This window comes from Pelobates fuscus, chromosome 6 (genome assembly GCF_036172605.1).
Source record: "Pelobates fuscus isolate aPelFus1 chromosome 6, aPelFus1.pri, whole genome shotgun sequence".
Classification (NCBI taxonomy): domain Eukaryota; kingdom Metazoa; phylum Chordata; class Amphibia; order Anura; family Pelobatidae; genus Pelobates; species Pelobates fuscus.
The window spans coordinates 266331050-266475228 of record NC_086322.1 but is presented as its reverse complement, the minus strand read 5'-3'; the positions used below and the strand labels follow the sequence as shown (position 1 = coordinate 266475228).

The 144179-nt window shown below is 45.1% G+C and overlaps 2 protein-coding genes across 2 annotated transcripts in view; both read left to right on the top strand.

Moving 5' to 3' along the window:
* Positions 1 to 38527, top strand: part of STARD3 (StAR related lipid transfer domain containing 3) — a 45894-nt gene extending 7367 nt beyond the window's left edge. Inside the window, exons 3-14 of the mRNA XM_063459096.1 lie at positions 5141 to 5218; positions 5624 to 5701; positions 7223 to 7276; positions 7613 to 7730; positions 9058 to 9156; positions 9312 to 9466; positions 9675 to 9737; positions 9946 to 10041; positions 14035 to 14114; positions 14195 to 14299; positions 18893 to 18986; positions 37316 to 38527. Of these exons, the coding sequence (XP_063315166.1) occupies positions 5141 to 5218; positions 5624 to 5701; positions 7223 to 7276; positions 7613 to 7730; positions 9058 to 9156; positions 9312 to 9466; positions 9675 to 9737; positions 9946 to 10041; positions 14035 to 14114; positions 14195 to 14299; positions 18893 to 18986; positions 37316 to 37423 (1128 nt within the window). The 3' untranslated portion in view covers positions 37424 to 38527. The remainder of the gene's footprint in view (positions 1 to 5140; positions 5219 to 5623; positions 5702 to 7222; positions 7277 to 7612; positions 7731 to 9057; positions 9157 to 9311; positions 9467 to 9674; positions 9738 to 9945; positions 10042 to 14034; positions 14115 to 14194; positions 14300 to 18892; positions 18987 to 37315) is intronic.
* Positions 38528 to 92123: 53596 nt separating this feature from the next.
* LOC134614857 (melanoregulin-like) lies at positions 92124 to 134882 on the top strand. Its single transcript, XM_063459093.1, has 5 exons — positions 92124 to 92283; positions 101763 to 101922; positions 102541 to 102631; positions 103712 to 103875; positions 134647 to 134882. Exons 1-5 carry the CDS (start codon positions 92201 to 92203, stop codon positions 134863 to 134865), a joined length of 717 nt encoding a protein of 238 aa, XP_063315163.1. The 5' UTR covers positions 92124 to 92200; the 3' UTR covers positions 134866 to 134882.
* Positions 134883 to 144179: the final 9297 nt, after the last annotated feature.

Here is a 144179-nt window from a genome sequence, read left to right as displayed (position 1 = left end):
TGGATTGCTTCTCAGCTAGAGAGATACATTTTGCTCAGCCCCCACCCCACCCCCTAGTTTCATACTAGTCCATTAATGACAGATAATAATACATCATTGCGCCTGCCTGGAGCCTGCTTTGAATGATCAGACTTCCGTGGCCGTGTCTCCGGAAGTGACGAGGGTAGGGAATTTTTACGGGGTGGGTAAATGTGATAGAACATGTGCCTCAGTGCATCTGGCTGGACAAAAACCCTTGGAATTGAAAATTTGGTAGGAAGATCAGGCTGCTCTGATTTTAGATATAACGGGATTTTATGGCTTTTTAATTATTTGTGTTTTTTTGGTTTTTTTGGGGAGGTGGGGATTTAGAAGGGGGACCCAGATATTTAAATAACAAACACATCTTATTTAAAAAAAAAAAAAATATATATATATATATATATATATATATATGTATATATAATTCGGGTTTACCTCAGTTGCCATCATTAATCGCACAGTCTGAAGATCAATATCACAAGGTTAAAGACATACAAAATGCTCTATCTTGAAATAATCTCTCCTGCCTGTTTGACCCCTTTCTACAACGCAGTATGGATAAGTGCAGTGTTCCAAATTGATATGTAATTATGTTTCTTTAAGCATTCTCAAGTTAGACAGTTTAAGTATAGCGTACAAAATATATTTGTTGTATTATCAATTTTGCTATATTAGTTTGTTGTTTGTGTTTAATCTCTGCCTTATTTGCGTTTGCTTTAATTGATTAACCAGGAATCATTGGGAAAAAATTGTATTGTTTCCACAAATCATCAGCTAAAGGGAAGTGTTTGGAGTTCTGCTCATGCGCAAACACTGACAACTTTAAAGGACCACTCTAGTGCCAGGAAAACATACTCGTTTTCCTGGCACTAGAGTGCCCTGAGGGTGCCCCCACCCTCAGGGACCCACTCCCGCCGGGCTCTGGGGGGAGGAAGGGGTTAAACTTACCTCTTTCTCCAGCGCCGGGCGGGGAGCTCTACTCCTCCTCTCCGTCTTCCTTGCGACGTCATCGGCTGAATGTGCATGCGCGGCAGGAGCCGCGCTCGCATTCAGCCGGTCGCATAGGAAAGCATTTACAATGCTTTCCTATGGACGCTTGCGTGCTCTCACTGTGATTTTTCACAGTGAGAAGCACGCAAGCGCCTCTAGCGGCTGTCAATGAGACAGCCACTAGAGGTTTTGGAGGCTGGATTAACCCTCAGTATAAACATAGCAGTTTCTCTGAAACTGCTATGTTTATTAAAAAAAAAAGGGTTAATCCTAGATGGACCAGGCACCCAGACCACTTCATTAAGCTGAAGTGGTCTGGGTGCCTAGAGTGGTCCTTTAACGCAATGGTTAATTGTAGATACAAAATGTGTCAAAAGATACTTAAATTGCATGCACATAATCTAGTAACTTGACTGTTTAGGTAAGCAATAGAAGCCTTTATTTTTCTCTGAACCAATAATAGTGCTGTCAAAGTGTGTTACTGACCTCCCCCCTCCATTCATACCAAATGTATTGCAGTTCTGAGAACACCGTTTGTATGCATTGATCTTTTAGATTCTTATTTACAGTGGGACCTCGGTTTACAAACGCCTCGGTTAACATAATTTTCGGTTTACAAATGAAAATCCATTGAAAATAATGCCTCGGTTTACAAACGTTTTTTCGCAATACAAAGCAATTTTCCCCAGGATGCATTGCGCCTGTGAGGTTTATAGCGCTGCCCCCATGCATGCTGGAGTCTGTAGGTAGCACGGGGTGTCGAGTGTGGGGGTGTTAGCAGTGGTGTATTTTGGATTTGTGCTGCCCTAGGCACGACTAAATTCGGGCACCCCCAAAATCTAAATTTGACCCCCCCAATTCGTGTCAAGCCACTTTTTTGACTGACAGGCACATGCCCTCATTGATACATGCACTGATATACACTCACTGACAGATACAGTCATTGGCACACACATACAGTCATAAGCACACACTGTTTAACCAACATACACTTTCACTGACAGACACACACTGACACACCCACTCACTGACAGACTCACACTCTCAGATACACATAAAATGACATACACACACTGACACACACTCACAGGCACACCTATTCTCACTGAAATATCACACACACAGCTACACTAACTCACTCACAGTAAGGTGGACAACCCAAGAACACTAGGCAAGCAAGGCATTTGTCTGGGAGCTTGGGGTGGCATTTTATGGCGCCGCCCTAGGCAAATGCCTTGTTTGCCTTGTGGTAAATACATCTCTGGGTGTTAGAGCGGCTTTTGCACTGAGTTTTGGAGCCATTCTGGAAATGTTTTGCAATGGTTTTGGGACTTTTTGGAACTTTCTGGGTGCATTTCTCAAGCTGAGGTTCGTCGTTTGCATTGTGGGTTGGTTTCCATGCCGGCTCATTTTGACTTTTTTCTGACCTCCGGGACGGATGAATTGGTTTTCAATGCATTCCTATGGGAAACCGCGTTTCGGTTTACAAATCTTTCGCTATAAGAAACGTCCCAGAGAACGCATTAAATTCGTAAACCAAGGTACCACTGTATTATTTTTTTTTTATTGCCACCTACATTCCCTTTTATTCTGTCAAGTTTGATTATGTTTTAATTCATTTTAACAACGAAAAGATGTCGATTACAAATAAAGTGTAAACAACCATGTCTATAATGGGGGATTGGAAAAAGAGGAGATGGGCCAAAGAATAAAATGAGAGGGGTTGGCAGGGAGGGAAGAACAACTTGGGCCCTTACTCTTCCTGCATTGTTATCTGTCAAACTGACTGACAAGATTCTCAAACTCCACTGAGCTGAATAACAAAATAGTAACAGGACATGCTGTCTGCTTGGCAGCCAGGGGGGTTGTAAAACAATGTTTATCTAGAAAAGGTGTGGATTTCTTTTGAAGTCTGCACTATTTGTAAAGTAAATAGGACACTCTTCACATGCTAAAATACTTTGTGTTTGGAGTGTTCCTTAAATATTGTATATGTAAAGAGTATCGCCAGTAGTATACAATCCCTTCATTTTATAAAGATTACATTACTGTTTTGTTTTATACCCATCCTCCTATAGACTGTAAGCTCATTTGAGCAGGGTCCACTTCAACCGATTGTTCCTGTAAGTTTTCTTGTAATCTCCCCTCTTGTAATATTGTAAAACGCTACGGAATCTGTTGGCGCTATATAAATGGCGATAATAATAATGATAATAGAGTGGCTTATGCCTGGGTGATTTTTTATTTGTCTGCCTTTGTTGTACAGTCCTTGTGTTCTGTATGATCTTAGCACAATAGCCTTTTGTCACAGTCATACTTTTCTAAATAACTCTTAGCTTGTCTTTGAGACACTGCTCTACATTATTATTATTATTATTATTTTGTTTAGTGCCAGCAAAATTCCATAGGGCTGTACAATGTACATATCTTTCCTGTTATTATCTTTAGGGCATCAATTACAGTTTTAATGCATTCAACAAACACAACTCATGACCCATTTCTTTTTAAACTGCGTGCTTAGCAAATGTGGACTTGAGAGCATTTAAAGAATCCAGGAAGCTTAAATAGTATAACATTTGAAATCTTGAGATTGTGTAATATCTGGGTAGCAATGGATGTATAAACAGTTCAATGGGAGGAACCTGAATTATTACCGGCTATTTGTGAACTATACGAGGGCAAGTATTGTGTATGTATATTTTATATGCAAGCGGTGTAAAGATATCGGTTGCAATTTTATCAGTGGCAAGAGTTTACGTTATAAATAAGTCATCTTTAAGGTACTACTAATTTGATTTATAGGTGAGAAAACAAAAGGTGCTGTCTCTGTCTACCCGTTGGCCCTATTCTGATACAGCCATGTATCAACAGAAATCAAAAAGGCTAGAGAGCAAAGTGCATTCATTCATTCTGCTTGTCACAGAGTGTCTGATATAGACTTGAGATGGAGTTAGTATTGATCACGTCTGCAGCCACAGGTCAATACAGAGAAGGATAGTTGTGTCTGCAGGAAAAATGTGCCTGGCTGTTCAGTAACATTTGTAGGAGATGTGGTGCCCAAAGTAAGTATTGAGGGAGGCAAAAGAGATTTTAATGGCTCATGGTTCGACTTTTGTTTTGACTTTTTTTTTTTTGCTTGGCTTTAATGCATTAGTTAAAGGACCACTCTAGGCACCCAGACCACTTCAGCTTAATGAAGTGGTCTGGGTGCCAGGTCCAGCTAGGGTTAACTAATTGTTTTATAAACATAGCAGTTTCAGAGAAACTGCTATGTTTATCAATTAGTTAAGCCTTCCCCCTAATTCTCTAGTGGCTGTCTCACTGACAGCCGCTAGAGGCGCTTGCGTGATTCTCACTGTGAAAATCACAGTGAGAGCACGCAAGCGTCCATAGGAAAGCATTATGAATGCTTTCCTATGCGACCGTCTGAATGCGCGCGCAGCTCTTGCCGCGCGTGCGCATTCAGCCGACGGGGAGGAACGGAGGCGGAGAGGAGGAGGAGAGCTCCCCGCCCAGCGCTGGAAAAAGGTAAGTTTTTACCCCTTTCCCCTTTCCAGAGCCGGGCGGGAGGGGGTCCCTGAGGGTGGGGGCACCCTCAGGGCACTCTAGTGCCAGGAAAACGAGTATGCTTTCCTGGCACTAGAGTGGTCCTTTAATGCATTAAAGAGGTATCAAACAAATATTTAAATAAAAGTGAAAAAAAAAAAAAGGATTTCATTGTTGTGTACTACGCCGTACAGGAAACCCACATGAGAGTCTGGCTTGAACAGCAAAGACTTGGATGAGTCAACAGGGAAGGTAGATTTCTCCATATGATGTCAATGTGTAGAGGGCAGAGCACATACACCTAAATGAAAATCAGACTAAATGGGCCAAATGGTTCTTATCTGCTGTCACATTCTGTGTTTCACAGGAACGGAAGAATGTAGAAGGTTGGTTTTCAAAGAACCCATACTTGCAACCACAACAGTTGCTATATACAATTTTAGCCATATATTTGAGGTCTTATATAATGATTCTCTCTCTCTCTCTCTCTCCATCTTTTTATCAAATTTCCGCCATGTTTCATGGGCAGCATGTGAGCAGTTTACGTTTTTCTCTAATTTCTTTCTTATTTAACCCTCTGCAGACGAATGACGGAATTGAGAAGAATTTAAAGTCGGAAGTCCAGGATTACAAATTTAGCACGTCTTTCTTTGACATATTTGTAAGTGTTGCCCTTAACCACCCTTGCCACACGCCAATGATGTCCTTTAGTTAGATCCCTGTATTCTCTGATCTATTGGATATGTGTTTTGCGCCCAGTTTGTCCTGCCCTACAATGATGGCCAGACTCCCTCCATGCACACCCTTAGCTGCTGATATGCCCGATAAGCCTGGCGCGATTGTTGTGGCCTATTGGACATTTTTTTTTTTTTTAAAAGGGAGCTTCAGTTTTCAAAGTTCCAGCTTTTTTACTGCAATGCCTTCACATTGGTGTGATAAAATGTTTCCCCCACCCTCCTTTCATTATGCATCTTTACATTTGGGGTGTATTTAAACACGTGTCATATTGCTGTGTGTACTAGTTATTTGGTCATGTGATCTTAGGTGTATCTCTGTGTTTGTATAGCTTCTGGCTGTGTTTCGATTTTCCTTCCTTATCCTTGGCTACGCTTGTCTGCGACTCCGTCACTGGTGGGTCATAGCGGTAAGTGTATGAGATCTCTTCATATCTTTTTTTTCAAGATGGCGATACCATCTCTCAAGGGCCATTGTTGACAAAGCTCTGAATAATAATTTCTCAGTACGTTAATATGGTATATTTAAAAAATATCCGTGTTTCTTCAAGCTGTTTGCATGCCTCCCAAATATCTGGGTGGCTTTTGCGGTCCAGTTTTGTATTTAATGCAGTCGATATTGATAGTGTGTTATCTTACCAGGAAAGGTTAAAGGATCTTAACATGTATAGCTTGGAGGAAAGACGAGACAGGGGGGATATGATAGAAACATTTAAATACATAAAGGGAATCAACACAGTAAAGGAGGAGACTATATTTAAAAGAAGAAAAACTACCACAACAAGATGACATAGTCTTAAATTAGAGGGACAAGGGTTTAAAAATAATATCAGGAAGTATTACTTTACTGAGAGGGTAGTGAATGCATGGAATAGCCTTCCAGCTGAAGTGGTAGAGGTTAACACAGTAAAGGAGTTTAAGCATGCGTGGGATAGGCATAAGGCTATCCTAACTATAAGATAAGGCCAGGGACTAATGAAAGTATTTAGAAAACTGGGCAGACTAGATGGGCCAAACGGTTCTTATCTGCCGTCACATTCTATGTTTCTATGTTTCAATCATCATAACAATATAAATTAGATTATTGCTGCTGATTTCATATGCAACCATGAAAGGGCATAATTGGAAATGTTCTGCCAAGACGCTGGGTGGTGGTGGACTTTGTGCTCATTGTAGAATGTGTCCATCGTCCACCCAGAATAGGGTGGGCCCCTAATTTACTTTAAATCCTATCGTGTAATGCAGGTATTCTTTTTGATGATCACTTATCCAGGCGTGATACTTGTACCCCTCTATTTCATCCACTATACTGTCTTCTTAAAGACTGCTTCAATCACTTGATGTATTGTGGAAAACTGACACTAAAGGGATGCTATTAGCACACAGACCACTTCACCTCATTGAAGTGGTCTGGGTGCAGTTTCCTTGTTCCTTTAACCCTGCAATGTAAAACGTACAGTTTTAGAGAAACTGAAATGTTTACATCGCAGTGTTAAATCCGCTTCTATTGCTCCCCGGAGTTTCATGGATTTTTACTTCCTTGAAGTTTTGCATGAGAATGTTTGTTTAACATCATCAAAATCACTAGGGAAGCATTGAGCCATGTAGGCATTGGAGAAGGAAGTAAATGTTTTTAAAATGTTAATTAACCCTTTACATGGCTAGGGAGGTGGCCGTGGGGGGCAGGGGGACATTATAGTCTCAGGAATACAACTTTGTATTGTATTGCAATGGGAAAGCATTGTGATTGGCTGAGATCACCACTTCTGATTATGTCAGTCCAGGAAGCAGAGCAGGGACAGAGCCAGCAGCAGCAGACTGGAGGTATGATTTTACTATATTTAGCGTTGCTAGGGAGACTAGATGTTGTTTTTAACACTATAGGGTCAGGAATACATCTTGCATTATAAATCTCGCTTTCTTCTTTATAGATCACAACCCTTGTGACCAGCGCCTTCCTCATTGCAAAGGTTATCATGTCCCAGGTGAGAGGTGCAGCATTTGTTTTGTTAGAAACTGTATCTCTTATAAAAAAAACACCCAGGAGTTGTTACCTTAAGTTTTTATGCATTATAGTCTGAGAGTGAAAAGTTGAGATTGGTAGTGTTATCTAGAATTCTGTCATTTTAAAATCTGCATGCATTGTAATTTATCGTTATAAGAGTTTGTTTTGGGCGGGGCGGGGGGGGGGGAGGAGAGAGGGGGAGAGGGTCATTTTTACTTCCTGTTTCAAATAATGGAGAAATCCCATAAAGCCCCATTAAAGCAGAATTGCAACATTTGTCATTCCCTTTGTATAATCCAGATTTTCTTTATCACAGCTCCTGTCAAAGGGAGCATTTGGCTACGTGTTACCCATTGTATCCTTTGTGGTGGCGTGGCTGGAAACCTGGTTTTTAGACTTCAAGGTCCTGACGCAAGAAGCAGAGGAGGAAAGATGTGAGTGTAAACACATATTAAATGATCCTTCACTCCTCTTGTTCAAGACAACCGATGCATGTATAGTTTTTTTTTTTTTTTCTATTTAGACTATGATTATGTTTAGGTCAGTCAGGCGAATGGGGAGTGCTTAGTAGAAAAGAGTTGCAGTTGTTTTTTTGAGGCCTAAATAACAGGGGCAGAGGGGTGTGGGATGGGTTGTTGGGTAGAGCAAACTATCTGTACGCAGAATATTTTATTAATATTATATTGGGGAAATACAAGAACTGCACGTACAGAAAGTTACAGTGGTAAAAATAAAAAATAAATAATAATATGGTGACTAAAGGTAGAATAAATTAAATAAAGTAGCATATCTTCCAAAATTCCGTCAGCACCTGAAAGTCGCAGGGAGAGGAAGCCTGAGGAGCAGGTTGAAGGGTATCTTTAAGATCTTGCATTTACTAGCTTTCCCCAGCAAGTGGCAGCAGTGAGCTTTAACTAGCCGAGGAAGAGGCTCCACCCATCAGAAGATGATTATTCTGGCCTATAGGGGTCTGGTTTTAACCCGTAAATCTTTCCTGTTAATGCGCAGTTTAGCTCCCAGCAGCTGAATAAGCTAATTGTATGACTATTATCAGTTTGACAATGTTATGAATGTGGTCCACACAGTGTTTACTTGAGCCGGGGACTGCTCATATGCACAGTCACGTTTCTGGCTCTCTCATAGAACCGGTAAGGTTAAGTGTGGGGTTGTGCATGCTGCAAAAATAATGAAGTAATGCTTGATAATCTGTGCAATGAACATAGGTTGTTAAAGGTGCTTGAAGTCTACTCCAGCTTGTCACTCTTTTCATTTTCACTCTCCATTAGCTAGGGGTAGCCCGTGATAGATCTCCGGCTGTTGCAGAACCTTGAGACCTTTCCAGCCTTTCCAGCCTTAAATCTAATCAACATTTCATATTAATTAGAGTTTAGACAATGTCTCACGACTCAATGTTCGTGCAGTGTATGCATCTTCTTGGGAAGATGGCTTCTCTCAAATGAGTAAACATTTCTGTAATGTTGACTGGGTTGAACTAGAAAGTAACATTTAAATTTCATGTGATGTGTAAAAAGTGGGTTTTTTTAACTTATCAGAAGAATAAAATGGAATACACGTGTTGACTTTTTAATGTGTAAATTGCAGAGAAGTGACTGTCCCCCTTAGGGCTTTAATAAGATTGCATTACTCTTGAACTTAATTCTGTAACTTATTTTCACTATGCACGCATGTGAATCTGCCTTTTCTCTCTGTTTAAAGCCATTTACAGTGTGGTGAAACTTTTTGTTTTCGTGTGCCCTGTAGGGTATACAGCTGCCCAGGCTGCAGCTTCCCGGCCTGCACTCCTATACCCCGGAGCTCTTTCTGAAGGACAATTTTACTCTCCACCAGAGTCATTTGCAGGTAATCTACCTGTTTATGAATTTATGTAGCACTTAGCTCGGCTAGGTATCTCTATTACCCATTATGCATATGGCCTGGGAACCTGGAATAAATACAACCATATCTGTTTATAGCAGCATAAGACTTAGACTATTCTGAACCCTGTGTCCTCACAGGATCCGATAATGAGTTTGATGAGGATGAGGAGACAGCTGGAAGAAGGGCTGTAACAGAGCAGGAACGAGAGTATGTGAGGCAGGGGAAAGAAGCAATGGAAGTTGTAGATCAGATCCTCGGTCAAGAAGCAAACTGGAAGTTTGAGAAGAGCAATGTGAGTCTCTTGTACCCCTCTACCTGCAATGGTCCCCTATTTTCACCTGCTTTCATTCCTTCCAATATTCCTTACTATGCGACTTGCTCTCCTCTTCGTCGGACCGTGTCAGTGGAACTCTTTTTATATTCATAGTCCTTTATATGTGCTATGGTTATTGCACCGTTCATTAACACGTTCTCTATGTTTCCATTTCATTCACAATCAGGAAGTTGGTGACGCTGTATATGCGTTGGAAATACCTTTTCATGGAAAGACGTACATTCTCAAGGTATACCTATGCTTTGGCACAAAAGTTCTTATGACCTTCTTGCATGTCTTTTTGGTTAAAAGAGAGTGATGGTATAGAAACAACAATTTGTTGAAGTCGGAATGTTTGTCTCAAATAAATGAAAGCAGCAATGTTTTGAGTGCATGTTTTATGTATAAATTATAGTGTACTCCAGACATTGACTTGCCTCTTCTGTGCATACCCACAGGCTCTCATGCAGTGTCCAGCTGAGAGTGTCTACCAAGAAGTAATACTTCAGCCCGAGAAGATGGTCTTGTGGAACAGGACCGTGGCTCTTTGTCAGGTCAGAGGTTTTTTTTATTTTTTGGGGGCTTTTGCTTACTAGAAACATGTCTTGAACTCTTCCTCAGAAGATAAAACCACTACTTTTCCCTGTGGACTAGAGTTTAAAGGGACACTATAGTCGCCAAAACAACTTTAGTTTGATTAAGCAGTTTTGGTGTATGGATTATGTCCCTGCAGTCTCTCTGCTTAATCCGCTGCCATTTAGGAGCTAAATCCCTCCTCTCCTGGCTGCGACTCACCCAGCCTCCCTGCACACTTATTGAAAGAGTCTACATTAATTTGACAGAGCAGGAAATAAGAACTTCTAAAGTGAACAAACTGTGCTCTAAGGTGGGGGGAGGGGACCAAATGTATTTTCGTGCAGCCTTATGAGTCGCAGCCAGGGGAGTGTGGCTTGGGCTGCATAAACCGAAACAAAAGTGGTTTAACTCCAAAATGGTAGAGAATTGAACAGTGAGACTGTAGTGGCATGTTCTAAATATAGAAACTGCTTTGTTAAGCTAAAGTTGTTTTGATGACTATAGTGTCCCTTTAAAGGGTTACTAAAAGTTATGATGCCAGAAGTATCCCACAACTGTTCTCTGGTAATGAAGCAACACATTTTGCACAGTTGCTTTCTCCCTTTTACCAGGTCCCCCCCCCCCCCAGCTGCTGAGGCTCCTATCCTGTCTGGTATTCATCCGGGTCCTGCAGAGCTGCAGAAGCTGTCTGCGGGTCCCATCTGCCATTCGTTGGCTCAGAGCGTCTGCTGAGCGCACTCGGCAAATTAATTGCCCTCTGTGCTTAGAAATACAGGTGCCATGTGCTGTGTCTTCACATTAAGTATTGATCATTTTTGGAAAGTATCTGTTGGTATTCTGCTTACAAACAATAATTATTTGCCATATTGTAGCAAAGCTTGCATTTATATATTTTACCTTTTTATTGGTATTTTGTATCTAGAGCACTCTGTATAGAGTTTGTTTGGGTCTATATTTTTTACTAGAATAGTTTAATAAATCTATTTTCTTTATATACAAGGCTATTCACTAAAGTGAGATTTTTTTGGGAATTCAAAGTAAATTCCAAATTTAAGGCAAAAGTAGCCAAACTGGAAAACTTCAAGTCTGCTATACTTCCAGTACAGCTACTTTGGCTTTAAATTTGAAATTCACTTTGGGTTTCTGACAATGCCGACTTTAGTACATAACCCTGCAAGTGTTCATTGGCAGTGGAAATGCTGTCATTGTTATTTCAAACTACATTACTGTAGCCAGGTGAGTTCTGCCATCACAATAGAGAAGTTACAGTGAAGTTTTATCCATCTTCTTGAACTCCCAGATACCCACACAAAGATGGTTCTCCCAGATATTGGCACACACATAGATCTGTACTCTGAGCATTTACATGTGAATCTGCAGCACTAACCCTACTCCATGCTGAATTAACCCAACACTCTCCACGTTAAAACAATGACAACAGCAGTAACCCCCTCACCCTCTGAAATAGTCCTACACAGAGGTTCAATAACCCCATACATGGTGCATTAAACCTCAAACAGATACAAAATTGTACACACACTCAGTCAGATACTCATATAGTCGCACATAGTTACACATTCAAAGGTGCACAAATATTGGCGCACAAACATACAGACATGCATTGGCACTTGTGCAGACTGTCTCTCCACCTCTTATCTCATCTTCCCTCCCCCCGAACACCAATGTAGTGTGACTGTGCAAGTCCTGCCAGAGTCCTGAGCGGAAGGCCTCTTTCTACTGGCAGGGCTCTCCACTAAGGATCTGGCGCACAATGTGTAAAAAAACAGGAAGCGCTGTGTGCTGGTTTCTTAGTGGAAAGATTTGTGAGAAGAAAAAGCTCTCCATCTTGGAATTCTGTCGGGACACCATTTAGACACGCTACATTAAGAGGGAATGATGTTATATTACCAGACATGCACCACTGGGCCGCAAAAAGAAGGGATAGTTGTTAGAATGAAGGAGTGTTTGAGTTGGGCTCTAGGTATTGATGAAATCGTATGAGTTACTTGGGATTAGAGTTTTACTTGATCACTGTCTTAAATTACCAGAAGCGATTGGCCCCAAATCAGTCCTCCTGACCAATGGCCTTGTGATGGACTCTGGAATTTTGCAGATGGAACTGAAACTCTCCCTTCAAAGAAACCACAGTGGCCATCTAATTTCGTATCAGAGCAGATGAATATCAGCATATTGACAAGCAGTTTTTGTCTCACCATGTATATGGAAATATGTCTGTGGGATAGTAGGAATGGGCTTGATAATTCACCATACTTTGAGATACTTATTAATTCTACATTATGCTGGTCAGGGCTTGAAAGTGCTCTTCAGCAGTATGTGGAATTAATAATCTTACAATCAAGATCTCGAAAAAAAACACCTTGATAAAATGATTTAATTTCACACCGGGGTACATGACGTCCACATTAGACAGGATCACTCTCTTTGGCATGTTACGGTTACTATGATGGTTAGCCAGCCAAAAGACTGACTGAGAACTATGGGAAACAAAGTCCACATTAGCTGTTGTGCCAATCTCACCTTATGATGTCCTGCACATGGACAGGATGTACAGTATGCCGCTTGCCTCCCAACCGAATGTAAGATCGTTTGAGCAGGGCCTTCAACGCCCTCTCTTCCTATGACTCCAGCTTGACTTGTTGCAAAAATTTGTTTTTTAGTCCACCTATTGTACAGCGCTGCCAAATTTCTTGGTGCTTCATAAGTAATATTAATGGCAAGCCACGTACAAGCTGGCCTAGGTGTATTACAGTCACAGTATTTACATGGTGATGAAAACTGGCAGAATAGGGAAAAAAACTATCTTCCAGATGAGGAGTGCTGTTTGATGTTTATGTTTGATTTGCTTATCTAGAGCAGCAATAAGTAACCTGCTTTGACTTTTTTAAAGAGATTACGTTTATGATGCTGACTCAGAATCGGTGATATATTTGTGAAGTAGAAAAACTATTTGCGGGCTTCCTTCTTATTTTTGACAAAAACTGATGATGTGGCCAAGTGAAAAAGATTCAAAAGGGTCCATTGTGCGCAGTGCAGATTAAATGAATATCCGGATAACAAAAGTTAAGCATTACTAAAGCCATGCTTTTAAAAGGAAGTGAAACATTTCTTTGTATGTGGCACAGGGAACGTTTACCGAAAGTCAAATGAGTAACATGTTTGGGAATTAACCCATTCCTTTCCCTGTTATTGCTATGCAATGCTGGAGCAATAAAAAAAAAGGAAGTCGTCTCTCTCCTCGCGCACACACTGACATTCACTAAACAATGGGATATTATGTTTTCAATAACTCCTATACCAGCATGATTTTCCGTGGTTTCTGTTAGACAGCTACAGTAATTTATGCAGTATTCACCAACTATAGATTGTACGTTCATTTGAAAAGTCCTGCAGATTCTAAGCCAGAGGTGCCCTAAAGGTAGATCCCCAGATGCTGTAGAACTAAAACTACCATGATGCTTTGTATGCCTTTAGAATGAAAAGGCATCATGGATGCTGTAGTTTTAAAACATCTAGGGAACTACCTTTTGGCCACTCCTTTTCTAGGCATTATAACCACTTCAGCTTATTGAAGTAATAGTGGTGCCATGGGTACTGTTCTTTCAGCCTTTTGTTTAATTTTTCGGACTGTCTTCAATAAGCTGAAGTGGTTATGGTGCCTAGAGAGCTCCTCTGACAAACTAGTTCATCTCTTGTGCAGTACAAGACACAATGCGGTTACTTTATAACTAAGTGGATGCATACTGCAAGGGATGATAGGATAGTTATATTCACTATATGACTTCCTGTAGTTTAATACAATCCTCTAAGTATTCTACTGTACCCTCCAATAGTCCAGGTTTTATGAATATCAATAAACGCTGAAGTTTGCTGCACGTCGCACTACATATCTGTCCTCCCCTGTGCTGCTTGTATGTGCATGGGGTTTAAAAACGTCCTCCTTTTCACCATAGATCCTGCAGAGAGTGGACGATAATACTTTGGTGTCATACGATGTGGCTGCCGCAGCAGCTGCTGGAGTGGTGTCTCCTAGGTGAGAATTTTTATTTTTTTCTTTCCCCATTAAATTCTCTTATCCAGTTCCTTTATAACATTCACCTTCTTGTCTACCAGGGATTTTGTGAATGTTCGGCGAATCGAGAGAAGGAAAGATCGCTATATATCATCAGGGATAGCAACAATGCACCACGCCAGACCTCCACATACAAAATATGTCCGGTGAGAATTCCATTCATTGGTTTTAATAAGCCAAAAGGAAGCTACATCTAGATTAAGATTTTGAATTAAAGGGACTCTATAGTCTACATATAAAAGCAAGAAAGACAGGTCCCCCAGCCTTCCTTCTTACATTTAATTAAAAAAAAATTCGAGGTGTTTTTATATTAAAAACTTACCTCCGTTCCAGCGCCGAGCTCCCAGCCAGGCCGCGCCCCCTTTTTCGTCAAAATGGCGAAATCGCGGGGCCCAATAGGACGCTTCTCTGAGAGAAGCGTCAGGGCGATGTGGTGCGCATGCGCTGCACCAATCGCGTTCTTCATAGAGCGGCATTGACAGCCGCCCTATGAAGAACCTGAGCGCTTTACGGAATGCGCGTTCGCGAGCTGAGCTGTCTGACAGCTCAGCTCGCTTTCTAAAACTATATCAATAAGGGGGGACCTACTGTCCCCCCCCGGCCCCCACCCCTGAGCGGCGGGTGGGGGCCCTAAAATTATCAATAAGGAGGGGGGACCTACTGTCCCCCCCAGGCCCCCACCCCTGAGCGGTGGGTGAGGGCCCTAAAATTCACAATAGGGGGGGACCTACTGCCCCCCCCCGGCCCCCACCCCTGTGCGGCGGGTGGGGGCCCTAAAATAAAAAATATGGGGGGGACCTACTGTCCCCCCCCCGGCCCCCACCCCTGAGCGGTGGGTGGGGGCCCTAAAATTCACAATAGGGAGGGGACCTACTGTCCCCCCCCCTGCCCCCACCCCTGTGCGGCGGGTGGGGGCCCTAAAATTCACAATAGGGGGGCGGGGCTACTGCCCCCCCCCGGCCCCCACCCCTGAGCGGTGGGTGGGGGCCCTAAAATTCACAATAGGGGGGACCTACTGTCCCCCCCCGGCCCCCACCCCTGTGCGGCGGGTGGGGGCCCTAAAATTCACAATAAGGGGGGGACCTACTGCCCCCACCCCTGAGCGGTGGGTGGGGGCCCTAAAATTATCAATAGGGGGGGACCTATTGTCCCCCCCGGCCCCCACCCCTGTGCAGCGGGTGGGGGCCCTAAAATTCACAATAAGGGGGGGGACCTACTGGCCCCCCCCCCCGGCCCCCACCCCTGAGCGGTGGGTGGGGGCCCTAAAATTATCAATAGGGGGGGACCTATTGTCCCCCCCCGGCCCCCACCCCTGAGCGGTGGGTGGGGGCCCTAAAATTCACAATAGGGAGGGGACCTACTGTCCCCCCCCCTGCCCCCACCCCTGTGCGGCGGGTGGGGGCCCTAAAATTCACAATAGGGGGGCGGGGCTACTGCCCCCCCCGGCCCCCACCCCTGAGCGGTGGGTGGGGGCCCTAAAATTCACAATAGGGGGGACCTACTGTCCCCCCCCGGCCCCCACCCCTGTGCGGCGGGTGGGGGCCCTAAAATTCACAATAAGGGGGGGACCTACTGCCCCCACCCCTGAGCGGTGGGTGGGGGCCCTAAAATTATCAATAGGGGGGGACCTATTGTCCCCCCCGGCCCCCACCCCTGTGCAGCGGGTGGGGGCCCTAAAATTCACAATAAGGGGGGGGACCTACTGGCCCCCCCCCCGGCCCCCACCCCTGAGCGGTGGGTGGGGGCCCTAAAATTATCAATAGGGGGGGACCTATTGTCCCCCCCCGGCCCCCACCCCTGAGCGGTGGGTGGGGGCCCTAAATACAAAGGGGGTGGGGACCCTAGTTAACCCTCTCCCCCCCCCCCCCCCCCCCCCAAAAAAAATATCTCCCTACCTACCCCCCTCACCCTAAAAATAATGAGTGGGGACCCTTTAACTAAAAACCTGTAAAGAAAAAAAATAAGATAAAAACAACTTACCATTCGATGTTTTCTTTCTTCTAAAATCTTCTTTCTTCAGCCCCAAAAAAGGCCAAATAAAAATCCATAATAACCGACGCAATAAAAAAAAAAAAAAAAAAAAAACCCGAGCGCAAAAAAAATAATCCATCTTCACCCATGGAGGGCTCCGCGCAGACTGAGCTCCGCAATGCGGGGGAAGGCTTATAAAGCCTTGCCCCGCCCTGCAATTAGGCTAAGAACACTCTGATTGCTGGGTTTAAGCCAATCAGAGTGCTCTTTGTCATTTTACAAGCGTGGGAAAGTTCTTTGGAATTTTCCCACGCTTGTAAAATGACACAGAGCACTGTGATTGGATGGATTTCAAGCCATCCAATCACATTGCTCTGTGTCATTTTACAAGCGTGGGAAAATTCCAAAGAACTTTCCCACGCTTGTAAAATGACAAAGAGCACTGTGATTGGATGGCTTGAAATCCATCCAATCACAGTGCTCTGTGTCATTTTACAAGCGTGGGAAAATTCCAAAGAACTTTCCCACGCTTGTAAAATGACAAAGAGCACTGTGATTGGATGGCTTGAAATCCATCCAATCACAGTGCTCTGTGTCATTTTACAAGCGTGGGAAAATTCCAAAGAACTTTCCCACGCTTGTAAAATGACAAAGAGCACTCTGATTGGCTTAAACCCACCAATCAGAGTGTTCTTAGCCTAATTGCAGGGCGGGGCAAGGCTTTATAAGCCTTCCCCCGCCCTGCGGAGCTCAGTCTGCGCGGAGCCCTCCATGGGTGAAGATGGATTATTTTTTTTGCGCTCGGGTTTTTTTTTTTTATTGCGTCGGTTATTATGGCTTTTTATTTGCCCTTTTTTGGGGCTGAAGAAAGAAGATTTTAGAAGAAAGAAAACATCGAATGGTAAGTTGTTTTTATCTTATTTTTTTTTCTTTACAGGTTTTTAGTTAAAGGGTCCCCCCTCATTATTTTTAGGGTGAGGGGGGTAGGTAGGGAGAGTTTTTTTTTTTTGGGGGGGGGGGAGGGTTAACTAGGGTCCCCCCACCCACCGCTCAGGGGTGGGGGCCGGGGGGGACAATAGGTCCCCCCCTTATTGATAATTTTAGGGCCCCCACCCGCCGCACAGGGGTGGGGGCCGGGGGGGACAATAGGTCCCCCCTTATTGATAATTTTAGGGCCCCCACCCGCCGCTCAGGGGTAGGGGCCGGGGGGGACAATAGGTCCCCCCTTATTGATAATTTTAGGGCCCCCACCCGCCGCACAGGGGTGGGGGCCCGGGGGGGGCAGTATGTCGTCCCCCCCCTTATTTATTATTTTAGGGCCCCCACCCGCCGCACAGGGGTGGGGGCCGGGGGGGACAATAGGTCCCCCCTTATTGATAATTTTAGGGCCCCCACCCGCCGCACAGGGGTGGGGGCCGGGGGGGCAGTATGTGCCCCCCTTATTTTTAGGGCCCCCACCCACCGCTCAGGGGTGGGGGCCGGGGGGGGGGAGGAGAGTAGGTCCCCCCCCCCCCTTCAACCACTATTGTGGCCAGACAGCATCCCTGTGGGTTCAGGCTTCAGCTGTCAGCTGAAGCCACGCCCACAGCAGTGCTGACAGGCTGTCAGCACACAAAGCGCGTTCACAGTGCTTTGTGTGCTGATAGCCCGTCTGATGCATTCACCCAGAATGCATCGGACGAGAGGCCTTTTTAGGGCCTCTGAACTCGGAAGTCCCTCTGGTGGCCGTTTGATTTGACTGCAACAAGAGGTGTTCCAAGCTTCCAATGTAAACACTGCATTTTCTCAGAAAATACAGTGCTTACAAGAAAAAGGCTCCGGGTAGCTGTAGCACTCACCTAAACAACCTCATTAAGCTGAAGTTGTTCAGGTGACTATAGTGTCCCTTTAAGTTGTGAATTTTGCTTTATAAACTTTAAATGCTTCTTCGTGGTCACTGGCCACCAGGAGGCGCTGCTCTTAAAAGCAGCAAAACAGAGTATAGACCCCACAGGGTTATTGACTGAAGTGAGAAATCAAAATGTATTAAAAGTGAATTTTTAAAGGGACACTATACTCACCAGAGCAACTACAGCTTATTGCATTTGTTCTGGTGAGTAGAATCATTACCTTCAGGCTTTTTGCTGTAAACACTGTCTTTTCAGAGAAAATGCAGTGTTTACATTACAGCCTGGTGATAACTTCACTGGCCGCTCCTTAGATAGCTTTTAGAGTTCCTTCCTGGGTCATGGCTGCTGATTTCCCAGAGCTTTGTTTGAATTGTGCTGGCTCTGCCCTTGATCTGCCTCTTTGTCAGTCTCACCCAATCCTTTGGGGAAGCATTGTGATTGGATCAGGCTACCACTTCTGCTGATGTCCACAGGCAGTGGGCAGGTCTACAGGAAACCGGGACAAAGCCTGCAGCTCCAGACGTGAAAACAAATAAGATTTTACTATTTTTAGGGTGGCATGAGGGGACCAGGGTGGCTAGATGGTGGTTTTAACCCTATAGGGTCAGGAATACATGTTTATGTTTCTGACCCTATAGTGCTCCTTTAACTTTATCCCAAAGTAAAAGCATTACTGGCTAGAGAATTTCCCTAGTATTGTTATTTTTACCTTGCGTTTGAACTTTACCTTGAATTCTCACTTTGAATTTCAATTTGTATTCTCTAAATATCCCTACAGGTATAACATGTGAATGGCAATATGCTGACACACAATAGGGTGAGCTTTAGGATATAAGAGGCTTGTGTGTAACCAAACCTTTTGTCTGTTTCTTCCTACAGTGGGGAAAATGGCCCTGGGGGGTTTGTCGTGATAAAGAACCCCAGAAATCCATTGGTCTGTACTTTCATCTGGATCCTCAACACAGATCTAAAGGTAAGGGAAGATGAAAGCATTCAAGGTGTTCATCGGACAGTATAGAGACGGTAGCAACAATCTCTTCTCATTATTATTTATAAAGTGACAACAAATTCCGCATTGCTCTACAATAGGTGAACTGACAGATGAGTTGGATGCATACGAACAGAGGGTGTAGTGTCCTGCTTAAACAAGCCTACATTCTCATAAATAAAAGGCAGTCTTACTTTAGTTGCAAATTTTACATTCTATTTTATCTTCAGTTACAAATGTTTACATTTATGTGAATCTGTAGTGTTAGAAACACTATAGTGCCCTCTGGTCCCCACTCACCCGATTCCAGCACCGATTTTCCTTGGCGCTGGGTTTCGCTCCGCCTCCTCCAACGGGGACTAATGTAAATATGTGTTTATTGAAGTGTTACGTTCAATTAGTCAACTTTGCATAAACTTCAATTGGGACACGCAGGTCCCGGCGATCAGTACATTAACGGTAACATGCAAAAACTGTAAGTTATCATTTCAATTAAAGCGACACGCAGGTCACCTCTTAACATGAGCATCTCATCTCTAACTGCCAACATGTTAACATTCTGTTTTCTGTTTTCCTCCCCCCCCATATCTCCCCTCCCCCGTCGACCCCCCCCCCCCCCCACACCCCCTGCCCCCCGTGTGCAGCCACTCAAATCCCGTGGAGAACCGTTGGAAGTGTCAAGTGGGGCAATTGAGTGTAGTATCCATAGCTTTTCATAAGGAGACGTGTCGAGAGGTACATGCTCTAGGTGTCAGTTTAGCGACCTATCCAACCATAACATACACAAGGGTCTAATGATGTTAGGCGTAAGACGTGGTTCGGAGCTCGGAGAGTGGGTCTAGCACTTCGGGTATGGGCCTATATATCCCTACTTGAGCTTGGGTGGGTAGGTTTCAGGTTGCAGTTGTGGTGGGAGTGGCAATACGGGACGCAGTTTACCACTAGGCGGGGTCAGGGGTTAGCTGTCACGGTCTTATTACCATGTGTTCTCTGGGGTGCATGAGGCATCCGCCTCCCCTCCCCCCTCCCCGTTAGCCGTCAGTGGGTATTATGTGGTGCCATGAAGTATCTCTGCGTTTGGGAGTTGATATGTCTTGCCAGTGGTGTGTTCATGTGGTCTGCTGGTTCCAGGGTATCCAGTGCATGGAACAGGGCTAGGGTAGCGTCAGTGGTCCCCTTGTTCCCCTATTTGTTCCAGCTGTCTAAGTGGTAGCTGTCGGGTCATGTATTCACTGTGGTCCATAGCCAGTATGTTCCCGCTGTCCATCTGTCTGCTAAGGTACCCAGTGTCTGGGGAGTCATCTCTGGTCCAGTCTTGCTTCAGGTGTATGTGTGGGTGCCTATTCAGGTGGTCGTAGGTGCTGGTATGTGTGTGAGGTGGTAGGTGTGGTGTGTGTCCTATATGCATCCCTCCTCGTCCCCCCATCCGCCTGCCCTCCCCTGTGCGGCTCAGTGTGGTGTCAGTCTCTCTTGTGTAGCATTGGTTACCAGTGCGTATGTATTCCACGTTATAAGATAATAGCTATCTCCCTACGCGCGTTGCATGCAAGTCTGGTTACTCTGTGCGCTGATAGCGTTCCCTCGTCCCCGTCCCTCAAATATCCACTCCCAACCGTGGTGAGACCTCCGCTCCGGTCCCACCGGGGTCCCTGCCCACCTGTTCCCCGGCCCCTGGGTGAGGATATGGCAGATCAGTGTGGAGGTAGGGAAGTTGTATCAGGCAAGCCCGGGCCCCGCATTCCCACATCCCTCTCAGTCATCATCTGCGGTTTGCGAGCGGTGGAAGAACCAGGGTCCCCATTGTTCCGCGTGCTTTTCTTGTTTGCCCAGCAGGTTTGCTATTACGGATTCGGCTTTTTGAATATCATCCACTTTACGTCTCCATTGTTCGATCGTCGGCGGGTGCGTCTTCTTCCAGAGCAGTGGAATCAGTGTCTTCGCCGCGTTCAAGAGGTGTCGAAGGATCGATTTTTTTATATACTGAGAGCGATTTATCCGTGTGGTGTAGTAAGGCTAGGTCTGCCGTCAGGTTCGGAGGTTCGCCTAGTATCTTTTGTATTTCGTCCCCAACCTTCACCCAGTATGGCTTAATACCGTCGCAATCCCACCAGATATGTTGGAGGGTCCCGGTCTCAGTCTCGCATCTCCAGCATGTGTTTGGTATTTCCGAGTTGATTCGGTGTAACAGAGATGGGGTGCGGTACCAGTGGGATAGCAATTTGTAGTTCGTCTCCTGGTATTGTGAGCTAGAAGAGCTCTTATGTTGCAGCAATAGTATTTGCTCCCATTGACTTTCTGTGTATTCTTTGTCCAGTACGTCTTCCCAGCGCCTCTTGAAGGTATCTTTCCTCTCCCTCTCGCCTGTCGCCAGTCGCTGGTACATTATGGAGACTGTTCCCTCCGCCTCGGGTGTCTGGAAGCATAACTGTTCAAACCACGATAAGTCTCTGTGCAGTCTATTTCTATGCGGCAAGTTGTTGTAATAGAAGTGTTTGAGTTGGGCATAATGAAATTGGTGCATCAACGTGGGTCTCTCTACTTCCGATAGGTCCTGTAGCGTCTTCATCCCCCTGTCTGTGACCGCCATATGTAGCGGTATGAACCCATCTTGGTTTGGTAGCGGCCATGCTGGTGGCGGTATTCCATCGCCTATGTACGTGTTATGAGCAATGGGGATCAGGGGGCTCGGGGTAGGTGAGATATAGGAAGTTTGTCTCAGTCGGGTCCAGGTCTTAAGGGTCTGGGTGATTGACGAGTCCTCCCCGAGGTCCTTCTTGGCGTCAGCTTCCTTGTACCATAGGAAGAGGTGTAGGTGGTTGTTCGCTAATTCCCGGCCTAAGGAGGTCCACCGTTTGTGAGGGGACGCCAAGTGCAATTCCCTGATGCGTTGTAGAACCGTGGCTTGGTAGTACTTGTGGAGGTTAGGCAGGGCCAGTCCTCCCCACGGTTTGGGAAGGCAAAGTGTGTCATGTTTGATCCTGGCTCTTTCTCCCTTCCATATATATCTGAGGAACGCCGAGCGGAGGGTTTTAAAGAATGCCGGTGGGATTGTGCGAGGTATGGTGTGGAACTTGTATAATATCCTCGGTAGGATGTTCATTTTAATGACTGCTATACGACCCTGCCAGGAGATGTGACATATATTCCGTGCACCAGTGGAACGGAAACCGGTGTTGCAGGGTGGTGCATTCCTCTCCCCTGACCGTCAAATTCAAGACCTCGCATTTAGGCAGGTTGAGCTTAAGCCCCGATAGTGCTCCATATATCCGGAATTCGCTCATGAGTAGTGGGAGCGACTCAAGGGGTTCAGCTAAAAAGAACAGCATATCATCCGCGTAGGCGGCTACTTTGTGTTCCTGTGTCTTATGTGTAAGGCCCAGGATCCGGGGGTTGTTGCGGATTTTATCAAGGAACGGTTCCAGGGTGAGCGCGAACAAAAGTGGCGAGAGTGGGCACCCTTGCCTGGTTCCGTTTCGAATCTCGAAACTGTCTGTGAGGGCTCCATTCACCCTGACTCTGGCGTTAGGTTGATGGTACAGCGTCTGGATCCAGGTCATCATTCCCTCCCCGACACCGACCCTCCTCAGTGTCTCCATCATGAAGTGCCAGTTCACCCTGTCGAATGCTTTTTCCGCATCCGTGGATAGTAAAAGTAGCTTTTTCTTCAAGTGTTTCGCCAGGTGTTGTAGCATGAAGAGCCGGAGCGTACTATCTCTGGCTTCCCTGCCCGGGATGAAGCCTGTCTGATCAGGGTGAACCAATCTAGGCATGAAGGCCTGCAGACGGAGGGAGAGTATCTTCGAGAAGAGTTTTATGTCGGTGTTGATGAGGGAGATTGGGCGGTAGTTACCCACCTGTTCCGTGTTCTTCCCCGGTTTAGGTATCACTGTGATCGTCGCCGCCAGGGATTCCCTGTGAAAGGAAGCTCCATCACGTAGGTTGTTAAGAGCCTTCACTAATCTTGGTATTAGGTCATCGCTAAATTTTCTGTAGTATTCCACCGGGAACCCGTCCGGGCCCGGCGTCTTACCGTTTTTTGCCGATTTTAGGGCCAGCTTAAGTTCCCCTTCGGTGATAGGCGCTTCAAGTCCATCCGCTTCTTCCTTAGTGAGGGCGTCTGGACTGAACCCTTGTAGGTAGCTGGTGGTTTCAATTCTCTTTTGTGCGGTATTGGTGTCACCATCTGTGGCAGGGATGTTGTATAGTCGTGAGTAGTACACCCGGAATTCGTTAGCAATGTCATCTGGGAATTGTGTAAGCTTACCTTGTCTAGTGCGCAGGGTGTGTACTTGCGCCTGTTTCTGCGGGCCCCTGAGCATTTGGGCGAGAAGTTTGCCCCCCTTGTTAGCGTGCGTGTAAAAGAATGCCTTTGAGCGTTGCACCTGTCTCATGTGGTTACGTTCCAGGATGTCTGTGAGTTGTTTCCTTTTCAGGGTCAGCTCACGGTAAGTTGGGTCGTGTTGGGTTCTTTTATGTATCTGTTCCAGGTCTGCTATCTGTTTGGTGAGGTCTTTAATCTGTGCGCCTGCCTCCTTCTTTTTTTGTGTGGCCATTCTGATGAGGTGGCCCCTCAGAACACTTTTGTGCGCCTCCCAGATGGTCATGTCTGAAACGTCTTCTGTGGAGTTCTCTTCGAAGTATCGACGAATGTGATCCGCAATCAATGTTCTCGACGGTACATCTTGGAGTAAGGCGTCATTGAGTCTCCAAGTCATCCTAGCCGGGCGATATAGTGGTGATTCCAGTTCCACCCTCACTTCACTGTGGTCCGACCAGGGAGTTGAGTGGATGTTTGCCTTTCGGAGGAATGTGAGTCCTTCCTGCTGTATGCATATGTAGTCGATCCGGGAATATCTATGGTGTAGCGTGGAGTAATAGGTGTAGTCCCGGTCCGCAGGATGGAGCGCCCTCCACGCGTCTGTCAGGCGAAGTGTTCTGAGGGATCGTCGAATAGTTTGCAGGGCTGAGTCAGGGATACAACTCCGTCCCATGGATGTATCGACCAGAGGATCTAGTGGGACATTTAGGTCGCCTCCCATTATCAGCACTCCTTCTGTGAAATTGGCTAACTTTCTCAGTGTCCTGCGGAGGAAGCTGGCTTGTCCCGAGTTCGGGGTGTATATGTTTGCTACTGTATACGTCCTTCCCGCCAGGATTCCTTTAACAAAGATGTATCTGCCATTGCCGTCCGACAGATGGTCTGTGGGCACGAACTGGAGGTGAGCTGCGATCAGGATAGCTGTCCCTGTTTTTCGCATTGTGGGGTGATTGCTATAGAAATTTAGTGGGTAGTGTCGGTTTTTGAGTAACGAGTTTGCCTCCACTCTCAGGTGAGTCTCCTGCAGGAGAGCAAACGAAACGTGTTGTCTCTTGAGGGTTCTTAAAGGGAAACTCCAGTGCCAGGAAAACGATCCGTTTTCCTGGCACTGGAGGGTCCCTCTCCCTCCCACCCCCCAATCCCTAGTTGCTGAAGGGGTGAAAACCCCTTCAGTGACTTACCAGGGGCAGCGACAGGTCCCACGTCGCTGCTTCCTCCTCCCCCGCCGCTCCTCCTTCTACTTACGTCGGCCGGTGGGCGAGACTGATCTCGCCCGCCGGCCGAGGAGACCTAATGCGCATGCGCGGCAATGCCGCGCATGCGCATTAGCGCACCCCATAGGAAAGCATTGAAAATGAATTTCAATGCTTCCCTATGGGGAATAGAGCGACGCTGGAGGTCCTCACACAGCGTGAGGACGTCCAGCGACGCTCTAGCACAGAAAACCTGTGCTATGAAGCAGGAAGTCCCTCTAGTGGCTGTCTAATAGACAGCCACTAGGGGAGGACTTAACCCTGCAAGGTAATTATTGCAGTTTAAAACAAACTGCAATAATTACACTTGCAGGGTTAAGGGTAGTGGGAGTTGGCACCCAGACCACTCCAATGAGCCGAAGTGGTCTGGGTGCCTGGAGTGTCCCTTTAAGAGGTGTGATCTCTTTTCAGGGGTGTTGAGGCCCCTGCAGTTCTGTGTCGTGAAGATCAGGGTGCCGGAGAGTAGGCCATTGCCGCGTCTCACTCGTTGGTCAGCTGTGTGCGGTCCAATCCGTACCTCCAGCCAGGGGTCTCCACCTCTTGTGTGCGGGAACGGGGCCGGGGCCTGTCGGATCAACCGCCGTAGGGCGGCGGGGAGAAAGAGCGTGAGCAAGGGAAAGGAGGAAGAGCACAGAGGGGAGAGAGGCAGGAGGGGGGGGGGGGGGGCGGGGGGGCCAGGTGAGCACCCCCGGGGCGTCCAGCGATGAGTTAGAGCGCTGTGGGTATGAAGTCCCTCGTGACACAGCGTCACAGTCGTAAGACGTCTGCGGGGTGTGTCTCCGTAGGCGCTTGTGTGCCTACTTGTGTTTGGTTGTCCCCTGGAGTGTGTGTGGGTGATTAGTCGCGTGTGGTGGTGAGTGTGTGTGCGCGGCTGTTATGTAGGGTGTGTCCGTGTGTGTGTGTATACCAACTTATGTAGTAGGTGTTGGTGTACCCTCTTGTATAGGATGAGGTCCCGTGTAACTGGGTGGGTGTCCAGAGCCGTACCACTACACGGTATATACCGGAGTAGCCGCGGCTGTGGCCCCCTCAGTGGTTCTGGTTTACACGGGCTTGGTTCGGGTCGTGGCCTATGCCAAGTCGAAGTGATGTACGGGTGTGTCTGGAAGTCTCAGGTGGATTACCTGTCCCGCTGAAGATATAGCGTCTTGTGTGCACTTTGTTGTTGGTATTACTAGCGGTTATGTACTCTCCCTTCGGGTCTAAATCAGCACTATCTAAAATTGCGTTAGTAGAGTCTCCCCCGTCTGGTGGTCCGGGCTCCGCAGAGTCCCATGACCAGTCAGCTCTCAGGTGGCATCGGGCGAGTCAGAGTCAGTTAGGTTAGGTCAGGTTAAGCACAGGTCGTCACAGTTCGTCGCCGTCATGGTGGTGGGGGCGTGCCGTCCAGGCGTCAGTCAGTGACAGTGGGCGTGATTCTTGGGTGCTTGTCTCTGCAGTGCGAGTGTGGGATAGTCTGCGTTAAGAGTGGGGTTGGCTGAGGCGTCTAAGCTAGGTCTAGGATGTGTGTCCGGGGCTTCACTGGGTATAATCACTCCATATATGGTACCTGTCCTATCCAGTGACCTTGTGACCTTCCTGTGCTAAGTACAGTGCTCAGTGGGCCCCATGTCTTACATCCACCTTTCCCACCATTATACATTTTCAACCTCCCCCACCCTCGCCCACCCGCCACAAGCATTTTTCCCCCTCCAACATTCAACATTACCCTGGTCCCCCTCCCCCACATTCCCAGTCCTCTAGTAGAGCCTGGAGTAACATCAGGCTGTACCCCTGGGTTGGCGGTGGTCCGGGTGCAGCGGCACTACAGTATTAAGCGGCAAGGTCCCATTTCCCAACTTTCTCCCCCCCTCCCAAGGAGCGTCTAGGATCCCACCTCCTCTATTCAATAGTGCCAAGCTGTCAATGTCTCGGTGGTGCGTAGGCGCCCCTGACCTCATCAGGTAGGGGAGATGTCGTCGGGTGGGTGGCATCTGTCCGCAAGGAGTCAGTCCATGCCAACACCTCTAGCGTGTGTTTTTAGGCGATTAGAGTCAATAGTCCCGGGTCAAAGTCAATACGTGTCAGGATAATAATATAAATGTACTTAGCTGTTACGATCTCAGTCACAAGGATGCCTCTGTCCTACCAGCCGGGGGAGACGCCAAGACGTCCGCCTTAGTGCCAAATCGTTAGTCAGCCTGCTGGGCCGGGTTGCGTGGCCGGTGCGCCGGCGGTCTGTGCGGCGATTCTTCTCTGCGGCGTCGTGCAAGTCTTTGTGCCAACGGGCCAGGGCGTGGTTCTGTCGGCCGCAGGATCCAGTCTTCAACCTCCGTGGGCGGCAGGCCTAGTCGCCTCAGGAATATCGGCACTTCGTCAGGCCACCGAACCGGGATCCATTCGTTATCTTGGCGGGCCAGTAAGCTGAAGGGGAAGCCCCACTTATAGGGGATGTTGCGGCTCCTCAGAAGTTGGGTTACCGGCCGGAGTGCCCTGCGGGCCTCAAGAGTGAGGGGTGACAGGTCCTGGTAGAGGGCCACTTCTGAGCCTTGAAACGGCCAGGACTGTTTGGAGCGGGCCTTGGACATTATCAGTTCTTTCAGCTTAAATTCACGCAAGCAACAAATAATGTCTCTAGGAGAATTGTCAATGTTTCTCGGTTTTGTGGCCCTGTGAGCTCTGTCGAAGTGGATATGTTGCGGTGCACCCGGGCCTAATATACCTTTGAAGAGGGCAGTAAGTACAGCCTCTACGTTTTCTTCTCCGTTGGATTCAGGGAGGTTGCGAACTCTTATATTAGATCTGCGCCCTCTGTTATCCAGATCTTCAGCTTGTCTTCTAAGGTGCAGAAGGATAGTCCCCTGTCGGGTAATTGCTAGGTTATTAGCTTCTATGCGGCTAGACATTGCCTGTTCTGAGGCCTCCAGGGTCTGAATGCGGCTACCTTGTGCTGCCAGTTCACTTCCCAAAATGGCGACCTCCGCTCTAATTGCCTCATGGAGCGTGTCCGAGGTGTTTTTGAGGTCGTCTTTCATGGTTGCAGTAAGGGCCCTGATATCTGCTCTTATGTCCGCTAGGGATAGAGTATGGGGTTCCGTCTCCGGCGGTGAGTACTGGCTGTCGGCCATCTTGGGGCCTTGTGCGCCGCGTGGCTGGCTGCTCGGTGTTTGCAGGTAGCCGTCCAGGGAACCGGCGTGCGGGCTGTTCAGCGGTCTCCTGGGGGTCTGGTGGGTATCTGCCCGTTTGGTGCGCCCCATCGGGAGAATATTGCTGCGTTTAGTGCTGCTTACAATGCTGCGCGGGTCGGAGCTCCGAAGTTAAGCGCCCATCTCCGACGGCTTCCAAGCCACGCCCCCAACGGGGACTAATGCACATGCACAGCAAGCGCATGAATCCCACCGCATAGGAAAGCATTGCTTCAATGCTTTCCTATGGGGATTTCACGGACGCTGGGGATTTTCTTTAAAACTACAATGATTTACATTGCAGGACTAAGTGGGACAGGGACACTTTAATACTTGAGCATTTCTTTTCTTTAATATAACACCGAACATTTTAGTAATCCACTTCAGTTTGTGATGGCCAAAGTTGGACACAACTGGTAATACTCGTAACTTGTACTAGATAGCGTCACAAATAAATGTTGCTTTATATCCCTTCTTGAAACTAACCCTTCCATTATGTATTTTAATATTTCAATCATACAAAAGAAATGCACGTAAACAGTAATCATAATTAATGTCCAGGGGAGTTGAGCATGCGCTATATTTATTCTTTATAATTGGGCGTTTGATAACCCTGGTTAGATTTTGACCTGAGCTGACCAGGTTTGTGAAGGGATAGGGCTTGTGAGATGGGTTGGGGGGGGCTTTAAGAGTTACATCTAAAGTCCCTTCCTTCACTTTCCATTTCCCTTTTCCCTAACTGCCCATTGGCAATAAAAAAGGCCTTGTCACCATTCTAAATTACAGCTCTTATTGTGTTTTGCTTGTTTTCAATTTCACTGTCCTACTTATAAAAATTGAGAAAATAGACCAAAAACCCACTAATCTAATAAGGAATAAGTTAGGATGCAAAACCTTTATTAATTGAGCAAGCCAAACTATAAATAGCATATAGTGACAGGCGAGATAAATCATGTGATTAATCCCCAGATCGAAACAATAAAAATCTGTGAAATAACAGTGATAAGCAGAGTTAATAATTTATTAGGTGTAATTACTGCTATAATATTGGCAGTTATCTGTTACGTGATACGAATGTATTTTATAGAATGTTGCTACATCTTGATACTCTTGTAACATATAACTTCTCATAGCTGTAATGTATACCCCAATGAAGACCAATAGTCTATATAGTATTTAAATAAATATAGGATGACCTATGAGGAGGACATAGATTAGAGACCAAATTACCATAAATAGAAAAACAGAAAATGTTGGATGGCAGGGTCTGTATCTTCCTGCACACACAAGTGATCAGTATGTATAATGGAGAGAAATGGAGTTGGTCTTCTCTCCAGAAGTCAGTCCTCAAAAATGATTTGATTTCTAGAGCATGGCTCATTTGTATGATCGCCCAATTAGAGCTGACCCGCAAACAGTATGAATTAACAGTGAGAATTGACTTCTCAATGGGTTGAGGTACCCTGAAGGGTCTAATGAAAGTTAGAGTCTAACTTGATGGGTAATATTGAATCAATGCGTTTGCCACTTACTCTGATATAGAGATGTCGCGAACGTGAATTTCCGCAAATGTTCGCGAACCGCCATAGACTTCAATAGGCAGGCGAATTTTAAAACCCACAGGGACTCTTTCTGGCCACAATAGTGATGGAAAAGTTGTTTCAAGGGGACTAACACCTGGACTGTGGCATGCCGGAGGGGGATCCATGGCAAAACTCCCATGGAAAATTACATAGTTGATGCAGAGTCTGGTTTTAATCCATAAAGGGCATAAATCACCTAACATTCCTAAATTGTTTGGAATAACGTGCTTTAAAACATCAGGTATGATGTTGTATCGATCAGGTAGTGTAAGGGTTACGCCCGCTTCAGTGACAGACCAAACTTCCCGTTTAACACACCGCAAACACTCAATTTGCACAACCGCAAACTCCCCATTTGCACAAGGTTGGATACCAAGCTAGCCATGTCCCGTTCCTTGTCCTCATTGATGTCATTGAAGGTCTCTTCCTCCACCCAGCCACGTACAACACCAAGGGTCCCTGAAAGGTGACAACAAGCCCCCTGGGACGCCTGCTGTGTTTGGTCTTCTACCTCCTCAAAGCCACCTTCCTCCTCTGACTCCTCTTCTTCAGACTCCTCTCTCTGCGTTGCCTCTCTCTGCGTTATTATAAGGTGTGTTAAGTAGTACTATTCCTATCAGTTTAATCCCTGTTACGTCCCCCTCATCAGGCCTTTTTTAGTCGAATGTATTGCCCACTGTCAGTCACTTCGGCATCCATCCCTCATTCATCTTAATAAAGGTGAGGTAATCTAGACTTTTTTGACCTAGGCGACTTCTCTTCTCAGTGACAATACCTCCTGCTGCACTGAAGGTCCTTTCTGACAGGACACTTGAAGCGGGGCAGGCCAGAAGTTCTATCGCAAATTAGGATAGCTCAGGCCACAGGTCAAGCCTGCACACACAGTAGTCAAGGGGTTCATCGCTCCTCAGAGTGTCGATATCTGCAGTTAAGGCGAGGTAGTCTGCTACCTGTCGGTCGAGTCATTCTCTGAGGGTGGACCCCGAAGGGCTGTGGCGATGCGTAGGACTTAAAAAGCTCTGCATGTCCTCCATCAACAACACGTCTGTAAAGCGTCCTGTCCTTGCCGGCGTGGTCGTGGGAGGAGGAGGATTACTTTCACCTCTTCCCCTGTTAGATTCCCGTTGTGCTGTGACATCACCCTTATACGCTGTGTAAAGCATACTTTTTAATTGATTTTGGAACTGCTGCATCCTTTCCGACTTGCGGTAATTCGGTAACATTTCAGGCACTTTCTGCTTATACCGGGGGTCTAGTAGTGTGGACACCCAGTACAGGTCGTTCTCCTTCAGCCTTTTTATACGAAGGTCCCTCAACAGGCACGACAGCATGAAAGACCCCATTTGCACAAGGTTGGATGCCGAGCTACTCATGTCCCGTTCCTCATCCTCAGTGATCTCACTGAAGGTATGTTCTTCCCCCCAGCCACGTACAACACCACGGGTACCAGATAGGTGACAACGAGCACCCTGGGATGCCTGTTGTGGTTGGTCTTCCTCCTCCTCCTCAAAGCCACATTCCTCCTCTGACTCCTCTTCCTCACAATCCTATTCCAGCGTTGCCGCAGGTCCAGCAAGCAATGCTGATAAGGCTGTTTCTGGTGGTGATGGTGACCACAACTCTTCCTCTTCACGCTCATCTACGGCCTGATCCAGCACTCTTAGCAGGGCATGCTCCAGGAAGAAAACAAATGGTATGATGTCGCTGATGGTGCCTTCGGTGTGACTGACTAGGTTTGTCACCTCCTCAAAAGGACGCATGAGCCTACAGGCATTGCGCGTGAGCGTCCAGTAACGTGGCAAAAAAAATCCCAGCTCCGCAGAGGCTGTCCTAGAGGTCATACAAATAGTCGTTAACGGCTTTTTCTTGTTGGAGCAGGCGGTCGAACATTAGGAGTGTTGAAAAGTGCACCATGGCCGTGTAGGAATGCCTGAAATGGCCACACACCTTCCTGGCCTGCTTCAGGACGTCCTGTAAGCCTTGGTACTTATGCACAAAGCGTTGTACGATCAGATTACACACATGTGCCATGCACGGCACATGTGTCAACTTGCCCAAATTCAATGCCGCCAACAAAGTTCTTCCGTTGTCACAAACCACTTTGCCGATCTCCAGTTGGTGCGGAGTCAGCCACTGATCCACCTGTGCATTCAGGGCCGACAAGAGTGCTGGTCCGGTGTGACTCTCTGCTTTCAGGCAAGTCAACCCCAAGACGGCGTGACACTTCCGTATCCGGGATGTGGAATAGTATTTGGGGGGGTGCCGTTGATGTGGAGTAAGATGCAGCAGCAGAAGAGGACTCAGCCGAGGAGGTTATGGAGTAGGAGGAGTAGAGGAGGTGGCAGCAGGCCTGCCTGCAAGTCGTGGCGGTGTCACCAACTCCTCTGCAGAGCCACGCATTCCATGCTTGGCAGCCGTCAGCAGGTTTACCCAATGCGCAGTGTAGGTGATATACCTGCCCTGACCATGCTTTGCAGACCAGGTATCTGTGGTCAGATGGACCCTTGCCCCAACACTGTGTGTGCCAGACATGCCATTACTTCCTCTTGCACAATCGAGTAAAGTTTGGGGATTGCCTTTTGTGCTAAGAAATTTCGGCCGGGTACCTTCCACTGCGGTGTCCCAATAGCTACAAATTTTTGGAACGCCTCAGACTCCACCAGCTTGTATGGTAAAAGCTGGCGGGCTCCCTATCCTATACGAAATCCTATCACAACAAACATCACCTATATTTAACCGAGATAACGAAAATGTTTGTATGCAATTCTTTGATACCCCTCTTCTTTTCTGTAAACCCTCCTGTATTTTACCAAAATTGAAAAATTTGAAATAAATAAAGAATTAAAAAAAAAAAAAAAAGCTGGCGGGCTAAGAGTTCAGACAAGCCAGCTGTCAGATGCCGGGCAAGGGGGTGACTTTGTGACATTGGCTTCTTATGCTCAAACATGTCCTTGACAGACACCTGACTGTGGGCAGATGAGCAGGAACTGCTCAAGGCGAGAGACGGAGTGGCGGATGGTTGAGAGGGGGCAAGGAGGACAGCAGTGGTTGACATGGCTGAAGATGCTGGACCAGGAGGAGGATGGCGGCTTTGAGTTTGTGTGCTGCTTGTACTCATGTGTTGATCCCATAGGACCAGGAGGAGGATGGCGGCTTTGAGTTTGTGTGCTGCTTGTACTCATGTGTTGATCCCATAGGTGTTTGTGATGTGAGATCATGTGCCTACGCAAAGCAGTTGTACCTAGGTGGGTGTTGGACTTCCCACGACTCAGTTTCTTTTGGCACAGGTTGCAAATGGCATCGCTGTTGTCAGAGGCAGACACACAAAAAAAATGCCACACTGCTGAGCTCTGCAATGACGGCATTCTGGTGGTGGCAACAGCATGCGTTGATTGGCGTGCTGTCGGGCTGACCCCGGGTGCCGATGCATGCTGTCTGACTGTGCCACTAGCTCCTTGCGACGACCTCCCCCTGCTTCCAACTCGTCTCCTCCTCCTCCTCTCTGTCTCCCCATCTGAACTTTCCCCCTGTTCTTCTTCTCTTCTAGCGGGCACCCACGTGATATCCACGGACGCATCGTCATCATCAACCGCTTCACTTGTATCTGACAACTCAGCAAAGGAAGCAGCAGCGGGTGCAACATCATCATCATCACACCGTACGTCCATGTGTGTAATGCTGCCTGACTGAGACATATCCCTGTTATCTACATCCTCTGGCAATAATGGTTGCGCATCACTCATTTCTTCCAACTGATGTGTAAATAACTCCTCTGACAGATCAAGTGAAGTGGCTGTGTTGCTAGTGTTGGTGGTGGCGGCAGACAGGCGAGTGGTAACTTGAGAGGTGCCCGAAGCTAAGCTGGAGGAGGATGGTGCGTCAAGGTTCTGAGCGGAAGCTGTAGAAGATTGGGTGTCCTGTGTTAGCCAGTCAACTATGTCATCAGAACTTTTCGAGTTCAGGGCACGTGGCCTCTGAACACTGGGCATTATTCTAGGGCCAAAGGGAATCACAGCACCACGACCACGACAGCCCCTGTGGGGTGGCCTGCCTCTGCCTGTCATTTTTTTTTCGATTAGTGGTACTATGCGTGCAAGCTACTGTGACAACAGATTTGAGTGGCACTGTGCACTGGCAGAAGTTAGCAGAGTAGACAGCTGTAGGCCTGACACACGCTTGCAGACAACTGCTATTCAATCTATTACAGTCAAAAAATGTTTTTATTTTTTTTAAATGTACACCACTGTTACACCAGATATGAGTTGCACTGGTGTGACACTGTGCCCTGGCAGGCCCTGAAACGCACGCGTGTGAAGGAAACTGACTGCTATTATATTACAGTCAAAAAAGTTTTTTTTTTTTTTTTTTTAAATGCAAGCTATTGTGACACCAGATATGAGTGGTGGCACTGGGCAAGTGGGCACAGTATACGCTGTGAGCCTGACACACACGCTGGCAGGCAGGCAACTGCAATTCGAAAAAAAAATGCAAACTGATGTTCTAGCCTTAACCCCTTAAGGACCAAACTTCTGGAATAAAAGGGAATCATGACATGTCAGACATGTCATGTGTCCTTAAGGGGTTAAAAAGGGCTTTTTGGGGTGCTGTCCTTACAGCAGAGATCAGATGAGTCCTTCAGGCATGTAGTGGACACTGAATACACTAGCCTAGCTATCGATTTCCCTATTAAATCAGCAGCAGCTACACTGTCCCTCCTCTCACTAAGAATGCAGCTTCCGGGAGGCGGGGCCTAGCTGTCATGGAGGAAAGACGCACTTCGTGTGAGCTCCCTCAATATCTCACTTTAAGCAGCTATCAACAAGCGAATTTCACCCCAGAAGGGGATGACCCAGCAATGTTGCTCCTACCTAACCGACCCGACATGCTTAATAGCGGTCAGCAACTTACTTACCTCCGCGTGGCAAGTGTGGCCTGGTGCTCACCAGGCGGGAGAGGCGTCCGATCTCCCGATCCTGGGAGGCCCAGGAGCAGCTTCTTCCCGGCAGGAGCTCCGTTACCCCCCCCCCCCCCCCCGCCCCCCCTCGGACCGGTGGGGTTTATCCCGGTCCACCCCTGAGAGGCTGTCTGGAGCTAATGGACGCACAGAGCACAGCCGCCCAGGCTGACATACTCATCTGCGACTCTCCCAATATGGCGGCAGCCGCGTGTCCTCCTGCTACCAGCAAAGCATGGCAGGATATTGAGTCTAAGCTGGACAGACTCTTTAATCAATTTTGGAAGCAAATAACAAGCAGGAAGCCCCAACAAGCTCTACCACAGCCAAGCGAAGCAGTCCCCATTAAAATCCACCAATGCAAAAGGCGTCGAAGACGGGACCGGAGGCACAAACAGAAATGCAGAGCCTGCCCCACATCAAGCACTCGCCTCCACCTTAAGCCACCACAATCCCGTACCGGACGTGAAGCACCACCGGTACAGATCCGACCACCCACAAAACAAGCTTCCACCACCTCAATCCGCGAACCCGGCACTCAGCCAGAGACTTTTCTTTGTTGTTCCAGGTATCAAGGACTCCCAGGGTCTGCACCTGGCGCCCAGAAGGGATCGGATGAGCACAAGTAGTAAACAGCAGCCTGCCAAGCATGTCCCACTATAGCCGATCCTCCACACCATGGCTTTGATCACATGAACTGCTCTCTGCACATTAACTAATCGTAAAGTAGCAATTGTTTAAACATGTCATTATTTCACCTCCTAAAGAGTTTATTGTCGTAGTTCCTTACACGCCTTAACCTTAACCGCTCATGTATTATGTTATTCACTAGTCTCATCTCATGGGGCGACTCACACTTGATTTATAACTAGTGGTGGAGCTGCTGATATAAATACACAGTTGATAACGTGCAAGCTACACCCTAAACATGACAGCCATCTTTCACAACAATGTACTGCTATATACTCATACCCTCAGTGCAACTAGCCATGATATACGCACGTTCAGCCTAGCATGCTCAAATATAACACACTTCTGTCTAAAAAAAAAAAAAAGAATAAAGCTTCCGAATGAATCTAAAATGGATGCTTTCCAGGAGGTGGGAGGGTCTGGGAGGGAGGGTCTGCTGCTCATTGGCTGGAATGTGTCTGCTGACTGTGAGGTACAGGGTCAAAGTTTACTCAATAATGACGAATGGGGGGGACTGAACATCGCATATGTTCGCCCGCCGTGGCGAACGCAAACAAGCTATGTTCGCCGGGAACTATTCGCTGGCGAACTATTCGGGACATCTCTACTCTGATATTATGTGTGAGAGTGCTGTTAGGGAAGAACTCACAAAAAGTAAAAGTGGGAGTTAACTAAATAGTGCTTTCTACACCAGTCCTCCATCTGTACCTGCAACTCCCAATTACCTGCTGGCGTTATGGGCTCAAGTAATGAAGACAATGGACAATACCTCAAACACAATAAGCAACACACTTATCTTCATACACAGACTACAATGTCCCTACCTCCACTTAATGAAAAACATGAATCAATATTAAAATTGCATATTGTAAAGAAACCTGACACTTCTGCACCTTCCTCAGGAATTTCAAGTGATATCCGTGACGTAGGTGCAGGATATGAGAGCTTATTAATAGTTGTATGTTGCAATAGTATCAAGATTTAGCAACAGGATTTGTTACATTCTATAAACTACATTTGTGTAGCTTAACAGTTCGCCGTCATTATAATAGCTGCACCTAATAAATTTATGAACGCTGCTTATCACGTTTTTTTACACAGATTTTTATTTGTTTCTATTTATGGACTATTAACATGATTTGTCTTGTCTATCACTATATGTTGTTCATTGTTTGGCTTCCACAATTAATAAAGGTGTGATCCTCAACTTATTTATTTTTGAGGATAGTGGTCTTTTGGTCAATCTTCTCAATTTTTCTAAGTATATGCGAGTTCATGTACATGGTTATTCTCTTTTAATTAGGAATAAGCAGACACCCCCATAGTGTATTAATTAGGGATGCACCAAAATTTTTGCCCGAAAATGGGCCTATCCCATTTCGGCCGAAAATAGAGCAGAGTGACCCGACATCGGGAGGGGCCCGGCGGCTTGCCCTGTGTGCCGTCGGGTGTGAGGCCCCTCCCGTCTGCCCGGGAAGCAAGCCAGTACAGTCTGCAGCTCACACCCGGCAGAGCTGCAGACTGGAGTTACAGCCCACTGGACCACCAGGGAGTCTGGACACTGGACCACCAGGGAATGAAAGGTATTGCTAACTCCCTCCCTCCCTCACTGTCACTAGTCACTCTGTCACCCCCTCCATCAGTCACTGTCACCAGTCACCCCCTCCATCCCTCACTGTCACCAGTCACCCCCTCCCTCCCTCACTGTCTCCCCCCCTCCCTCCCTCACTGTCGCCCCCCCTCCCTCCCTCACTGTCGCCCCCCCTCCCTCCCTCACTGTCGCCCCCCCCTCCCTCTGTCACCAGCCACCCCCTCCCTCCTTCCCTCTCTGTCACCAGCCACCTCACTCCCTCCCTGTCACCAGCCACTCTGTCACTCCCTCTCTGTCACTTTGCCATGCCTATCCCACCCCACACTGTGTCCTACCCATACTACATCCCTATGACCCCACACTATGTGCCCTACACCCCTATCACACCCCACACTATGTGCCCTACACACACTACATCCCAAGCCCACACCACACTGTGCTCTACATAACCTTCAAATATACAAACTCCACACAGTGTTCCCTACACACACTACATATAACCTACACACACACACACACACTACATCCCTTTCCCACACCTCACTATATTCCATACACACACTACATAACCTACACATATCATTTAGGGGAAAAGTCATGGTTTTCGGCCAAGGGCATCCTGAAGTTTCGGTTTCGGCCCCGAATTTTCAATTTAGTGCATCCCTAGTATTAATCTTCCTTTATGTTGTGTTTTTTTTTTTTTTCGATTTGACTGGCCTATCACATTTTCTGTTTTTTGATTATTATTTTTTTCTGTGTAGGGTCGACTACCTCGTTACCTTATTCACCAAAGCTTGGCTGCTACAATGTTTGAGTTCTGCAGTCACCTGAGGAAAAGAGTGAGAGACCTTCATGCTGGGGCTTCATAGACATTTTTATGGAATCTCTGCGTCTGACTGTTGCCAAACTAATATTTTCTTACTAAGGCACTGGCTGAAGACTGCAAATTAAATTACTGGATACAGGAAAATGGCAGGAGGAGGTTCTGCCCACACTCTCTCAATGCAACCTCCTGATGTTTACTTCCTCCGAGATACCTGTACAATATAGCCTCTGCCAATCGAGTATCTACTGAGGAAAAAAAAGTGTTTTGGCGATTTAACCGGAGAATCTTTGGGTCTTCTCAATGTGCACGAGTGGGGAAGAATCCGACCTCACTCACCCTTTCATCGCAGCCCAGCCAGAGTAACAGCGAGTAATGCTTCACAGACGCATGGTGGACTGAATTGCAGAGCTGTCGATAATGTGTGCACTGTTTTTTGTTGTTTTAAAGATGAGACTCTAATAGCATAGCTGTGTTGATAGTTAACCCCCATGCTGGGCATGTAGGGTTAAATCTCCCTTAATCATTATCTAACGATTTATGTTGGTTTGAGGAACATGAGCTATTCATGGATTTCCCAGACATGTCACAATTGTAGTTGCTGTGTTCATGGGTCTGTTGGATACCCTGTCTGCAGGCAAGAGGGTGCTCAGAACCAGTGTAAAAACGCTGTTTATTTAGACAAATTTTTGTTTGTATTACTATTAACTCTTCTAAATCCAAACTCCACAGTTTAGAAGTTATCTTAACACACTTGTATTTTCACATTTCTAGGATAAAATCCTTTAAAGTCACAGTTTTTATTGTGGGGTTGGGGAAACACTTATTTAGAACTAACCAGTGCCTAGCACCCCTCTACCTGTATTTTTTTTAGGTTAATGTTGCTTCCATCGGACTAAGAATGCCCAGGAAAGTGGAGCATTCCTTCCCTGATCTGATGAAAGTCAGTATTCCGGACAGTGACTCTGCTCTCATGGCAGACTCTGGATGGTGGATAAGGGAACAACCCTCAGTGGCAGCCATTTTGACTTTGTAATGCCTTTTCGAGAGGACTTTTTTTCCCCCCCCCCATTTTGTCTAACAAAACTGAATGCAAATTTTTTTTTTGGAACTGTAAAAGAGAAAAGCCAACCTCTATAAATAAACAAGAAAACAGACATGCTTGTCTTTTTTATGTCTACAAACTATCTTGAAATAGCCATTGTCACATATTTAATAAACCAATAACAAGGGCTAATAAACTTAAATATGTCTAAAGGATTTATTTACTGTAAGGGGATGATCACGGACATGACAATATGTCACAATAGCAAAAATAGAGGGGGAGGGGTCCCTTTTGAGCTGGATATTTCTTTAAACAAATTTTTTTTTCTAGTTTGTCTATTTTGAACGCTTACGATATGAATGATTTGGCCGCATTGACCGGCTCTTTATATTGTGCACTGGCCATTTATCTCAATGTGTGTGGCAGTAATGATGTATGAAACCTATTATGTGTGTATTCTATCTATTATCCACAAACCATCCAGTGTCCATATGTTCTCATTGCCTCCACTAGAAGCCCATTCATATATGGGCACAGTCTCAAAAACAAATTTTATCAGAGACAATCCAATGTTAAGGTATCCACTTTCTCCTATTCCAGGGATAGGCAACCTTCGGCACTCCAGATGTGGACTAAATCCCCCTTAATGCTCTCACACCCATAATGCTGGCAAAGCATCATGGGAGGTGTAGTCCAAAACATCTGGAGTGCCGAAGGTTGCCTATGCCTGTCCTATTCTATGATTCTCTGTTGTCTATGATTCTTACTCAATCCAAGAGAGACTGTTGTTCAGAAATCCACATTACCCCACTAAGCCAGTGGCATGATACCTCCTTGACCGTTTGCTCTTGGTATAAAAAAGAAAATTGTCTTTCTTCCCTGATCACAGAGGATTCGATTGCATCTTTTTATTAATAAGACCTGCAACAATCTCTACTATAAAAAAAGAAAAAATGAGGTGGGTTGTTTTTACTCAACGAAAATGTTTTTCAACGAAAAAATGTGGTCAAGCCTGGGAATTTCTGTTTCAGACAGGCCACAGTGCAAACTCCACCCATTACACCAGCATGGCGTGTGTGCAGAGGTATTTCAAGTACAATCAAATGGCAGTCATTCAAATCTAGGAAACTCTCTTTGCTAGAAAACTTTTAAAATTCTGGTTTATGTTGTATTGGATCCCCAAAAAATGGTCTAAAGGCAGTTTGTAAGCAAATTCAGCGAGAGTCCTGACTCCTTGCATTGGTATAGTCGAGCAATTTCACTTATATTTGAATTAAACCAACAAATTGTAGCTTTCTTTTTTTGTTTTGTGTGTGTGTGTGTGTGTGTGTGTGTGTGTGTGTGTGTGTATGTATATATATATATATATATATATATGTATATGTATATATATATATATATATAATCTTAAAGTCCACACAGATTTATGGCAGGTCAGTTCGGTGTTAATGCACGCCAGGCTGCCTGTCAATCGTCCAGCCCACTGAGGGTCGACCATGCATGGAGTATTGTTTTAGAGTCCTACATTTACTGGACAAAGCATGAGTGAGACTAATGATACGCTTGTTGGAGACCATTCCCTGTCCGTCTACCTTTTTCTAACTGATCAATTTAAAAAAAAACCTAAACACATCACCTATCTTCAAACGTCACGCTCTAAATTTACTAAATCTAAGTAGTTCATTAATCATGAAAGCCAAACCGAACACAACTAAGAACAAATAATTGCTGTGCTTCATTGTTATGAAAATCATGCTGCAAAGAACAGCCATTAGAATTTTGCAAGAAATGCTTCCACACTTGCAAATACTTAATAACCTCAGCTGACACCCTAAAAAATAAATGTTTTCCTTGCACAGGCCAAAGGCATCTTTCTACACAATATTCTTATTGTCGTGACTCAACCTGCAAAAGCCAATAAACCAAGAAGTGATTGAAACTTGTTAACTGTTGCTAACTTTAGTGACAAGAATAAATCAATTTCTGACTAAAAAAAGGCTGTCACCAAAAATAAACTTTATTTGTTTCCCTTTGTCTGAATCTGTTTAATTCCTCCCCTCCACCCCTCCCCTCCCCTCCCCTGCATGCTGTAGTATTAATAAGGAAACAAAATGGCTGCACCCAAGTATTGAGTTTTGACACAAGGAAGAAGGCCTTGAGGCTGATAATATTTTCATCTGGGTTCCTGCACTCAAAAGTGTAAAAACAAGTCACTAGCCTATTTTGTGCTGAACTAAAGGAATACCAAACTATTTAGATAAATAACAGGCATGAGGAGCCCAGGGAGGCTAGATGGTGGTGTTAACACTATAGGGTCAGGAATACATGTTTGTGTTCCTGACCCTATAGTGATCCTTTAATTTTATTCCCGAGAGCTCTGGTTTCCATACAATACATAAAGAGAAGTAGGGACCAGGTCCAGCCCAATGTGATGTAATTCCAGTAAAATACAAGTTTAGCAGGCTAAGATTGCCACAAGGCATATGTATGTATATGTGTTTGTAGTATCAGTTAGTTAATTACACGTAGCTAAGATACTGTTATCACTGTACTGACCAGGTGCAGGAATGTAAGAACTGGAATTACGCGTCCCTCTCCTTTGTATCAGATGAGCCACGTGGTTAGACCGGATGGATGAGTTTAGACTCTATTCATTAAATAGGTTAAGGGTATGTGTGGGTGTAGTTAATTGTGGGAGGAGCTACAGTGCTATATAAGGAATGTACTCTATGTATTCAGTACTCAGACTTTGCTGTATTTTGGTGACGCTAGTCCCTCTGAGTCCCGATCGGTGATCCAATAAAGAATCTCTTCCTTCCTGAAGAAACCTGTGTCCATCTCTCTGTGCTTGGCTTCCGTCAGTTTCTCCGGTATCATTTGGTGCATTGGCCGGGAAGCTCATCGTTCAACGGTAGCTGAGAGGCAGAGGCGTGAGACGGTCTATCTTTGCCCACGTTCTCTACGGCTGCACCCCTGAACTTCTGCGTGGACCTCCCTTCGTCTCGGCGCCACTGGTCTGTTGTCCAGGAGATCATCGGCCTCTACGTGAGAAGTGCTGGGGTGTCCCCGTCGATGAGTGTGAACTCAGGTTCAGGAACGAGGAGGTAAGACAACTGCTGTTTTAGACGGCAGGACCCACTAGGGGTATACCGATTGTGCGGTAGGCCCAAAGGGGTTTTGAATCTGTGTATCTGCCCCCTCTGTCGGAGGGAAGGAGCGAAGGCGCACCGCTCGATCGAACGCTCTTTAGTCAGACCGTTTGATTTGGTTAGTCAGGCGGGGTCCTGGTGTAAATAGCCCTAGCCGGACACCGGTGTCTTGTCTAGACTAGCGTTCTAGGGTGTATATTACGTTCGCTAGGTCGGAGGGACCGGGAGACTAAGCGGCGCCTGTGTAAATTCGGTTCGCTAGTTCTCATCCTATCTGGGCTAAGTGGGAAGGCGTGTAAATTTGGAACCCACTAGACTTTTGATAGTACGACTAAGAGGCGCCTGTGTAAATTCGGATCTCTAGCTCGTTGTATAGTGCGACTAAGAGGCGCCTGTGTAAATTCGGTTCTCTAGCTCGCTATATATGTGGTGATTGGGCAGTGTGGCTAACCAAAACGGGTGTATATAGTTTTAGGTAGTCCATTCAAGGTACTGGCCAATAGTTTAGTTGGGAATTGTAAATGTGTTAACGATTGTTTTAGTAAAGTGTATATCTTGTTAGATAGCGCGAGCTCAGCCGTCTAGCGAGAGTGTTAATAGTGTGTTGCTGTATTATAGTGCACGGTACCATAACCCTGTATATTTACTGACATTATATAATAAGTACTAATCATTGTCGTCCATTGCATGTTTAACACCATAACCACTAATAATTGTATTGTGACCTTAACTTGTGCTTTGACCTATGCTAACCGTACTGTAACCGCTATTTGTAAAAGACGATGTTACTGGGGTGTGTTATAGACGGGTAATTCGTATATAGAGAATTATAGCGTGGGTGACTGTGTAGTTACGCCAAAGGGCATAATATTGATTATATAGTGACTGGTGTAGCAGCTGTGTGTGTACGGGAATTCCCTGAGTGTTTATTGTTATTGTGTACGTTTCACTTGGTAACCGTACCACGTGGTGCTGTTGCCAGAGGAAACGGGTGTGACTGTTGAATAGTACGCGTGTATAGTAATCGTTGTCAACGACGTTCCACTGTTAAATATGGGTGCGTCGCAGTCAACGATTCCGGATCCCTTAGGATGTATGGTTAAGAATTTTAAAAAGGGATTCAAAGTTTGTGATTTTGGGGTAAAGATGTCTCCTGTACGTTTGGTCACTTTGTGCACTAGGGAGTGGCCTACTTTGGTTGCGGCATGGCCGCCACGTGGCAGTTTGGATCCAACTCTGGTACAGCGCTTACACGTGGCTGTATCGGGTAGGCCTGAACTTTACGGCCAGTTTCCTTATATTGACTGTTGGAGACAGGCCGTAAATGACTCGCCAAAATGGCTCCGGACATGCCACGAGGAACAGTGTCGCCTCATGGTAGCTAGGACTTGCTCGTCCACTAGGACTGGTGTTAGGCCCATTTTGGACACGCCCCCTGAGTCCGAGATCCCTTTGCCGCCCCCTTACTTTCCGTTAAGAAGAAGTGACGCAAACGCAGGAAGTCCTGCACCCCTCCCCTCATTACCCTCATCCACTTCCGCTTCCTCCTCCAGTACAGGATCCACCCCCCCTCGTACTAAATCTCCCCTTCCGGAACCAGAATCCACCCCCATTAGAAACGAATATCCTGATTTGGCGCCACTTCAGACTTCCGGTCAAGCTTCATCTAGCTCGGCTCGAAGTGTTTTATTTACGACCTTTTCCCAAAACCGACCTCCCACATCCCCATACCCTATCTCTCCCCGACCGGAACCCATGACTGACGCCTCTCTACGTAGCCCCATCCAAACCCGACAGTTGACTGGTGCCCAACAATTAAAGCACTATCAGATGCCTCTTCGTCTGAATCCCGGGTCAGCTTATATCGATGCCGCAGGTCAAATGGCACACGCTGACCCTGTCTTCGTATATGTCCCTTTCACCACTACCGACCTTTTAAACTGGAAGACCCATAATTCCTCGTATACTGAGAAACCACAAGCCATGACTGATCTGTTCACCTCAATAGTACAGACGCATAATCCGACATGGGCTGATTGCCAGCAGTTACTAATGACTTTATTTAACAATGAGGAAAGGACAAGAATAAATCAAGCAGCCATTAAAGCATTAGAGGATAGAGCCCGTGCTTTGAACCAAGCCAATCCAGCAGCATGGGCCGCGACACACTATCCCAACACCGATCCCGATTGGAACGTAAATGGTGCTGATATGGTTCAACTCAGAGCCTATAGAGACGCTATAATTGCTGGCATGAAAGCCGGAGGAAAGAAAGCCATTAACATGTCGAAGACAGTTGAGGTGATCCAGAAAAGCGATGAAGCGCCCAGTGTCTTTTATGACCGATTATTGGAGGCATACCGCTTGTATACCCCCTTTAATCCGGAAGACGCAGACAATTCCCGAATGGTTAACTCCGCCTTTGTCAGCCAAGCATACGGAGATATTAAGCGCAAGCTACAAAAGTTAGAAGGGTTTGCAGGTATGTCCATCACCCAACTAATGGAGGTAGCAAATAAGGTCTATATGAACAGGGATACAGAAAGTAAGAAAGAGGAAGAGCGCAAGATGCGTAAAAAGGCTGATATGCTAGCGGTAGCGATCGCAGGCGTAGATAAACGGGGCCCAGATAGAGGCAATAATAGATGGAGTAGGGAGCCTTTGAGTAGGGATCAATGCGCGTATTGCAAGGAAGAAGGGCATTGGAGGAACGAATGTCCGCAAAGAGAGCAGTACGAGAGAGACCAACCCAGGGCAGGCTACGGAAACTTTAGAGGTAGAGCGAGAGGTAGAGGAGGTCCCGGAGGGAGTAATGGTTATAGAGGGAGTAATGGGAACAGAGGAAGTGTTAGGGAAGACAGGTATATTCCAGCAGCGCAAAGGTCCCGCGATAGAGAAGGTAGGGACTTTGTAGGATTGGCTGACACTGTCATGGAGGACTATTGATACCGACCGGGCTCCATCCCCCTTGGTCGAGCGGAGCCTATGGTCGATGTATCAATAGGGGGGAAAAGGAGTGCGTTCATGATCGACACTGGTGCTGAACATTCAGTGGTGACTAATCTAGTTGCTCCTCCATCTGGAAGGACTATTACTGTGATAGGAGCAACTGGAAGAAGTGCTGAAAGACCGGTTCTTAAAAGTCGACTCTGTACATTGGGAGGCCACGTAGTAAAACACCAATTCCTTTATATGCCTGAATGTCCAGTCCAATTGCTGGGACGTGATATGCTATCCAAATTACAAGCGCAGATTACGTTCCTACCAGATGGAACAACATCTTTAAAGTTTAATGGACCTTCAGGTATTATGACTTTATCCGTACCAAAGGAAGAAGAGTGGCGACTTTATACAGTGTTGACTAGCCAAAACCCTAGGAGTGATGAGACATTGTTTAACATACCAGGAGTTTGGGCAGAGAACAACCCACCAGGACTGGCCCGCAATATTCCACCAATAAAAATTGAACTGAAACATGGGGTTTATCCAGTGAGCCTAAGACAATATCACATTCCGCAGAAGGCTAAGAAGAACATCCAATCCTATCTGGATAAGTTCATACGGTATGGTATCCTAAAATTCTGTACTTCCCCCTGGAACACCCCATTGCTGCCTGTTCAAAAGCCCGGTACAGATGAGTATCGACCTGTACAGGACTTAAGAGCAGTCAATGATGCGGTTGTTAGCATACATCCAGTTGTACCCAATCCATATAACCTGCTTGCTTTAATTCCGGGCGGGGCTACTTACTTCACAGTCTTAGATCTCAAAGATGCCTTCTTTTGCCTCCGAATTGCCGCAGAAAGTCAATGTATTTTTGCTTTCCAATGGGAGAACGCTGTAACGGGCTCAAAACGCCAAATGACTTGGACAAGACTGCCCCAAGGGTTTAAAAATTCACCTACCCTATTTGGTTCAGCCCTAAGTCAAGATCTATTGGATTTCGAGTCCATCCCAGGAGAGTGTGTATTGTTACAATATGTAGATGACTTGTTGATAGCAGCAGTTACAAAAGAAATCTGTCAGCAAGCAACGCACGATCTACTACACATTCTCTGGAAGGCAGGATACAAGGTGTCTAGAAAGAAGGCTCAGTTGTGTTTGCCAACTGTCAAGTATCTGGGGTTCCATATCTCTGAAGGTCAAAGAATTATGGGGCCAGAGAGAAAAGAGGCTGTCTGCCAAATACCAATACCCAAGAATAGAAGACAAGTGCGAGAATTCTTGGGGGCAGCAGGCTTCTGTAGGATATGGATTCCCAGCTATGCGATACTGGCAAAACCTCTGTACGCAGCTATCAAAGGTACAGAGCACGACCCCTTCCTATGGACCCAAGAACAGCAAACGGCATTTGAAGATGTGAAGAAGGCTTTGATGAGTGCCCCAGCATTAGGTCTACCTGATCACACACGACCATTCTACTTATATGTACACGAGCAAAGAAGAATGGCTGTGGGAGTATTGACACAGTACTTGGGATCATGGCAAAGACCTGTTGCCTACATGTCTAAGCAACTGGATGCAGTGGCCAGCGGACTTCCACCTTGTCTAAGAGCCGTAGCTGCAGCCGCCCTGCTAGTAGCTGAAGCCGATAAACTCACTCTGGGTCAAGAACTTTATGTACGAGTCCCACATGCAGTACAGACGTTGTTGGATTACAAAGGAAATCATTGGTTTAGTAACAGCCGTATGACCAAGTATCAAGCAATGTTGTGTGAAAACCCAAGAGTGCATTTAGAGACTGTAAACACCTTAAATCCAGCTACCCTTTTGCCGCAACCTACTGAAAGTCAACATGATTGTTTGGAAGTAATGGATGAAGTATTTTCAAGTAGACCAGATCTTCGTGATTTTCCCATCCAGAACCCCGATGTTCAATATTACACCGACGGCAGTAGTTATGTGAAAGAAGGGATCCGCTATGCAGGATATGCAGTGACAACAATAGACAAGGTGATAGAAGCTCGGCCACTGGCGAAAGGAACATCAGCACAAAAGGCAGAATTAATAGCACTAACACGAGCGTTACAATTGGCTGAAGGTTTAAGAGTAAATATCTATACGGACTCTAAGTATGCGTTTTTAACCACTCATGCCCACGGAGCTTTGTATAAAGAAAGAGGACTACTGAATTCAGAAGGCAAAGAAATCAAGTACGCAGCTGAAATCCTACAACTATTGGAAGCAGTGTGGGAGCCGAAAGAAGTCGGTATCATACATTGTCGAGCGCATCTGAGAGGAGATGGTGATGTAACCAAGGGAAATCGGATGGCAGATAGTGCAGCTAAGCGTGCTGCTGAATCAGGAAGACAGGAGTATGTAGGGCATATAGCTGCTCTTATACCAACTCCACTGTCCCAATGGACTCCAGTTTATACAGCTCAAGAAGAGGAGTGGTTAAAGACTGAACCGGGAAAGTATTTGGAGAACAAGTGGTATCAGCTAGAAGATGGAAGAATAGTCATACCAGCATCACTAGCGGTAGAAATTGTCCAAAATTATCACAACGGGACACATTCTGGGAGAGACAGTACTGAAGAATCTCTTAGAAAACATTTCTACATACCAAGATTGTCCAACTTGACTCAGGCCATTGTACGCAGATGTGTAACGTGTGCTAAGAATAATGCAAGACAAGGACCAGTAAAGCCACCAGGAGTCCAGTTTATGGGGGGACTCCCCATGTCCGATCTACAAATAGACTTTACAGTAATGCCTAAATCGGGTGGACATCGTTACCTGTTGGTAATTGTGTGCACCTATTCAGGCTGGGTAGAAGCATGTCCTACTCGTACAGAGAAAGCAGGAGAAGTTGTAAGATTCCTGCTACGAGAAATAATACCCCGATATGGACTACCCTGTTCTATAGGATCGGACAATGGTCCAGCTTTTGTTCATCAGTGCCTACAACAACTGACTCATATGCTTGGTATAAAGTGGAGGCTTCATACTGCATATAGACCCCAGAGTTCTGGTAAGGTAGAGAGAATGAATAGAACTATAAAGAACCAGTTGGCTAAAATGTGTCAGGAAACCCAACTTAAGTGGAACGTTCTCTTACCTATAGCCTTATTGCGAATCCGCAGTACCCCTACCAGAAGGATGGGCCTCTCTCCTTTTGAAATCATGTATGGGCGACCACCTCCCGTACTTGGTAACTTAAGGGGGGACTTGAGTCAGTTGGGAGAAGGAATTACCCGGCAGCAGGTTGTAGAGTTGGGTAAGACTATGGAGGAGGTACAGAAATGGGTACAAGATAGATTACCTGTGAATATTTATCCCCCTGTTCATAGTTATCATCCAGGAGACCAAGTGTGGATTAAAGAGTGGAATAATGTACCGTTAGGGCCCAAGTGGAGAGGTCCTTATGTTGTTCTTTTGTCTACCCCTACAGCGATAAAAGTAGCAGAAGTGACTCCGTGGATACATCACTCCAGGGTTAAACCAGCAGCAGTCGATTCTTGGCAAGTTACAGCAGATCCAGAGAATCCCTGCAAGATCCGGTTAAAACGCACTACTCAGTCGGAGTAACGAGGAATTATTGTGGATTACAAATTTTATTGTTACAGGTGTGAGTGAGAAGGCCATAATAAAGCCTGTCCGCTTACCATCACATAGTGTATAAGCCAGGAAAGTCTCGAAGGGACACCTGTGAAGATGAGCAGAACTCCATTCCCTGCAGCCCCTCACATCCTGGAAGCTGAGGCGCCATCGCACGGACGAAGACTGAGGATGACGGCGAAAGATGTGCTTTTGATAGTGTTTATTTATATGTGTTTTTATATTCAGGAAGGTAGAGGTACCGACACTCCTAGCTGTGAGGTATGCATTAAGACTACGAGAACAGGTAACCATATTTCCCAAACCCTAATTTGGCATTCACAATACGAATGTAAAGGAGATGTATCGAGATGTAGATACTTAAATATAGATTATAGTGTGTGCCATTTAGGAGTAGGAGAACCTAAGTGCTTCAGTCCGGAGTATCAGCCTCGTACAATTTGGTTGACTCTCAGGAATGGAGATCCTCAGGGGACCCTAATTAATAAAACGGTGTTAGAATCCGTACATTCTTCGGGTGTTCTGCTATTTGATGCGTGTAAAGCGATATCGAGTGGTAGAAAGCCGTGGAATGTATGTGGGGATCTTAGATGGGAGAGGACGTATGGGTCTAACGATAAATATATTTGTCCCAGTAGCAAAAATAAATATGTGAGTCCTAGATGCCCAAATAAAGACTATAACTTTTGTCCATATTGGTCTTGTGTGGGGTGGGCGACTTGGGGACAGACAGTAGACAAAGACATGATTGTTACTAAGTTGCCTACCAATCCATACTGTAAGTCTATGGAATGCAATCCAGTCCATATTCTTATAAATAACCCCGACAAGTTCTTAGATAAATATGGTAATTTATTTGGGTTTCAAATATACGGGACGGGTTTAGACCCTGGGACAATATTATTTATAGGGATAGAGACTGATACGGTATCCTCCCAGACTCATCAAGTATACCATTCCTTTTACGAAGAGATGAGTATAGATAATAAGATCCCCCATAATGCTAAAAACCTGTTCATCGATTTAGCTGAAAGTATTGCCGGTAGTCTTAATGTTACCAACTGCTATGTGTGTGGAGGTACTAACATGGGAGACCAATGGCCTTAGGAAGCAAAGGAGGTAATGTCCGGTTCTGAGGCAGTTCAACAATTAATATCTTCACAAGCCGATTATCAGATGAGTGTTAGAGGTAAATCTGAGTGGAGATTAAAGACCTCCATCATAGGTTATGTTTGCATAGCAAGGAAAGGAATAATGTATAATACTTCTGTAGGAGAATTAACTTGTCTAGGGCAAAAAGCTTATGATGATGATACAAAGAATACAACTTGGTGGTCGGCTTCAAATGTCTCAGAACCATCTAACCCGTTTGCTAGATATGCCAATTTAAAGGACGTGTGGTTTGATCTATCCATCACATCTACCTGGAGAGCCCCAGCAAATTTGTACTGGATCTGTGGTAAGAAAGCCTATTCGGAGTTGCCACAGGACTGGGAAGGGGCATGTGTGTTGGGTATGCTCAAACCATCCTTCTTCTTGTTACCGATTGAAACAGGTGAGACTTTAGGTGTTAAAGTGTATGATGTGAATCATAGGAAGAAAAGGGGACCCATAGAGATAGGCACCTGGGAAGATAATGAATGGCCTCCCCAGCGTATCATAGATTACTATGGGCCAGCCACGTGGGCGGAAGATGGTACCTTTGGTTATAGAACCCCAATTTATATGCTCAACCGTATTATAAGGTTACAGGCGGTGGTTGAGATTATCACTAATGAAACATCACAAGCACTCAATCTTCTAGCGAAGCATAACACCAGGATGAGGACAGCAGTGTACCAAAATAGATTAGCCTTGGATTACCTTTTGGCAGTAGAGGGAGGTGTATGTGGGAAGTTTAACCTGAGCAATTGCTGTCTTCAAATAGATGACGAAGGGCAAGCAATAGCTGAGCTTACTAGCCATATGGTTAAACTAGTGCATGTGCCTACTCAGGTATGGAAAGGGTACAATCCAAGTAGTTGGTTTGGTAGCTGGTATGAGTGGTTTGGAGGGCTTAAGGCAGTGGTAGGTGGAGTCCTACTGATTTTACTGTTGTGTCTACTCCTACCGTGTCTTATACCCTTAGTAGTTAGGTCTGTGCAAAGCCTGATAGGAAGTATAGCAGAGAGGAAGGCTGCTGCACAGATAATGGCGATATATAAGTATAAGGCTCTAGATCAGGGAGAACCAATGCAAGAAGATGAATGTTGAAGATTCACATCATAAGATAAGTCTGGTCTGGTTCATGGTAACCTGAGGTATATGCAAACCAAGGTTAAGTGATGCCTCAAGTAATTGTGAAATATCAGAGGCATCAAAGGGGGGAATGTGATGTAATTCCAGTAAAATACAAGTTTAGCAGGCTAAGATTGCCACAAGGCATATGTATGTATATGTGTTTGTAGTATCAGTTAGTTAATTACACGTAGCTAAGATACTGTTATCACTGTACTGACCAGGTGCAGGAATGTAAGAACTGGAATTACGCGTCCCTCTCCTTTGTATCAGATGAGCCACGTGGTTAGACCGGATGGATGAGTTTAGACTCTATTCATTAAATAGGTTAAGGGTATGTGTGGGTGTAGTTAATTGTGGGAGGAGCTACAGTGCTATATAAGGAATGTACTCTATGTATTCAGTACTCAGACTTTGCTGTATTTTGGTGACGCTAGTCCCTCTGAGTCCCGATCGGTGATCCAATAAAGAATCTCTTCCTTCCTGAAGAAACCTGTGTCCATCTCTCTGTGCTTGGCTTCCGTCAGTTTCTCCGGTATCACCAAGACATTGTGCTGTCTAGGTCTCAGGATAAAATGCTGCCTTTTCACTCCCCCTCAACAAAAGCATGCCCACATCCTTTGTTATATCATGATAATTAAAATAAAACTTAATAAAAAGCTGGTTCACTTTATGTGGCTGGCAATTGCTGTCATAATACCATAGGCATTGAAGCAGACATGGCGGGCATCTCAATGACAATTCTGGCATTTACCTGCTGTTAGAGGATGTAACTGTTTTAATTAAAGCCAATGGTGGACACATGGCAGTATGGTAGAACTACAAGTCCCATGATGCTTTGAAAAACTTTATGTTGGCAAAGCATCAAGTGGGCTGTAGTTCCTCAATATTTGGCCGTCCTGGTTTAATAAAGCCTTTCTCCTTTTTTATTTCTCTGTTCCCCTATTCACATTATAAATATTATGCGCATATTACGTGACGAGAACATCAGCGAAATAACAGAGAGGGGAGAGGGTGCAGCACATAATAATAAACACTGTCATTACGCATGAATATAAGCGCTAATACTGTCACAGCTGCCTGTCATTACATTATAATGTGGTAGGATCTAATCAGGGGTCAAGTCCTGGGGAATAAAGTGTGGGAACTCACTCGAGTTCCACCCCCACCCCACCACCAAAAAAAAAAACTTGTATGCATATATAAACGCGTACACACACACTCAGGTGCACACATACACTTACAGACACACACGTACACTCACAGACACACAAAGACACACACACAAATTCACAGATAGACACACATACTCTCACAGACACACATACACACACACACACACACACACATACATACACACACTCACAGACACACACACTCACAGACACAGACACTAACACACACAAATACACATAGATACACTCACAGACACACACACACTCACTCCCAGACACATACACATACACACACACACACTCCCAGACACATACACAGACACACACACTCCCAGACACATACACACAGATACATACATACACTCACAGACACACACACACACTCACTCCCAGACACATACACACACACACTCACTCCCAGACACATACACACACACACACACTCCCAGACACATACACAGACACACACACTCACTCCCAGACACATACACACACACAGATACATACATACACTCACAGACACACACACACTCCCAGACACATACACTCCCAGACACACTCACTCACAAACACACAACACACACACATATACACAAAAATTATTTGTATATATTTTTTTAAATAAAAAATGTCCACCCAGCCTCCCTACCTGGAGAGCTGGCGTGGACCTGTCCCTGGGGTCCAGTGGGGCTTCAGTGCGGCCGGCTCTTGTCTCCCTGTCAGACGCGGCAAGGGAGCTGTGTTCTCTCTGCTCCCTCTCGCCGCGCGGGCTGTCTACTGATGCCGGGAGCCAGAAATTATGTCATATTCCGGCTCCCGACATCAGCAAACGGCGCGGCGAGAGGGAGCAGAGAGAACACAGCTCCCTCGCCGCGTCTGACAGCGAGACAAGAGCCGGCCGGGGGGGGGGGTCCTTCAGGGGGCCATTAGGCCACCTCTTGGGCCCCCCATGACAGGGGGAACACGGGGGCATTTGGGGGCGGTATTTTTTGCCGCCCCTGAGTGCCTGCAGGACCACAAACGGGAACGGCGTTCCTGCTCTAAAAAAAGTGCAGGAACGCCGTTCCCACGCGTTCCTGCAGGACTCGAGCCCTGGATCTAATACAGAGCCCAGCAACTCCATTATTAAAGTGACACTGTGGGCGCCCAGACCCCTTCAGCTAATTGAATTGCTGTGTCCCTTTTGTATTTAGTGCTCTTTACACTGCAGCTCTAAGTCTGCCCTCAGTGGCTTTCTCCCACACAGCCATTAGAGGGCTTCCGGAATCTAAACGGACCTTTGGTCCGATATCGGACACTGAACGTCCTCACGTTCTGCATGAGGACCTCCAGCGTCAGATTGTTTCCCATAGGAAGGCATTGATTAATGCTTTCCTATGGGGAAATCCAAATGCAAGCGCAGCCATTGCCGCGCATGCGCATTAGGTCTCCCTCGTCTGCTGACGGCGGTGGAAAGGATGGGTGGAGCATCGGCGTTTGATTCAGGTAAGTGACTGAAGGGGTTTTAACCCTATCAGCGCCACGGGAGAGGGGGCGCGAGGGAGGGGAGCACCTTAGAAACATATAGTGCCAGTAAACCGGCTTTGTTTTCCTGGCACTATAGAATACCTTTAAGGGGCACTGTCATTGTGCCATACAACTGGGTGCACACTGTCAGCATGGCAGGGGTTTGTATTCCTAATGCTATGGTGTTCCTTTAAGGTTATTAACAAGCATGCAGAACCATCAAAAACTGGAATTGCAAAAGCTTCAAAGAAACCCTGCAACAATAACTTAGCTCTGTGCTTGGGTACATTTGCAGATAAAGAAGCAACTATTTAACTTGCACTGGCGTCTATGCTTTTGTAAATGTGTTCTCTGACTGTTACAGCTGCAAGTCTATTGAAGCAATAAAATATCAAGTGATTTCAACTCCTAAATAAAGTTGCAATATGTGTAAATATGATTTTTGGAGTGACACCTGTATTTCAACATTTGTTAAGGGTGAGTGTTTTACTCACCTCTGACACTTAGCGCTCCACTGTAGTTTAGTGTGATTTTGTTTTTCACTACTTACCTACACAGGTCACTTTACACTAGAGATTGGAGTGTGGGTGGTATTTAAAAAGCATATAGTGGTAGCAGGTTTTTTTAATTTTTTTTTTTTTTAAATATATTTCAATTCAGTGCCTTTTCACAGATATATTTTTGTATTAATTTTAAAACACAACCAGAACCATTAAAACTTGGAATTGCGAGGGGGAGGGGGGGGGGGGGGGCGGGCCTGACTTGCAAGCAGAGCAGTCGCATGGTGGAGGAGCTCCCGCCACACAAACTACTTATTGGGATAAACTCACACTTTTCAAGCCTGAAATGATACCGGGGCACGCTACCCATGTCGGGGGCTCCCTGGTGAAGTATCCGATACCGGACTCGAGTGTATCCCGTAATCGAGAAGCCAAGGCGGCAGGCTGCGGCCTGTGGTGGATGGAGCTGAGGGGAGACGGCCGCTCTCCTCGCCCCTACGCCGGAGATACCAAGCCACTGAGCACCCGTTCCCCCCCCCTCAGGACCGGTGGGGGTGATCCCGGTCCAACCCCCCCAGGCAGCGGGGCACTGACAGGGGAACCTCTCAAGCAGCCCTTCACTACACGGCCTACAAAATGGTGGACGCCACATATGCCCACAACAGCCACACGAAGAGGCAAAATATACAGACCAAGCTTGATGCCCTATTCGAAGCCTTTTGGGCAACACTGGCGAGCAGAGGCCGACAGGCCGCAGAACCAGAGCACTCACACAATAGAGAACCCGCGCATACCCGCCAGAACCTGACGAGGCCTACAAGATGGTGCCGGAGAAGGAGACCCCTCCCGCCTACACATAAACGAGCGAGACCGCGCCACACAAAGAGGCCTGTCCAAAGTAGCTCACAAGCTCCCCACAGAATCGGCACGAAATCGAGACCCATGACTCATCCTGCAACTGGCAGGCTTCCCACATGGCTCGGAATCCGCATGAAACCGCGGAGGGCCCTAGGGTATCAGAGAGGAACTGTCAGGGACCAGGAACCAGACAGAGACAGAAGTAGATGCAAACACACCTTTATTAATAAATAACAAATAAATAACAAAAGCAAAGTCCAGAAATCAAGCAGGGGTCAGTCACCAGAGCGGGTAGTCAGACAAGCCAGGATCAGGAGCACGGAGAGCAGCGGAGTCAGGAACAAGGCCGGAGTCAGGAACCAGGAGCAAACAGGAAACACAGGAACAAGGAGACTTCACGGAAACAGGAAACCACGCAAGGGCAAGGAGGTTCTGGGCTTAGCTGCTTAAATAGGCAGAACTGATTAGCAGCAGGGTTGATTACTACTCACAGGTGAGTAACCGTGGCAACAAGCAGAAGCAGCTCATAGTAATTGCAGCTGAAAACTCAATCACTGAAACAGAAAGGGTTGCTGTTTAAAACAGCAAAGAAACCCTGACAGGAACACCACTCACCTGCGTCACCAGACCAGGCCATCACCGCGACGAGCGGACAAGCCGGCTGCTGGAACCAGCGACGTTGCATCTTGCTGTGACCCAGCAGGACTCTTACATATCCCTAACAACTTTCCCTGCGCTGGGTATTGGCTGACAGTGGACTCACAAGATGGGAACCACAAAGGTACACTTTCAAAGCCTTCGCTACAACAGACGCTGAATGGGCCACATTGCAGCCTCCTAAACAGAGACTCACCAACAATGCAGAATCTTATAGAAATGTTCACTCTTTGACCACTCTTATATAGCTAGTACTCTCCCAATATGCCTTACATACAAGTATATTGCTGTACTGCACACACCAATCACGCTCTCAAGTAGCCTGTCATTTAATCACCCCGACTGCCTGGTACTCATGTTGATACCGGAGAAACTGACGGAAGCGAAGCACAGAGAGATGGACACAGGTTTCTTCAGGAAGGAAGAGATTCTTTATTGGATCACCGATCGGGACTCAGAGGGACTAATGTCACCAAAATACAGCAAGTTCTGAGCCCCGGACAATAGTGCAGGCTCCTTATATAGGCACATAACTCCTCCCATATTAAGCTCCACCCGCACATTCTCTTAACCAATCAACACAAATAAGAATTAACTTCCTGCTTGACCGCATGGCTTGTCCAGCACAATGGAGGAGGGGAATACTATATCCTGTATTCTTGCACATGCTCCGTACACTACTGATCGTATCTTGCCTCGTGCAACCAACTGATCGACACGTCAGCATATGCACGTACACATGCCACGTGGTAATCTCGGCCTACTAAATTTATTTTTACCGAGATTCCACCACATTCCACCCTTTGATGCCTCTTGATATTTCACAATTACTTGAGGCATCACTTAACCTTAGTTTGCATACACCGCAAGTTACCTTGAACCAGACCAGACTTATCTTATGATGTGAATCTTCAACACTCATCTTCCTGCATTGGTTCTCCCTGATCTAGAGCCTTATATTTATAAATTGCCATTATCTGTGCAGCAGCCTTCCTCTCTGCTATATTTTCTATCAGGCTTTGCACAGACCTAACTACTAAGGGTATAAGACACGGCAGGAGTAGACACAACATTAAAATCAGTAAGACTCCACCTACCACTGCCTTAAGCCCTCCAAACCACTCATACCAGCTACCAAACCAACTACTTGGATTATACCCTTTCCATACCTGAGTAGGCACATGCGCTAGTTTAACCATATGGCTAGTAAGCTCAGCTATTGCTTGCCCTTCGTCATCTATTTGAAGACAGCAATTGCTCGGGTTAAACTTCCCACATACACCTCCCTCTACTGCCAAAAGGTAATCCAAGGGGGGGCGGGGCCGGGCCGCCGAGCTGAGCGGCAGCCATCCGAGCTAGCTCCGGCAACGAGCAGCCTAAATACAAACAAAATAATGCTTTAAAAGCCCACCTGGACCCGAGACAAATACGGGCATCGAGTGAGAGGTGGAACGGGAACACATCAAGTGAGCCTCAGTCGGATCATGATTGTAAAACCCGCCCGACTTGCAGGTTGAGCCCACGGGGCCTACGCACATGTGGCGACGAGAGACAACACGGCAGAGGGAGAGAGGGGGACCCGGCCCCGCTCCCCCCCCTCAGGCCGGCGGGGGTGATCCCGGCCCATAAGTCACATCTCCGGAGCCTGGAGGAGAGAGGCCTACATTGTGGGGAGCCCTTCCCTATGAAGAGCCAAGAGGGCCGCAGAATGAGCTATCTGCAGGGAGGCACGCAGGGTCGCCTGGGCCTCCGTGGTGACGGATCCCACAGATTGACCCCTCCAGGCGGCAGAATGGACGGCGCGGAGCCGGCCCTAACCCCAGGATTTGGTGGTGGTCCAGGGAAGGATGCCCCCAACTTTGTGAGCCCTGTGTCGCAGAGGCGCGCTGGACCCCCGGCAGACCGGTAGCCGGGGAGGCGAGCACCGGTGACAAGCGTGAGACCGGAGAAGGGTGAGGCACCATGGGGCTGGAGCTCCGACGGGGTACTGCAGGAGTTGGGGAGGTGCAGGGGATAAGGGGCCGAGGACTTTTCGTGGGTGGGAGTCTGCCGGACTGCCGACATCCCTGAGTGCCCACAGCACTGCGGTGTACCCGGCTGCACGGCCAGAGCAGGCCTGGATGGAGAAATGGGGGGGACAGATGCACCGGAGGTGCTCGGGAGACTCTGCACAGACCGACCGACTGGACATGTTTGAGCACCCTTGTCAAGAGCGCACCAGAGGCCAAAGTGTACCATACCGTGCCAGGCATGACTATGCCACCTCCAGCGGAGAGACTTTTTTTTTTTTTTTTTTCATTATTATTATTATTTACTTCGCCTGAGCTCTGTCCCAAACAAGGAATGAACAACGCAACGAAAGACAGATAAGGGTATAGGGACAGTATTTAGATAATTTGTTTGAGAAACCGCTCTCTATGTAATTTTAGATTTCCCCTGTTTTGCTTATTTCATCACTTGTAACTACACGTCATTGGCTATTTACATTTTAAAATGTATCTATCTCTCTTTACTTTATTATTTCCAAGCAAGCATTTAATTTTTAAACGGTTAACATCATTGTGCAGGTCCTTTAAGAACTCAGGGAACGTTAGCTGGCCAGTTAAACATATAAACTGCCTCCATAACTACATAAGTGATTGCACTCCCATCTTATGGCGTGCATACGTTGTCCGTGCCTAACTGCCAAAAACATGTTAATAGCTGGGATTTACTGATGCCTCACGATGCTAGACTAACATTGTGCCTCTGTCATGTATGATTACAATATTACACACTTCAACGGTTACCTGAGCTTCTATAGGGAGCATATGATTAATACGCGCTATACAATACATCCCGGATGCAAATTGAGGCCTATCTTTATTTAATTCCTTTATTAGTTTCTCTATGTTTACTAAGTCTTTGATGAGGCCTAGCCAGAGCAGCACTAATTAAATTAACTATGTAGCTAATAGAGGAGCAGAATGTCTATCCTAAATGGTGCTTATGTTTTTTACATACTCCATGGCATGGTTAATACATAGATAATTACATACTCACGCCTCAGCCACAAATTAAATATGCTGCTAACGATTATACAGAGTGTAGGCTCAGTTGATTACCTGCGTTATACGTCGGACCATGCAGCTTTTAGTTTAACAGTGCACAGGAATACCCTGGAGCGTTTACCTACGTAAGGATCTATAATGTTTGCCTGGATCTTATAAGAAAAATTAACTACATAGAGTACACAATCAGCACACGAAGCGCTAATCCGAATTAATTACATGTATCAGTTGATAATGTGAACCAATATGTTCTGTTATAACAGTTATGACAAATCCGTTTCTACGTAAGCGACAATGTATATGATGCACCTTTATTTACTGATGCTTATGCCCCTGCGCGGGCAAATATTTGCTTTATTACGAATCAGTTTGATATCTGCGTTTATATTGTGAAAACAATAAAAATATTCAAAACAAAAGGTAATCCAAGGCTAATCTATTTTGGTATACTGCTGTCCTCATCCTGGTATTATGCTTCGCTAGAAGATTGAGCGCTTGTGATGTCTCGTTAGTAATAATCTCAACCACCGCCTGTAATCGTATAATACGGTTGAGCATATAAATAGGGGTTCTATAACCAAAGGTACCATCTTCTGCCCACGTGGCTGGCCCATAATAATCTATAATACGCTGGGGAGGCCATTCATTATCTTCCCAGGCGCCTATCTCTATGGGTCCCCTTTTCTTCCTATGATTCACATCATACACTTTAACACCTAAAGTCTCACCTGTTTCAATAGGTAACAAGAAGAAGGATGGTTTGAGCATACCCAACACACATGCCCCTTCCCAGTCCTGTGGCAACTCCGAATAGGCTTTCTTACCACAGATCCAGTACAAATTTGCTGGGGCTCTCCAGGTAGATGTGATGGATAGGTCAAACCACACATCCTTTAAATTGGCGTATCTAGCAAACGGGTTAGATGGTTCTGAGACATTTGAAGCCGACCACCAAGTTGTATTCTTTGTATCATCATCATAAGCTTTTTGCCCTAGACAAGTTAATTCTCCTACAGAAGTATTATACATCATTCCTTTCCTTGCTATGCAAACATAACCTATGATGGAGGTCTTTAATCTCCACTCAGATTTACCTCTAACACTCATATGATAATCGGCTTGTGTAGATATTAATTGGTCAACTGCCTCAGAACCGGACATTACCTCCTTTGCTTCCCAAGGCCATTGGTCTCCCATGTTAGTACCTCCACACACATAGCAGTTGGTAACATTAAGACTACCGGCAATACTTTCGGCTAAATCGATGAACAGGTTTTTAGCATTATGGGGGATCTTATTATCTATGCTCATCTCTTCATAAAAGGAATGGTATACTTGATGAGTTTGGGAGGATACCGTATCAGTCTCTATCCCTATAAACAATACTGTCCCAGGATCTAAACCCGTCCCATATATTTGAAACCCAAATAAATTACGATACTTGTCTAAGAACTTGTCGGGGTTATTTATAAGTATATGGACTGGGTTGCATTCCATAGACTTACAATATGGGCTGGTAGGCAACTTAGTCACTATCATGTCCTTGTCTACTGTCTGTCCCCAAGTTGCCCACCCCACACAAGACCAATATGGGCAAAAGTTATAATCTCTATTTGGGCATCTAGGACTCACATATTTATTTTTACTACTGGGACAAATATATTTATCATTAGACCCATACGTCCTCTCCCATCTAAGATCCCCACATACATTCCACGGCTTTCTACCACTTGATATCGCCTTACATGCATCAAATAGCAGAACACCCGAAGAATGTACGGATTCTAACACCGTCTTATTAATTAGGGTCCCCTGAGGATCTCCATTCCTGAGAGTCAACCAAATTGTACGAGGTTGATACTCCGGACTGAAGCACTTAGGTTCTCCTACTCCTAAATGGCACACACTATATTCTATATTTAGGTATCTACATCTTGATACATCTCCTTTACACTCGTATTGTGAATGCCAAATTAGGGTTTGGGAAATATGGTTACCTGTTCTTGTAGTCTTAATGCATACCTCACAGCTAGGAGTGTCGGTACCTCTACCTTCCTGAATATAAAAATACACATAAATAAACATTATTAAGAACACATCTTTCGTCGTCATCCTCAGTCTTCGTCCGTGCGAAGGCACCTCAGCTTCCAGGATGTAAGGGCTGCAGGGAATGGAGTTCTGCTCGTCTTCACAGGAGTCCCTTCGAGACTTTCCTGGCTTATACACTATACGTCGGTGAGCGGACAGGCTTTATTATGGCCGTCTAAACACTCACTTCACCAAATCTCTGTAACAATAAAATTTGTAATCCACAAAGTTCCTCGTCACTCCGACTGAGTCGTGCGTTTTAACCGGATCTTGCAGGGATTCTCTGGATCTGCTGTAACTTGCCAAGAATCGACTGCTGCTGGCTTAACCCTGGAGTGATGTATCCACGGAGTCACTTCGGCTACTTTTATCGCTGTAGGGGTAGACAAAAGAACAACATAAGGACCTCTCCACTTGGGCCCTAACGGTACATTATTCCACTCTTTAATCCACACTTGATCTCCTGGGTGGTAACTATGAACTGGGGGATAAATATTCACAGGTAATCTATCTTGTACCCATTTCTGTACCTCCTCCATAGTCTTACCCAACTCTACAACCTGCTGCCGGGTAATTCCTTCTCCCAACTGACTCAAATCCCCCCTTAAGTTACCAAGTACGGGAGGTGGTCGCCCATACATGATTTCAAAAGGAGAGAGGCCCATCCTTCTGGTAGGTGTACTGCGGATTCGCAATAGAGCTATAGGTAAGAGAACGTTCCACTTAAGTTGGGTTTCCTGACACATTTTAGCCAACTGATTCTTAATAGTTCTATTCATTCTCTCTACCTTACCAGAACTCTGGGGTCTATATGCCGTATGAAGCCTCCACTTTATACCAAGCATATGAGTCAGTTGTTGTAGGCACTGGTGAACAAAAGCTGGACCATTGTCCGATCCTATAGAGCAGGGTAGTCCATATCGGGGTATTATTTCTCGTAGCAGGAATCTCACAACTTCTCCTGCTTTCTCTGTACGAGTAGGACATGCTTCTACCCAGCCTGAATAGGTACACACAATTACCAGCAGGTAACGATGTCCACCCGATTTAGGCATTACTGTATAGTCAATTTGTAAATCGGACATGGGGAGTCCCCCCATAAACTGGACTCCTGGTGGCTTTACTGGTCCTTGCCTTGCATTATTTTTAGCACACGTTACACATCTTCGTACAATGGCCTGAGTCAAGTTGGACAATCTTGGTATGTAGAAATGTTTTCTGAGAGATTCTTCTGTGCTGTCTCTCCCAGAATGTGTCCCGTTGTGATAGTTTTGGACAATTTCTACCGCTAGTGATGCTGGAATGACTATTCTTCCATCTTCTAACTGATACCATTTGTTCTCCAAATACTTTCCAGGTTCAGTCTTTAACCACTCCTCTTCTTGAGCTGTATAAACTGGAGTCCATTGAGACAGTGGAGTTGGTATAAGAGCAGCTATATGCCCCACATATTCCTGTCTTCCCGATTCAGCGGCACGCTTAGCTGTACTGTCTACCATCCGATTTCCCTTGGTTACATCACCATCTCCTCTCAGATGCGCTCGACAATGTATGATACCGACTTCTTTCGGCTCCCACACTGCTTCCAATAGTTGTAGGATTTCAGCTGCATACTTGATTTCTTTGCCTTCTGAATTCAATAGTCCTCTTTCTTTATACAAAGCTCCGTGGGCATGAGTGGTTAAAAACGCATACTTGGAGTCCGTGTAGATGTTCACTCTTAAACCTTCAGCCAATTGTAACGCTCGTGTCAGTGCTATCAATTCTGCCTTTTGTGCTGATGTTCCTTTCGCCAGTGGCCGAGCTTCTATCACCTTGTCTATTGTTGTTACTGCATATCCTGCATAGCGGATCCTTTCTTTCACATAACTACTGCCGTCGGTGTAATATTGAACATCGGGGTTCTGGATGGGAAAATCACGAAGATCTGGTCTACTTGAAAATACTTCATCCATTACTTCCAAACAATCATGTTGACTTTCAGTAGGTTGTGGCAAAAGGGTAGCTGGATTTAAGGTGTTTACAGTCTCTAAATGCACTCTTGGGTTTTCACACAACATTGCTTGATACTTGGTCATACGGCTATTACTAAACCAATGATTTCCTTTGTAATCCAACAACGTCTGTACTGCATGTGGGACTCGTACATAAAGTTCTTGACCCAGAGTGAGTTTATCGGCTTCAGCTACTAACAGAGCTGCTGCAGCTACGGCTCTTAGACAAGGTGGAAGTCCGCTGGCCACTGCATCCAGTTGCTTAGACATGTAGGCAACAGGTCTTTGCCATGATCCCAAGTACTGTGTCAATACTCCCACAGCCATCCTTCTTTGCTCATGTACATACAGGTAGAATGGTCGTGTGTGATCAGGTAGACCTAATGCTGGGGCACTCATCAAAGCCTTCTTCACATCTTCAAATGCCGTTTGCTGTTCTTGAGTCCATAAGAAGGGGTCGTGCTCTGTACCTTTGATAGCTGCATACAGAGGTTTTGCCAGTATCGCGTAGCTGGGAATCCATATCCTACAGAAGCCTGCTGCCCCCAAGAATTCTCGCACTTGTCTTCTATTCTTGGGTATCGGTATTTGGCACACAGCTTCTTTTCTCTCTGGCCCCATAATTCTTTGACCTTCAGAGATATGGAATCCCAGATATTTGACAGTTGGCAAACACAACTGAGCCTTCTTTCTAGACACCTTGTATCCTGCCTTCCAGAGAATGTGTAGTAGATCGTGCGTTGCTTGCTGACATATTTCCTTTGTAACTGCTGCTATCAACAAGTCATCTACATATTGTAACAATACACACTCTCCTGGGATGGACTCGAAATCCAGTAGAACCTGACTTAGAGCTGAACCAAATAGGGTAGGTGAATTTTTAAACCCTTGGGGCAGTCTTGTCCAGGTCATTTGGCGTTTTGAGCCCGTTACAGCATTTTCCCATTGGAAAGCGAAGATACATTGACTTTCTGCGGCAATTCGGAGGCAAAAGAAGGCATCTTTGAGGTCTAGGACTGTAAAGTAAGTAGCCCCGCCCGGAATTAAAGCAAGCAGGTTATATGGATTGGGTACAACTGGATGTATACTAACAACCGCATCATTGACTGCTCTCAAGTCCTGCACAGGTCGATACTCATCTGTACCGGGCTTTTGAACAGGCAGCAATGGGGTGTTCCAGGGGGAAGTACAGATTTTTAGGATACCATACCGTATGAACTTATCCAGATAAGATTGGATGTTCTTCTTAGCCTTCTGCGGGATGTGATATTGTCTTAGGCTCACTGGATAAACCCCAAGTTTTAGTTCGATTTTAATAGGTGGAATATTGCGGGCCAGTCCTGGTGGGTTGTTCTCTGCCCAAACTCCTGGTATGTTGAATAAGGATTCATCACTCCTAGGGTTTTGGCTAGTCAACGCTGTATAAAGTCGCCACTCTTCTTCCTTTGGTACGGATAATGTCATAATACCTGAAGGTCCATTAAACTTTAAGGATGTTGTTCCATTTGGTAGGAACGTAATCTGCGCTTGTAACTTAGATAGCATATCACGTCCCAGCAATTGGACTGGACATTCAGGCATATAAAGGAATTGATGTTTTACTACGTGGCCTCCCAATGTACAGAGTCGACTTTTAAGAACCGTTTTTTCAGCACTTCTTCCAGTTGCTCCTATTACAGTAATAGTTCTTCCAGATGGAGGAGCAACTAGGTTAGTCACCACTGAATGTTCAGCACCAGTGTCGATCATGAACGCACTCCTTTTTCCCCCTATTGATACATCGACCATAGGCTCCGCTCGACCAAGGGGGATGGAGCCCGGTCGGTATCAATAGTCCTCCATAACCGTGTCAGCCAATCCTACAAAGTCCCTACCTTCTCTATCGCGGGACCTTTGCGCTGCTGGAAAATACCTATCTTCCCTAACACTTCCTCTGTTCCCATTGCTCCCTCTATTACCATTACTCCCTCCGGGGCCTCCTCTACCTCTCGCTCTGCCTCTAAAGTTTCCATAACCTGTCCTAGGTCTGTCTCTCTCATACTGTTCTCTTCGCGGACACTCATTTCTCCAATGCCCTTCTTCCCTACAGTATGCGCACTGATTTCTACTTAGAGGTTCCTCATTCCACTTACTATCGCCTCTATCTGGGCCCCGTCTATCTACGCCTGCGATCGCTACCGCTAACATATCTGCCTTTCTACGCATCTTGCGCTCCTCCTCTTTCTTACTTTCTGTTTCCCTGTTCATGTACACTTTATTCGCTACCTCCATTAGTTGGGTGATAGACATACCTGCAAACCCTTCTAACTTCTGTAGCTTGCGCTTAATATCTCTGTAAGCTTGGCTGACAAAGGCGGAGTTCACCATTCGGGAGTTATCTGCGTCTTCCGGATTAAAGGGGGTATACAAGCGGTATGCCTCCAATAATCGGTCATAAAAGACACTGGGCGCTTCATCACTTTTCTGAATCACCTCAACTGTCTTCGACATATTAATGGCTTTCTTTCCTCCAGCTTTCATGCCAGCAATTATAGCGTCTCTATAGGCTCTGAGTTGAACCATATCAGCACCATTTACATTCCAGTCGGGATCGGTGTTAGGATAATGTGTTGCGGCCCATGCTGCTGGATTGGCTTGATTCAAAGCACGGGCTCTATCCTCTAGCGCTTTAATGGCCGCTTGATTAATCCTTGTCCTTTCCTCATTGTTAAACAAAGTCATTAATAACTGCTGGCAATCAGCCCATGTCGGGTTATGTGTCTGAACTATCGAGGTGAACAGATCAGTCATAGCTTGTGGTTTCTCAGTATACGAGGAATTGTGGGTCTTCCAATTCAAGAGATCGGTAGTCGTGAACGGGACATATACGAAGACTGGGTCAGCATGTGCCATTTGACCTGCGGCATCGATATAGGCTGACCCGGGATTCAGACGAAGAGGCATCTGATAATGTTTTAATTGTTGGGTACCGGTCAGTTGTCGGGTTAGTATGGGGCTACGTAGAGGGGCGTCAGTTAGAGGTTCCGGTCGGGGGGTAATAAAACATGAGGGTGTGGGAGCTTGGTTTTGGGAAAAGGTAGTAAATAAAACACTTCGAGCCGAGCTAGAAGAAGCTTGATCGGAAGTCTGAAGTGGCGCCAAATCAGGATATTCAGATCTAATGGGGGTTGGTTCTGGTTCCGGAAGGGGAGATTTAGTACGAGAGGGGGTGGATTCTGTACTGGAGGAGGAAGCGGAAGTGGATGAGGGCAATGAGGGGAGGGGTATAGAACTTCCTGCATTCGCGTCACTTCCTCTTAAAGGAAAGTAAGGGGGCGGCAAAGGGATCTTGGACTCAGGGGGCGTGTCCAAAATGGGCCTAACACCAGTCCTAGTGGACAAACAAGTCCTAGCCACCATGAGGCGACATTGCTCCTCGTGGCATGTCTGAATCCATTTTGGCGAGTCATTTACGGCCTGTCTCCAACAATCAATATAAGGAAACTGCCCGTAAAGTTCAGGCCTACCTGATACAGCCACGTGTAAGCGCTGTACCAGAGTTGGATCCAAACTGCCACGTGGCGGCCATGCCGCAACCAAAGTAGGCCACTCCCTAGTACACAAAGTGACCAAACGTACAGGAGACATTTTAACCCCAAAATCACATGTTTTGCATCCCTTTTTAAAATTCTTCACCATACAACCTAAGGGATCCGGAATCGTTGACTCCGACGCGCCCATACTTATCAATGGAACGTCGTTGACAACGAATACTATGCACGCGTACTATTCAACAGTCACACCCGTTTCCTCTGGCAACAGCACCACGTGGTACGGTTACCAAGTGAAACGTACACAATAACACAATAAACACTCAGGGAATTCCCGTACACGCACAGCTGTTACACCAGTCACTAAATAATCAATATTATGCCCTTTGGCGAAACTATACAGTCACCCACGCTATAATTCTCTATATATGAATTACCCGTCTATAACACACCCCAGTAACATCGTCTTTTACAAATAGCGGTTACAGTACGGTTAGCATAGGTCAAAGCACAATTTAAGGTCACAATACAATTATTAGTGGTTATGGTGTTAAACATGCAATAGACGACAGTGATTAGTACTTATATACAGTGTCAGTAAATATACAGGGTTATGGTACCGTGCACTATAATACAGCAACACACTATTAACACTCTCGCTAGACGGCTGAGCTCGCGCTATCTAACAAGATATACACTTTACTAAACAATCTTTAACACATTTACAATTCCCAACTAAACTATTGGCCAGTACCTTGAATGGACTACCTAAAACTATCTACATCCGTTTTGGTTAGCCACACTGCCCAAGCACCACATATAGCGAGCTAGAGGACCGAATTTACACAGACGCCTCTTAGTCGATTACTATCAAAAATCTAGTGGGTTCCAAATTTACATGCCTTCCCACTTAGCCAAGATAGGTTGAGAGCTAGCGAACCGAATTTACACAGACGCCGCTTAGTCTCCCGGTCCCTCCGACCTAGCGAACAAAATATACACCCTAGAACGCTAGTCTAGACAAGACACCGGTGTCCGGCTAGGGCTATTTACACCAGAACCCCGCCTGACTAACAAAATCAAACGGTCTGACTAAAGAGCGTTCGATCGAGCGGTGCGCCTTCGCTCCTTCCCTCCGACAGAGGGGGCAGATTCCATACACAATTCAAACCCCTTATGGGCCTACCGCACAATCGGTATACCCCTAGTGGGTCTGCCGTCTAAAACAGCAGTTGTCTTACCTCCTCGTTCCTGAACCTGAGTTCACACTCATCGACGGGGACACCCCAGCACTTCTTACATAGAGGCCGATGGTCTCCTGGACAACAGACCAGTGGCGCCGAGACGAAGGGAGGTCCACGCAGAAGTTCAGGGGTGCAGCCGTAGAGAACGTGGGCAAAGTGAACGTCTCACGCCTCTGCCTCTCAGCTACCGTTGAACGATGAGCTTCCCGGCCAATGCACCAAATGATACCGGAGAAACTGACGGAAGCGAAGCACAGAGAGATGGACACAGGTTTCTTCAGGAAGGAAGAGATTCTTTATTGGATCACCGATCGGGACTCAGAGGGACTAATGTCACCAAAATACAGCAAGTTCTGAGCCCCGGACAATAGTGCAGGCTCCTTATATAGGCACATAACTCCTCCCATATTAAGCTCCACCCGCACATTCTCTTCCCCAATCAACACAAATAAGAATTAACTTCCTGCTTGACCGCATGGCTTGTCCAGCACAATGGAGGAGGGGAATACTATATCCTGTATTCTTGCACATGCTCCGTACACTACTGATCGTATCTTGCCTCGTGCAACCAACTGATCGACACGTCAGCATATGCACGTACACATGCCACATGGTAATCTCGGCCTACTAAATTTATTTTTACCGAGATTCCACCACAATGTAATACAATGTTTAAAATATACCTATCTTTTTAGCCTGTCTAGTGTTACTGAAGTTATAACGCTGCTTGATATCTCACTTAAGTCTAACCACTTTCTTTACTACTACACTAAACTTACTAGAACCACTCTTCTTTTTTTTTTTTAAATTCTTTATTTTAGTGAGGCAGGTAAGCGAAATAGTACAAAGAATGACAATGGGAGGTCGCTCAGCCCTGAACGCAGTCAGGGAGGACGAGCTCCTGTAAAAAGTAGCCTCCTTTTTTCTTTTTGTAACAAGTATAGCACAACATTGCAGGTATTGGGTACAAACAGTTAACAACGTAGTGAGATAATATGCAGTGTATCTGTGACAACGGTTGATGCTTTGTAAAATTAGTGGCCTATGGCTCTACAGGCCCGTGACCCATAGGCCCGAGTCTAGAACCACTCTTCTTAATGTAAAATGAGGCTAAAAGTTACTCAGAGATTATATAAATTGCATTGTATTATACCCATTATGTATGACACTTTATCGTCTCCCTTCTCTCATTCTGTACCCCATATAATTTTTTTTTTTTTTCAATTCTTTATTTTTGCGTGCATGGGTAATTACAAAACAGCCCGCCTGGCCACAACAGCCTTGCGGGTGATGATTGTTACATGACATTACAGCTTAGTGAAGGCATACTATTGTCTGTCATTTCCAATCTGTAATGGCAGCTAGGTCTGCACTTTTTTTTTTTAGTTACATGTAATAAACATAAGGAACAGATTTAAAGATTCTAAACATGCTGGTCTTTTGCATGAGCCTATATAGGTTGATGCATTCAAGCTTTAGAAGCTGAGGTTATTTTAACATGGTCTATTATAGTTTATACAGTCATACCACAACATCTAGAACATTTTGACTGTGGGTCTGCGCAATTGTTTATACAGTTGAGTATTGTGATATTAACAGTCAGGTAGTGTGTGTCGTGTTAGATAGTGAGAGGACAGGCCGTTGTACCCAGACTAGTGTAAGGCATTATAAGTAGCTATCTCAGCAGTCCGTCTAAATGACCTGCATTAGTAGTCGCTAGGTGGCCTGCAGTTATGTGACTGTCTACCTGACGGGTGTGGAAGTAAGGTGGGCAGGAGAGACAACGGGGTTCTCGTTATGGTCGGCTGAGGTCTTGCTGAGGGCACGTTTATAATGGTATAGAAGTCAGCAAACAGAAATATCAAGCAGTAAGTAAATTGCAAATGCTAAACATAAAATAACGTGTGGGTGTCATTTCTGGAGTTCTCCCTGGATGCTTGGAGGACTTCATGTGCTGCGGGTACCGCAAGTGTCCTTTGCACGTGCATGTGCCTCCGAGGGCTGATTAGCCGATGCCCCGTGGTATGAGGCTGCAGGGGCGGAGTGGCCAGGGCGTTGTGCGAGGGACCCTCCGATCCGGGGTTTTCGAAGTTGCGCCCGCAGTTCCAGAGCAGCGAGGGTCGGTGAGTGAGGCTCGGGGTAGTGCCCTTCTGGAGGATGCTTGGAATAGTGTCCATGGAAGGGTTTGGGCCCCGCTCATAGGGGGGCGTCGTGCCATTCGCGGCTGCTTGAGTCGGACCCGTTGGTTGCTGGGTATGTGAGGAGCTTGTAATTCGGGTCGTGGAGTGGGTCGTTTTCTGCTCTGTTTGTTAGTGGAGGTCTCCTGCACCCTTTCTGCTCGTTCTTCCGGTTCGGTTGGTCGCTTGGGTGCCCTTGTCAGTTGCTGTGTCCAGCTGTGCGCAGGCTTATGCCTTCTGTGTGCCGCTTGTCCTCAGCCTGAGGCCTTGAAGGGGACCCGCGCCTTCTTGCCCATAGACCCCCAAGGATCTCTCGGTGCCCGGCTGTCTCCCTGGGTGTGTGGCTGGTGGAGGAGAAGTATCTCCAGGTGAGTGTCCGGCTCAGAAGAGGCCAGTGCGGTTGAGGCGGTAGCGTTGTCCACTTGTGTGGCTGGGTCTGTTGGTTTGACATAGCAGTTTGTTGGGCAGGCTTCAGTCTGGAGCTTTGAGGCCTGGGTTTTGGAGGGCTGCGCCTGCTGAGCGCGGGCTTCCATCCGGCGCCAGAACGCTGCGCACACCCTGTCGAATTTAGCATTGAAGTCGGCTTCCCAGTCTCTCGCAGTGCTTATCTCCATTTTAGTTGCGGCCCCGGTGTGAGGGTAAACGTAGTGCACCGCTGGGGTGAGTTAACTGCCTGTCCTGCAGTTGGTACCGGGATAACCCCCGCCGGTCCAGGGGGGGGGACGGGTCTGCTGTAGTAGTCCGGCAGCCCCAAGGTGGAGGATCGGCCGCTTCCTCCCCTCATGGGATCCGCCAGATGAGTAGGCCGCAGTAGGCCGCAGTTTCTGGCTTCAGGCTGCTGGGTGAGTCTCCGGGCTCGCTTGGGAGGGTTCCCCGTCGGTTATTTATGATGTAGGTTCGCGTTAGATTCGAGTTTTAGGGGTGATATCTCCGTTTAAACCGTTTGTGTCTCTTTTTGTGTGAGGAGCTCTTCTCACACACGTCCGTCGGCCATGCTGGTTAGGCCCCGCCCCCCTGTACCCCATATAATTTTATGCCTCAATAAAAAAAGAGATTGACAAAAAAAAAAAAAAATCTTGGAATTGCAAAACCTTAAAAAAAATAAATAAACCTTAACTTAGCTCTGAATTTGTTTGGATACATTTGCAGATAAAGAAGCAACTATTTAACTTGCACTGCCGTCTATGCTTTTGTGAACTTGTTCTCTCCCCTGACTGTATATTGCTGCAAGTGTCTTGAAGCAGTGAAATGTCGAGTGCTTTTCACTGCAGTAAGAGGATATATGTTTGAATTTACGCAAATTGGCCCACTTACATTGGGCGTCATTGAGAGGCCAACCTAGCCTTTTTTCGTAGCTCCTACTGAACAAGAAACACCAACAGCACTAACTGGCTATGTTGGCAACCTCTTAACGCAATATCAAATTGAGCCACAGGCCAACATCCTTCATTCCCCCTTTAAGTAAAGAGTGAACTGCAAGTTTTTGTCTGAAGAGCTCGTCATAATTAAACCAAGCTAAACCGACAAAATGTTTTGAAGTGTCCAATAAAGCTTCCAAGTGTTCAAAAAGCACAGTACATAGGGCTGGGTTCCTTTCACCTAAAACAGCTGCAAACATTAAAAAAAGAAAAATAATAAGTTGTAGCCAGTTGTTAAATGAGTCCGTAATTACCCTGCACTACTCCTTATCTTTGTCACGCTTAGCAGTGTGAAAATTTCCTGGAGGCAGGAGGAAAAGCAAGTCTACATATTCACAGTAGTGATGTCGCGAACACAAAATTTTCGGTTCACGAACGGCGGACGCGAACTTCCGCAAACTTCAATGGGCAGGCGAATTTTAAAACCCACAGGGACTCTTTCTGGCCACAATAGTGATGGAAAAGTTGTTTCAAGGGGACTAACACCTGGACTGAGGCATGCCGGAGGGGGATCCATGGCAAAATTCCCATGGAAAATTACACAGTTGATGCAGAGTCTGGTTTTAATCCATAAAGGGCATAAATCACCTAACATTCCTAAATCACAATGGATATAGATTTACACCTGACATATGACATATTGACACCTTGACATATGGATTGACACCTGTCCTCAGAGCAGGGCCGGCCTTAGGCATTTGGGCGCCCTGTGCGAAAAATCTTCACAGCGTCTCCCCCTCCCCCACTCCTTCCCCCTTCCCACACACCCTGTCACACACACACACAGGCAGACAGCCATACACACACACACACACACACACAAACACACTCAGGCAGTCATACACAGACAGCCACACACAAACACACACACACACACACAAACACAGACATAGAATGTGACGGCAGATAAGAACCATTCGGCCCATCTAGTCTGCCCAGACAGTAACACATAAGCAGTCACACACACAAACACACACACACACACACAGGCAGACAGCCACACACACACACAAACACACACAGGCAGACAGCCACACACACAGGCTGACAGTCACACACAGACAGCCACACACAAACACACAGAGGCAAACAGCCAAACACACAGAGGCAAACAGCCACATACACAGTCACACACACACACACACAGACACACAGACAGTCACACACACAGACAAACAGTCAAACACACAGACAAACAGTCAAACACACAGACAAACAGTCAAACACACACTGGCAGACAGCCACACACACACACACGCACACGCAGACAGTCACACACACACACACGCAGACAGTCACACACACACACAGGCAGACAGCCACACACACACACACTCACTAACAGACACACACACTCACAGGCAAACACACTAACAGAAACACACTAACAGAAACACACTAACAGAAACACACTAACACACACACACACTAACAGACACACACACTAACAGACACACACACACACTAACAAACACACACACTAACAGTCACAGACACACACTAACAGACACACACACTAACAGTCACAGACACACACTAACAGACACACACACACTCACCCACATTAACACATTTTTAAAATTTTATTTAAACACCCCCGCCCCGCCCCCCCCCCAGCCTCCTTACCTTTGGGAATGGGGGGGTCTCTTCCTCCCTGGTGGTCCAGTGGCTGCTGGACGAGCGGCACTGGCTGGCGGGCGGGCGGCTGGCGAGGGAGCACTTCCTCTGAGCTGTCTGCTCAGCTCCCTCGCGCGCCTCAGAGTGAGACTGGGAGCCGGAATATGACGTCATATTCCGGCTCCCAGTCTCACTCTGCGGCGCGCGAGGGAGCTGAGCGGACAGCTCAGAGGAAGTGCTCCCTCGCCAGCCGCCCACCAGCGCCGCCCGACCGCCCAGCAGGTCTTGTTAGCCGCAAGGCTAACAAGACATTTGCCTTGGGCATTTGGGGGCGGCTTTTTTTGCCGCCCCCTGGAAAATGCCGCCCAAGGCAAATGCCTTGTTTGCCTCGCAGCTAAAATGTCCCTGCCGTGTGAGCTATGCGGTCGCAGGGCGCCCCCTGCTCCATGTCGCCCTGTGCGGCCGCACAGCTCGCACACCCCTAAGGCCGGCCCTGCCTCAGAGACCCTGATACACACTGACACACAGAGCAGAATAGGGACTGTTCCCCCTACATAGGGTCACTTGGCAGATATGGATTGACACCTGTCCTCAGGGACCCTGATACACACTGACACAGAGCAGAATAGGGACTGTTCCCCCTACATAGGGTCACTTGGCAGATATGGATGGACACCTGTCCTCAGAGACCCTGATACACACTGACACAGGGCAAAATAGGGACTGTTCCTTCTACATAGAGCCAATTGGCAGGTATGGATTGACACCTGTCCTCAGGGACCCTGATGCACACTGACACAGAGCAGAATAGGGACTGCTCCCTCTACATAGGGTCACTTGGCAGATATGGATTGACACCTATCCTAAGGATCCCTGATACACACTGACACAGAGCAGAATAGGGACTGTTCCCCCTACATAGGGTCACTTGGCAGATATGGATTGACACCTGTCCTCAGGGACCCTGATACACACTGACACAGAGCAGAATAGGGACTGTTCCCCTTACATAGGGTCACTTGGCAGACTTGGATTGACACCTGTCCTCAGGGACCCTGATACACACTGACACAAAGCAGAATAGGGACTGTTCCCCCTATATAGGGTCACTTGGCAGATATGGATTGACACCTACCCTAAGGATCCCTAAAACACACAGACACAGAGCGGAATAGGGACTGTTCCCCCTACATAGGGTCACTTGGCAGATATGGATTGACACCTGTCCTCAGGGACCCTGATACACACTGACACAGAGCAGAATAGGGATTGTCCCCCCGACATAGGGTCACTTGGCAGATATGGATTGACACCTGTCCTCAGAGACCCTGATACACACTGACACAGGGTAAAATAGGGACTGTTCCTTCTACATAGAGTCACTTGGCAGGTATGGATTGACACCTGTCCTCAGGGACCCTGATACACACTGACAGAGAGCAGAATAGGGACTGTTCCCCCTACATAGGGTCACTTGGCAGATATGGATTGACACTGTCCACAAGGACATGCTGCAGGCTTCCTGGCAGGGCCCATACAAGGTGGTAGAGCAGGTTTGTGATACCACCTTTGTGATCGGTGCGGTCACAGGCACGGGAGGCAAGTGCATGCTCCATGTGAACATGCTCAAGCCATACCACGAGCTCACGGAAGAGGTAACCGCGATCTGTGCACCTGCCACTGAAGAATATGATAATTTGCCACTCCCAGATCTCCTAGACCAAGAGGGCCAGAGCAGAGACCTGGGAGAAGTACAGTTAGGAGAACGGTTAGACCCCCAGGAGCGAACCCATGTCCAAAGACTAATCCAGGACAAGGGGGCCACGTTTTCCAACCTACCTGGGTACACTCCGTTAACCACTCACAAAGTTGAAACCCTAGACCAGACCCCCCTTCGCCAAACCGCCTATCGCATACCCGAAGCAGTTAAAGAAAATATGCGGAAAGAAATTGAGGAAATGCAGTTAGGGGTGATAGAACACTCTGACAGCCCCTGGGCCTCCCCGGTAGTACTAGTACCGAAACGGGATGGCACGACCCATTTCTGTGTAGACTACCGGAGGCTAAACGATAAAACAACCTCAGACGCCTACCCTATGCCCCGGATAGACGAGCTTCTAGACAAAATGGCCAGAGGCCAGTACCTCACCACAATAGATCTCTGCAAAGAGTACTGGCAAATTCCATTAGCCGAGGACGCCATCCACAAGTCGGCATTTGTCACCCCGTTTGGCCTGTATCAGTTTAAGGTCATGCCATTCGGGATGAAGAATGCCCCGGCTAACTTTCAGAGGATGGTAGATCGGCTCCTGGATGGGTTTCAGGAGTATGCCTGCGCCTACTTGGATGATATAGCCATTTTTAGCTGCTCCTGGCCCGAACACCTGACCCAAATAGGAGCCGTACTAGACCGGATTAGGGAGGCCGGACTGACCCTAAAGCCCAGTAAGTGCCATATAGGAATGGCAGAAGTTCAATACTTAGGGCACAGAGTCGGGTGCCTTCTACAGAAACCAGAACCCGCTAAAGTAGAGGCAGTCGCCAAGTGGCAAACCCCGCGCACTAAAACCCAGGTCCTCGCATTCCTGGGTACCGCAGGGTACTACAGGAAATTCGTAGCTAATTACAGCACCCTAGATAAAACTCTCACGGATCTAACACGTAAAAACCTCCCCAAGATAGTAGTATGGGCCCCAGAGTGTGAACAGGCCTTCCAACAGCTCAAGACGACGCTCATTAAATCACCTGTACTTTCTGCTCCTGATCCAACTAAACGCTTTCTCGTCCATACAGACGCTTCTATGTTTGGATTGGGAGCAGTACTGAACCAAGTTGGAGCAGATGGCGTCGAGCAACCCGGGGCTTATCTAAGCCGGAAACTTTTGCCCAGGGAAGTAGATACACTGCCATTGAAAAGGAGTGCCTGGCGGTGGTGTGGGCCCTCAAAAAGCTGCAACCTTACTTGTATGGACAACCGTTTACCTTACTCACAGATCACAACCCGTTGGTGTGGCTGAACAGGGTGTCAGGAGACAATGCCAGGCTGTTGCGCTGGAGTTTGGCGCTACAGCCTTTTGACTTTACAATTCACTATAGCCCTGGGAAGCAAAATGGCAATGCTGACAGGTTATCCAGACAAACAGACCTTGAACAGTGATCTGTGAGTACTCCTCCGGACATCCCCAAGCCGGTCCTGGCCTGCTTCAGGACGTCCTGTAAGCCTGGGTACTTATGCACAAAGCATTGTACGATCAGATTACACAAATGTGCCACGCACGGCACATGTGTCAACTTGCCCAAATTCAATGCCGCCAACAAATTTCTTACATTGTCACAAACCACTTTGCCGATCTCCAGTTGGTGCGGAGTCAGCCACTTTTCCACCTGTGCGTTCAGGGCGGACAGGAGTGCTGGTCCGGTGTAACTCTCTGCTTTCAAACAAGTCAAACCCAAGACGGCGTGACACTGCCGTATCCGGGATGTGGAATAGTACCTGGGGAGCTGGGGGTGTGCCGTTGATGTGGAGCAAGACGCAGCAGCAGAAGAGGACTCAGCCGAGGAAGTTATGGAAGAGGATGGAGTAGGAGGAGTAGAGGAGGTGGCAGCAGGCCTGCCTGCAAGTCGTGGCAGTGTCACCAACTCCTCTGCAGAGCCACGCATTCCATGCTTGGCAGCCGTCAGCAGGTTTACCCAATGCGCAGTGTAGGTGATATACCTGCCCTGACCATGCTTTGCAGACCAGGTATCAGTGGTCAGATAGACCCTTGCCCCAACACTGTGTGCCAGACATGCCATTACTTCCTTTTGCACAATCGAGTACAGGTTGGGGATTGCCTTTTGTGCAAAGAAATTTCGTCCGGGTACCTTCCACTGCGGTGTCCCAATAGCTAAAAAAATGTTGAACGCCTCAGACTCCACCAGCTTGTATGGTAAAAGCTGGCGGGCTAATAGTTCAGACAAGCCAGCTGTCAGACGCTGGGCAAGGGGGTGACTTTCTGACATTGGCTTCTTACGCTCAAACATGTCCTTGACAGACACCTGACTGTGGGCAGATGAGCGGCAACTGCTCAAGGCGAGAGACGGAGTGGCGGATGGTTGAGAGGGGGCAAGGAGGACAGCAGTGGTTGACGTGGCTGAAGATGCTGGACCAGGAGGAGGATGGCGGCTTTGAGTTTGTGTGCTGTTTGTACTCATGTGTTGATCCCATAGGCGTTTGTGATGTGTGATCATGTGCCTACGCAAAGCAGTTGTACCTAGGTGGGTGTTGGACTTCCCACGACTCAGTTTCTTTTGGCACAGGTTGCAAATTTCATCGCTGTTGTCAGAGGCAGACACACAAAAAAAATGCCACACTGCGGAGCTCTGCAATGACGTCATTCTGGTGGTGGACACAGCATGCGTTGATTGGCGTGCTGTCGGGCTGACCCCGGGTGCCGATGCATGCTGTCTGACTGTGCCACTAGCTCCTTGCGACGACCTCCCCCTGCTTCCAACTCGTCTCCTCCTCCTCCTCTCTGTCTCCCCATCTGAACTTTCGCCCTGTTCTTCTTCTTGCCGAGCGGGCACCCACGTGACATCCATGGACGCATCGTCATCATCAACCGCTTCACTTGTATCTGACAACTCAGCAAAGGAAGCAGCAGCGGGTACAACATCATCATCATCGGCTTGCGCACGGGGTGTGCGGGTGTGCCTGGGCACACCCTAATCCCCGCGGCACGCCTATGGAGTGAGACCGGCAGGGGAGATCTCAGGATCCCCCTGTCGGCTCTCGCAGAGCCGGTGCTATCCACGCCGGCTCTGCTCTCAGCCTCCCTCCCCACTGGCCCACAGGCAGGGAGGCAGGAGAGGACCCGGGGAGCTCTTGCCAGCAGCTCCGCCGGGTTCCTCTCGCGAGATCTCTGCGGGGCTAGAGTTCCCTCACCACTGGACCACCAGGGAAAGCAGCAAGGAAGGATCCCCCTCCCTGGCATAAGGTAACAAGGGAGGGGGGATAATAACTGATCTGCCCCCACCTCCACTGGACCACCAGGGAAAGCAGCAAGGAACAAGAATCCCGCCTCCCTACATAAAGTAAGAAGGGAGGGGGGATATTAAGTAATGTACCCCAACCTCCACCCCCACAATCACCCACACACATACAGCGCACACACACATACACAGCACCTACACACATACAGCACACACACACATACACAGCACCTACACACATACAGCACCTACACACATACAGCACCCACACACATACAGCACCCACACACATACACAGCACCCACACACATACAGCACCCACACACATACAGCACCCACACACATACAGCACCCACACACATACACAACACCTACACACATACAGCACCCACACACATACACAGCACCAACACACATACAGCACCCACACACATACACAGCACCAACACACATACAGCACCCACACACATACAGCACCCACAGACATACACAGCACCTACAGACATACACAGCACCTACACACATACAGCACCTACACACATACAGCACCCACACACATACAGCACCCACACACATACACAGCACCTACACACATACAGCACCCACACACATACACAGCACCTACACACATACAGCACCCACACACATACAGCACCCACACACATACAGCACCCGCACACACATACAGCACCCACAGACACATACAGCACCTCCACACACAGCACCCTCACAAACAGCACCCTCACAAACACACAGCACCCTCACACCACACACAAACAGAACCCTCACACACACACAGCACACTAACAGTACCCTCACAAACACAAACAGGACTCTAACAAACACACACAGCACACTACCAGTACCCTCACACACAAACAGCACCCTCACACACAATACATTAACAGCACCATCACAAGCGCACACACACACAAACAGCACCCTCACACACAGTACATTAACTGCACCCTCACAAGCGCGCACACACACACACAAACACCCTCACCCACATAGCACATTACCAGCACACACACATCATACTGACAGCACCCTCACACAGTACACACACACACACAGCAGTGTATGTGTGTGTGTATATATGTGTATATATATATATATATATATATACATATATATACATACATACATATATATACGCGGCGTGTTCTTGTGCTTTAGGGTGCACACCCTAATGCAATAGGCTGCGCACGCCTATGATCATCTTCACACCGTACGTCCATGTGTGTAATGCTGCCTGCCTGAGACATATCCCTGTTATCTACATCCTCTGGCAATAATGGTTGCGCATCACTCATTTCTTCAAACGGATGTGTAAATAACTCCTCTGACATACCAAGTGAAGCGGCTGTGGTGCTAGTGTTGGTGGTGGCGGCAGGCGGGTGAGTGGTATCTTGAGAGGTGCCCGAAGCTAAGCTGGAGGAGGATGGTGCGTCAAGGTTCCGAGCGGAAGCTGTAGAAGATTGGGTGTCCTGTGTTAGCCAGTCAACTATGTCCTCAGAACTTTTCAAGTTCAGGGTACGTGGCCTGTGAAAACTGGGCATTATTCCAGGACAAAAGGGAATCACAGCACCATGACCACGATGGCCCCTGCGGGGTGGCCTGCCTCTGCCTGTCATTTTTTTTATTTTTAAAGGCACGCTATAGAGACACCAGATATGAGTGGCAAAGTACACTGGCAGAGGTTGGCAGAGTACACGCTGAAGGCCTGACACCCAGACGCTTGCAGACAACTAACTGCTATTAGCTTACAGTGAAAAACTCTTTTTTATTTTTAAAGGCACGCTATAGAGACACCAGATATGAGTGGCAAAGTACACTGGCAGAGGTTGGCAGAGTACACGCTGAAGGCCTGACACCCGCTTTAAGGACACTGACTGCTATTAGCTTACAGTGAAAAACTTTTTTTCTTTTTAAAGGCACGCTATTGTGACACCAGATATGAGTGGCAAAGTACACTGGCAGAGGTTGGCAGAGTGCACGCTGAAGGCCTGACACCCGCTTTAAGGACACTGACTGCTATTAGCTTACAGTGAAAAACTTTTTTTTATTTTTAAAGGCACGCTATAGAGACACCAGATATGAGTGGTAAAGTACACTGGCAGAGGTTGGCAGAGTACACGCTGAAGGCCTGACACCCAGACGCTTGCAGACAACTAACTGCTATTAGCTTACAGTGAAAAACTTTTTTTTATTTTTAAAGGCACGCTATAGAGACACCAGATATGAGTGGCAAAGTACACTGGCAGAGGTTGGCAGAGTACACGCTGAAGGCCTGACACCCAGCCGCTTGCAGACAACTAACTGCTATTAGCTTACAGTGAAAAACTTTTTTTTTAAAGGCACGCTATAGAGACACCAGATATGAGTGGCAAAGTACACTGGCAGAGGTTGGCAGAGTACACGCTGAAGCCCTGACACCCAGACGCTTGCAGACAACTAACTGCTATTAGCTTACAGTGAAAAACTTTTTTTCTTTTTAAGGCACACTATAGAGACACCAGATATGAGTGGCAAAGTACACTGGCAGAGGTTGGCAGAGTACACGCTGAAGGCCTGACACCCGCTTTAAGGACACTGACTGCTATTAGCTTACAGTGAAAAACTTTTTTTCTTTTTAAAGGCACGCTATTGTGACACCAGATATGAGTGGCAAAGTACACTGGCAGAGGTTGGCAGAGTACACGCTGAAGGCCTGACACCCGCTTTAAGGACACTGACTGCTATTAATACAATAAAATAGGTGCACAATGTGGGGGTGATTAGGGACTGATGCTCAAACACCTAAAAAGTGGTATCCCCTACACCACTTAAAAATACATAGCATACATACATAAAAAGGTGGAGCTCAATGCAGCAAATATTCTGAAAAACAACCTGCCACTCAAAGGGGGTAATATACGTTTTAAAATGCCCGTGTAACCTTTTATACGTAGGCCGAACAATCCGCAACTTAAACACAAGAGTGGCAGAACATATAAGGAACATAAGAAATGGGGTAGAGACACACAGTGTCTCGAATCATTTTAAAAAAGTTCACAACCTTAACCCTGAAGGGCTAATTTTTATGGCGATCAAAACAGTGAAGAAAGATTGGAGAGGTGGCGACTTTATTAAAAAAATTGGAAGGGAGGAGATGAAATTCATTTACAATTTTAACACTATGATGCCATATGGGTTAAATAATGATTTTGAATTATGTCATTTTATGAATTAACATGGTACATTTTAATCAATGATTTTTTAAAGAAATGGGTTTTAAATTATCATTTGATTTTATCCATATATATTTTTAGGATATATATTAACATTTCTTTTATTGATAAGGTCTCTTTAAATGTTTTCATTTTTAAAATATATTTAAAAGTATTATAACACACATGGATGTAAATGCAATAGTGGGAATATATATGAACAGGAATGAAGTCATTTTTGAAAGATGCACAAATTAGGGATAATAGTAACATCATAAAAATAAGGTTTACCACTAAAGATTGTGTTATTTACATATAAAGCAAACCTCATGCATTAATGCCTAGAAGGTAAAACTAAGGTGACCGTGATAACACTCGCTGGAACGCAAGTGCGTTCCACTGACCGCGGAACCGGAAGCGGAAACAGAACATAAGGTGCGTTTCACCAGAATGATGATTCAGGAAGCGAGGACGCACAGTGGAACGCACGTGCGTTCCACGAAACGAAAAACCGGAAATGAAAGACCGGAAACACAAACAATTAACAACCTGAAGCGGGCGATTTAAAAACAGGAGAAGAGAGGAAGAGACAGAACAACCAACTGAGGAAGCCTTTTAACAAGGCGAAACGCGTTTTGGACATTGGACATTGGACTACTTAGTCTATCCAGGTATTTGCCTGGCACAGATTCATTTATTTATTTTTTACTCTTTGATTTTAAAGTAATAAAGCACTTTATTGGATTCACTACCCTGGACCTGGTGTATCTATTATTTCAAACCGGCAAACAAAGTGAGAGAAAGAATCCAAAGCACTGGAAAGAAGAACTACAGCACTTTAAAGGAAAACACCTCACACAGAAGGGGTTTGGACAACCTTGAATGCAGGGCCGGATTAAGAGCTCACTGGGCCTGGTGCTGACAATTATGATGGGCCTAATTACGGAATCTTATCGACCAAAAACATTAAAACAATCATACCTCCCAAGCGTCATGTATCTGATGGAGATGGTGCTGGAGGGAAACTCATAGGATGCAGCTATAGGAAAACACATACTTTATGCTAATATCTCTCTAATTTATATCTTTCAATTAAATCCATAACCCTTAACAGCAGTGTCCAGTGAAGCAGGCAGTCAATGGGCGGGATAAAAGGGTGGCCACCGGTGCGAATCACGTGACCAGACCTGCCAAAAGGGGAGAACATGCCCAAAAAGGGGGCATGTCTGTCCAAAGAATTTGAAGGACAGCCTGGCATGAATGCATGTCAGGCTGCCCGCCAATCATGCAGGCTGTCCAACTAAGGGCATACTATGCAGGCAGCACCCTGAGCTTGACATAAATGCGTCTAATGATGCGCTCACTCAATGCTTTCTAAGGACTGTCCCCTAGCACTCGCTGGTCCACTTGTCTCCTTACCTTCTTACTAGCAGGCAGAAGTTCCTGGTATATAGTCTGAGACAGATAAAAGGTGTATGTAGTGAGTGTAGATGAATGGGAACATGCCACAGTGTTAGAGAGACCAACGTCTGCATTACCTAAACTAATTTTATTGTCAGCCAGTCCACACAAGTTTTGTTCCCATACATCCCTCTTAAGCTTCCAAACTTAAAGGGACACTATAGTCACCAGAACAACTACAGCTTATTGTATTTGTTCTGGTTAGTAGAATCATTCCATTCAGGCCTTTTGCAGTAAACACTTTCTTTTCAGAGAAAATAACTCCACTGGCCACTCCTTAGATGGCTGCTAGAGGTGCTTCCTGGGGCAGTACTGCCTAGTATGCAGCACTGCTATTCAGTGTCTCCACCCTCGGCATGCAGACACTGAACTTTCCTCATAGAGATGCATTGATTCAATTTATCTTTATGTGGAGATGCTGATTGGCCAGGGCTACGACTTGTGCTGGCTCTGCCCCAGATCTGCCTAGTTGACAGTCTCAGACAATCCTATGGGGAAGTATTGTAATTTGCTCAGACCACCACTTCTGATGATGTCAGCAGACAGTCAGTTCAGAGGCAGAGCCAGCAGCTGCAGACTTGAATACAAGTTATATTTTTACTATACTTAGGGAGGCAAGAAGGGGGCAGGGTGGTGGTTTTAACATAACAGGGTCAGAAATACATGATTGTGTTCCTGACCCTATAGTGCTACTTTAAGCAAGAGTATGTGAAGAGTAGTTAAGGTTGCCACCTTTCTTGGAACAAAATACTAGCCTTAATCCTTTGTATAATCACAAGGAGTGACATCAGAGTGACATCTGTAAAATCACCAACAAACTACTCACAGTTTGATTCTGCTGTATAGATAGATTGCTCCCAGTGTCTCAGTCTCGCAAGTCACCCAGTGTCTCAGTGTCCCTATGTATCACAGTGTCTGTGTCCCCATGTCGCCCAGTCCCCTAGTCTCCCAGTGTCTCAGTGTCCCCATTTCTCCCAGTGTCTCAGTGTGTCCCCATGTCACTAGGACACTGAGCGACATGGGGACACTGGGAGACATGGGGACACTGGGAGACATGGGGACACAGACATTTAGGGAAACTGGGAGAAATGGGGACACAGACACTAGGGACACAGACACTGGGAGACATGGGGACATTGAAACATTTGGGGACACTCAGACACTAGGGACACAGAGACATGGGAACACAGACACTGGGAGACTATGGGACACTGGGAGACTATGGGACACTGGGAGACTAGGGGACACTGGCTGGGAGACAGACACTTGGGGACACTGGGAGACATGGGGACAGTTGTGGACATAGACATGGTGACACTAGGCACACAGAGACATGGGACACAGACACTGGGAGACTTGGGGACACTGAGACACTAGCGACACTGGATGGGGGACACTGGGAGAAACAGCGTCCCCATGTGTCTCAGCGTCCCCAAGTGTCTCAGTGTCTGTGTCCCCACGTGTCCTAGTGTCTGTGTCCCCATGTGTCTCAGTGTCCCCATGTGTTCCCTAGTGTCTCAGTGTCCACATGTGTCCCCTAGTGTCTCAGTGTCCACATGTGTCCGCTAGTGTATCAGTGTCCCCATGTGTCCCTGCTGCCTTTCCCCCCCATCCCTCACTTATCTGAGCTGTCGAGCTGCTGTCTGGACTCTGTGCTGTGTTGCTGGTCCCCACGGATCAGTGAGTAGTACAGAGAGGCAGGGATATGCATAGACATAAAATACTAGACGCCGCATTGACTTGGATCGGTCACAGTGTGATCTGCAGCATAGACATGTCTATGATCTGCAGAGCAAGGTCCTCAAAGTAAACATGGTTAGTCTTAAAATCCACCTGGAGGGTGTACAGATCCAGTAGCATGATGTTTAATCCTGGGATATTAAATAAAATTAACTGACATTTGCTGCTTTAAGACCTCTGTGGTTATTTACGTTATCGACTAAGTTTACTCAATACATTGAAATTATTTGAATTTCCTGATCGAAACTATGCGTTGCATTCGGATTTAGGTTTGCTAAAATTATAAGTTTAGTGAACTAACCCCACAATCTATCATCTTAATATACCGGTACATGTTTTAAACTGGGACTGGATCTTTGCCTGATTTGTAATGTATTTACTTTTCACCTATTTTTAACTAATATGGATTTTGGAACTGTGCAAAATAAAATGTAGATATGTACAACTCTTTATTATTGTCAGCTCTGTCTTTTGCACTTTGAAGTCCGCATGGAGATAGCATAAAGAGAATAGGAGAACAAACAATCACATCACTATTTACTAAAGTGAGATTTGTCACTAAGGCAAAGTAAATTAAAAAAAATTAGGGACAGAAGTCCTAATATATAGACATATAATACCACACCGGGTGACCGGCCCAAAATGGCGCCCGCATTTCATGGCCCCCCGATGTCAATGCGGCGTCTAGGTATTATATGTCTATGGGGATATGCTGTACCTTCCTATCCCTGCCTCTCTCCACACACAGTGACCCCTACTGGCAGGTGCTGGTATTGCAGAGTAATCTCCACTTATTCTGAGAAAAATACCTGCATTTGTATTGCCAGTATTACTGCAATACCGGCACGGCCAGGCAGTCTCAAATACCGTCTGTGCCAGTAAAATACCAGTCAGGTGGCAAACCTAAGAGTAGTGTGTGTGTAAAAAAAAAAAAATTGAAAAAAAAAAATTTGAAAAAAAATTTTTTTTTTTTTTTTTTTTTCCAATGGGCCTATTCCATGGGCCTGGGCCTGGAGCTGCAGCTCCATCAGCCCCTATGTTAATCCGGCCCTGCTTGAATGGTCCAGAGGCATATACCACCGGAGTCATATGACGGTATGACTCCAGGCTTGTGAGTGACACCATTATATATTTTTAAACCAAAATTTTACATGTACTGTGTTACACTATTTTGCTGCACTGACTGCTATTAGCTTACAGTGAAAAACTTTTTTTCTTTTTAAAGGCACGCTATTGTGACACCAGATATGAGTGGCAAAGTACACTGGCAGAGGTTGGCAGAGTACACGCTGAAGACCTGACACCCAGACGCTTGCAGACAACTAACTGCTATTAGCTTACAGTGAAAAACTTTTTTTCTTTTTAAAGGCACGCTATTGTGACACCAGATATGAGTGGCAAAGTACACTGGCAGAGGTTGGCAGAGTACACCCAGACGCTTGCAGACAACTAACTGCTATTAGCTTACAGTGAAAAACTTTTTTTCTTTTTAAAGGCACGCTATAGAGACACCAGATATGAGTGGCAAAGTACACTGGCAGAGGTTGGCAGAGTACACGCTGAAGGCCTGACACCCAGACGCTTGCAGACAACTAACTGCTATTCAATCTATTACAGTGAAAAAAAATTGTTTGTTTTTAAATGCAAGCTTAAGCTATTGTGGCACCAGATATGAGTGGTGGCACTGGGCAAGTGGGCACAGTATCCACTGTGAGCCTGACACAGAAGCTGGCAGGCAGGCAACTGCAATTAGATTACAAAATAAAAGGGCTTTTTGGGGTGCTGTCCTTACAGCAGAGATCAGATGAGTCCTTCAGGACTGTAGTGGACACTGAATACCCTAGCCTAGCTATCAATTTCCCTATCCAATGAGCAGCAGCTACACTTTCCCCCCTCTATCTAAGAATGCAGCTTCAGAATGAATCTAAAATGGATGCTGTACAGGAGGTGGGAGGGTCTGGAAGGGAGGGTCTGCTTATAATTTGCTGGAATGTGTCTGCTGACCGTGAGGCACAGGGTCAAAGTTTACTCAATGATGACGAATAGGGGGCGGATCGAACCGCGCATGTGTTCGCCTGTCGTGGCGAACGCGAACACGTTATGTTCGCCAGGAACTATTCGCAGCGAACAGTTCGGTACATCACTAATTCACAGTTACAAATTCTTTCTTTTATATGAGTAGGCAAATGGAAACCTAGTGGGGAAACTCTCACATAGCAAAGCTTCCTTCTTCTACAAAATTCATCAACGTTCACCTTCTTCTGAGCAGAGGACAAGTAGAATCTCAACCAGGATTCCCTACCCCCAAATTTAGCACTATGGCCAGATGAGCCATGAGGTCTATTAATCAGATTTGTTGTTCAACCATATCCCATAGACGATCAATTAGATTGAGCGCTGTGGAATCTGGAGATCAAGGAAACACCTTAAACTCCTTGTAATTTTCCTAAAACGTTTCCTAAACAATTTTGCAGTGTGGCAGGGTACATTATTCTGCTAAAAGGGGGAACACCATTACTATGAAGGGGTGTACAAAGTCAGCAACAATCTCTAAGTAGGCAGTACATGTCAAAATAACATCCACATGAAGGCCAGGACAGATTTTATTTTCCTGGGATCCAAGATCTCTTTAGATGGTGACTGCAGTCATGAAATTAAAAGACGTTTGCTTCTGGGGAGGAAAGCTATGGCAAGCTTGGACAAACTGTTAAAAACTAAAGATATTACACTATCAACAAAGGTCTGCATAGTCAGAACTATGGTATTCCCAGCAGTAACATACTGATGTGTGAGCTGGACTATAAAGAAGGCTGAACATCGTAGAATTGATGCCTTTGAACTGTGGTGTGGGCGAAAACTGATTAGAATCCCTTGGTTTGCAAGACGATCCAATAAATCCGTACTACAGGAAATCAAGACAAACTGTTCACTGGAAGCTATGATCATGAGGCTGAAGCTCAAATATTTTGGCCATATAATGAAAAGGCGTGATTCTCTAGAGAAGACTCTGATGCTGGGAAAGATTGAAGGCACGCGAAGAAGGGGACGACAGAGACGGAGATGGATAGATGAGGTAATTGAAGCCACGAACATGAAGTTGTCAGAGCTCAGAGGGGCAGTGACTGACAGATGTACCTGGCGTTCTATGGTTCATATGGTCACAGAGAGTCGGACACGACTGAACTACTAAACACACAGGAAGAATATTCCTTCTTGACCCCAGAATGGCAGTCAGATTTATCCTTGGCTCAAGGAGCTATTACCCTACAATTAAAAATTTTTTATAATTGAATATTGTATTTTTGCAAATATGCATCTAGTTGCTGTTTAAACATCTGTACAGACTTTGATCAAACCACTTCTTCAGGCAGAAAATTGCACATCCTTATTGTTCTTAAAGTAAAAAAAACTTTCCTTCGCCTTAGATGAAATCTTCTTTCTTCCGGTCTAAATGCATGACCTTTTGTCCTATGTATAGTCCTGTTTGTGAATAGATTTCCACATAATGGTTTGTATTGGCCCCAAATATATTTGTATAATGTTATCATATCCCGTCTGAGGCGATGTTTTTCTAAACTAAAGAGGTTTAAATTTGTTAACCTTTCTTAATAGCTAAAATGTTCCATTCCTTTTATTAATTTTGCAGCCCGCCTCTGCACTCTTTACAGTGCCATAATATCCTTCTTTAGAATAGATGCCCAAAATTGCACAGCATATTCATTATTCAAGATGTGGTCTAACCAGTGATTTATAAAGAGGCAAAATGATATTCTCATGCCGAGAATTAATACCCTTTTTTTACGCTTAACAATACCTTACTGGCCTTAGCCACTGCTGATTGACATTGCACATTGTTGACTAGTTTGTTGTCTATAACAATTCCCAAATCCTTCTTGTATGTTGTTAGCCCTAATTCACTACCATTTAGGGTATAAATTGCTTGTACATTCTTTTCCCCCGAAGTGCATAACTTTGCATTTTTCTACGTTAAATTTCATCTGCCATTGGAGTGCCCAGTCCCCCAATTTATCCAAATCCCTCTGCAACAAAGCAATATCCTGTTCACATTGTATTACTTTACAGAGCAGACACTGAAACATGACTTTCAATGCTTTTTTAAAAATCATTTATAAACAGAAGTTAAATAGAATGGGTCCCAGAAAAGGACCCTGAGGGACACCACTTACCACCTTGTTCCGGCTGCCTTATCCTGGTCTTCATTAACTAATAGCCCCATCCAGGTTTTTTGTTTTTTTTAGAATTTATGTACATAAAAAATGCTTTCATTGGTTTTGCTCTTATTGGCTATCACTTTCTTATTTTGTAGTTTAGCGAATCTAATCGCCCTTTTGCACTCATTCTTATATCATTTACAGAATGCCTCTGAGTTGTCCGCCCTGACCAGTCTGCAGCTACAAAGCCCCATATGCAGCAAACTGTGATGCACTGTGTGTTCTGACACGTTTCTATCATGGCCGGCATTACGCTTTTCAGCAATGTGAGCTACATTAGCTCTTCTTTTTGGACAAGTCATATGGTCCCCATTTGCATCAATGACCCTTGGGTATCCATCACCCGGATGCCGGTTCACCAGTTGTCTCTCCTTGCACCATTTTCGATAAGTACTAACCACTTCATACTGGGAGCTCCCCACAAAACTTGCTGCTTTGAAGATGCTCTGACCCAGTCATCTAGCCATCAATATTTGGCCCTTGTCAAAGTCACTCAGATCTTTTGCCCATTTTTTCTTTTCCCAACTATGAAATTTAAGAACGGACTGTTCACTTGCTGCCTAATATACCCCACCCCTTCACCAGTGCCAAAGTAATTATATAATCAATGTTTTTCATTTAACCTGTCAGTGATTTTTTGTTGTTGTGTCTGATCAGTGTATTGATACTATTCCAATTCAATAACTACATTCACCACTGGGTGGCAGCACAAGCCGCATTACTTTGTGTCTTAGGCTACATTGGTAAAATCGATTCACAACCTAAAATATTGCTGTTTTGCAGGAACATCAGTGTTTACATTGTAGGGTTAACTTTCCTCTAGTGACATATGGACAGCCTGTAGAGGCGTTTCCGCCACAATATCCGAGTTAGACTCGGCTATTCAATGGTTAAAACCACTTGATTGGCGCAGTGCGGCATTAGACCTAGACCCCCCAATGCTTTCCTATAGATCAGACATGATGATGGAAGAGGATGAAGGAGGTTGGGCTGGCCAAAGAGAAAGCACAAGAGCGAGGGAGAAAAGGTAAGTTAACTACCTTTTTCCTTCACACAGGTGGGTACCGATACCTTGACCATTCAGCCGGTCACTATTGCGTTAGGAATACATGTTTGTGTGGAACACTATGGAGAGGCTAGAATAAACCCTAAATAGATTGTAGTTTTATTTAATATGACCATTCTAAATCTTTGGTCCAACAGATGCATAACTGTATACACCGGTCCATTCCTGTTGGTGCGTTAGTTCAATGAAATGACTCAATCTATTACTCCAGCTGATATGCATATGCTGCTATAGCCCCTTTGGCTCCAGAAGCCTCTTGTCAAGAGATCGAGCCTTGTTGAATTCAAGTGGACAGGATATATGATAGTCCTGAGCTATGTGGTGTTCCTTACTAGATAGCCTGACTTATTCAGAACTCTAACTCGCATTCGGTCTATACCTTGATGAGTAAAGAAGAACATAAATCACTCAGCTATAATGCCATCAGTTGTTCCTCCCAAAAGAACCATTTACTAATGAAATGGTAGAATCGCCCTAAATTTGTAACTGGATGAGTTAGGAATGGTAGCTCCCTCATCTACATACCATGAGGCGTACATGAGATAGCTTCCCCTCTCTCATATACATATTGTGGAGAAACTTTATTGAGAAAAAAATGTCCCAGTGCACCTTCCTTGGTGTACAAAAGGCATGGGCGTAGGAACCGGGGGGGATGAAGGTGTGACCCTGAAGAAGATGCCCTATGTGGCACTGCAAACATTCTATCAGCACACTAGCAGTAACTCGTATCAACATTTAGTTATATTATTTTAATATATTTGATCACAAGAACAAGCACATTGGAGCATTACTCCACATAGAATCCCACCCCCCTCAGATTGTTTTCTCTTAACACTATTTTCTTCACCCTTGTGGTTGCTTCTGTTCAGTATATTGTTGCAACATTTTAGAGTATTACCTCCTTAAACTGGTGAGCTCTCGGTTCCGCAACACTACTATTTGGATCCTGTTGGGTAATATTCCCCCTTTACTCTCATGAGTATTTTTAGATAAGCAAACAGTGTCTGTGTGTATGGGGCCATGTTTATATGTGTTTGTGCCTGTGTGTGTAGTGTCTGTTCAGTGTGAGTATGTACTTGTATTAAAGAGACACTGTAGGCAACCGGACCGCTTCATCTCATTGAAGTGGTATCAGTGCAGTGCCCCTGTCCCCTTAACCCTGCAATCTAAAACACTGCAGTTTTAGAGAACGTTTACATTGCAGGGTTACGACTGCCTCTAGTGGCTGCTCTAGAGGCGCTTCCTGTTTCACGGAGTATAACTTCCTCATTCAATGCCGCCCGTGCATTTTAGGAGACGTCAGAGATGAAGGAGCCAGTGCCATTTGTGTATAAAGGGTATTTGTAACCCATCAGCTGCCAGGGGCCATGAGGGAGGGGGGGGGGTGCAGAGGGACACTAACGTTAGGAATACAGTTTTGCATTTCTAACACTATAGTGTTGCTTTAATGTGTAACCCACAAGGTTCCTCAGAATAGTGAAGAAGCACAGGATCGTTCTGGGAGATATTTTAATCTCTTTATGGCCCATTGATTATATGGCAACCTGGAAAAGCCCATGTTCAAGACACATAACTAATTTGCCATAAATAGTAGCACTAGCCCTGGTTAAATCCTGAGGTATATTCATTAACATTCTTGGCACCATAACCACTATGATACTCTGTAGTGGTTATGATGCAAGGAGTGTTCCCTTAAGAACTTTAGAGAGAGAACAGATTCACATGGTTCATGTTTTATTCAGCATCGATGAATGTATCAAGAATTTTAAAATCTAAAATTCCCTATGGAGGAAATAAACATTTCAGCATTTATACATTATTTAGCTTTTTATGAAAAAGATATATCATAATATTGTTGTATTTTATTTTAGAATTATATTGTTGGTTAGGCACGTACCAATTAATTTCAAGATTTTGGAGTCAAGAATGAATTTGTGTCAAAATTGTAAACGGCTTCAAATTTTCTTTAGTTTTCTGTCTAATCAACAACAGCAGGCTGAAATTGATGGACTTTAATCTTTATTCAGCCTATTTTACTATGTAACTATGTTTTCATAGGTCCGTCAATGTTTGGTCAGCCCCCACCCCATTTAAGTTCCAGGCTTCGATTTCCCTGAGTACGTTATTTAGAAGTTGTCTCCCAGTGGTGACAATGTCCAGGGACCAGGAACTATTAGCTTCTCTTTCTATCCACCCTAAAAAATACCATTTACTTGGTCAAAGAGGGTCAATGACCAGATATCACCCAGCAAACATAAAATTGTCAAGTTATACTCTGCACTAAAAAAACATTTTCAAAGGCAATAATTATTTCAAGCTTATTTACTAAAGTGAGATTTCGAAAGGAATTTCAAATTTAAAGTGAACCTGTTAAGGAATAATCAACTTACCTTAAATCGCGTCCAAATACATTAAATACACAACAAAGGTACATATATATTGCATTTAAGATACATATAAATGTATTTATTGTAGAATATAGAGATTTACTCTACTCACCTCACCTCCGTTTCAGCGCCTCCATCTTCTGAGCTTCGTGGGTGTTACTTTTCATGTAGGTCCATCCTTGGACCCTCCTGCTGTCTTCTTTGATTTGCTCTACTTGGGGATGTTTCCCAAAGCAGGGCAAGCCTCCACAGTGACACCGACACACTAGCTTCTTTGCCAGCAGGTCGGCATTCCTATAGTCCCTAGCAAGCACTAGCAACGTCGGCTGGGGAGTTTCCATAGCAGCCGCAGTGCTGTGGTTGCTATAGAGAGCAGAAGGACCGCCTGTGGGTGGTCTTTTCTGCTCTCCCCCTGTCAGTCAAATCGTTTGCATAGAGTCTATGCCAAAGATTTGACCAAGAAGTGGGAGAAAGACCAGTTTTTAAATAGGGTATTCTCCAAACCTATAAATCTTCTAACTAAACTGCTAGTACAACACGGTACATAAATTATCATGCTCTTTAAAATGAGCGTGAGTGGTTGGGCGCAAGACAGATCAAAATAGCCAAAATGAAAAATGTGCGTTTGATTTTGCTACTCTGGCCTTAAATTATAAATTAATTTTAAATTCTCACTTTAGTAATAACCCTGACTGTCGCTGATATTAATAATGCCTCTAAGATCAGATGTATTTGTCTCGTCCTCTATATCATGCTGTTTAGCTGGAGGCTTTCTGATGCTTTCCATGTGACTCTCTTGTCCTTTCATACAAATTACACTGTATTAATTGTTTATTAACACCACCCATCAACACATCCTAAGACTCCCGTCCTAACCATCCCGCATCTCACAGTGTTGAGCCCCCACTATGGAGGTGAAGAGAACTTTTTATCGGTGGCTTTGCTGCTGCTGCTGCTATGAGGAAAAGCCAGAGAAAAGCCCTTTAATTAGGTAAGTCAAATCGAAAGCGTTATTTATTAACATTATCAGGACAGCAAAGTGAATTTTTCCATATATCATTTTTATTAGAGAATGTTATTAATGCATACAATATCAAAACTGTAACATTTTCATATAACAGAGTCAACAATTGCTATACGACAATTTACAACTATTTTTCCTAGATTGACATCAAAGCTTTGCTTAAACGTATTGTGCTGTTGTCCTCCGGTAATTGTAGCCTTATTAGCTTCATTAAAACATAAGAATAACATAGAAAGATAACATGGAAGGAGGGGAATACAGAAAGGAAAAAAGGGGGGGTTAGGTTCACATTGATATTGCTCATGCAACAATTCTTGTGACACATACCCTGGCCTTAGAACCCTAGAGCCTGGCTGGACATTCAAGTCACACAAAAGAGGTGCCCTATAAGCTATTTATTCCTATCTGTATCCTCATTGTTAGTGTTGGTGTCCTGTGCCTTTCCAATATTTTTGGTCCAGCATTCCCAATCTCTCACATACAGTGGCGTACTAAGGGGGGGGGGGGGGGGTGGGGGGGGCGGCCCGCCCCGGGTGCCACTGACGAGGGGGGTGCCATGACTTCCAGTGTCATGTGTCACCCCCCATCATTACGCTGCGCACAGCCGCAGCACCTTTGCGGCCCGGCGGGACTTCCTTCTTCTATGAGGAGGAGGGGGAGGAGCGTTGCGGGCCGTGCCGTCGCGCAACGTGATGACGTGCGCAGTGCTGTCAGTCCGCCTTCACGGATCTTCAGCGGAAGGATCCATTTCCGGGCGGTGAGGCACCCAGTGGTCGGACTCGGTGGGCAAGCAAGGCATCATCAAAATGTAAGTAGAAAGTGGTTATTTTATGTCTGGGGCTGAATTAATTAAAGGGGGGCGTGGATTAATTAAAGGGGGGTGGATTAATTAGAGGGAGGGTGGATTAATTAGAGGGGGTGGATTAATTAGAGGGGGGTGGATTAATTAGAGGGGGTGGATTAATTAGAGGGGGTGGATTAATTAAAGGGGGTGGATTAATTAGAGGGAGGGTGGATTAATTAGAGGGGTGGATTAATTAGAGTGGGTGGATTAATTAAAGAGGGGGTGGATTAATTAGAGGGGGTGGATTCATTAAAGGGGGTGGATTAATTAGAGGGGGTGGATTAATTAGAGGGGGTGGATTAATTAGAGGGGGGTGGATTAATTAGAGGGGGTGGATTAATAAGAGGGGGTGGATTAATTAGAGGGGGTGGATTAATTAGAGGGGGTGGATTAATAAGAGGGGGTGGATTAATTAGAGGGGGTGGATTAATTAGAGGGGGTGGATTAATTAGAGGGGGGTGGATTAATTAGAGGGGGTGGATTAATTAGAGGGGGTGGATTAGAGGGGGGTGGATTAATTAGAGGGGGTGGATTAATTAGAGGGGGTGGATTAATTAGAGCGGGTGGATTAATTAGAGGGGGTGGATTAATTAAAGAGGGGTTATGGATTAATTAAAGAGGGGTGTGGTGTAATTAAAGGGGGGTGTGGATTAATTAAAGGGGGTGCAGCACGGGGGAAGTTTATTTAGAGGGGTATGTTTAATTAAAGGGGGGTTGCAGTATTTTATTTATTAAGGGAGGATGTGCACTGCAGATTTTTGTTTTTTATTAAGGGGGTGTGCAGGGTTTTTATTAAGGGTTTGCAGGATTTTTTTTAATTAAGGGGGGTTGTGCAGGTTTTTGTTTTTTTAAGGGGGTGTGCAGCTTTTTTTTTTTATTAAGGGGGGTGTGCAGGGTGTTTATGTGTAGGGAGTGTATGAAATTTATGTGATCGGAATGCAGGGTTTTTATGTGTAGGGAGTGTATGAAATTTATGTGATCGGGGTGCAGGGTTTTTATATGAAGGGCGAAGGGCAGGGGTTTTCTAGAAGGGGCGAGATCAGGGGCTTTGTAGAAAGGGGCAGGGAAGGAGTTTTCTAGAAGTTTCTCACCAGCCCCTTTCTACAAAAGCACTGGTCTTCCCCCTTCTACAAAAATGGCGCATTTATACAAAACCCCTTCCCTGGCCCCCTTCTACAAAACCTCTGCCCTAGCCGCTACATCTTTTGAACCCAAATCCCTTTCCTATGCTATTTCTAAGGATCAGCTCAATAAAGTGGTATGGGTGCCAGGTCCCTCTAGTTTTAACCCTGCAGCTGAGGGTTCACTGAGGGTTAATCCAGCCTCTAGTGGCTGTCTCACTGACAGCCGCTAGAGGCGCTTCCGCAATTCTCACTGTAAAACTCACCGTGAGAAGACGCTGGACGTCCGTAGGAAAGCATTGAGTAATGCTTTCCTATGGGCAGTTTGAATGCACATGCGGCTCTTGCCGCGCATGCGCATTCAGATCTAACGTTGGCAGGGGGAGGAGAGGTCACCAGCGCCGAGGGAGCCCGACGCTGGAGAAAGGTAAGTGGCTGAATGGGTTTTAAAGGGTGACCTCTTCTCCCCCGCCGACGTCAGCTCCCGAGTGGAGCCGAATGCACATGCGCGGCAAGTGCTGCGCGCACATTCAAACAGTCCATAGGAAAGCAAAAAATTGTGGGTGTTTTCTTACATTTTTATTATGGGGGGGGGGGGGGGGTGCAACACTCAGGGTCCGCCCCGGGTGCCAAATGCTCTAGGTACGCCCCTGCTCACATACCTACTTACACAACTCTGTGTTTTGCTAACCATTCTCTCGTAAATACTTATCGTATTCAACCTCTGTATGAGAGTATCTAACGAGGGGATCGTCGTGCTCTTCCAGTGGAACGCCAAGTTTATCTTAGCTACCGTGAGAATGATGAGTAATACTTTGTGGTTGGGGTGGTGTATCAGCCCGGGGATGATATGCAGAAGGTAGCTGGTTGGCTTCTTTGGTATTCTATAGAGTGTGGTATCAGAGATAAATTTCCCCACCCGGTCCCAGGTACCAAAATGTGTGTAGCATAGTGCCTATCTGTGTTTTGCATCTCCAGCATAGTTCTGATGCCTCCTTATAGATTCGCGATAACTTATATGGCACCAGGTACCATCTCATCTTACAGAAGGCTTCCCAGAGGGATAAGCTTCTTGAGGCTCGTTTAGTAATGGACATAGCTTCGTGCCAATGTGCAGCAAAGTGAATTTAAAGCAAATTTCAAACGTAAGTCCAAATTAGTTGAACTGGAAGCCTAGTTGACTTAGAGAAGTTCTCCAGTTTGGCTAATTTGGCCTTAAATTTTAAATTCCCTTTCTTTGAGTTCCCAACAATCTCACATAGCTACCAGTTACTAAAGTGAGGATTCAAAGTGAATTTCAAATTTAAGGCTTGAGATCGAGAATTTGAACTGAAAGCTTAGCCTGTCTATTTCTATCAGCGTGATGATCTAGGATGTTACCGTAGCTACAAATCATGTAGGATTTTCTTCGAACAGGGGTACCCAAAAGGTTGAACTACAACTCCCATGATGCTTTGCATATCTTTGGAATGCCTTTATAATGGCAAAGCATCATGGAAGCCGTAGTTTTAAACCATCTCAGGAATCTACCTTTTGAGCACCCCTGCCTTAGAGTGTGCGCTCCTCTGGTTATGAATATTCTTGGCTGTATGTATTCCAGACTGGCTTTCTGGATGCGTGCTAAAACACACAAGCATTTCATTAGTTTTAAGAACATTTCTGAATTGTAGCAAATTCAAATATGAAAGGAAGAATTTGGCGTAAAATTGCCAGCTGTCCATATAGCCCTGTTTGAACATTAATTTCTCTAAATCAGCCATGTTTTTTACGAAATTTTGCCATTCAGATTTCAATTAGCTATTATTCAGAGTTTAGTGAACAAACCTGTATGTTCCAATCATGAACTGAATTTTATACGGAGGGGATTAAGTAACTGGTGAAATTTGTGGTATGAATATAAGTAATGTAAAAGCTAACATATTTCAGTTGTTAATTATGGAGACTAGGTTTATTTTAAGCTATTTTATTTTCATTTGTCTCTTTTATGCAGTTGTTACAAAGTAGCCACTGTAGGAAAAACTTTATTACGTGTCAGTCTAAGAAAAACATGTTAAAGCTGATCTGTCACTCTTTAAAAAAGAAATGTTTAAATAGGCATTTCCCAAATTTGGGAAGTTTCTCTGAAACCGCTATGTTTACAGCTGCAGGGTTAACCCTAGATGGACCTGGCAACCAAACCACTTCATTGAGCTGAAGAGGTGTGGGTGCCTATAGTGGTCCTTTAAGTAAAGCATAGCACGGACAGAAATCTAATACCAAAACAAATTCACATAAAGAGTTAAATGGTTACTTCAATACTTCTAACATTAAAAATAAATAAAAATGAATAATTCCAATGGAGAGGGAGATGTGGAGTAAGGGGGAGTGAATTTTTATTTTTTTTTTATGTAAGAGAGGGATAGGGAGGCAGGAGGGCTGTAATCAGTGAGTGAGGGGAGACACAGAAGTAGAGAACATCTGTCGCTAGTGTGCACTGACAACAGATATAAAATATACACATAATTGACATTAGACAGCCCAGAACAGAGTTCCTGGCTGCCAAAATTCACGTGTGCCGGGGGTGTAACTAGCCCCTGGCACAAAAGTGTAAATGGCTCTGGATGTGCAGTGTTTCCAACAGCAGTGTTGCACATCCAGATATTTAACTCCATGACCACTTCTAAAAGCGTCAGTGGTTATGGACATTGGGATAACCCTTTAATCTAGGAATTATAATAGCTTGACTCTTACCTTGGTCCTCAAATTTTTCATGTCCGGTACCCAAGCATTTTTCTTTCCCACTATAAGTAGGAATAGTAGGCTAGCCTTTGGGCAGTCTCCCCTTCTCCCTACCTGCTGACATGTGTCACACATCTGGCAGTGTCTAGTGTCCCCAATACCAAACGAAACCTTGGGTCAATCAATGCAGGGTTCGGTGGATCCCAAGATGACCTGCCAATGGAATATCTTGACTGACCCTCAATAACTCTTGAAGGTTTGAGTGGGAGGGTGAAGGGATATGAGTGGCACTACTCCCATTTAAACCATCCAGCCCCCCTGGTCAGTTTCCACCATGGACCGATATCTAACTAGAATCCGTTCCTCTTAAATCTCCCTTCCAAATTCTGATAGTGTATCCCAGGTCAGTGGGGCAGGGATCGTTGGGGGGTCAGGGTCACTGAGTCTCTGAAGTGTGGGGTTGTGGGAGAAGCTTGTGTTTGCAGTCTGGTTGTCACATATGCACTGTAGTAATATTTCTGCAGAGAGGTGCTGTATTACTCTCACTTCCAGGCTGCAGACACTGTGCCCCAATACATGTGCACTGATAGTTTAGTGGTTCCCGGACGGGGGGCAATTTCCCCCCAGGTTGCCCTAAATCCAGGGCCGCCCGCATCCAGCAAAAAAAGAAATCCAAATCCCCTGCCTCTGGCTCTGGCTCTGCCTCTGGCCCTGCCTCTGGCTGTGGCCCTGCCTCTGACTCTGGCCCTGACTCTTACTCTGGCCCTGACTCTTACTCTGGCCCTGACTCTGGCTGTGGCCCTGTCTCTGACTCTGGCTTTGGCTCTGAATCTTACTCTGGCCCTGACTCTGGCCTTGCCTCTGGCTCTGGCCCTGCCTCTGGCTGGGGACTCGGGTTTTTCAACTTACCTCTCTCCCTGCAGCCAGTGGAGTCGGCCGGCCTCTCTTGATGATGTCAGGGAGGGGGGCTTTAGTTTTAGGGTTTTTATCCCCTTCCTCAGCTCCTGTCCCCCCCTCTCAGCTCCTGCCCCCCTCTCAGCTCCTGCCCCCCTCTCAGCTCCTGTCTTCCTCTCTCAGCTCCTGCCCTCCCTCTCAGCTCCTGCCCCCCCCTCAGCTCCTGCCCCCTCTCTCAGCTCCTGCCCCTTCTCTCAGCCCCATGCCCCCCTTACCAGAGCCCCCATAACATCCCCAATTACAACCCATATCACACACACACACACACAAGGCCCTTTTCCCAAATTGTAGCCATCAACCTACTTCAGCCCCTATCCCCCCACTACATTTCCTAACCCTCCGATTACAGCTCATACCCCCCACTACAGCCCTGTCCCCTTACTCAGCCCCTGTCTACTGGCTTTAAAAGTGTAAAGTGCATGTGTGTGTCAGTATGTCTGTGTGTGTCAGTATGTCTGTGTGTGTGTGCCAGTTTGTCTGTGTGTATGTCTGTCTGTCTGTGTGAGTCAGTATGCCTGTAACCGTGTGTGTGTGTGTAAGTGTGTGTGCCTATCAGTGAGTGTGTGTTTGTTAGTGTGTGTCAAATCAGCGAGTGTGTCTGTTTAGGTGACTGCCCCCCCTTTCAATCACATGGGAAATGTGTTTTTACTCTCCTCTTGCAATGGACCACTTGACTCGATTTGCCCCCCAGGCCTAAGGCTGCCAGCCCTCCCCTGTTCCCAAACCAGTCTTCAAGGCTCCACTACCAGTCCAGGACTTGTGTATTAACCAGTTGTGTCTAAGGTGTTTTTGGTCTAGGTCTGGTCCTCCCATGTGGACAATTGCTGCAGACGTAACCTATTTAATTCCACCGACAGAGGCCCTACTTTTTAACCTGAGCAGCAGGTGTTGGAAGTACTGAAGGGCTGGTATGGGCACTCCCTGAAATGGGGGTGACATCTTTGGGTCCTTCTGGTATCCTGATGTGCATAAGCCCAAGATGGGGCTGCCTGTCTCTGACCCAGTCTCGCATTTTGGGTGTCACATAGTCATAAAACTGTTCTAGGAGGATGAGCTGTACCGCACCTGCCAGTGAGGTGGCTTTGCACCCTTGCATCCAATTGTCCAGTACAGCTCTATATGCTTCCTCTCAATTTTCTTGAAAGGATCAAGACTCAATTTGCTGGGTCTACCTCCTGTAGGGCCAACCCAGACCTGCAGATGAGGAATTGCTGGCCTGGTCACTGTTCATGAGTTAAGAGATCAAAGTGGCATTGAATTTGTGGCTGGTCACCTATAGTTGAGCTGGTAGGAGACCCTTCAAAATACTTCTCTTCAGCAGCTGATAGTGCTGCTCTATTGGCGATGCTCCGACTGCACTCTGTCAAGGAGGGAGTCGATCCCTTCCCTGCCACCAAATGTAACGGAATTCGGGTATTCAGTACAAGTACCTCTGCTAGGTTCCCTCCTTACAACAGCAGATTACAGTTCAGTGAATATAGCCACCTAAACACTTGAAAACAAGTATACTTTATTGAACAAAATCACATATATTTATACCAAACCAATGTATATTGAACCAACAGGGGGTGATTAGGTGAACAAAAGGTAATCCCTCCCACGTGCCGTCCAGTCTTGGGCCAAGGTGATCAGTTCCTGAGGTAATGAGATTTCACACCCAGCGAGATCTTGGATTCCTGTTGTCTGGATGTCTGGGGCTCCTGCTCCCCCTTAGTTCACCGTACAGCTCACCCTCCCAGCTACCCCCAGCCAAAATAGTGCCATGCTAGTCCACATGGTGTCTGATCGCCACCCAAATGAAGGTTTAGTCTGACATAGTGACGAAGTTCTGATCTGAAGAACAGTAACAGGCAGCCGACTTCAATTCAACGCTTTATTAGAGAAATTCTGCTACTGGGTGACTGGTAGTGTGGGCACTCTGCTTGGCCATGTCTGCTAGGGTCAGGGGGGGCACCATAAGTCTTTTACAGTCATATTTACAGTCATTTATAACAACATGAATTTTAAATACTTTAGGGCGGCAGCTAGCTATAGTTCATATCGCTTTAACCCATCTCTTCCCAGGCCTCAGCTGTTTTTCCTTCTCTTTCTTTTTTTCTTTCTATTTTTTCTATTCCCATCATTTATTGTGTGTGTGATAGGGGTAGGGAATTTGATGCTTACAGAAGGAAGAGACTGAAGGAGAGAGACAATGAATATGCTTCGCCCTTTGTTCTCCAGGCTCAATCACCCTCTGCAAAAGTGAATGTGTTTAATTAAATATCAGTTTTAGAAGCAAACTGAGCATGTGTTATGCTTATACTTTTTCTGGTCATATTTCACAAATGAGCCTGGACTTAAAAATGCCCAGTAGCACAAACAACACTGTGTCCTGGCTGCAGGATCCCAACAGTTCTGACTTTAGGATCCGGTCCTGCTGTCCCAATTTAGTTCCGTGGTGTCCCAATGCAGTTCTGTCCGGGGCAGCACAGCACAATTGCATCATTAGATGTGCTGTGAACGGGCACTAGCTCCCTGCAGATAGTGCTTTAGCAGTGCTCATTACAATGTCCTGTAGGTTAGGGTATGACTTTCGATAAGTATTCTGGGAAAATTTGTCTTGACAAAGGTGGGGGAGTTTGCCTTAAGCTCTGCCCTTTGTCAAGTTTTGTCAAGCAGAGGAAAATACATGAGGAATACATAAGGAAAGGTAGCCCCTAACCCCTCTCCCCCTTTCCCCTTACTATTTTAAGAAACATAAAAAATAACAGATTAAGAGATGGAGAAACAAGGAGAATTGATTGGATTGAGCAAAAGTAAGTGTGAGGCGAAAGAACCACTTTACGTTTCCTTGGATTGTAGACATCACTCTATGCATGCAGGAAGAGGTTGATCCTTCTGAGAAACACGTGGGACCAACTGTGTAGTGCCAGAAAGTAAAAGGAATAATCCTGTCTCTAGGGAAAGGATGACTTGTGTGCAGCAGACAGTGTAGACTGGTACTGTTCTTCCAAACCTAAAGACTTAGAGTAAAGTCAAGTTGCAGGAATGATCTCGAGAAATACTTTAAAATGTAGTGCTTAGTCTGTTTTATGAAAATCCAGCCTTGACAACGGAACACAACCACATTTCGAAGTCTATCTCACTTCCCCTGCAAAATTGGATTGTATTTACCTTGCAAGACCAAACTAAGGCCTCAAATTAATTATTTTGCACAAGCTTTTAAAAAGACCACAATCTGTTAAAAAAAAAAAAAAATACACCTTTCAAATGATTCATCTCAAAAATCCACATAGGCTTTAAAGATGACGTCTGTATATAATTTATTTGAAAATAATTTTTCTTAACAGATTTTGATCATTTGAGACATTTATCCAAAATAATTAAATTGAGGCCAAGTGGGTTGAATGTGAGATTGAAGTTGACTTGTCATCCAGAAAACATATGGCTATCTTCAGCTAGTAATACATATAATTTAGATTGTTTCTGTCAATCCTTCCCAACACTTCCTAATACAGCTTGTGGTATCATCACTGGTCTGTATGCCTGGGTAGCAAATGAAAAACTATATATTGATACATTATCTCTCGATTTGCCTAACACAATATATATACAAAATGATGACACGATTAAAATACGATTTTAAAGTTGTTGTTACGTACATTATAGGCAAAACACAAAATACATTTTGAGAGTTCCCTGAGGGGCTCTGAGTCAAATAAATAACAATATTGGTTAAAAAACACTGTTTGTGTGTTTTGTAGATGACATTTATATATTTCCAGAATATGCTTTTTTTCAACTAACACTTAAAAATTCCCTTCTTGTAGTGATACCTTGCTCTACTTTGATCGAGAGGTGAAGAGGAGACGAGCAGAGGAGGCGAACCTATGGAATGAACCCCAGGATGTGTCTCACACTGAGCGTGACGATGACCGGGAATTATATAACCTTCTACAGAAGCGAGCGCGAACACGCCGAGGGTCAGAGGTCAGTCCGTGAGCAAATGTTAGCTCTCTACAACCAATCTATTCATGATGCTCAATTCCCTAGGATCCAATGCTGTTTAAATTGGCACAGCAGCAAAGTTATGCCAAAAATGCCATTTATTAAGTGACGTAACTTTGCCGCAATGCCAATATGTAAAGGATTTAGACCAGAGTGCAAGTGGGCCATAGGAAACCATAGAAACCACAATTTTATTTGCTAATCAAAAATGGCATTGCAATTTCATGTACTAAAAAAACTGCCATAAATTCTGCAACAATTTTTGTATAATTTTTTTTTTGTTTTGTTATAATTCACTTTCTTACACGAGTTATTTTCCAAGCGTCATGCAAAGCCTGCGCTTACGTTTGGAAAATAGATCTAATGGCTGAACTCAGGCTCAGAAGATCTTAAATATGACTTCCATCTTTAAACGGAATCTTCCATCTTCCAAGCGTAACTGATTTTAGCAGCACCATCCATTGCTTTTTTATGCCGCTTAGCGTATCATCATGACAGTGTTTTTTGCAGGTTAAGCTTGATTTACTACTTTTTATGCCCCATTTGCCACCTGTAGGCAGCCTCCAAATTGTTTAATTTAAAATTTTTGTTTTATGAAAGGGATATCGACGGCTGAGTTTTGATATCAGTGCTCACAGACAGGTTCGAAAAGATGTGAAGGACCGATGGCGGGTGCTGCTTGAAGATATGGGTGAGTAAAATGGTGCATTTGATTCTGCTCTCAATGTGACACTCTAAGACATGTGATTCTACTCTGGTTGTCAAGGTACGAGAAACATTCTCGCCCTGTTATCAAGCATTTTTCATAGACAATTCAATCTACACCCAGGGGTGTTTCTTTTACCAAGGCCAAATGAAGGGATGATTTCCCAAGAACAAAAACCTTTAATGTCAGTATATCAATACAGTATGTCATTTTGTGTGTATCTGTCTGTATATATGTCGGTGTTTATGCATTAATTGCACAACTGATTGTGATATTTATCAATGCTAAACTTACTGTGGTATTTTTTAATTGGCAACTGACTTGGCATATGTTTAATGGGCAAACTGTGGCATATTTTTAATTGGCAAACTGACTGTGGCGTGTTCTGTGGGGAAAAGTAACAGTGTTCTGTGTATGCACTTTATTACTCCTATTTTTTATATATATTTTTGCTTGTTGAAGGTTACGGAATTCTGGGAAGAGCTCTGGGTGAGAAAAGGTTGAGGAGCACAGGCATAATTTCTAAATTATCATTAGTAAGGAACCCAATATTTCTCAGAACAGCCGCTCCCCTAGCCACACCCCACTCACACATCTAAAATTAAAGTGTCCATCTTTGTCCATTTGAAATGTTGAGAGGTATGGCAGATTGCTTGCTAGTAAAGTCTTTTAGTTGGAATATCTTTTTAGACAAGATGCTGGTGACTTGTAATTGCCTCCCATTACCTGTCTCGTTAATTTTAATTATTGCTTCATTTCTATCTTTTGTTTCTGCCATATTCCCATCTGCCACTCACACTTCATATTTTCCACACTCACTCAATATTCTGTTTACTTGACATTCTCCTGTCTTCTCATCCTGGCCATTTGATAAGTTCTGTGTTTCTTAGTTCGTTTTTATCTTGCCCTATTTTGTTATTTTGCTAGCCTGTCACCTCTTTGTGTGTGCCCTTAATTTGCTTCTTACTTCCGCTCACCTTGTATTTGCTACCCCCTATTTGTTTCTCGCACGATTCTCTTTATCCTCATTTCTTCCATTTTAAACATCTCACTCTCCTACCTCAGGATTCCACAAGGAGGCAGACTCGCTCCTCACCGTCACCTCTAACACCTCTTATAAAAGTCTTCGAAACCCTACAGAAGCTCGACGTCTACTCACCATGCTGGCAGAAGAGAGCAGTATCTTCGAACATCAGCATATTCCAGCAGAAAGATACCTCTTTGTACTGGTAGGTCCCCCCATCTCATTCATCATATCAGATATGTGCATCAACATCTATGTAAAGAGTTACCTCGACCAACAACCATTTCAACCGCAAACAACTATTTATTGGCTCAATCAATAGCTAAATGTCCAACTGACCTATTATCATATACAGTATCGGAACATTCAGTGAATCTATTCAATAAAATGAGAATTATGGTGATGAAGAAAGAGTTTTCCAGCTTGGCTATTTTGTCCTTTGAGGACAACTGTCGCTTCAAAACAATTTTTAATATAATAATCCTTTCATCAAGTTTTGAAATGTTAAATGATGGTGCAATTTCCAGTTTATAAAAACAAACAAATAAAACGTGGCGCATTGTAGTTTGCCTCGCAGTGTGCGCGGGTGGCTGAGCGTTGTGCGTGTGTGGTGGACGATGACTGAGTATTGTGTGTGGAGTTGTTGGCTGAGTGCTGGTTGTTGGAGGAGGTTAAGTGTTGTGTGTGGGGAGGTTGGCTGGGTGTTGCATGTGAGGAAGCTCAGTGTTGTGTGGGGGTTTGGCTGTGTTTGGGGTGTGTTTGGGGTGGTCGTGCTGCCATTGGACACCTGTCTCCAGCATGCAGATGTCCTATATGCATAGAACTGAAATTAGCCCTGGGCTGGCTTATGATGCCCCAATGACTCTGCCAGGCGTGTCGTTACACCTCCAGCAGCTAACAGGTTAAATCTTTTACTGTATTTGCAGCGTTTCATACCAAAACACTGCACTTACAAACTTCAGGCACCATGACCACTTCAAATCACTAAGGTGGCCATGGTGCTTGGAATAAATCCTTAAGTGTTCTGTTGGGGATTAGCTGAGTGTTGGGTGTGGGCAATTTTAGTCAGATTTTAATCGAAAAACTACACTAAAACTAAAACAATTCAGATGACTAAAATACGACTAAAACTAAAATGGCTTTTTAGTCAAAAGACTATGACTAAAACGAAATTGAAATTTGCTGCCAAAATTAATACTGCTGCTACGATAAGGCTTTGTACAGAGATATGTCAACTCATGTTAAAAAAATAAAATAAAGTTAAGAAAGAAACAACGAAAAGTGGGAGGAAAAACAATGCCCCTAAGTAAAACCTATGAGGGTAAACATGGTATAATCAAAATCAAGGAATAGGCAGAAACCTGTAATGATGGAACAGGGTAATAGATATTGGGTAATTAAATAACATGAAAATCCTTGTGTTCGAATGTGAATGCAACATTAGTCTGGGATTGCACTAGGTACAGTGTTTAGACATTATGTATGTCTTGAGGCACAATTCACTTTGAGACTTAGAGTGCAGAGATACCACAACATAGTGGAACATGGTAGCGAAAAGTCACCAATTAGGGAAAGAGTCTTAATTAACCATGTAAAAGAAAGCAAAACTCTGCAAAGGGCTTTGCAAAGATTCAGCCGTATAGCCGATATCCGCAACAAAATGGCACGTCATAAACATATAGTCGACTTTTTCAGAATACACCCAGGCTAGGAAAACTTTCACAGTGAGGCAGTAGATATAGTGCGGCAAAGTGAGTCCAGTTGTGCCCCTCAAGACGGTGTCTCCAGCTCCAAGCCTTAGTGAGAACCATGGCACATTGTCCACTGACCCTTCCATTCCAGGGGCTTAGGTCGACATCCTGGGTCAGTTGTTGACATCGGAAACCCTCCCTAGTTTGTGGACAGTATCCAGGGTTAAGACCCTTCTGGGATCCCAGCCCAGATACTGAGGAATGGCCTGTGACATCACTAGGATCTGATTGTACATCAGGAGGGCTAGATTGTCACTAACGAGCATTAAGGCAAAACCAAAATTGTGTACAACTGTTATCAAATGTTGCAAAAAAGACATCTTCCCATCTCTGCAGTGATTTCCTTACCTGCTCTTGTGATTTTGAATGATCTGCCACCATCTTAGAGTGGGTGCTCTATCACACAGCTGCAAACTGAGGCGTATGTATATGCCCAGGAGTAAGGTAAATATGAAATATCGATACTGGTGGGGAACGGAATAACCCTGCCCAGTCGGTAGATTGCCCCCCCCCACCACCATCCATTTTTATGTTCCCCTGCCTTTCATGTCTCCCCCGCCCCACCCTTTTTCTATGTCATGGATGTATTTGTATGCAGTGTTTTGAATACATTGTGTGTGTGTGTGTGTGTGTGTGTGTGTTTGTAGTGGATGCAGTGTCTGTGTTTGTGTAGTGTAACTAGTGTCTGTGTAGTGGATGTAGTGGATGTGCATGTACTAGTGTCTGTGTAGTGCATGTAGTGTTGGATAAGTGCTGGGGGGGTGAGCCATTTAAATTAAATTGGGCTTAACCCCCTTCCTGCCTCTTACCTGGGCCTGGAAGTGGAGGGACAGTGTGTAGGAGGGTGACAGTAGAGGGGGGCAGTATGTAGGAAAGTGACAGTATGGGGTGCAGTGTGTAGGAAGGTGACAGTGTGGGGGGGCAGTGTGAAGGAAGGTGACAGTGTGGGGGGCAGCGTGTAGGAAGGTGACAGTGTGGGGGGCAGAGTGTGGGGATGACGGTGTGGATAGGCAGACTAACAGACAACATGCCCTCACTGATACACACTCACTGACAGTCATTGTCTCACTCACTGTTTAACTAACACACATGTTCACTGACATGAACACGCTCTCAGAGACACATGCACTCACTGGCATACACACACTGACTAAAAGACACACACACCTTTACTGACAGACACACACCTACTGGAAGATACACACTGACAGTCACACACACATTCAATGACAAACACACAGACGTCACTGACAGACACAGACTCTCACTGATCTGACAGACACAGATACACTCACTGACACACACTCACAGACAGACACACAAACACTCAATGACAAACACACACTCTCACTGATGTGACAGACACTCACAGGCAGACACATACAAATTCACTGACAGACACTCACACAGTCACTGGCAGACACACACACACATTCTCTCTCACACACTCACAAATTACTAATATTATTATTTTAATTTCTCCACCCAGCCTCTCTACCTTTGGGAGTGCTAGAGTGGATCTGTACCTGAGGTCCAGTGGGGCTGCTGTGAAGCGGGCGGCTGTGAGCCCATCAGAGGAGGCGAGGGAGCTGTAATCCTCCTGCTCTGCTCTCTCGCTGGATGTCTACCAATGCAGGGAGCCAGAATATGAAGTCATATTCCGGCTCACGGCATCAGTAGATGGCTCCCAAGGGAGCAGCGCAGGAGGATTACAGCTCCCTCGCTGCCTCTGATGTGCTGACAGCCGCCCGCCTTGGGGGTCCATAAAATGCTTCCTCCAAAACAGGAGGAAGCACTGGGGACGTCCATGCAGGCACTTTGGGATAGAGCCAGGGCCGGCCTTGGCCTTTAGGTGAAAAAACAGTAGTATACCAACTAGACTTAATTAATCAATCTGCTAAATTGAAGGGGTTCCAGGTGAACCTCACTAACACCCAAAGTGATAAACCAGAGAAAAAAAGTGGAAAACACCTTCAAAGGAGCATGTAATCAATACAACCTGGAGAATATATCCAGAATATGAATATTCAATATGGGAATATAGTACAATCTGAAATAATAAAAATATATATCATAGCGTAATATAGTTAAATAAAATAGTAGGAGTATAGAGCTAAATATTAAACTCACAAACGAAAATGCAAATCAGGCCTCTCACCCCCCTGGGGTATGTAAGTATATGTCTTGATAGTAGATCAATAACGAAGTATGTCTTAAAGAAATGGATAAAAAGAGCCATACATGGTGAAGTATGTATAAAATAGTACAAAAAATATTTATTGGGAGCACTTACAGACGTAAAATGGTAGTGGGCATATCTCCACTCTCAGTGGAACTGGATGGCAGTGTAGAAATAGGCAGCACAAATCCAATTCAAAGTGGTAGAGAGCAGGAACAATAAATCAGCATACACATAAAAAAAATAAAATATATATAAATAAAATAGCAAGCAGTAAAGTCCGATATCCAACGCGTTTCGTCCAGGTAAATAAAGGACTTCTTCAGGGATATGTAAAGCATCATCTGTGGAGGAGCTTCTTATACCCATCGCAATCTTCTTTCATGCCGTTCACCGGCAGCGTGCGTTCCAGGCTGGAACGCAAGAGAGAACTTCCTGTTTCGTCCGTCTTTCAGAATGCGCATGCGTGAAAGGACAAAGTTCTATGCACTCGAGAGTCGAGCGCGTTAGTGCGCATGCGTAAGGTCTGTATAAAGAAAAAGAGTGTACACAACGGGTGAACATGTCGCCATATGGATAAATACCAAGATTCACATATTATAAAAAAGACCTATTAGAGCAAAAGACAACTTTAATAAGAATAAAGAAGTATATATGAAGCCAATAGCAAACAAATATGGCTCTAAATCGTAACCAGAATAGATGAATACATATTTGAAGGCAAAGACATTATTTCAAAGCTGTATTGAAACTAGGGTATTATATAAAGCATACCTAGAGAGATGAAAAATAAAATATAGAAACAAAATATGGAAATAAAATACAACAAAAAATGTATAATAATACTATCAAAAATGATAGCAACAAAACCAAATATAAATATAGTGATATACTCAAATACATAGTATATATTGATGAGAGAAAAAAGAAAAATTACCATATCTAAAGAATAATGAAAAATTCTAATAAAATATTCTTATGGGATGTTAAATAAGGCCCTGCAGATCTATTTCGGCATTAAGACCACAATGTAATGTTCTTAAGGTGTATATCCAAAAAGCTTCTTGGCGAATTAGTTCTTGGAGTTTATCTCCTCCCCTACATCCTAGGGTGACATGTTCTATGCCAAAGGCTTGAAAACTTTCCCACCTAAAAAGTGGACACGTACTACAATGTTTCGGAACACTATGATCGAGTTTACCCTTTTTGATGTTATTAAAGTGTTCTAAAAGTCTGATGTGGAGTTTTCTGGTGGTGCGGCCCACATATTGTGCTCCGCACCCACATTGGAGTAAATAAATCACAAAGGTGGTTGAACATTGAATGTGTTTCTTAATAAGATATGTTTTAGTAGTTTGAGTACTTGTAAAATTAATAATTTTTCTCTTTTGGTATTTGCATGTGGAACAATGTCCACAGCTATAAAAGCCCTTCACAGGTTGCAAAAAAGAGCCAGCTGAGGATGCAGGATATGCGGGAAGGAGACTAGGGGCCAGCTTATTTTTCAGATTAGCTGCTCGTTTGTATATAATGGTAGGTCTCTTAGGAATAATATCTCTCAATATATTGTCCTTTTGTAAAATATACCAATATTTATTTAAGATTTTCTTAATATGTTTGGCTTGTGAGTTGTATTGAGTTATAAATGCAAACTGAAAGTTCTTCTTTTGAGTATCTAAATTCCTATTATTTTGTTTCTTGGATCGATGTTGTAAAAATTGTGATCTGTCAGTATCCAATATATTTTGTGTATCTAGGTCAATTTGATCCTGATTATAGCCCTTTTCTAAGTATCTCTTTTTAACTAACTGAGCTTGTTGTAAAAATATATTATCGTCTGAGCAGTTTCTCCTAAGGCGGATAAGCTGACTTCTAGGTACATTGGAAAGCCAAGGGGGATAATGAGCACTAGATAAATCTATGGCGGTGTTACAATCAGTGGGTTTGAAAAAATGTCTTAGTCTTCAATTGATTATGTTCTATGTAAATAGTGAGATCCAAAAAGTCCAAAGAAGTTGGACTCATACTATATGTAAATTTGAGGTTATAATCATTAGAGTTAATGTATTCAAAAAAGAGTTTTAAACTGTCGGCAGAGCCCTCCCATACAAGTAGGACGTCATCTATGTAGCGTCGCCATAGGACCAAACTGCCCCCTGAATGTGCTCCCAGTGAAACATGGTTTTGTTCCCAATGGGCAACATACATGTTAGCAAAACTGGGGGCAAATTTGGTACCCATGGCGACGCCACATTTCTGAAGAAAGTATTGACCGCTAAACCAGAAAAAATTCTTAGTCAATACAAATGAAATACATTGGATCAAAAATTCTATTTTTACCAAGGAGAGAGACTTATATTGTATCAATAGGTCTTATAGGACCTATTGATACAATATAAGTCTCTCTCCTTGGTACAAATAGAATTTTTTCTATGTAGCGTCGCCATAGGACCAAACTGCCCCCTGAATGTGCTCCCAGTGAAACATGGTTTTGTTCCCAATGGGCAACATACATGTTAGCAAAACTGGGGGCAAATTTGGTACCCATGGCGACGCCACATTTCTGAAGAAAGTATTGACCGCTAAACCAGAAAAAATTCTTAGTCAATACAAATGAAATACATTGGATCAAAAATTCTATTTGTACCAAGGAGAGAGACTTATATTGTATCAATAGGTCTTATAGGAGCTATTGATACAATATAAGTATCTCTCCTTGGTACAAATAGAATTTTTGATCCAATGTATTTCATTTGTATTGACTAAGAATTTTTTCTGGTTTAGCGGTCAATACTTTCTTCAGAAATGTGGCGTCGCCATGGGTACCAAATTTGCCCCCAGTTTTGCTAACATGTATGTTGCCCATTGGGAACAAAACCATGTTTCACTGGGAGCACATTCAGGGGGCAGTTTGGTCCTATGGCGACGCTACATAGATGACGTCCTACTTGTATGGGAGGGCTCTGCCGACAGTTTAAAACTCTTTTTTGAATACATTAACTCTAATGATTATAACCTCAAATTTACATATAGTATGAGTCCAACTTCTTTGGACTTTTTGGATCTCACTATTTACATAGAACATAATCAATTGAAGACTAAGACATTTTTCAAACCCACTGATTGTAACACCGCCATAGATTTATCTAGTGCTCATTATCCCCCTTGGCTTTCCAATGTACCTAGAAGTCAGCTTATCCGCCTTAGGAGAAACTGCTCAGACGATAATATATTTTTACAACAAGCTCAGTTAGTTAAAAAGAGATACTTAGAAAAGGGCTATAATCAGGATCAAATTGACCTAGATACACAAAATATATTGGATACTGACAGATCACAATTTTTACAACATCGATCCAAGAAACAAAATAATAGGAATTTAGATACTCAAAAGAAGAACTTTCAGTTTGCATTTATAACTCAATACAACTCACAAGCCAAACATATTAAGAAAATCTTAAATAAATATTGGTATATTTTACAAAAGGACAATATATTGAGAGATATTATTCCTAAGAGACGTACCATTATATACAAACGAGCAGCTAATCTGATAAATAAGCTGGCCCCTAGTCTCCTTCCCGCATATCCTGCATCCTCAGCTGGCTCTTTTTTGCAACCTGTGAAGGGCTTTTATAGCTGTGGACATTGTTCCACATGCAAATACCAAAAGAGAAAAATTATTAATTTTACAAGTACTCAAACTACTAAAACATATCTTATTAAGAAACACATTCAATGTTCAACCACCTTTGTGATTTATTTACTCCAATGTGGGTGCGGAGCACAATATGTGGGCCGCACCACCAGAAAACTCCACATCAGACTTTTAGAACACTTTAATAACATCAAAAAGGGTAAACTCGATCATAGTGTTCCGAAACATTGTAGTACGTGTCCACTTTTTAGGTGGGAAAGTTTTCAAGCCTTTGGCATAGAACATGTCACCCTAGGATGTAGGGGAGGAGATAAACTCCAAGAACTAATTCGCCAAGAAGCTTTTTGGATATACACCTTAAGAACATTACATTGTGGTCTTAATGCCGAAATAGATCTGCAGGGCCTTATTTAACATCCCATAAGAATATTTTATTAGAATTTTTCATTATTCTTTAGATATGGTAATTTTTCTTTTTTCTCTCATCAATATATACTATGTATTTGAGTATATCACTATATTTATATTTGGTTTTGTTGCTATCATTTTTGATAGTATTATTATACATTTTTTGTTGTATTTTATTTCCATATTTTGTTTCTATATTTTATTTTTCATCTCTCTAGGTATGCTTTATATAATACCCTAGTTTCAATACAGCTTTGAAATAATGTCTTTGCCTTTAAATATGTATTCATCTATTCTGGTTACGATTTAGAGCCATATTTGTTTGCTATTGGCTTCATATATACTTCTTTATTCTTATTAAAGTTGTCTTTTGCTCTAATAGGTCTTTTTTATAATATGTGAATCTTGGTATTTATCCATATGGCGACATGTTCGCCCGTTGTGTACACTCTTTTTCTTTATACAGACCTTACGCATGCGCACTAATGCGCTCGACTCTCGAGTGCATAGAACTTTGTCCTTTCACGCATGCGCATTCTGAAAGACGGACGAAACAGGAAGTTCTCTCTTGCGTTCCAGCCTGGAACGCACGCTGCCGGTGAACGGCATGAAAGAAGATTGCGATGGGTATAAGAAGCTCCTCCACAGATGATGCTTTACATATCCCTGAAGAAGTCCTTTATTTACCTGGACGAAACGCGTTGGATATCGGACTTTACTGCTTGCTATTTTATTTATATTTTATTTATTTTTTTTATGTGTATGCTGATTTATTGTTCCTGCTCTCTACCACTTTGAATTGGATTTGTGCTGCCTATTTCTACACTGCCATCCAGTTCCACTGAGAGTGGAGATATGCCCACTACCATTTTACGTCTGTAAGTGCTCCCAATAAATATTTTTTGTACTATTTTATACATACTTCACCATGTATGGCTCTTTTTATCCATTTCTTTAAGACATACTTCGTTATTGATCTACTATCAAGACATATACTTACATACCCCAGGGGGGTGAGAGGCCTGATTTGCATTTTCGTTTGTGAGTTTAATATTTAGCTCTATACTCCTACTATTTTATTTAACTATATTACGCTATGATATATATTTTTATTATTTCAGATTGTACTATATTCCCATATTGAATATTCATATTCTGGATATATTCTCCAGGTTGTATTGATTACATGCTCCTTTGAAGGTGTTTTCCACTTTTTTTCTTTGGCCTTTAGGTGCCCTGTGTGAAAAATCAGGCAGAGTGTGATGCACACACAGTTATAGTGACACAGAGGCACACAGTCACACACACAGAGGCACACAGTCTCACACACACACACACACACACACACAGTTACAGTCACACAGAGGCACACAGCTACACACACAAAGGCAGACAGTCCCACACAATTACAGTCACACATTATTATTATTATTTTATTATTCATATAGAGCCAGCGAATTCCATAGAGCTGTACAATGGTACAGCTGTACACAACCACACAGACAGAGGCAGACAGTCACACATTCACAGTTAGTCACTGTGGCGGAACCAACCTCGCCACTGTGCACTGGAGAAGCCTGGTTGCTCGCCTGCTCCCTTTAGACTATGGCCCCTGTTCTTTTTCCCTGCAGAAAGGCTGGTTTGTGCCTTTCTGCGGACTGTTAAAGCCACGCTACCCCAGATAGCTATGCCATGGAGCCCAGCCGTATACTGAAAGACTCTATGAAAGACTTTGGCTCCATGGCGATTGAACTGTATGTATGTGATCTGAGCGCCATCCCGTAATAACGTGCACTCAGATCTAAGCTATCTGGGGATAGGTAGAATGCCTGTATTTTATGTATAAATGTAACCTTGTGTATTTTATTGTATTTTACTGTCTTTTTACTGCCATGTGCTTAATGGAGTTTTGCCTCTGTCCTTGGAGATAATTGGATTACTTCTCAATTATCTCCAGGATAGAAGACTCTGTGGAACTGGTTTTGGGCAGAAAAGCCATGCTTCATTTGGTCACAAAGGACTTCGATCTATCTTTTGAACCAATGGACCAATTTGGATGATTTTGACATATGTTTGTATTGGGAGTATGCTGATTCGGAAAATGTAATTTATGTGAATGTAATGCATACTTTCAAAGTTATGAATATTGTGTAAAAACTGTATTCCTCTGCCTGTGATAATGAGATTACCCATTGTGTTCAGTAATCATATCACAGGGGAGGATTTTGTTTGGGAGTTTCTGTGTGTATTGTACGGATTGATTGGTTGTTCTGTAAAACCATGTGGGCTGTACTATGTTTGTGGATTGGGAATAAAAGAGACTGTATGTGCCAGTACAGTCAGATTCTGCTTAACCCTCAAAACGAAGTGTCGTCTCGTTATTGGGGGAATTGGATTGTATGCTGACTGCCAGGAGTGTAAACCTTTCGTATGGTTTTTCCTGTTCAGCTGTTTCCAGGATTCGTGTAGTTTGCAGTTCGGGAGATTGGTGCTTACAGTAGCTGCTTGTCTATCTGGAAGGGGATTATCGCCTAAACGTTTTTTAACCTCTGGTGAGCAAAACGGTCCGTTACAGTCACACACGCACACACACACACACACACACACAAACACATTTACAGTCACAGATAGGCACACAGCCACACACACAGAGGCAGATAGTAACACACACAGTTACAGTTAAAGATAGGCACACAAACACACACACACACACACACAGAGGCAGATAGTCACACACAGGCACACAGCCACACACATACAGTTACAGTCACATAGCCACACACACACATAGACAGAAAGTCACACACACAGGTACAGTCACGCACAGGCAGACAGTCAAGCACAGAGGTTAGACAGTCACACACAGAGGCAGACACAGTCTCTCACACACACACTCAGCTCCAGGAGTCTGGATGTTGGGGAAGCAGGGACTCCTTCCTACTTCCCCCTTCCTGTGCAGCAGTTACCCCGAACGATGTCTTCTGGGCACCTTTAGTCCCGCCCATGCCATCATTTTGCCACACCCCACCACATGGTAAGCCACGCCCCCACCACTGTGTTTTTTTTGTTGTTTTTTTTAAAATAATCCCGGGGGGAGGATTCATTATTCTCCACCAGGGATTATTAAAAAAAAACCAAAAAAAACACATTGCCCTTGATACAGTGCCTGCATTTGGAGGGGAACAAGGGGGGGCACGGCCTGATGTAATGGGGGCCGTCCCCCCCCCCCCTCCTGGCGACACCACTGCAGAGGTGCTCTGTGTCAAGATGGACATCGCTGAATTCAACGTAGTACAAGAACAGATGCACACAGGCAACACTCCAGGATCAAGATGGTGAGTTTATTTAGGAGTGAACCACCCCATAAGGAGTGCAAAGTGCTACGTTTTCGGCTCGGAAGATCATGATTAAGGTTCTTCTGAGCCGAAACGTTGCACTTTGCACGTTTCATGGGGTGGTTCACTCCTAAATCACTTTGCAAACAGTGATTTTATAAATGGAACCGTGAAGTAAAACATCATGTTATTTTAGATTGTTCTTTTTATTCGATATTTCTGCAAGCCTTAAAACTGCACACTAAACCGGACGACTAAACACCAAATAAATCATCCGAGTAAATGGCAGACTGCAGAGGCATTAAAGTGGCTATGAGAGGGCTTATTGTAGATATACCCCTTCCCCCTGTTGCTTCAGGCTGGTCACACAGTGTTCTGGCTTCTGTGTACTGCTAGAGGTGTTGACAGAACAGATACTAATTTCTGGTGTTAAATGTCATCCCTTAAGTGTTTCCTTTCACAGGAAAATGCCCATAACCACAGATATATTGTATGTGTGACAATGACAGATGGCCCCTGCCTGTTCATGTGACAATTAGATTTGCCAGATCCAAGAATGCTGGACAGTAGCAACAAATTGCTTGTTAGAAAACAAAACAGATATATCAAAGCAGGACGCGCCCCAAAACTGAAGGTTATTGGAAATACAAGGAGGACAGTGTATTGAGAGAGGATTTAATGATAATAAAGTATGGAATCTACTGCATGCAAAGACCTTAAAGGGGGATATAAATACACTGTGTATTAGATTTGAGTATTTGTTTTCAGGCTGAGTTGCAATTTGTCCAAATTTAGGCTGATCGTGGGTTGTGAAAATTCTGTAACTTCAAAGCGCCATATAGACGGATAACTGAACATACAGCTTTCGCAAAGGACGTGCATGTTCGTTTGATTCGTCATTCGGACTTCTGTCTGTGGCGCAAGAAAAAAAGAAAAAAGAAAGGTCACTGATGGTTATGGGACGACCCAAAAAATTTGATTTTATTCATGGATCAGGTGACCGCTAAAGGGGGAAAAAAAATCTATATTTATATATTATATATTTAATAAATATATAATTATAGATTTTTACTGTTTATCTATTTTTTGTTTCCTTTATTAGCTAATGTTTCTCACTTTATCTGTGAACCATGTGGCAGAAAAATGTGCCTATCAATGTACTGAGAAACATAAACATAATATTTATATATTTTGCAGTTAGTCCCAGATTTACATAGCAGGTTCCTGTAGGCACAGAATTCAAAGTGGGCTAACCCCCCCACCCCCCCTTCCCAAAATTAAAAGGCGTATAACATGGGGGCGGAGCCTGACCGCCAAGCTGAGCAGACATGTTTGGAACGAGCTCCTGTCTGACCAGCAAAACCCGGGACAAAAGCGGGGGCTACATGGCCCAAAAACCCTTGAGGGTGCACCACCCACGTCGGGGGTGCCCCCCTGAACCAATCGATGCCACTCCGGGTCCTGTCAGAGCCAGGAGAGCGGAAAACAAAATGCGGCCTACTGGGGAGAAAGCCGGGGAGAGGCGACCGCTGCCCTCGGCACAGAGCCCCGTAAGCAACTGCACCACGGCATACCCCCCCCCCCCTCTGGACCGGCGGGGGTCATCCCGGTCCCCACTGGACACATCGACCGCAACGGAAAGCAGACATGCCGACTACACGGCAAACGAGGGCAACAGGCCACAAAGACACACCCAAAATGGCTACCACACGGAGGGCTAAGGAGCGAAACACACTCCACCAACCACCCATGACAAACCTGGGGCTCCTTGATCGGCTCTGCGCGATCTTCCAAGAAGTGCTGCTTAGCCGCGGAGTAACCTACCGCCGGGCAGAACTAACGGTAGCCTCCTGGATCCGACCAACGACGCGCCGCCGCTACTACAGGCGAGTGCCCCTGACATCCAGAGAGGCCGTCCGACGGAGCAGGTACCTGAGATCTCCAAGGCGGGAAAAGGCGCCATGTTCCTCCAGCGCACGCTCCCACTCACTGACCGACTACATGGGAAATGCAAACCGAGCGACACATATGAGCACTTCACCCGGCCAAAACCACGGCTTCCAGTACCACAAGATTGATCGCCCTTCAGACAAAGCTACAAAACCTGGGGCTGTGCGTCAGAAAACCACACAGAGCTCTACCGGAGCTGCCGCCCGACACAGAGACACCATGCCCAGGGGCAACATAGGAGGGAAACCCAATGACAGCAACCGGGACTTACCGAGCGTGGGCATCGGCTGAAGTATCCATCATACTGCCGTATAGGGGTATACTTAGCCTGGAAAGTTACCAACCTCCATTACGGTTAAATACCCAGACTCTGCTAATGATCACTTGTCGCATGATTATACTGCTCCCATCACACTGAGAAGGACACACTCCACGGGACTCTCATATTAAGTATTGCTCAAATGTTTTGCTTGACGCAACTATCCTTAATTCCTGCTTGATTTCAATTTGCCATCTCATACTGAAGCAATTATTTCTAATCTTTACATAATATCATTATGTCTCCTCACACTCACTGGTTGTGTCCCTAGACAGCCGGCTACTGGCCATCCCCATGTTAATTAGCCTGCATGTCTGGCAACCTATTATTAATATGTGTTCCTCTATGAATATAACGTGCAACAATTTTATAATGTGTTTGATTAATCTGGCATGTTCACTATTAAGCATAAGCATCTCAATGCCAGGCTTAATTACCTACTAAAATCTACTGTAACTGTGATGGCAAAACTGTCTTAAACATATTTGCTGATTTATACCCAGCAGCGGAAAGTTAGACTACTATATATAATTCTACCTGCAACAACAACCCTAGACGACCATAACATGTAAATTTCAGATATGCCTAACCTCATACTTTTGAAGCGTTACACTCTCCTAGTCCTCGCTATGGTTATTCCTATGCCAATAGTTAAATCGGAAATATATAACCAGAATCGAGGTCTGCATGTTGAACTAAGATACTAGTGTTGCCAGGTGATTTTATTTACACTTTTAAAACCAGTTATTTTACTTTTAGGTTCACACAGTTACTAGCCAGAACTATATTTACTTAGCGTGCACACCTATCTTACAAAGCGCAGATTACGCTTTTGAATCTTACCGTAACATTTGCCAAGCGCAGCCGAGCCAGGAAAATACCGCACATTGATACCAAACGTATGGGTTTCGCTTTTAAAGCTATAGCATGTTGTTATAACCACTGATGCGTAGGAGTTAAGCGCAATATTAGCCTAGCATTTTATACACTAATGCAACACTTGTCAGCTTGTTATCTATGTAACATCTATGTCATATCAAAAAAAAAAAAAAAAGGTGCATTATATGTTTTCACTTAGTCCTTGCCTACTCAAAACGCAGTTACCATGGGATGGCCTGCTGAACAGTTACAACTGTTAGCCACTCGACTGTTTTATTTAGCATGTTTATGGTCACCAGGTAACGTCATACTTACTGCTTTAGATCAGCATGTAATAATTATCATGAAAGCCAGGTTTCAGCAGTTTAGGTTCTCATTGTAGAGACCTACCACACACGGCTAGCTGGTGTTTCTTGATTGTTATTTTATCATTCAAAGTCTTAACTAGACATTCAGAGATCTAACCAATGTTTTGTAATAGCTTATTTTGTTTCACACCAAATGTCACTGTCTAAAAGCTAACGCCTCTCGCTTAGCAAACATTAGTTATATGACTTACGCTGGTTTAACTTTAGATCAAAACCGTTGATTTTTATTTGCTTATTTTTATTATTTTGTTTTTCATGCGCTACGAAGCCATACATTTAAACGACCTGCCTGCTCCATATCCTAAGCGCAATCAGCATTGTTCCATGCATGTCTAGCTTAGCCTGTTAAAACATGAAAGCGATGTTAAATAGTTTGATTCTCTCATTTATTATAAAAAATGTGCTGTCTAAACTGTCACGACGTGAAATGTTAAGGAAACGCGTGTGGATGCTGTCGTGGCGCTACACGTATATTGTCAATCTATGCACAAAACAAAATAAAGAATTAAAAAAAAAAAAAAAAAAGGCGTATAACATGAGTTTAAGATGTGGTATAATGGTGATTTTTGAATTTAGGATTAGAATGGAGTTAAAATTAGTATTTAGGTACAGGGGGTGTTTACGATTATTGAGTTTAAGGTTAGAAGTGGGTTGAAAAACTTGACAAAGATAGTTCTGCCTTTTGTCAAGTTTATGCCAAGCGGATAAAAAAAAAATACGCAAAGTAATCTCTTTACTAGAAAAAGATCGAAACAGAAGAAAATAAGACCAGATTAGGAGGAACAGATTGAAGCAAGATAAAATAGAGTGACTTAAAGAGTCGATTTAATGATTGTGTTTTAACCAACATTTTAAATTTATGCCCATCAGCACCGGTTTGGTATAATTTTTTAATAATGCACCTGACTATATAACTACAAAATCAGTGACTATGTGCAGGTGATGAAACGTCACCAGGGGTGGGGGGTCTACCAGTGAAGACCATTACTGAGACTGGGGGTCAAGCCAACAGTCACAGAGACCCCAGCTTGGCTGGCCTTCGGAGGGGTATGTCTTTCCAGGAAGGTATTGATCCCGTTGCCCGCACCTCTGTCTCTCGGGCAGGTATCGATTCCTCTGCCTACACCTCTGTCTCCCAGGCAGGTATGGACCCTTCTGCCTGTACCTCCGTCTCCCAGGCCTGTATCGACCCCCTCTGTCTGCCCTGCTTACAACTACTAACTTTACAAAGGCATTTGGGGATCTCAGGCCTAGCTCTTTCTTGATACGTCCCTGGGACCAGAGTATACAAATATACAGAATCATTGGAGAACAAGCGATTTTAAATTATACATGAATGAATTGTAATTCATAATTCATGCAAGTAACTTTTTCAAACACAATAAAAAGCAATAATATATTCAACTACTTATTTGGTTGCACACATTTGCATACCAGCATTATATTAATGTAAACCTTTTTTTATTCAGTCAGTAGAGGGCGCTGCAGAGTTATCACAATACCAATGCATTGGTACATTGACTGCTACTGTCACAACACCCTGCACCTTTAATGGGCTCTAGGTGACTTAAACATAAGAGTCATTGGGGGACCTACATAAAGAGTACGTCTTATGCTTCCTATGATGGTGACTATCGTCACAGTGCAAATGTTCCCAGAAATTATGCTGTTATGAATGCAATGGGTGGTCACACCAAATATTGATTTGATTTAGATGTTTCTTCTGATCACTCACTTTGCATTTTGTTTAGGGGACACTATAGTCACCAAAGCAACTTTAGCTTAATGAAGCAGTTTTGGTGTAAATATCATACCCCTGCAGTCTCATTGCTCAATTCTCTGCCATTTAGGAGTTAAATCACTTGTTAATGCAGACCTAGTCACACCTCCCTGCACAGTGTTTCTAAACACTTCCTGTTAAGAGAGATCTAATGTCTGAACTTCCTTTATTGTACATTCTGTTTAATTTAGATTTTTTTTTTTTATCTCCTGCTCTGTTAATAGCCTTCTTGGCCCTGAAGGAGCCTCCTGTGTGTGATTAATGTTCAATTTACAGAGCAGGACATAAAAACGTTTAAAGCAAGTTAACATCTGATAGAAATAAAACCATTTTTTCTTCCCTGCATTTTGGATGAATCACAGCCAGGGGAGGTGTGGCTAGGGCTGCATAAAAGTGATATAACTATTAAATGGGAGATAATTGAGCAGTTAGACTGCATAGGGCATAATCTAGTATCCCTTTGATTGAATGAAATAAAATAAAATAAATTATTAACATTTCTATTTATGAAAGCATTTTTGCTGTACAGCATTATTTTTGCACCTCTAAAACAGAAAATGTGAGAACGGGCAAAAACTTAGAGAAACCTTAGCAGCTTGCCCAAGAGATACAGCAATCGTTCCAGCCTTCCTTGGACCTCGTCAGGCAGGTGTTACTGATACACCTCTGGGCACAGTGAGCACGGGGTCCACATTGCCCTTTAACTTAGAGGGAGAACGTAGTGACTGCATTGCAGCAAAAACAGTTCTTGGAATGTCACTGTACCTGTGAATGCTATGGTAGTTATGGTTCTTGGAATGTCACTGTACCTGTGAATGCTATGGTAGTTATGGTTCTTGGAATGTCACTGTGCCTGTGATTGCTATAGTAGTTATGGTTCTTGGAATGTCACTGTACCTGTGAATGCTATGGTAGTTATGGTTCTTGGAATGTCACTGTACCTGTGCATGCTATGGTAGTTATGGTTCTTGGAATGTCACTGTGCCTGTGAATGCTATGGCAGTTATGGTTCTTGGAATGTCACTGTACCTGTGAATGCTATGGTAGTTATGGTTCTTGGAATGTCACTGTGCCTGTGCATGCTATGGTAGTTATGGTTCTTGTAATGTCACTGTACCTGTGAATGCTATGGTAGTTATGGTTCTTGGAATGTCACTGTACCTGTGAATGCTATGGCAGTTATGGTTCTTGGAATGTCACTGTACCTGTGAATGCTATGGTAGTTATGGTTCTTGGAATGTTGATACCGGAGAAACTGACGGAAGCCAAGCACAGAGAGATGGACACAGGTTTCTTCAGGAAGGAAGAGATTCTTTATTGGATCACCGATCGGGACTCAGAGGGACTAGCGTCACCAAAATACAGCAAATTCTGAGCCCCGGACAATAGTGCAGGCTCCTTATATAGGCACATAACTCCTCCCATATTAAGCTCCACCCGCACATTCTCTTAACCAATCAACACAAATAAGAATTAACTTCCTGTTTGACCGCATGGCTTGTCCAGCACAATGGAGGAGGGGGAATACTATATCCTGTATTCTTGCACATGCTCCGTACACTACTGATCGTATCTTGCCTCGTGCAACCAACTGATCGATACGTCAGCATATGCACGTACACATGCCACGTGGTAATCTCGGCCTACTAAATTTATTTTTACCGAGATTCCACCACATTCCCCCCTTTGATGCCTCTTGATATTTTACAATTACTTGAGGCATCACTTAACCTTGGTTTGCTTACACCGCAAGTTACCTTGAACCAGACCAGACTTATCTTATGATGTGAATCTTCAACATTCATCTTCTTGCATTGGTTCTCCCTGATCTAGAGCCTTATATTTATATATCGCCATTATCTGTGCAGCAGCCTTCCTCTCTGCTATACTTCCTATCAGGCTTTGCACAGACCTAACTACTAAGGGTATAAGACACGGCAGGAGTAGACACAACAATAAAATCAGTAGGACTCCACCTACCACTGCCTTAAGCCCTCCGAACCATTCATACCAGCTACCAAACCAACTACTTGGATTATACCCTTTCCATACCTGAGTAGGCACATGCGCTAGTTTAACCATATGGCTAGTAAGCTCAGCTATTGCTTGCCCTTCGTCGTCTATTTGAAGACAGCAATTGCTTAGGTTAAACTTCCCACATACACCTCCCTCTACTGCCAAAAGGTAATCCAAGGCTAATCTATTTTGGTAGACTGCTGTCCTCATCCTGGTGTTATGCTTCGCTAGAAGATTGAGCGCTTGTGATGTCTCATTTGTGATAATCTCAACCACCGCCTGTAATCTTATAATACGGTTGAGCATATAAATAGGGGTTCTATAACCAAAGGTACCATCCTCAGCCCACGTGGCTGGCCCATAATAATCTATAATACGCTGGGGAGGCCATTCATTATCTTCCCAGGTGCCTATCTCTATGGGTCCCCTTTTCTTCCTATGATTCACATCATACACTTTAACACCTAAAGTCTCACCTGTTTCAATTGGTAACAAGAAGAAGAATGGTTTGAGCATACCCAACACACATGCCCCTTCCCAGTCCTGTGGCAGCTCCGAATAGGCTTTCTTACCACAGATCCAGTACAAATTTGCTGGGGCTCTCCAGGTTGATGTGATGGATAGATCAAACCACACGTCCTTTAAATTGGCGTATCTAGCAAACGGGTTAGATGGTTCTGAGACATTTGAAGCCGACCACCAAGTTGTATTCTTTGTATCATCATCATAAGCTTTTTGCCCTAGACAAGTTAATTCTCCTACAGAAGTATTATACATTATTCCTTTCCTTGCTATGCAAACATAACCTATGATGGAGGTCTTTAATCTCCACTCAGATTTACCTCTAACACTCATATGATAATCGGCTTGTGTAGATATTAATTGGTCAACTGCCTCAGAACCGGACATTACCTCCTTTGCTTCCCAAGGCCATTGGTCTCCCATGTTAGTACCTCCACACACATAGCAGTTGGTAACATTAAGACTACCGGCAATACTTTCAGCTAGATCGATGAACAGGTTTTTAGCATTATGGGGGATCTTATTATCTATACTCATCTCTTCGTAAAAGGAATGGTATACTTGATGAGTCTGGGAGGATACCGTATCAGTCTCTATCCCTATAAACAATAATGTCCCAGGATCTAAACCCGTCCCGTATATTTGAAACCCAAATAAATTTCCATACTTATCTAAGAACTTGTCGGGGTTATTAATAAGTATATGGACTGGGTTGCATTCCATAGACTTACAATATGGGCTAGTCGGCAACTTAGTTACTATCATGTCTTTATCTACTGTCTGTCCCCAAGTCGCCCACCCCACACAAGACCAATATGGACAAAAGTTATAGTCTTTATTTGGGCATCTAGGACTTACATATTTATTTTTACTACTGGGACAAATGTATTTATCGTTAGACCCATACGTCCTCTCCCATCTAAGATCCCCACATACATTCCACGGCTTTCTACCACTCGATATCGCTTTACACGCATCAAACAGCAGAACACCCGAAGAATGTACGGATTCTAACACCGTCTTATTAATTAGGGTCCCCTGAGGATCTCCATTCCTGAGAGTCAACCAAATTGTACGAGGTTGATACTCTGGACTGAAGCACTTAGGTTCTCCTACTCCTAAATGGCACACACTATAATCTATATTTAAGTATCTACATCTCGATACATCTCCTTTACACTCGTATTGTGAATGCCAAATTAGGGTTTGGGAAATATGGTTACCTGTTCTCGTAGTCTTAATGCATACCTCACAGCTAGGAGTGTCGGTACCTCTACCTTCCTGAATATAAAAACACATATAAATAAACACAATCAAAAGCACATCTTTCGCCGTCATCCTCAGTCTTCGTCCGTGCGATGGAACCTCAGCTTCCAGGATGTGAGGGCTGCAGGGAATGGAGTTCTGCTCGTCTTCACAGGTGTCCCTTCGAGACTTTCCTGGCTTATACACTATGTGATGGTAAGCGGACAGGCTTTATTATGGCCTTCTCACTCACACCTGTAACAATAAAATTTGTAATCCACAATAATTCCTCGTTACTCCGACTGAGTAGTGCGTTTCAACCGGATCTTGCAGGGATTCTCTGGATCTGCTGTAACTTGCCAAGAATCGACTGCTGCTGGTTTAACCCTGGAGTGATGTATCCACGGAGTCACTTCTGCTACTTTTATCGCTGTAGGGGTAGACAAAAGAACAACATAAGGACCTCTCCACTTGGGCCCTAACGGTACATTATTCCACTCTTTAATCCACACTTGGTCTCCTGGATGATAACTATGAACAGGGGGATATATATTCACAGGTAATCTATCTTGTACCCATTTCTGTACCTCCTCCATAGTCTTACCCAACTCTACAACCTGCTGCCGGGTAATTCCTTCTCCCAACTGACTCAAATCCCCCCTTAAGTTACCAAGTACGGGAGGTGGTCGCCCATACATAATTTCAAAAGGAGAGAGGCCCATCCTTCTGGTAGGGGTACTGCGGATTCGCAATAGAGCTATAGGTAAGAGAACGTTCCACTTAAGTTGGGTTTCCTGACACATTTTAGCCAACTGGTTCTTTATAGTTCTATTCATTCTCTCTACCTTACCAGAACTCTGGGGTCTATATGCAGTATGAAGCCTCCACTTTATACCAAGCATATGAGTCAGTTGTTGTAGGCACTGATGAACAAAAGCTGGACCATTGTCCGATCCTATAGAACAGGGTAGTCCATATCGGGGTATTATTTCTCGTAGCAGGAATCTCACAACTTCTCCTGCTTTCTCTGTACGAGTAGGACATGCTTCTACCCAGCCTGAATAGGTGCACACAATTACCAGCAGGTAACGATGTCCACCCGATTTAGGCATCACTGTAAAGTCTATTTGTAGATCGGACATGGGGAGTCCCCCCATAAACTGGACTCCTGGTGGCTTTACTGGTCCTTGTCTTGCATTATTCTTAGCACACGTTACACATCTGCGTACAATGGCCTGAGTCAAGTTGGACAATCTTGGTATGTAGAAATGTTTTCTAAGAGATTCTTCAGTACTGTCTCTCCCAGAATGTGTCCCGTTGTGATAATTTTGGACAATTTCTACCGCTAGCGATGCTGGTATAACTATTCTTCCATCTTCTAGCTGATACCATTTGTTCTCCAGATACTTTCCCGGTTCAGTCTTTAACCACTCCTCTTCTTGAGCTGTATAAACTGGAGTCCATTGGGACAGTGGAGTTGGTATAAGAGCAGCTATATGCCCCACATACTCCTGTCTTCCTGATTCAGCAGCACGCTTAGCTGCACTATCTGCCATCCGATTTCCCTTGGTTACATCACCATCTCCTCTCAGATGCGCTCGACAATGTATGATACCGACTTCTTTCGGCTCCCACACTGCTTCCAATAGTTGTAGGATTTCAGCTGCGTACTTGATTTCTTTGCCTTCTGAATTCAGTAGTCCTCTTTCTTTATACAAAGCTCCGTGGGCATGAGTGGTTAAAAACGCATACTTAGAGTCCGTATAGATATTCACTCTTAAACCTTCAGCCAATTGTAACGCTCGTGTTAGTGCTATTAATTCTGCCTTTTGTGCTGATGTTCCTTTTGCCAGTGGCCGAGCTTCTATCACCTTGTCTATTGTTGTCACTGCATATCCTGCATAGCGGATCCCTTCTTTCACATAACTACTGCCGTCGGTATAATATTGAACATCGGGGTTCTGGATGGGAAAATCACGAAGATCTGGTCTACTTGAAAATACTTCATCCATTACTTCCAAACAATCATGTTGACTTTCAGTAGGTTGTGGCAAAAGGGTAGCTGGATTTAAGGTGTTTACAGTCTCTAAATGCACTCTTGGGTTTTCACACAACATTGCTTGATACTTGGTCATACGGCTATTACTAAACCAATGATTTCCTTTGTAATCCAACAACGTCTGTACTGCATGTGGGACTCGTACATAAAGTTCTTGACCCAGAGTGAGTTTATCGGCTTCAGCTACTAGCAGGGCGGCTGCAGCTACGGCTCTTAGACAAGGTGGAAGTCCGCTGGCCACTGCATCCAGTTGCTTAGACATGTAGGCAACAGGTCTTTGCCATGATCCCAAGTACTGTGTCAATACTCCCACAGCCATTCTTCTTTGCTCGTGTACATATAAGTAGAATGGTCGTGTGTGATCAGGTAGACCTAATGCTGGGGCACTCATCAAAGCCTTCTTTACATCTTCAAATGCCGTTTGCTGTTCTTGGGTCCATAAGAAGGGGTCGTGCTCTGTACCTTTGATGGCTGCGTACAGAGGTTTTGCTAGTATCGCATAGCTGGGAATCCATATCCTACAGAAGCCTGCTGCCCCCAAGAATTCTCGCACTTGTCTTCTATTCTTGGGTATTGGTATTTGGCAGACAGCTTCTTTTCTCTCTGGCCCCATAATCCTTTGACCTTCAGAGATATGGAATCCCAGATACTTGACAGTTGGCAAACACAACTGAGCCTTCTTTCTAGACACCTTGTATCCTGCCTTCCAGAGAATGTGTAGTAGATCGTGCGTTGCTTGCTGACAGATTTCTTTTGTAACTGCTGCTATCAACAAGTCATCTACATACTGTAACAATACACACTCTCCTGGGATGGACTCGAAATCCAGTAGATCTTGACTTAGGGCTGAACCAAATAGGGTAGGTGAATTTTTAAACCCTTGGGGCAGTCTTGTCCAAGTCATTTGGCGTTTTGAGCCCGTTACAGCGTTCTCCCATTGGAAAGCGAAAATACATTGACTTTCTGCGGCAATTCAGAGGCAAAAGAAGGCATCTTTGAGATCTAAGACTGTGAAGTAAGTAGCCCCGCCCGGAATTAAAGCAAGCAGGTTATATGGATTGGGTACAACTGGATGTATGCTAACAACCGCATCATTGACTGCTCTTAAGTCCTGCACAGGTCGATACTCATCTGTACCGGGCTTTTGAACAGGCAGCAATGGGGTGTTCCAGGGGGAAGTACAGAATTTTAGGATACCATACCGTATGAACTTATCCAGATAGGATTGGATGTTCTTCTTAGCCTTCTGTGGGATGTGGTATTGTCTTAGGCTCACTGGATAAACCCCAAGTTTCAGTTCAATTTTTATAGGTGGAATATTGCGGGCCAGTCCTGGTGGGTTGTTCTCTGCCCAAACTCCTGGTATGTTAAACAATGTCTCATCACTCCTAGGGTTTTGGCTAGTCAACACTGTATAAAGTCGCCACTCTTCTTCCTTTGGTACGGATAAAGTCATAATACCTGAAGGTCCATTAAACTTTAAAGATGTTGTTCCATTTGGTAGGAACGTAATCTGCGCTTGTAATTTTGACAGCATATCACGTCCCAGCAATTGGACTGGACATTCAGGCATATAAAGGAATTGGTGTTTTACTACGTGGCCTCCCAATGTACAGAGTCGACTTTTAAGAACCGGTCTTTCAGCACTTCTTCCAGTTGCTCCTATCACAGTAATAGTCCTTCCAGATGGAGGAGCAACTAGATTAGTCACCACTGAATGTTCAGCACCAGTGTCGATCATGAACGCACTCCTTTTCCCCCCTATTGATACATCGACCATAGGCTCCGCTCGACCAAGGGGGATGGAGCCCGGTCAGTATCAATAGTCCTCCATGACCGTGTCAGCCAATCCTACGAAGTCCCTACCTTCTCTATCGCGGGACCTTTGCGCTGCTGGAATATACCTGTCTTCCCTAACACTTCCTCTGTTCCCATTACTCCCTCTATAACCATTACTCCCTCCGGGGCCTCCTCTACCTCTCGCTCTGCCTCTAAAGTTTCCGTAGCCTGCCCTGGGTTGGTCTCTCTCGTACTGCTCTCTTTGCGGACATTCGTTCCTCCAATGCCCTTCTTCCTTGCAATACGCGCACTGATCCCTACTCAAAGGCTCCCTACTCCATCTATTATTGCCTCTATCTGGGCCCCGTTTATCTACGCCTGCGATCGCTACCGCTAGCATATCAGCCTTTTTACGCATCTTGCGCTCTTCCTCTTTCTTACTTTCTGTATCCCTGTTCATATAGACCTTATTTGCTACCTCCATTAGTTGGGTGATGGACATACCTGCAAACCCTTCTAACTTTTGTAGCTTGCGCTTAATATCTCCGTATGCTTGGCTGACAAAGGCGGAGTTAACCATTCGGGAATTGTCTGCGTCTTCCGGATTAAAGGGGGTGTACAAGCGGTACGCCTCCAATAATCGGTCATAAAAGACACTGGGCGCTTCATCGCTTTTCTGAATCACCTCAACTGTCTTCGACATATTAATAGCCTTCTTTCCTCCAGCTTTCATGCCAGCAATTATAGCGTCTCTATAGGCTCTGAGTTGAACCATATCAGCACCATTTACGTTCCAATCGGGATCAGTGTTGGGATAATGTGTTGCGGCCCATGCTGCTGGATTAGCTTGGTTCAAAGCACGGGCTCTATCCTCTAATGCTTTAATGGCTGCTTGATTTATTCTTGTCCTTTCCTCATTGTTAAATAAAGTCATTAGTAACTGCTGGCAATCAGCCCATGTCGGATTATGCGTCTGTACTATTGAGGTGAACAGATCAGTCATGGCTTGTGGTTTCTCAGTATACGAGGAATTATGGGTCTTCCAGTTTAAAAGGTCGGTAGTGGTAAATGGGACATATACGAAGACTGGGTCAGCGTGTGCCATTTGACCTGCGGCATCGATATAAGCTGACCCGGGATTTAGGCGAAGAGGCATCTGATAGTGCTTTAATTGTTGGGCACCAGTCAACTGTCGGGTTTGGATAGGGCTACGTAGAGAGGCGTCAGTCATGGGTTCCGGTCGGGGAGAGATAGGGTATGGGGATGTGGGAGGTTGGTTTTGGGAAAAGGTGGTAAATAGAACACTTCGAGCCGAGCTAGATGAAGCTTGACCGGAAGTCTGAAGTGGCGCCAAATCAGGATATTCGTTTTTAATGGGGGTGGGTTCTGGTTCCGGAAGGGGAGATTTAGTACGAGGGGGGGTGGATCCTGTACTGGAGGAGGAAGCGGAAGTGGATGAGGGTAATGAGGGGAGGGGTGCAGGACTTCCTGCGTTTGCGTCACTTCTTCTTAACGGAAAGTAAGGGGGCGGCAAAGGGATCTCGGACTCAGGGGGCGTGTCCAAAATGGGCCTAACACCAGTCCTAGTGGACGAACAAGTCCTAGCTACCATGAGGCGACACTGCTCCTCGTGGCATGTCTGGAGCCATTTTGGCGAGTCATTTACGGCCTGTCTCCAACAGTCAATATAAGGAAACTGGCCGTAAAGTTCAGGCCTACCTGATACAGCCACGTGTAAGCGCTGTACCAGAGTTGGATCCAAACTGCCACGTGGCGGCCATGCCGCAACCAAAGTAGGCCACTCCCTAGTACACAAAGTGACCAAACGTACAGGAGACATCTTAACCCCAAAATCACAAACCTTGAATCCCTTTTTAAAATTCTTAACCATACATCCTAAGGGATCCGGAATCGTTGACTGCGACGCACCCATATTTAACAATGGAACGTCGTCGACAACGAATACTATACACGCGTACTATTCAACAGTCACACCCGTTTCCTCTGGCAACAGCACCACGTGGTACGGTTACCAAGTGAAACGTACACAATAACAATAAACACTCAGGGAATTCCCGTACACACACAGCTGTTACACCAGTCACTATATAATCAATATTATGCCCTTTGGCGTAACTGTACAGTCACCCACGCTATAATTCTCTATATACGAATTACCCGTCTATAACACACCCCAGTAACATCGTCTTTTACAAATAGCGGTTACAGTACGGTTAGCATAGGTCAAAGCACAAGTTAAGGTCACAATACAATTATTAGTGGTTATGGTGTTAAAACATGCAATTGACGACAATGATTAGTACTTATATACAGTGTCAGTAAATATACAGGGTTATGGTACCGTGCACTATAATACAGCAACACACTATTAACACTCTCGCTAGACGGCTGAGCTCGCGCTATCTAACAAGATATACACTTTACTAAAACAATCGTTAACACATTTACAATTCCCAACTAAACTATTGGCCAGTACCTTGAATGGACTACCTAAAACTATATACACCCGTTTTGGTTAGCCACACTGCCCAATCACCACATATATAGCGAGCTAGAGAACCGAATTTACACAGGCGCCTCTTAGTCGTACTATCAAAAGTCTAGTGGGTTCCAAATTTACACGCCTTCCCACTTAGCCCAGATAGGATGAGAACTAGCGAACCGAATTTACACAGGCGCCGCTTAGTCTCCCGGTCCCTCCGACCTAGCGAACAAAATATACACCCTAGAACGCTAGTCTAGACAAGACACCGGTGTCCGGCTAGGGCTTATTTTACACCAGAGCGCCCTGCCTGACTAACCAAATCAAACGGTCTGACTAAAGAGCGTTCGATCGAGCGGTGCGCCTTCGCTCCTTCCCTCCGACAGAGGGGGCAGATACAGATTCAAAAACCCCTTTGGGCCTACCGCACAATCGGTATACCCCTAGCGGGTCCTGCCGTCTAAAACAGCAGTTGTCTTACCTCCTCGTTCCTGAACCTGAGTTCACACTCATCGACGGGGACACCCCAGCACTTCTCACGTAGAGGCCGATGATCTCCTGGACAACAGACCAGTGGCGCCGAGACGAAGGGAGGTCCACGCAGAAGTTCAGGGGTGCAGCCGTAGAGAACGTGGGCAAAGATAGACCGTCTCACGCCTCTGCCTCTCAGCTACCGTTGAACGATGAGCTTCCCGGCCAATGCACCAAATGATACCGGAGAAACTGACGGAAGCCAAGCACAGAGAGATGGACACAGGTTTCTTCAGGAAGGAAGAGATTCTTTATTGGATCACCGATCGGGACTCAGAGGGACTAGCGTCACCAAAATACAGCAAATTCTGAGCCCCGGACAATAGTGCAGGCTCCTTATATAGGCACATAATTCCTCCCATATTAAGCTCCACCCGCACATTCTCTTAACCAATCAACACAAATAAGAATTAACTTCCTGTTTGACCGCATGGCTTGTCCAGCACAATGGAGGAGGGGGAATACTATATCCTGTATTCTTGCACATGCTCCGTACACTACTGATCGTATCTTGCCTCGTGCAACCAACTGATCGATACGTCAGCATATGCACGTACACATGCCACGTGGTAATCTCGGCCTACTAAATTTATTTTTACCGAGATTCCACCACAATGTCACTGTGCCTGTGAATGCTATGGTAGTTATGGTTCTTGTAATGTCACTGTACCTGTGCATGCTATGGCAGTTATGGTTCTTGGAATGTCACTGTACCTGTGAATGCTATGGTAGTTATGGTTCTTGGAATGTCACTGTGCCTGTGAATGCTATGGTAGTTATGGTTCTTGGAATGCCACTGTACCTGTGAATGCTATGGCAGTTAGGGATAATAGACTCCAAATACGGTGCATTAAAGTTTTATTGCGCCCACTCGGAGCTCCAGCCCGGGTCAAACCACCATAAAATGCAGCTGTTTAACCCCTTAAGGTCCAAACTTCTGTAATAAAAGGGAATCATGACATGTCACACATGTCATATGTCCTTAAGGGGTTAAGAGCTATGGGCTATTATGTGAAAGTGTGCATGATTCTAACAAACAGAGACAGCTGTAGTGTGCGTGAATGTAATGTCCTATTAACAGAATGTGATGAGTATTGTGTATGAGTGAATGCGTGATCCTCATAAAGTGAGAGCCGGTACATTTACAGCTCTGTGATTCTCATAAACTGAGTGCTGATATATTTACAGCTGTGTGATTCCCATAAACTGAGAGTGCTGATATATTTACAGCTGTGTGATTGCCATAAAGTGAGAGAGCTGATATGTTTACAGCTCTGTGATTACCATAAAGTGAGAGAGCTATGTTTACAGCTCTGTGATTGCCATAAAGTGAGAGAGCTGATATGTTTACAGCTGTGTGATTGCCATAAAGTGAGAGAGCTGATATGTTTACAGCTGTGTGATTGCCATAAAGTGAGAGAGCTGATATGTTTACAGCTCTGTGATTGCCATAAAGTGAGAGAGCTGATATGTTTACAGCTCTGTGATTGCCATAAAGTGAGAGAGCTGATATGTTTACAGCTCTGTGATTGCCATAAAGTGAGAGAGCTGATATGTTTACAGCTCTGTGATTACCATAAAGTGAGATTGCTGATATGTTTACAGCTGTGTGATTGCCATAAAGTGAGAGAGCTGATATGTTTACAGCTGTGTGATTCCCATAAAGTGAGAGAGCTGATGTTTACAGCTCTGTGATTACCATAAAGTGAGAGAGCTGATATATTTGTGCCTGTATGATTCTTATAAAGCAGTGCTTCTCAGAGATGTACCTAGGTTACTTGGCACTTATGGGAGAAATTTATGTTGGCCCTCCCCCTGTTGTTAAGGAGATTGCACAGATATACTCACATTCATATGCAAACGCACATATTTAACAGACACTCCTGCTCCATAACAACGTTATCTTAATTAGGTTGTTATGGTACTAGGACGTCACAGGTGCTGTCTTTCCTTGAAGGGATTAACACTTTAGTCACTTACCCAATTCCAGCACCATGTCTCTTGGCGCTGGGTCGGCACTCTGCCTCCTCTGATGAGTGTGAGGAGGGGATTTCACTGATGCTGGATGTCCTCATGCAGAGCTTGAGGACATCCACTGTGATTTAGGGGTCCTAGAGTCTTCTGGCATCCAGGAAGTAGAGGATGTCTGATTGGATCTACCTTTAGACATCACCTTGCCTTACCTACTACAACCAGCATAATTCAAGTTTTGCTAAATATATTGTAATGTTATATTATACTTAAAGAATGGGACTCTGAGTTAATTAGTCATCTGGATGTATATAATCTGGGTATCTGACAAAAAAAGGCAAGAACCACTGTCTTCAAATGAGAGTGCAACTATCTTTTACGCCGATGAGGCTCTCATAAAGCAAGGGAACTGTCGTGAGAATGTCAGTGTTTTTTTTAATATGTGAGAACCGGAACACTAAGTGTGTGAATGTATGTGATATACTTGCACACGCTTCGGCAACCAGAGTGTCTGTGTTTTGTGTGAGTGCCTGAGTGTTTCTAGAAAGAGATGGACTTCTTGTGCGTATTAGTGCCTGTGTGGTGCTAGGACCTGTTGTATGTAATTGTTTGATTCTGACAGCAGAGGGAGCCGTAGATTCCAAATATCCAATGACAAAATTGCAAAATGTACGGTAAAATAACCAAGCTGTGACTATAGCTGAGTTACAGATTTTTTATTTTTATCCAAATTAGCACTGTTGCTGAATTTGGCATTTTTTTTTATAATGAAATGTACTACATTTCATTGTGAAGCGAATACAACACTCCCAGACTTCAAGTGCAACCTATAAAGTGTTTAGGTCTGACACATTTGTTGTGGATCAGCAGACAGCACCCATAATGTCACAAAAATACGCCAGGTCCATCTTAAATTTGGGGTTCTGTCCTGCCATTCGAGTTTGTTTCCTGACTGTCCACCCAATTCCTGCCCCTTGTTGGCCCACCAACCCCTCTGTTCCAGTTCTATACATGACATGTTAGGAGGAATGCAGAGCTCATATAAAATGATCTACAAATAGAGTTAAATCGAATGTGTATTGTAATAATATCATCGCATGGGACAACCTATTCATATTCTATACAGATGAATTTAAGCATGACAACCTTCAAATTGTCTTAAATTCTACCTGATCAGAACGAGTCCAGAAATTATATACATTGGCCCATTATGTCATGGAACAATGGAAGTGGTCACAGATAGCTCTGGAATTGCTCAGAGATTAGATTTTGTCCAGAGAATGCTACCCTCACATTTACATGGTGTAAGGCTATAACCCTGCCTGTATCTATAGGGGTATGGTGAATTGATATTTTAATAATAAATTGTTTTCTTTTGTAACACCTTTTTCTTGATCATCGTACCTGCAAATATCTGAATATGTCTAAAAAATTTCCAATTAACTGATTGCTAAACATCCGAAACCTGTGCTTTGCATGGAATGTAGGCCGTTTGGGGCATATTTTTAGTAGAGAAATGAATTGTTCCAAATTGTGTTTGCACCTTTGTGTTTAGAATTTGACCCCAAATCCATGTCCACGTGCATACACACTACATTGTTTCTACCATAGAGTCCAAAATGTCTCAATCATAAATTACACTTTAAAAATAGCAATGGCAGGCAGAGGGAAAACCTGCTCTTGTGTATAGAAAAAAATGAATTTTACATTTTTATTTTTCCAGGACCGTCTCATTGTCCTTGACATAGGATCGGAGTTTGTGTCTATTGCCAGACGATTTTATCCAGCAGAGACCATGGAGAGCAGTGAAAAGGATATTGAGGTTCCAGCTACTGCTGTCCTGGTGAGTCCAGGTTACGAGGCGTTGGAAGATGGAGTAGAGAAAGATGAAGAAGAAGGTGTCTTGGATGAAGACAACTTCCTGGTGAACTTACTTGAATAGATACATTCGAACCACAAAAAAAATAAAAAAAATAAAATAAAAAAAGACTGAAATCCATCAATTCAACACTATTAAACTCATGCACCAATATTTTTCTCTACTAAAAATAGTAGATTAGTAGTTACTTTGGGTGGAATATTAAGTGTCATTTGCTTGTTATATTTGGGTCTTGGGAGATTTGGTAGATGTCACAAACAGTAAATTGTGATTGATTGGATGTGGGGGTGAAAACAGCAGGGGAAGAGTTATCTGAAGAGTTATATTTAGACTTAAAGAGAGAGATTTCAGTCTTTCAGTGGCTCAAATGGATAACCAAGAAAGACTCAACGCACAGTTTTGATTTTATGGGAATAATTTTCTGAAAGATTACTTGCCACTTTACTCAGTCATCATTCAAGTACAACTACTGGAATTGGCACTTAAAAAAAAACTCTATTGATGCAAAGTTTTTAGATATATCTTCTTCCTTTTAGTTCCCACTATAGTGCTTTAATTAGAAAACGTACGGGGGTGATCTTCCATGCAAGGGCAGAGCTTGTGTGCCGGGGAAGCTGCTGAACTAACGTAGAGTGAGCCCTGGTACACAAACTGTTTTGGGTCCCTGAAAACACATGCCCATCGGGTGGCCCTAATTGCACACCCACTCGATGGGCCCCGGTGTAACCGCAGCACCAGCACTCCCTGTAGTTCCACCGCTGCGCCTTTCTTATAACAGGCAAGACACCTTTTCACGTAAACTGGAAAACCTTTTCAAGAGATGTAATATCATTTTTCATGGTGTTTAGAAGGGGTTGTGGTGAAGTGTGTGTATAGAGGAGTCTGTTTATGGTGTACTATGTGTAACTAGGGGCTTACTGTGAGCACGTGCTCATGTATAGGAGCTTTTGAGATTGTGTGTGTGCTGAGAGAGCCTGTAAAGTGTGTGCATGTGCATCTATGGACTGTAGTGTGAGCGTATGTGTATTGGCAGGGCTGGTGCAAGGATTTTTGCAGCCCTAGGCAACATTTTTTTTGCTGCCCACCATGTGACATCACAATGCCCAGCCCATATGCTCTGCCATATGGGCCAACGCCAATCTTCACAAAAAGGCTATAGGCACAGGCTATAGACACCAGAATCACTACATGCTGTAGTGCTTCTGGTGACTATAGTATCCATTTAATGTGAGGTAAATTAGAGATTAGTGCCACTAATAATATATTGGATTGCCTACTTACCACCAGATGAGGACAAGAGGCTGATGACAGTCTGGCTCCACAGGTCTGGTGTAGAAGAGGCTCTCTGGAGACTGTTTTTAACAGTGCTCACAACAATTAACAAACAGGAAGCAGCTCCATTTTTAGGGCCCCTTACACAGCTCAAGGTCTGGGCCCCCAGGGCTTGACCGTGAGTATGCCTACAATGCCCACCCATAAATCCACCTACATGGCCCACCCATGAGTTCTCTCACAGGAAGTGGAGTGTATGTGTGTAGGGGATGTTTTATGTGTTATTGTAGAGGATGCAATGTGTGGGTGTTCTTATAGAATGTAGTGTATAGGGATATCAATTTGTGTAAGGGATGTAGTGTGTTTATAGGGGATGCAGTGTGTGTTTGCGTGTAAGGAATGCATTGTATGTTTCTGTGTGTGTGTGTGTGTGTGTGTAAGGGGTGCAAGGTGTGTTTCTGTGTATGTAATTGAATGCAGTGTGTGTCTGTAAGGGGTGCATTGATTGTGTAAGAGATGCATTTTGTTTCTGTGTGTAAGAGAATGAGTGTTTGTGTGAACGTAAGGGATGCATGTGTGTTTCGGGTGTGTCTGTGTGTGAGTAGGAATGCATTGTATGTTTCTCTGTGTGTGTGTGTGGGGGGGATGCATTGTGTATGTGTGTAGTGTAAAAGAGAGGGTTTGTGGGGTAGGATAGGGACTGAGAGGGGAGCAGCTCTTTATTTTTTTTTAATTTTCATAGTGCTCTCCCCTCCTGTCAATTATTGATTTCCCCTTCCCTCCTGTCCCTCCGTGTTCTCCCCATCTGTCCCTTAGTGCTCTCCCTTGGCCCCCTGTCCCTCTGCAGTCCCCCCTTGGTGGTCTTCTCACTCCCCCCCCTCTCCCCCTTAGTGGTCCTCCATCCCTCCCCTTAGTGGTCCTCTCTCTCCCAAACCCCTTAGTAGACATTCCCCTCCTCCCCCCACCCCCTTAGTGGTAATCTCCCCCCTCTCAGTGGTCATTATCCTCTCCCCCCCCCTTAGTGGTCCTTACCCTCCTCCCCTCTCCTTAGTGGTCCTCCCTCCTTACCCCCCTTTGGTGGTCCTGCCCCCCCTTAGTGGTCCTCCCTCTCCCAAACCTCCTCCCTCAGTGGTCCTTACTCCCCAATCCCCCTGTGTTCCTTCACCCCCTTCCCCAGTGGTCCTTACTTCCCACCCACCCTCCCCCCAGTGGTCCTTACTCCCCCCCCTCCTCCCCCAGTGGTTCTTACTCCCCCTCCCTCTCCTGCCCCAGTGGTCCTTACTCCCCCTCCCCCCCAGTGGTCCTTACTACCCCCTCCTCCCCCAGTGGTCCTTACTCTCCCACTCCTCCCCCAGTGGTCCTTACTCTCCCACTCCTCCCCCAGTGGTCCTTACTCCCACTCCTCCCCCAGTGGTCCTTACTCCCCCCGTCCTCCCCCAGTGGTCCTTACTTCCCACCCACCCTCCCCCAGTGGTCCTTACTCCCCCTCCCCCTGAGGTCCTTACTCCCCCTGCCCAGTGGTCCTTACTCACCCCTCCTCCCCCAGTGGTCCTTACTTCCCACCCACCCTCCCCCAGTGGTCCTTACTTCCCCAGTGGTCCTTACCCCCCCCAGTGGTCCTTACCCCCCCTCCCCTCCCCTCCCCTAGTGGTCCTTACCCCCCCTCCCCTCCCCTCACCTAGTGGTCCTTACCCTCCTCCTCCCCTTCCCTCCCCCAGTGGTCCTTACCCTCCTCTTCCTTCCTGCCTATGTAGCGTGGCCGGGCGGCGCGGAACAGGAACTTTTGTTTCCTGTACCCGGCCGCTGGTGGACTGACAGGAAGTGCTCACTCAGTGAGCCACGCTACATTGAGAGACCGGCAGGAGGGAGCGCTCTGTGCTTCCCTCCTGCCGGTCACTCAAATCCGCCCGCCCTCCATAAAGCAGTGCTGCGCCGCCTGGGGCTTGTAAAAGCGCTCAGGTGGCGCAGCATGAGGAGCTGCACCGGTGACTCCAGGCACAGGGATCCGGCGCCCCCTGCTAAGTTGCGCCCTAGGCGGCGGCCTAGGTCGCCTTACAGGTAGCGCCGGCCCTGTGTATTGGGTTGCATTGTGTTCTTATCAAGGAGCTGTAGTTGTAGAACTGTAGTTATTTATATATATATATATATATATATATATATATAAGATTCATGGTGTAATGGGGTGACACATGTATGTATGTATGTATGTGTGTGTGGGGGTGAAGGTACAGGTGATACTCGAAAAATTAGAATATCGTGCAAAAGTTCATTGGGGTTTTCATAAGCTGTAAGCCATAATCATTGCACTTATGACAAATCATGGCTTGAACTATCTTGCTTTGCATGTAATGCGTCTATCTCATATATTAGTTTCACCTTTTACGTTGCATTACTGAAATAAATGAACTTTTGCACGATATGCTAATTTTTCGAGTATCACCTGTATGTGGGGAAGAAGTGTGTATGTGGGTGAAGATATGATGTGCGTGTGGGGTGCACTGTGTGTGTATGCAAAGGTGCACTCTGTGTTGGTGGGAGTGTACTGTATGTGAGGGGTTCAATGTATGTGAGGGGGTACTGTGTTCAAGGGGGTGTAGAGAGTGGGATAGGGAAGAGCTTTACAATATTTACTTTAATAATTGTTTAAAAAAAAAAAAAAAAAAGGAATATTCCCCTTTCCCTGATCTTACCTTGCAGGGAGGGGGTGGCGCAATCAGATGCGTGATGGTTGAAAGCTGCCTATCCATCGGGTACAGGGAGGTCATGAGATGAGAGACATCTCTCTTGGAGCTCAAGTACTTACACAGACTGACCCATACACACACACACACACACAAAGACTGACCCATACACACATAGACTGAAGCCCGCACCCCCAGACTGATCCCCACACACACAGACTGAACCTCCCCCCCACACACACACCCATACACACACAGACTGACCCCCCACACATACCCCCCACACATAGACTGAACACCCCCCCACAACCCCCCAGACTGACAACCACACACAGACTGAGCTCCACACACACACAAACTGACCCCCCACACACACACATACTGAGCCACACACACACACATAGACTCACCCACACCACACATACAGACTGAGGCCCACACACATACTAACTCACCCCAAACACAGACTGACCCATGCACACACAAACTGACCCCCCACACGCAGACTGACACATACACAGCCACCCACACACACACACACACACACACTGAACCCCCACCCCACACACAGACTGACCCATACAGACACACCCCCCCCACACACAGAGACTGACCAATGCACACTGACAATCACACACACACACACACACACAGACTAAATCACACACATTGACTCCCACTTACCAGCATCTGCCTGGATGCCTCTGTGCAGAGCTGAGCTTCCTCTCTCTGTCTCTCCCCTGCGCTGCTCTCTATGACCCAGGAGGAAGTCCTCCCAACACAGTGCCCCCTCATGTGGTAAAAGGGTGGCATAGTACCACAGTGACAGCACTGCTGCAGCTTGTGAAGGGAAATGCAGTGCTCCTGACTTCAAAGGGGAGGCACTGCATGATGTAGGGGGGCCATGGCTCCCTCTGCCCCCCCTCCCAGTGACTATCACTATCCATCGTATCTGCGGAAGGGTGGGATTCTGAATGGGGAAGAGATGTTGGATGTTGAGATTACACTTCATAAGAACATTCAGAGGACTGATATCCCTTGTCCTTCAACAACTAAACAGGGTAAGAAAATTGGAAACTGCTCAGAGGCAAGTCTGTCTTCCATATGGTCACAAACAGGTCTCTGTACCCAGTATAAGGGCAATTTCTCCACATTTTACTATTCTCCTCTATGGATAGCTGATGCAGCATTTGGTATGAATGGCCTCTTACTGTAAGTTGCATTATCCTGTATGTCATGCCTAGTTAAACAGTAGTTTTGTTGTGTTACTGAGGGAGCTCTTAAAGCGGTGTTCATAAATCTACTAGCAGTGACAGAGATTGGGATAAAAGTGCCTTATGAGGGGAGGAAGGGAGAACTAGAATGTTTGGTGGCTGACTGTGTCGAACAGCCTTCCAGTACTGTCAGCCGCCTCTCTTAGTAGTGACATACAGCTTTGGTCAAGTTACGGTATTCCATAAAAATCAAGACACCCTGAGGATTAAGTCAATTAATCAAGATTGGAAGATGAAAGTGCAAACTGAGGCTCGTCGAAGCCGACTGGTGGGGTGGATTGACTATGATAAATTGTACTTGCCTACCAGAGATCACCATTGATGGTCATTTGGGTCATCTTTGTGGAGAACCTTAAACATGACAAGCGGAATTGTATTCTGAATATTAAATAATATAGGATCTCCTCAATCCAGTGAATATTTATTTACAGGAGAGCAATCATTCTTCCTATGGTCAATACCACATCATTACCTATTCAGTCTTTTGCGCTTGAGGCTCTGTCTATTTGGACTGAAAATCGTTTGTAACTGCTGGGCTCCTCTATCTTTAGTCGGATGACCAACGTCATCAAACCTCTCAGTCTAAGACTTGTACTGTCTGCACATACAAAGGGAGATCTAGAGACCACTTCGTATTATCTGTCTGCACCATCTCCCTTTTTGTCACAGCAGCATTGCAATCACTCGCGGTCTGCCACTTGACCGTGGCATGGTTATCTTGTGGGCTGGAATCTCAATGTGCTTCCATCACTCTGAAAAACTTTGGAAGGCCTACCGTAGTGCTAGCGTGCTTACAGGGACAGCATTGTCACAGTCTGCAATCTTTCCTACCTTAAAGTCTTTTTCCCTAAAGTGAGTCAACATTGCAAAGGCAATTAAAAGGCGCAATGTCTGGTCTTCTTCACTCACACCTGTATTGGACATGCTTAGCACAGTGAAGACATTGGCTTCTTCTGCAGAAGAATACCTGATAAGGTGTGTGCCAATGTAAGATATTTTATTACCTTGTATGACGCAATCTTGGCTAGAATGCAAGTGTTAAATACACGCGGATGTATCTAACCACCAGTATCTGTTGTCCATTTCCTAGGTAACCGGCATGTCACTATGCAGACACATCAACAGCCTTGTGTAAACACTGGTAATAACAGCCGCAGATGGCAGACATATCACATAGACATCGGTTTCAGCGCAAATGTAAAAAGCAGAGCCTTCTGATATGGGAGACTGGCATTGATAACAGAGAGGGAGGGGTGTGCATTCCAAACATTGTAAACATTCTATTTAATGCCCTTTAAGAATTCTCCACATTCTATGTATTATATCCAATACATTCAAACATCCAGAACATGCATCGCAAACATGGCAAAACTTGCACTCAAACCGATAAACACGATGCATGCAATGTGCTATGTAACTCTCCCGTAAAACATATTCTATGTTTGCTGAATGTGGGTTTTATTCGTTAAAGTATAATAATTCATTTGTATCTGGGGCTTTTGGTGTACTAGTAGGATTTGATAACATGTACCTCCGAGATCTGTCTCAGTTTAACCCCAGCAGTTGTTACACCCTCTCAGTTGGTGCCTGCCAGCTGTAACAGGTGTTCCTTGCTCTTGTTTTCCTGTCTCAACTGCCTCACTTGCTTTATACTGGGATTTTAACCCCTTATTACCCAGGCATGGTTTAGGGTATATTTGCTCATATTGTAAAATTTAGGAAAAATAACTGAACTGGATAAATATCTTAAAGGAACACTGTAGTCACCAAAACAACTTTAGCTTAATTAAGCAGTTTTGGTGTATAGATCATGTCCCTGCAGTCTCACTGCTCAATTCTCTGCCATTTAGGAGTTAAATCACTTTGTTTATGAACCCTAGTCACACCTCACTGCATGTGACTTGCACAGCCTTCCTAAACACTTCCTGTAAAGAGTCATCTAAAGTTTATCCTTCCTTTATTGCAAGTTCTGTTTAATTTAGATTTCCTTATCCCCTACTATGTTATTAGCTTTCTAGACCCCGTAAGAGCCTCTTGTATGTGATTAAAGTTAAATTTACAGAGAAAGAGATACAATTGTTTAAAGGGACACTATAGTCACCTGAACAACTACAGCTTAATGTAGTTGTTCAGGTATTATCTATAGCTCCCTGCAGGCAATCTAATGTAAACACTGTATTTTCAGAGAAAATACAGTGTTTACATTGATTGATAGGAATACCTCCAGTGGCCGTCACTCAGACGGCCACTAGAGGGACTTCCTATCACGCAGAGCCCTAAAAAGGCGTGTTCAGGAGAGAGAAGGCACTGTGTGCGCGCCTTCTCTCTCCAGCCTGTCAGCAGAGGAGGGGGGCGGGCAAAGACCGCGAGCTGAGCTGTCACTCAGCTCGCGGCCGCACACACCGCGTGCATGCGCGGTAGTGCGCTCAGGACTTCAGAGGGCGGCATGAATGCCACCCTCTGAAGTATGTGCGCATGTGCGGCGAAGCCGCGCATGCGCACAAGGGAGCAATGATGCTTCCAAATGGAAGCGTCTGATTGCTCCCTGCTCGCACCCGCCTATTTCGTCATTTTGACGAAATAGGGGGCGCGGCTTCACAAGGCTCCCGGCGCTGGAACCAGGTAAGTAAAATCTCCTCCCTGGAGAGTCCCTTTAAGGTAAATTACATAAATTACATCTGATTGAATGTGCAACCAGTGTTTTTTTTTCATACAGGCTGTGTCAATCAGAGTCTGGGGAGGTGTGACAAGGGCTGCATAAACCGAAACAAAGTATTTTAACTCCTAAATGGCAGTGAATTGAGCAGTGAAACCTGAGAAGTATGATCTATACACTAAAACTGCTTCATTAAGCTAAGGTTGTTCAGCTGACTATAGTGTCCCTTTAATTAGAGAATTGTTTTGGACATTTTTGCCTCAAATGCTCAATTCCCATGTCAATGCTCCATAGTTTCTGTCCATCTGTCAGCCCTAGTCAAGCTGTTTTTGTCAAATCTGGAATATAAGGATTGCAAATCTGGGTTTAAAGTAAATTATTATAACCGAAAGAGCACATCTTATTTGGTGCAAACGAGCAGTGGAGGGACTACCGAGGTTGCAGCGGTTGTTATGGCGACTTGGCCTGGAGTTCCGTCTGTCAAGGGTGGGATTAGGCTGGTAAGGCTCTCTCTTGCAAAATCGTTATTTAAATGTTCCCGTTTTGGCAATATATTTTAAATCATTTTTAAAGTTTGCAATGGAGCACTTAATAAGCACAACCTCGTGGTCCTGGTCCTGGCCATGGCAACGCTCTGACTCATTGATTGTGCGCCAACTGGTAAGAATATGTACTGTGGTCTGCATTCACCGAAGTGCAGACCACATGCTCTCCCACTGTACAACCAGGGATTCTGCCAGTGCCCACTTGACTACCAAGGATTCTGACAGCAGCCATTGAATCACCAAGGATTAGACTTCTCTACCTGCATAAAGGTAAGCAGGAGGGGGATTTAACTGACAGACGTACAATACACACACTGACAGACATACAGATACACACACTGACAGACATACAAATACACACACTGACAGACATACAGATGCACACAGTGACAGACATTCAAATACACACACTGACAGACATACAGATACACACAGTGACAGACATTCAAATACACACACTGACAGACATACAGATACACACACTGACAGACATACAGATACACACAGTGACAGACATTCAAATACACACACTGACAGACATACAGATACATACACTGACAGACATACATATACACACAGTGACAGACATGCAAATACACACACTGACAGACATACAGATACACACAGTGACAGACATTCAAATACACACACTGACAGACATACAGATACACACAGTGACAGACATACAAATACACACACTGACAGACATACAGATGCACATACAGAAACACATAAAGACAGACATGCAGACACACACACTGACAGGATACACACTGAGAGACATACAGACACGCATGCAGGTCACAATATACACTGTTATAGCCACCCTCTAGTTTCCTATGTTTTGGGTGCAGGCGTGTGGCTTTCTTGGTGCCCAGTGTGCTGACTGAGGCTGTTGGGTGTTAGGGGCTGCCTACTCCTCTCCAACCTTGTCCTCTGTCCTAATGGC

Bases quoted from the DNA above. Each gene is read 5' to 3' on its own strand.
- LOC134614857 (XM_063459093.1), top strand. From the start codon at position 92,201: ATGGAGGTGAAGAGAACTTTTTATCGGTGGCTTTGCTGCTGCTGCTGC. The intron at 101,923-102,540 runs GTCAGTCCGTGA...GTTTTATGAAAG, and splicing joins GAACACGCCGAGGGTCAGAG to GGATATCGACGGCTGAGTTT. The intron at 102,632-103,711 runs GTGAGTAAAATG...CTCCTACCTCAG, and splicing joins GGTGCTGCTTGAAGATATGG to GATTCCACAAGGAGGCAGAC.